Source organism: Pleuronectes platessa, chromosome 5 (genome assembly GCF_947347685.1).
Source record: "Pleuronectes platessa chromosome 5, fPlePla1.1, whole genome shotgun sequence".
Lineage (NCBI taxonomy): Eukaryota > Metazoa > Chordata > Actinopteri > Pleuronectiformes > Pleuronectidae > Pleuronectes > Pleuronectes platessa.
In genome coordinates, this window is record NC_070630.1 from 12,005,055 (window position 1) to 12,147,801 (window position 142,747).

The 142,747-nt window shown below is 42.2% G+C and overlaps 8 protein-coding genes across 11 annotated transcripts; 3 read left to right on the forward strand and 5 right to left on the reverse strand.

Moving 5' to 3' along the window:
* Positions 1–6,454: 6,454 nt before the first annotated feature.
* Positions 6,455–18,608, reverse strand: fxyd6 (FXYD domain containing ion transport regulator 6). Its single transcript, XM_053422386.1, has 8 exons — positions 18,366–18,608; positions 11,868–11,921; positions 10,820–10,843; positions 9,750–9,785; positions 9,577–9,651; positions 9,264–9,300; positions 9,133–9,182; positions 6,455–7,721 (listed from the first exon to the last, which is right to left on the reverse strand). The coding sequence occupies exons 2-8, from the start codon at positions 11,914–11,916 to the stop codon at positions 7,684–7,686; spliced, it is 309 nt and encodes a 102-aa protein (XP_053278361.1). The 5' UTR covers positions 11,917–11,921; positions 18,366–18,608; the 3' UTR covers positions 6,455–7,683.
* Positions 18,609–18,743: 135 nt separating this feature from the next.
* On the reverse strand, positions 18,744–27,835 carry tmprss13a (transmembrane serine protease 13a). Its single transcript, XM_053422387.1, has 13 exons — positions 27,580–27,835; positions 24,764–24,938; positions 24,530–24,640; positions 23,954–24,115; positions 23,428–23,554; positions 22,882–22,977; positions 22,669–22,712; positions 22,205–22,367; positions 21,822–22,000; positions 21,508–21,606; positions 20,619–20,758; positions 20,367–20,519; positions 18,744–19,800 (listed from the first exon to the last, which is right to left on the reverse strand). The coding sequence occupies exons 1-13, from the start codon at positions 27,598–27,600 to the stop codon at positions 19,786–19,788; spliced, it is 1,485 nt and encodes a 494-aa protein (XP_053278362.1). The 5' UTR covers positions 27,601–27,835; the 3' UTR covers positions 18,744–19,785.
* A 2,995-nt stretch (positions 27,836–30,830) lies between these two features.
* il10ra (interleukin 10 receptor, alpha) lies at positions 30,831–35,549 on the forward strand. Its single transcript, XM_053423722.1, has 7 exons — positions 30,831–31,161; positions 31,687–31,813; positions 32,108–32,277; positions 32,389–32,531; positions 32,894–33,065; positions 33,566–33,684; positions 33,866–35,549. Exons 1-7 carry the CDS (start codon positions 31,071–31,073, stop codon positions 34,772–34,774), a joined length of 1,731 nt encoding a protein of 576 aa, XP_053279697.1. The 5' UTR covers positions 30,831–31,070; the 3' UTR covers positions 34,775–35,549.
* Positions 35,550–41,967: 6,418 nt separating this feature from the next.
* Positions 41,968–55,696, forward strand: tmprss4a (transmembrane serine protease 4a). Of its 3 annotated transcripts, none has more exons than XM_053423725.1 (13): positions 41,968–42,263; positions 49,726–49,780; positions 50,033–50,176; positions 50,357–50,509; positions 50,627–50,753; positions 50,851–50,970; positions 51,842–51,885; positions 52,356–52,518; positions 52,632–52,798; positions 53,155–53,250; positions 53,371–53,513; positions 53,685–53,837; positions 54,429–55,696. In XM_053423725.1, the coding sequence occupies exons 3-13, from the start codon at positions 50,065–50,067 to the stop codon at positions 54,438–54,440; spliced, it is 1,290 nt and encodes a 429-aa protein (XP_053279700.1). In that variant the 5' UTR covers positions 41,968–42,263; positions 49,726–49,780; positions 50,033–50,064; the 3' UTR covers positions 54,441–55,696. The 3 variants fall into 3 exon arrangements, with proteins under 3 accessions (XP_053279700.1, XP_053279699.1, XP_053279698.1); XM_053423724.1 differs by having other exon boundaries at positions 41,970–42,221; XM_053423723.1 differs by lacking the exon at positions 41,968–42,263 and adding an exon at positions 44,805–45,274.
* Positions 55,697–56,103: 407 nt separating this feature from the next.
* mre11a (MRE11 homolog A, double strand break repair nuclease) lies at positions 56,104–63,284 on the reverse strand. The gene is made up of 20 exons (XM_053423726.1): positions 63,140–63,284; positions 62,583–62,664; positions 62,295–62,427; positions 62,044–62,204; positions 61,861–61,948; positions 61,616–61,757; positions 61,409–61,523; positions 60,993–61,178; positions 60,706–60,877; positions 60,548–60,628; positions 60,334–60,463; positions 60,139–60,239; positions 59,565–59,735; positions 59,352–59,411; positions 59,081–59,267; positions 57,441–57,521; positions 57,184–57,248; positions 57,029–57,090; positions 56,789–56,888; positions 56,104–56,506 (listed from the first exon to the last, which is right to left on the reverse strand). Exons 2-20 carry the CDS (start codon positions 62,600–62,602, stop codon positions 56,465–56,467), a joined length of 2,097 nt encoding a protein of 698 aa, XP_053279701.1. The 5' UTR covers positions 62,603–62,664; positions 63,140–63,284; the 3' UTR covers positions 56,104–56,464.
* Positions 63,285–63,396: 112 nt separating this feature from the next.
* cep57 (centrosomal protein 57) lies at positions 63,397–67,814 on the forward strand. Its single transcript, XM_053423728.1, has 11 exons — positions 63,397–63,674; positions 64,049–64,238; positions 64,567–64,767; positions 64,919–65,040; positions 65,159–65,287; positions 65,786–65,863; positions 66,081–66,176; positions 66,389–66,469; positions 66,594–66,814; positions 66,900–67,044; positions 67,139–67,814. The coding sequence occupies exons 1-11, from the start codon at positions 63,633–63,635 to the stop codon at positions 67,316–67,318; spliced, it is 1,485 nt and encodes a 494-aa protein (XP_053279703.1). The 5' UTR covers positions 63,397–63,632; the 3' UTR covers positions 67,319–67,814.
* Positions 67,815–69,090: 1,276 nt separating this feature from the next.
* On the reverse strand, positions 69,091–74,321 carry LOC128439846 (uncharacterized). The gene is made up of 3 exons (XM_053422312.1): positions 73,146–74,321; positions 72,220–72,439; positions 69,091–72,075 (listed from the first exon to the last, which is right to left on the reverse strand). Exons 1-3 carry the CDS (start codon positions 73,453–73,455, stop codon positions 71,946–71,948), a joined length of 660 nt encoding a protein of 219 aa, XP_053278287.1. The 5' UTR covers positions 73,456–74,321; the 3' UTR covers positions 69,091–71,945.
* A 2,969-nt stretch (positions 74,322–77,290) lies between these two features.
* Positions 77,291–118,976, reverse strand: dock10 (dedicator of cytokinesis 10). Of its 2 annotated transcripts, XM_053422314.1 has the most exons (56): positions 118,619–118,976; positions 110,374–110,493; positions 108,165–108,254; positions 107,082–107,164; positions 105,628–105,700; positions 105,207–105,341; positions 104,838–104,972; positions 104,062–104,248; positions 103,083–103,168; positions 102,326–102,409; positions 102,010–102,168; positions 101,465–101,713; positions 101,243–101,365; positions 100,499–100,704; positions 100,317–100,396; positions 99,386–99,573; positions 99,197–99,262; positions 98,958–99,050; positions 98,705–98,828; positions 98,455–98,576; positions 98,249–98,332; positions 96,368–96,460; positions 96,042–96,160; positions 95,664–95,733; positions 94,369–94,482; positions 94,083–94,151; positions 93,848–93,994; positions 93,348–93,431; positions 93,151–93,247; positions 92,974–93,006; positions 92,549–92,727; positions 91,370–91,486; positions 90,809–90,926; positions 90,573–90,682; positions 90,176–90,290; positions 89,797–89,863; positions 89,383–89,430; positions 86,305–86,415; positions 85,713–85,825; positions 85,436–85,551; positions 84,717–84,854; positions 84,446–84,628; positions 84,251–84,361; positions 83,957–84,172; positions 83,789–83,846; positions 82,992–83,093; positions 82,399–82,505; positions 82,104–82,226; positions 81,902–82,015; positions 80,638–80,784; positions 80,307–80,517; positions 79,846–80,036; positions 79,661–79,761; positions 78,809–78,947; positions 78,523–78,595; positions 77,291–78,335 (listed from the first exon to the last, which is right to left on the reverse strand). In XM_053422314.1, exons 1-56 carry the CDS (start codon positions 118,775–118,777, stop codon positions 78,277–78,279), a joined length of 6,639 nt encoding a protein of 2,212 aa, XP_053278289.1. In that variant the 5' UTR covers positions 118,778–118,976; the 3' UTR covers positions 77,291–78,276. The 2 variants fall into 2 exon arrangements, with proteins under 2 accessions (XP_053278289.1, XP_053278288.1); XM_053422313.1 differs by lacking the exon at positions 78,523–78,595.
* Positions 118,977–142,747: the final 23,771 nt, after the last annotated feature.

Here is a 142,747-nt window from a genome sequence, read left to right on the forward strand (position 1 = left end):
CACACAAACACACACACACAATGACGACGACTGTGTCATTAAACCGCTAAGGGGACAAGCACATTCATTTGAAGAATGATTCTCAGCATTTTCTCTGCATCATCAAATTCCATTAAAGGACCAACCCAGCTTTTCCTTTTTTTTCATGTTATGTCTAAATTAAGTTTGTGTTGATGCAGTAAATATTATTTATATTATAATATTATTTTAAAAACAAATGAAATGAACATTCTTATCCTATCATGACTTCAGAAAAAAAGGGACTTGGGCTGACGGCCTCAAACAGGTTAGTGCTGTCAAGTGGTTTTAAGAGACAGACTAAATAAGAAGTACGGGGTAGGGGAGAACATTAATGCAAACTGTGGCCCCGAGACAAAGGTCGGTCATGTTAAGTTGAAGGTCAGCAATTAGCATTTAGTGGCTCCTGTCTTCGGCAGTTTGTGTATTTTCAAAAAAAGCCTGACATGAACGAGCGAGTCCGGGTCACCAGTAAGATCAACGCTGAAGGGCCGAACCACATTGAAGTCAGGCAGAGCCACAGCAGACCCAGTTTGAACCCATCGGTGGAGAAGCAGCGTGTGTGTCTTTGTTGTTGGTTTCGCTGTCATTATGGCTTCTGGTCACTTTGTGCCCTCGGAAGTGTTTGTGTCAAACCATGCGAGGAAAACACACTTCAGCCACTTGTTTTCCCTTCAGTCACCCTGACACGGAACGCTTATGGGAACAGCTACCGATCAGCCCTCTCACACCTGTCCAGCCCATACGCAATTGTTTGTGTGTGTCTGAGTGTGTGAGTGTGTGTGTGTGTGTGTGTGGCTGTGCAAACCTCCTCCTGGTGCTGTGATGTTATCAGCTCTAGTGAACTGGGTGATAAATGGCTTCTCATGCTTACCTCAACTGGAGCCCTTATGGAAAGCAGCTGACCTGGGCCCTGAGGGGGATCCAACCGGTAAAACCGCCTCGGCAGCTCACTGCGTTAACTTTTACAGCTCGCTCCCTCATTTTCCCACACATCCAGGATGCTGAGGGGGAAAGGGAGAAAAAAGGGAGGGATGAGGGTGGGGGGGGAGAGAGAGAGAGAGAGAAGGCAGGGGGTCCTTGGGACTCGCCCGGCTGACAGCTCCTGTCTCTGCCTGTAACGACTTATTTACTCAGGGATGATTAATCAGGCGCAGTTTTCTGGTGCTGTGATTAATGCACTTTGTCATGTGCTGCTGCAGCAGTGGAGAGACACGGGCCTGTGGTGCAGCTGCTCCGAGGGGACGACAAAACCGGGACATCCTGTTTCGGGACGAGGAGTTGGTGTCTGTGACGCGGAGGCAGGCCCCTCCCCCTGGAACCCAAACACGGTGAAGACATCAAGTGTCAAAGGCTGTGAGGGAGGAGGAGGTCCAATGGAGCCGATGTGACAAGTTCCGGGAAAACGCCCGATTCGTGCACCAGCCCATCCAGTGCGCCATATTTATGTTTTGAGTTGTTCTCCCGTGTGACGTGCAGCTTCGTCACCCCTCACATCAGTGTCTGGCTCGAAGTGTCCGTCACCTTCCTTCACAACGTGTTGTCATCACTTCTCCACCTACTTGTTTCTCTCCCACAGTTTTTGCAGTCTTCATTCAGCACCTGTCACTTCCTCTGGGCTCCTCGGGGGGAAGTCGGGACCGATCAAGTTCCTCTTCCTGTTGTCCTGCTGGTCTTATGGCGCCACCTGGCGGTTGGTTTTGATAACGCGAGATCAAGGAAGTGGTAAAACAGTGGAGGTGTGAGGAAAGTGTAAAAAAAATAACATAAATATGACGCCACCTTTCACCATGTAAAGTGCAGTATCTCAAATGGAGGATGGTTACCATACAAGACAATCATGCACCATAGATTTAGATTTAAAAATAAACTCCCACTGCATATTAGAAATGTCTATTGATTTCCCAGGAAATGTATGAATTTGACAATGTAGATCATGGATCTATTTTTTTGGAACAATCAGAAGACATTTGGGTAATAACTTTTATTTGGAACCATCACTCTGCATACTCGGTGTTGTTCCTTAAATATGATATAATAGAGCTCTGATTTGTATGTGTTGAGGCTGCAGCCTCCCAACATGATGGATTTGGAGAAAAAGGGAAAAGAAGATTTTTATTATTTAAAAAATCTCAGGGAGACAATCACACAGTCACAGGTTTGCTAAAAGATATTCACAGCTCTTTTATTTTCTAAATAACATTGACTTGTTTTATATCAGAAACGTGCTTGCAGCTTCTAGCTTCTTGTATGCTATGTGTTGCTATAATAAGTAATCACCGAATATGTTAGCAAATAATTACAAATCGTATATTTAATAGGGTTCCAAATTGCAATTTTGCACATAAGAGGTATTATTATTATTATCTCACACTCCAATATTTATTGTCAGGTGTGCTCCATAACCTTTCATTTTGCGCAGTGATTATTAATTTTAGTAAAATAAATATTACATTAGAAAATCCGGATTAGTTAATTTTTGTATGGGCACGGCTGACTGCAGGGTGTTAACATTTGTGCTATCTATTACATTTCTAACTGTATTCATATATTGAGCACAATGTTCTACAGAATATTTGGGGGATTTATATGGTTATTTTATATACTAATGTGGTACATGTTGTCCTTTATATTGTTACATTTTTGTCTTAAAATGATTTAGCACTTTACTGGGAGTGAAATTTTGTATTTTTTGTCAAACAAACAAAATACACCAGGGTCACATACACTTTATTATTACAAAAGTCTCATATTTTGAACACACATAACAGTCGTCAACACTGTGGCAGATTGTGGCACTCCTCTGGGTTACTCCTCTTCAGTTTTCTTCGGCTGTAGAAACAAGAGTCTTTGTTATTTTCATATTCATATTCATGCAAACTAACCAATGCCTTGTTTAGTTTTGTGTTATTTTATCATGAGCTGTTAAGAGTGGAGCCTGTAACTTGCCAGTGTGCGGCGTTTAAAGGTCCAGTGTGAAAAATGTAGGTGAAAGGGATCTATTGGCAGATATTGAATATAAAAGTGTGTTTCATCTAAATTGTACCAATGGTTGTTTTTCTTTACCCTAGAAATGGCTCCTTTATATTGAAATACTTTATATTCACATCAGCAGTGGGTCCTCTCTATGGAGGCTGCCATGTTTTTTACTGTAGCCCAGATTGGACAAACTAAACACCTCTTGGGTTTTTATGACAAGTGAAGGCTACCACAGGTTCTCTTTCATGTTTGGAAGTGGAGGGTGAGGTGAGGGGTATTCAGCTGCAACATGCTACTTCACCAGTAGATGTCACTAGATTCTACACACTGAACCTTTAAAAGTTTTGCAGAATTTGTATTGTCCCAAAAATGGCCAGCAGGTGTCACAATTCAGCCATGTTTACCCTCAGCTCTTTAACATCAGCTCTCTTACCTTGGATTTGCCACAGCTGAGGATCTTGTTGCCTTTAGAGGAAAAATGAGAAGATGACGGATCAGTCTTTTTTCACATTCTCACAACAAAGCTACTCTCATAAGAGCAGTGAAGAAAACAGCTCTAAGGAGGGAGCAGAGATAAATGAATGAACAATATGCTTTTATCATAATTACTATTATTATTTAGGGTCAACACATTTTTTTGTGCATCCACCCAGTCTTTCCAATTATACACTGTAAGATAGAAGCTGCCCACATTCACAAACACACAGTCATTGAATGTGGCTGTTGACTCACCTGCCAACAGGATAATGGAGAGGAACACAATGACTCCAGCAAACACCAGACCTCCCACACGTAGTGTGTGATAGTCTGTGGATTCACAAATGACATTGTCAACACATGTGACTCTCCCCCTCATTTCTCTCACATTTTGTATATTCCTCTTTCACTTCTTTTTCACACCCTTTCACTTCCTGGCGCTCTGATGTCTCTCACGTGGCTCCTGTCATTCCTCTTTCTCTCTCTCTCTGCACATGACAACTTTATTTTTTCCATCTAACCTCAAGGCGTGCTGGCAGAAAAGCCCATTATCCCGTGCACGGTGTTTCTATTCTCTCTTTTTTCAGAGCAGTAGCAGAAGTTCAATATTTACTTGTATTTATTTTAGTCACTTACCATATACAAAGTCTGCATCTGAGTCAATGTCCATACCTGAGGATAGAGAGGAATGCACAGAGGTAGAAAAGCGTGAGAATCTGCCGCTGTTGGCTCAGACGAGGTGAATGATTATGAGAAACCATCAAAAATGGTCACATTTCATTGAGCTTCATTCATCCTATTAATGGATTTGGTGAGGGCTTTCAGATTCGAGTGAATGAGTCACTCTCTGACTCTGTGCAAACTGAGACAGTAGGTCATAGTCAGTATTGATCCATTTCCTGAAGGTGGTTCAAATGCAGATGTCATGCCATTTCTGAAATTGCATCAGATTCAAAAGTGTTTTTCTACAAATGTAGTTTTTTTATACTATTGCAATGACCCTTTAATGTTTGATACCACTGCAGGGGTTATTGTACCAATTGTCCACCGTCTCCTCACTATATCACCCTGACAGCAGCACAGACAGAATCATGACCAACAGCAGTATCTATGGATTCTGTGAAGATGATAAACTCCTGCAGAAAGCTGTCATGTCAAACTATCAGGGTACACTTTGTGTAACCTGTGTTCATATACCGGTATGTTACTATTAATAAGCAGTTATTAAGTCAACCTCATGTCACCGTAGTGTATGATTAACACTTTGCAGTCCGTGGTTGTGACCTTGCCGGTCACTCAAATCGTTGCCACGTTAAAGTGTAACTCACCTTTAGGGGACGACATGTTGCCTCGTCTGTTTGTGTGTGTGTTCAGGGGACGAAACTGGAGGGACACAGTGGAAACAGTTAACAAAAGACCGGTGACAGCATCAGCCTCCAGCAGGTGGTCCATCCACATCTGCTGTTTTATTAAGTATATTAAGTATTAACCATCACGTCTGGTATCTGGAATGCATTGTTTAAGGATTCGGTTTCTTTGTCAGTCTTTCCATTTTAATAAATTTGAGATTTTGTGTAGACGCTTGTTTGAATCGGCTTATGCGATTTAAATGAGAGGCGGCTGAAAGAGTCAGAAACTCTATACGTGCTGACAAACGGCCTCTGTTCGGTTTCTTTCCTGCCGCAGACTTAATGGCAAAGTGATTGCTGTGATCTTCACTGAGAACTTTAAGAGGCTAATAACGTGATTGATCCTCTCTCCCCCACCCCTTCTGTCTACACACACACACACACACACACACACACTCTCACAGGAGGCTCTCATTTGATCTACATCACTTGACCCATAATCATTAACTTACACAGATTAACAGACTAAAAATTTCCCCTCTCCGTCTCCACTTTGTAAAAAGCGTGCCACTGTGAATTGTGGACTCTTTTCACTGCCTTCATTCATCATGTGTCTGGGGCCTGTTCGCTGCACCGCTGAGCCGTGAGGGCACACCAGAGTCAGACAGTTACTCATTAATATATTACAGCTCCAATATTCATTAACCTTGAACCTTGCGCAGCCTGATAGAGGTTATAGATGGAACGAGGGAGAGCGGTGGTGGTGACACCTGCCGAATAATACAGAGCTAATACTAATGATTTTAATGTGTAATCGCCCCTAAAGCGCAGCGATGCAAACAAGACCACAACAACTGACTCTTTGTCTGTCCTCTAAACCTACTTTTGCAGTGTTTATTAATTGGGGCATGTGTGCTCTTACAGTGTGCCTCATAATTTATCAAAATTTAGACAAAAAAAGGCCAATAATCACTGTTTGTACACAGAAATACACTTTCTGGGCTTCCATTAAATATATCCAAGTCACGAAGTCCACCTTGGTCCAGAAACGTAGCCCGATACGATCCCACAGTAACAGTTACACAAATTTGAACTGATTGCATTTCCAACAACATATTGATTTTCATGACCCGAACATTTTAAAGTGTGCCCTGGTTTATAAAAGCATGTGGAAACTCACCTGAGCTGCTGAAGGCTCTGTCCAGGTGCCGTTGTGTGTCTGTGCGTGTGTGGCCCCGTCTCCGTCTGGGGCAGGTGCAGATAAAACTCCCACCCCACAGATCCACCCCCACACACACACACACACACAACCCTATTGTACACGCCCTCATGGCATATTTCAATCCATCCGCTCCGTTACATATTGACTTGTCTCATAAATGTTGTACTCTGAAGCCAATAAAGACAAGATCTGTCAACCTTTGGAATCACAGCAGCATGCCACTGACTCTGCTGGTGAGAACACTCACTTCCTGTTGAAGTTTCATCGCCCCAAGACTTCCTATAACCTTGACCGACATTGAAGGGACATTACTCTGTCGACTGTGGAATCTGAATGTTCCTTAGGTTAAAATGGTCAAACACACATCTGGCTTTCCCTTAGATACACACAACAAAAAAAAACATTTACCTTTGTGTATTCAGACATACTTATATTTATTGACGCTAAAAAGCACAACAGTTTGCTACACAACAAGTGGTCACGTGTTGAATGATCATAGCATGCGCTCGTACAGCAGTCGTCATAAGAACAAGTGGACTCAGACCCACGACCTGACAGGACTGGTTATTTGTTTCTCTCGCTATGATTTGTCTCACATTTGGCTTCTTTTAATGTAGTCACATATATATCATGTGTGTTTTTTTGGAGTGTCTCTGAAACTCTGCACTGCACACATGATCATTCAAGGCATCGTGACATTAGAGAGACTGGCTAACAGTTAAAAGACACAGACCCCAGGCTTCACAGATTTGCGGCAGTAGTGAGTGTGTAAGTGAGGAAACTAATCACAGTCTGCTGGAGACTGGGTAATCCTGGAGGCGCCGGCGGCGGGGGGGACGTGTGGAAGAGAAGGCAGTGAGACAGCTGGTGCAGGAGCTTCCTCGACTGTAGACAATGCAAACGCTGCAGTGGAAGAGCTCGTGCAGAAACCTGCAGACCATCCCTGTGCTCCAGTCCGAGAGCGGCGGCAGCTGAGATTGTCGGATATAAGGCTGATCACATTTACATGAAGAGAAACACTGGCACCCGTGATGTACACAAAAACATAGATAAACAGAAGATCCACATGTGCACACTCAAGTGTTCAAACATAGACTCAACACAGATATTCAACTGCATACGTTATTCAGAAATGATCTTAACTTATATATATACCGTATACTTATATATGTGTACTGCTTATACTGATACAGTTAATATCTAAACTCACAAACATTATCCCTGACAAACTGACAGAAAGTTAATAAACAGCCAAATCGACAAAATCCTAAAACCTAAAGGCGATTACAAAACAAGGAACAGCGGACCACACAACATTTAAAACACTTCTAGGGTTTGAAAAGACAATTGTGAGTCTAAGGTGCTACTGGCGAAGACACAGAACTGGAGTGAGTGACGGTCACACGAAGGAGCAGGGACGGACGAGAGAACTGAGGGACTGGCACGGTCACAACGGAGCACAACAGGCTAAAGGTTTGTCTTCAGGGCACAAGATTAATGTACATATGACCCTCTCCCTCTCTTATATACCCTATATCTTATCACCAGTTAGAGTTATCCCCATTGTTACAGTGGCTTAATATCAAATTAAAAGTGGTCGTCGTTTCAGAAGGCAGTCTGGTGCCGCGGGCGGTTGCCTCAGTTCTCTGCCGGAGTCTCTTTGGCGGCTGCTGCAGCTGAAAGGTGACAAGAAGGAGGGATTTAGTCGAACTTCGAACTTGCTCACGGTCATGACTTCCTGAGCGTCAGCCCTTCTCTCTCCTTTACTCAATCATTGACTCATGTGCAATCACCTGGGGGGGGCGTGCAGCTCATTTTGAATGCATTAAGCAACTCTATAACTCAAATAATTTCAACCTTCATATCTTAAAAAAACATATCTAAAAAGAAATAATAAAAAAATTTAAAAAATCCCTCCAATACCTTTCAGATCACCTTATAAAATAACAACTTACAAGGAGTTGACTCTTCAATCTGAGATTATATAGAAAACACACAATATTTTACCAGATTGATGTTAATACCATTACAAGCCGGAGCTGTTTAGAAGTCTGTCTTTGGGGGGTGTTCAAGCATGTCAGTGCATTCTTAAACGGATTTGAAAGTGCTGCATGAATGAGCAATATTACCAACTTAATGAATTCTATGTTGGACTCATTCTCAAACCAATTAAAAACAGTCCAACATGAGTTGAGTACGTGGGAGTCACTATACTTTGAAGATCTTGATGATAAACTTTTGATGATGAACTCTATGCTGTTTCATGATATACACCATAGACGGTTTATAAAGACTTTCCAGAAATGAACCTAAATTGGAACAGACACAAACTCCAATGTTCTCCTCCACTCGAGAGTCAGTCTCAGCTGTCAATCATTTCTCAGCTGTCAATCATTGCTTTTCACCCTGTTTTTATAGCATCAAATCATTTATCAAAACTAAACTTGCCATAAAAGGAGCGATTAAACTAATATCAGTGTGATAACAACTGTCTAAAGTGACAGATACCATCTTTGAGAAAAATTAGACCTGTCTGTTGACTTTTTAGTTTGGGCCTAACTGCAGCCGGCCACCAGGGGGCAATTGAGACGCTTCGGCTCCACTTTGTGGGACTGCAACTGTTTGAATAGTTAATTTTTTATTATAAACTTAGTCTGCATATTGAGGTTTAGTTACTTCCCATTAAAAACTCTTGTGGAGGACCCCACAAACTAAATCAAACCAAACAGCACACATATGGTATGAAACTGATAATGTACTTAATTGTTTCTTTATTGACAAAGACGCCAACTGGGAAAGGTCCGATGTGGAGATGAGGAGAGATTTCAATAAGCTGCATGAGTCTCTCCCGGTTGATTTTATAATAACTTTTGTATTTTTTTATGAAACTTGTAATATGCCTTTTGAAAAGATCAATTAAACTGTATACAACCTGTGTGGTCTCTTTTTCTGTCTCCCATACACAGCAGCTCAACATGTGCAGGTAGATCCACATGGAGTGCCCCCCCCCCCCTCCCGTGCAGAGAGTGAAACTCAATTATGGATGTATGTCAGGAGGTGAGCCGGAGGTTAAACTGTACATCTTACCCTTGGAGACGATCAGGTCCTCCTCCTGCGCCTCCTCCTTTCCAGGGGCCCTGAAGAGGATATCAAAATGTTGTCATGGTAACCGAATCATAAGATGACTTTCAAAACCAAACCTTGATTCACTGACTTACATGGGTTTCTGGTTGATACTGCAGCGGCACCGCCGACCTGGAGGAATAAGAAATCATTAGCTGTGCCGACCAGGGGCCAATTAGTGAGATATGAGAGTAGGTCAGTGAAACCTGATCATAAAAAAATAATTATCAATTAAAAATAACCGTATGAAAACAACAAGGTGCGGCAGAAGTCTGTGGAAATTCAATAATGATTCCATTCTTTACCATTAATTATTTGTTATTTAATTATAACACTTGACCGCACAAATCATATAAACACACAGAGAAACACACACACACACACACACACACACAGAGGTGGACTTACTGAGGATGAGCAGAATGCCCAGTGTGAACAGCACCACTGCAAATGCCAATCCCCCAATCCTGAGACTCTCATAGTCTACAGAAGAACAGGAGACAGAAAAATTAACAATGCACCATTAATGGCAAATACTCTTGAGTGGTGTGTTCCTGAATCAACGATTGCCCTTAACTTACCATAAACAAATGGATTTTCTTCTTTCTCCTTCACATCTGTAAAATATAACAAACACATAGAACCAAGATTTTCAAATTTAAAAAATGCTGTTCAAAGCATCACTCGTTGCTATCTGTCCTCAGTGTTACCACTTGGAGGCGCCAAATTTGCCCTAAATTGGCAAATTCATCAAAAACGGGCTTGAAAACGCTGAAGAAACAAGAGCAAAAAATAAACCATCATGGTTTTCATTAACTTAAGGGTTTTGGTTCCTTTATCTTAACCAAACTTAACAATAGTTTGTTTGCCACATTTCCCTGATCAAATCCATGTCATAGTTTGAATGTACTGATAAAAGGCACAATGATAAAAGCGAAGATGTGATCTTTTAGATCCAAATCAATATTTCTGCTCCAACAACCCTGGAGTGAGAATTCCTTTCTGAACCTCGTCATCTGGTGACACAAGCAAAAAACTTTTATTCTGAAGTTTGAAATGAAAAAGATGGATCGTGATTTTAAAGTCCTTGAGAAGTAGGTTGTTTACCGCCATTTTTCTCCAATTCTGAACCCAATGCTTGATTTCACTAATGCCAAACTAAGTGACAAGTTATTTTTGTCAATCAAATATCGCCTTTATTCATCCTATTATGGATATTTTCATAAAAATAAATATCCTGTCATCACCAAAATGTTGTTGATGAAAGCAGAGATCCTTGAATCAAGAGATTACTACGCCTGAAGACTTCAATTTAACTTAATTCAGTAAAATCTACTCCCTCAATTAAAGATGGTGGCCAATGTGCAACAAGTGTCAATTTAAAATCAAGAGTAGTTTTGTACATGCTACATGCACACACATTATTCTCTGTCCTACCAAACCACCTCTCTCATCACTAGAGCACTCAATAGAAAGTCTCTCTCTAATCAACCCACAGTTGGTCTGGTAATTCTTCCTCTTAATCCATACATCTGCCACTGTTCGCTGTACTGGGGAAATCCATAAGGCTTTGATTGGATGTGGACACCAGCACACCCGTGCATGTGGCTGCTCTGACTGAGGTGTTAAAGATTACATGGAGGCTACTCACCCTGTGCAGCGGGGTCTGCTACAGCTGAGCGGCAGCGGCGAAGGGGGGGGGGGGGGGGGGGGGCGTCAGAGTCGGGAGGTGAAAGGAAATAAAAGGAACACAGGAAATCAGACGGGAGGAAAATGACTCAAACAAATCTCATCCCTCTGTCTCTTTGTCTATAAATCTATTTATCAGTGGATGTTTTTCCTAACATGAGACCCGGGTGTCATCAAAATATTTGCAGCGCGGCCCAATGTATTTGCAGTGTGTGACAGTGTGAGTGTGTTTGTGCGTCTTACATTCAATCAGACAGTGTGAACAGACCTCACACACGCAGGCAGTGACACACAGCCGGTCTGTGAAAACCACACTTGGAGCCCTGAAGTAGTAATTGATGTTTTTCTCACTAGCCCACACACAGAGTGCCTTTTTCATATTGCATCACTGCCTGCCCCTACACTGCCTCGCCATGGACAGGTACTGTGTGTGAGTGCGTCTGTGTGTGTCTGTGTGTGTGTTTTACTTGTACCTCTATCTTTGTGATGACCCTTGTCAGGGGTGTCAGGGTTCGGTGAAGATATGATTGGTGTAAGTGTGGCGGTTTTGTCAATGCTGCACATTGGTCTTTAGGGGGATATTTCATAATGACTGTCCTGTGTCACATACAGCTAAACCCCATAGGAAGCGTGGTAGATAAATAAATGAATGAATATGAAACAAATATGCAATAAATGTGTAATAGCATAAGTACACAGAAGTCATATAAGAGAGCTGATATTTGAGAATTAAATAGCAACTGTGGAGGGAGTTAGGGAGATGGGTAGGGGGCTTGCTTTGGTAGTTTGTATGGGCATGAAGGGTTAGGTGGGGGAACAGGCCACGAGATAAGGGTCAAATGCCGAAAGAGGGGTTATACATCCCTGATTATATGTTTAAACAAATAATTAAAATGCATGCAAAATAAAAGTATGCCTTATGCCTTATGCCAATGAGTGCCTCCCTAAGACAGAAGAACGTGTGTGTACGTGTGTGTGTGAGCTGCTCGAGAATAGGGGGGGGCACTTACCAGCCACACAGACCAGAAGTGAGGAGAGGAAGAGCAAAATAGTTTCCATGGCAACTGTTGATAAAGTAATAAAGAGGGAGGATGAGAGAGAATGAAAGAGAAACAGAACAGAAAAAAAACCACAAGTGTGCAGTACTCTAGCACACATGCGACCCTACGGTTTGGAACAATAACAATGAACATTCAGTTTATGTTCACCACACAGGGCGCACAGTAATGGACGTCTGAAAAGAGGAAATCACATCACACAGCACAAGGCTCTGACCGAGCCCCTCGGAGAGCGCCTGCAGATATGGCTCATATCTCGCATAATGATCCATGTTCAGAGTCTGCATACATGTTCTCTTTTCCTGACGGAGAGTACTCCTGCCTCCCTGTGGACACCAAACAACCTTGACCCAAATTTATGGTACGGTTTAATAAAGGGGATTTTCCTCTAGCGTCACCACGACAAGGACATTTAAGGTTTTAAGTGGAATCCAACTACATTTAGTACACACACTCATGTCCTGCTGCAAATCTCACGACATTTCCCTCAGCTCAACTTAGCATTGAGTGCTAATTAAGAAGCTTTTGCAAAGATATTTGAAGAAAACACACACATGCAGTATGTTGAAATTGTCATGTTAGCCTTCTGGGCATTCTCCCAGGGACCTGGCATGGCTGCAGTAAAATGAATCAACACAGTCATGAACTTAAAAAAAAAATACTTAAAACCAACAATAACGTATCTGCAAAATATCTGCTCCAAGGAAATAATGTTTGGCAAATCTAAATAAATTTACTTGATTAAAACGATGTTATTTCTTCCTTTTATTCAGTGACCTATTTCTTCTCACTGGCTTTCAATCCAAGGTTGATTTTGAGACCTTGATTTCATCTGTAACATTTAAATTCTCACATATGACGTTTATATTTATAGTTTGATTTGTCAAATGTAAGTTAAGATCAATAAAGTCAATTTAAATCAAGTAAAAGAGCTGAATATATATTGAAATAAAATATACAGCAATATACACATTGGGGAATGCAAGTGTAATCTGTACGCTTCGTTTTACAGATTACATTATTGCACATTTTATTAGAGGTGAGTAAACACAGATGCAGGTGATATCTTATTGTTTTTTCAATTTATCATTGTTCCCAGTTGGTTTTGTTTTATGTATCCTAAGCCTGGTCAGCCCTCTGGTGAAATGTGATTGTTTTAAAACGTCCACATCCTCACATTTATAAAACTCCCACAGTTGTAAAAGGTTTGTTTTCTCTCTCTCTCTCTGCCTGTCGGTCTGATATGTCAATAAAATAACTGACACTTCCAATGTCAACCTGACAGCAACAAGTCATTAATCAATATTTTGAAGAGGTCTAATTCCACATCAAATCAACTGAAGTGTCTGATAATGTACGATCAGTCTCCAGGAGGCAAACAAGCTCACAGGGTATATTGAGAGGAGTGTTTGGATATAGATCAATACAGGTGTAATGTCTCGGGCCTTCAAGAATCCATTTAGCTTCACCTGTCTTGTTTAAGAGCGCCACCTAGCGTCCGTCTGTACTGTCATTTATATCCGTCCATCAAACAGACATGCTTTCTGACTGACTGGTTCCATTTATCTTTTCATCTATTTGTCTGTCTTCAGCTGTATCACCGGTGCAGGTTATAATGCTGATGACTCCATTATAGTCATTAGCAGAGGTAGCGACTGTAGCGTTCCTGCTTAGTTGCTATTTGTACGGTGGTTGATCCTCATATATTTGATTTGTGAGCCGAGCTTTCAGACAGACCTGAGCGACAGATTGCAACCAAGACACTTCTCACACCGGATGACAACTGCAGAACAGATGGTCCATGGCATCCATTAGATTAATGGTACCCTTAAAGGAAAATCAACCCTGTGTGACCTTGGAGAGGGGAAATGATCTTGTTCAATGGACTGTTTAATGCAAGAAAAAATTCAAAATGATCGCATCGGCATATGTTTGTTAGTTAGCAGTAAAGTCCTGACCACGACATAGAACTAAAATATACATGGTGTGCTTTGCATAATTACTAAGCTCATATCAGCGCTTGCCTCACATGTCTGACACCTTGTCTGACACCTTGTCTCTCTTCCCTTTCTTCTCTAAACCTTCCTTTTCATCATTCAATAATCATGTTCTGCCTGACTGGAGTGAAAACCTCTATATGTCGGGGGGGATGTGCGGAAAACCGAGAAATGTGGCCGGATGGAAGGAGAAGCCACTTAACTCAACTATAGTGTGTTTTTAAAGATGGTCGATGTGTCTCCGCTTCTTCCAAATATCCCGAAATTAAGATATAATACTCCCAATAGTGCTGCCATCGTACGAATTTAAAAAAAGAGTCTGATAGCGATCACAGGAAGGAGCCTCAGAATCGAGGTCCCGCCGATACGCACCCTCCACCAATCAGGAGTCAGTCTCAGCTGAAAACCATAATGTTTCACCCTGTTTTAGTATCAAATAAGTAATTCAAACCAAACTTACTGGAAAGAAATTTACAATTGGACAAATATCACTGTGATAACAGGAACCTAAAACAACAGACGACCTTGCAGAAAACATTTTAGCTTGGTTCATGTCCCGTCCGCCAACATGGAGGAGGCAGGATTCATGACCAATACTGCAGACCGCCACCAGGAGGTGATCAGGAAACTTTCACTTCACATTTGAGTAGCTGTCATGTTGTACATCTTTATCTGTATACAGAACTTCACCAGATGTGGAAAGAGTTTTAACCTTACAATTACTGTTCTCCATAAGAAACAAAAAGTGTTCAATCATAACTGATGTGTTTAAAATGAATAACAGAAAACTTCAGTTGAAATATAATCGTGCATGGGGCATCTATTTTGCCATTTGCTACTTATTCCTAGATGTCCTCTGTCTTAATATGTAGCAGGAGCAATAGTGAATGATGCCGTGGCAGTGTGAGACTAATGGAAGGGCAGAGTGTTGGATGGATGGAGAGAGTTTGACCTTTTGTGGCTCTTCTCCAGTGACTTGTTAATAGCATAGATATGACAGTAAGTGTTCGGGGTTAAGTGGCTCGTTGGACAACCTCTACTGATTCTGGAGCGAGCAAGAGATAGTGAGGCCAGACTCAAAATACTAAATGCCATTTATACAGCAACACTTATCCCTATTTTTAAGGGGAAGGGAAGAAGAGTGTCTGTAATTATTGACCATAATTATTGCAGCTTTCATTTTAGAGAGTTTTTCGATTGAGTCCACAGGGTCTGGTTCCTGTCCAGAGGAGGGTTGGGCTGCAGAAGATGATTGATTACAGATTGACTGGTTTGGGAGCTGAGCTGAGCTTCACTCCCCTCCTTCCTGGATATTTACTCCACAGCTCACACAGTAAACATCTTTACAAGCGACCCAACCCTCAGTGTCCTGGTATCGTGTATAATACCAACTTCAGGCTGTGAGGATGATGGAGCTCTCTTCCCTCTGCTACCATTACTTACCCATTCTTCCCCTTCCTCATCCAACAGCTCAAGGCAAACTTCTTCTACCACCAAACACACCTTCATACCTACACTCAGCACAAGCCGCTGCTTTTCATCAGGTTTTGCCTATCTATATTTGTTCTCATTGTAGTTTTGTTGTTGATCTGTGTTTCTTGTTTCTTTTTGTGCCCTCTGCACAGGAAGTTATGTTTTCACCCCTGTCCGTCTCTTTAGTGGATGGTTTGTTTGTGAGCATGATTACACAAAAACCAGTGAATACATTTCCATGAAACTTGGTGGAAGGATGCTGAATGGGTCTGTGAAGAACCCATTCAAGTTTTGTGCAGGAATTTGTCTTTGTTCACTATCTTTAACTTTGTGAGATTGTGTCATTTTCACCATTTACCTCTAGGGAATATTTCGATGAAGGAAAATCAAACATGTTGAAGGGACTGATTGTTCTATGAGTGTGTGTGATTTATGCAGCTTGATTGTATTTATGCTGTGCCTTGGCAGAGGTAGTGCCATTGTACTTCCTTCCCTTTTTTAGAAAAATGCCCCTGTTGAAACCAAGCTGAGGAATGTAACTGACCCACCAGTGACAATAAACCAGGGCTCAGTCTTCCAACGAGTATTATCAGACTTCGCACAAATAAGGAGAATAATTAGATCACAGCAAAGAATATCACTTTTGTTCGCAGTGCCATATGAATCCCTTTCTTTTTGAGGGGGGGGGGGGTATTTTTATCCGTTAGTGGGTCAGTGTCACATGCTTGTCCCGCGAGAATCCTTCAGGGTGTTTGGCAGCATGCCCCTGCCCTCTGTAACATAGCAAGAAGTAAGTCAAGCCTCTCCCTTCCTAGGCACATGAGCAGAGTCCCCCGTCACTTTACTTCAACTCACACTGTACTTCTGTTTGGCAATATCAAGTTCCAGAGCCACACAGGCCCCCATTTATCTGAGAGAGGACAGGAGGATGGAAGACAGGGTGACTGTAATCTGTTTGAGGAGGACAAGGGAATGGGAGGGAAGGAGGCGATTTTCTGTGCCGCGGGTACAAGGAAAGGGCAGAAAGGCAGACAAGTTAGAATGGGGGACAGGCAGACAAGGGGAGACATTGTCTGGCAGGAGAATCTACAGGCGAGGGGCACAAGGAGGAGACACCGTCTGAGGGGAGAAGACAGGGGAAGGGCACTGTGTTGTGTGATGGTGGCACTTACAGCATAAAGTACACAGGGTGTGAGAGAGAAAGGTCAGAGGATGCGGTGAGGCAAATGTGATGAGGAACAGGTCGGCCAAGAAAACAACAGAGAGTCAAAGCAACGAGCCGATACGCAGAGTGCTCTCACCTCTGACATCATATATCTGCCATATGTAACTCGGAAAGATCAGAAGACCAGCGTGACGCAAACGGTTGTGTAACGCAAACACTGGGGAAATCTGACAAGGTCATTAAAGAACGCCGTATCAAAATCAGGAGTATGGACACGAAATTAGTTATGTATGTGATTCTACAGTGGAAGACTGCACCCCCCCCCCCCCCCACACACACACACACACACTCACACCTCTCTAACCGTGTCATTCGTGTGTTCAGGATCCTGTTTGTGTGTGACGGTAAACTTAAATTAGACATATTAGACATAGTTTTCTCGGGCATCTTGTTCATGTTTTATTGTCTGATCGCCTGTAAACCCTGAGACGCTGCTCCACCTGTCTGTATCTCTGCAGGACGGTGTGTCTAATAATGTGTGTGTCCCTCTTTGAATGCAGGGTTTTAAAGGTGAGGTGGGCTATAATAGATGGTGCCATTTCTCCCGTTTTCACGCTGGTCTCTCAAACGACCCAAATGCTTCTGCTAATATAAATGTGGAAACAAACCAAGGTCGTGACATCAATTAGAAAACGATACTTCCTCTCATTCAGCATCAATAAAAACATACAGGGCAGAGAAATAGGTCACGCCACAGGTCTCCGTAACCTTTGTGGAAAAAAACAAGTTGGGCCACCTATATCTGTCATCATCATCATTATGATCTTCAATCACCATGGCAACAATGCGCGTCGCTCCATAGTGTCCAGTTATCTCTATGGTAACTGTCTCCATCTGAAACAAATGAAATGGGTGAAGATGACGGGGCTCGCACGAGAACACAGGGACACAGATAAACGGGGGGGGGGGGGGAGAAGGGGTGTGGCACCGAGCTGTCAACTCAGAATGAGTCGGAGGGAATTCACTGTCTCATTGACGTCAAACCCCCGCCAAGCATTGGATCAAAAGAGCTCAGTTGAAGGGGGGGGGTGGAAGCGACGTAAATAACGCACCGGTCTCCTCTCCATCACGATGCCATGGCACTGCCTATAGGTACCGCCGCGCACTGCCGGGCTTCAGCCTCGCAACAACACACCCATTGGAGCGATTTGCTTTTACATATGATGGATGACGTCTGCGCATCCATCCACTTTGTGTGCGTCCCTCCACCTGTGGGTCCTCTGAGGGAGGGGGCTGGAGAGCGAGCCGCCATCCATCCATCCATCCATCCATCCATCCTTCCATCCTCCGTTCCAGTGGGAGCAAGTAACCATTTGCAATAAAAGCACTGGAATCACTCACGACACTTAATGAGGACGCGAACCGGTTGCGCTCTTTTTTACGCATTGATCCATAAACATTTTTTTTGCCGCGCATTCAGTGAGGGTTGGAGTGATCACAGCCAGAAGACACACCCTGGTGATACATCAGAGCAGTAATTTAAGAACCACACGCGTCGGGAGCGGTGTTCCTGCAAGTTAATGACAGAATATCCAACTGTGCGTAAATATCTCTAACAGCACAAACGTTTGCGTAAAATAATTTCAGTGAAAATCCCCAATAGCCCCAGGAAATAACTTGTATCCTAAGAAAATCTGCGTTTTGCTTCCCACACACATCACCCAATCTGAAAATCGTCTAACCCTAAAACATCATTAATAATAAGACAACAGTGACATATTGGAACACATGATGAATGCGCCCTTGTCAACTTACCTCCTCGTTTCTCCAGCGGACCGTTTGGCCAACAAACTGATATCCACCCACACAAATAAAAAAAAATATCAGCTTGTCTCACAAGGCTCCAGATATTCTCATCTGTCAATATAAAGTGCTCACTTCTCTCATCTGCTTGTCCCGGAAATAACAAAACAGAGATGTGATGGATAACAGAGTGACTCCTGGAGTGGCAGTTCAGTCAGTCAGTGCGTTAAACCCACTGTGGCTCTCTCTTGTTCGCTCCTTCTCACCCCTTCACACTCCCTCTCTCTCTCTCCCACTCTCTCCCACACACACATACACCATAGACCACTCTCTCTCCTGTGAGTGTGCGCGCCTGACAGCCAGGCTTTATTCTGTAATAATTCCACACCATTATCAAGAATTTCCTTCATCTTTATTCTTTTTTTTTAATGCTCAGTGTTAAAAACTCATTGATCCCATACATTAGACAAATAGACGTTTCCGAGTGACAAATTGGCAACTCCACATACATACGACACAGACGACACACACCCACACACATTGACATACAACATAAAAGAACAATTTCTGAAATTAAATTCACAGTGTGAGCGCCAGCCTATTAAAGACAGGTTCGAGGGTCACACTGCTTTCTTTCTTTTCAAGTGAATGCATAAAGTGTCAGTTTTAATTTTTTTTTTTAGTGTGGTAAACAACAGTTAACAAATAAGAGACAGGAGCTGTGTCCCCGAGGAGGGAGAACACACCTCTACAATCATGGATCATTTTGCAAAGCGTATCATTATCACACCAGCTTTGGAGATCACAGTGCAGTGGACAGCTTCATTGGCACAGAGCATGGGACAGAAGGTCCAGCCATCCTTAGGTTCCACTGAACACGTACTGTAGGTAAACATAGAGACACCAAGAGACAGGAGGAAGAAGGAATGAAGAAAAGGGTGTCATTGTATGGATTATGGTGTGCAATGATAATCACGGTCAGGCGGTACACAGGACAGTTGTGTGATGGAGAATGAGTGTAGAAAATGGAGAAAAATTTAAGTCCTGTGTTGAGCTTCTGCATTTCGCCATGTTGCTTCTCCCCCCAACCCCTTCATCTGCCTTCCTGTCTACAGCGTCTCATCATCAATTCATTTCCTCAGCCAGGGAGGACACCTTTTCACCCAAGTCCATTGTTTTGCATTAAACTCGGAAGGATGGGACACAGACTAAGAAAGAACCCGTTACATTTTCAGCGAAAGGGGTTAAATTCAGGATATTTCCCCCCCACATTGTATAGCATTATAGCAAAAATTTGGCATATTTAAGGGACTGATTTCTATGGTTGCAATTTTCTGAGGTATGATGGGATGTAAGTGGACTGTTGGGCCTTAGTCCGTCCATCTCCCTGAGACGACTTCATAGTGCAGGGTTCCTCGGTGAAGGGCGGACATCACGGCCTCTCTTGCTGTAGGAGGCAAAGCAAGAGTTCAGATGAAACAAACCTGCAGCCTTTTGTTGACCTCATAGTTAGTGCTTCATCATTTGGGTGTCAAACAACACTATTTATTCACTGCTAACCCTTTTCCACCAAACTAACTCTTGCTCAGTCCAGGATTCCTGATGGTTCAGTGAACCAGCCCACGTTTCCACCACTTATGAATGGAACCATTGTAATGAAGCTATGAATCATTAATAGAGAGCATTGCAAGTAAACAGTAGTAGAAGGATACTGTGAATGTTTGCACTGTGTGAATTACTCTTTATATTTCTGACGATTTCTCACATGCCGCCTTCATCTTCTCTTTCCAATTGGTAGATTATGACACACCCACTGATGTTGTCTCAGTTTGCACAAGAAAACTTGCTATTTCTATTTCTTCCATTCCAGCAGGGAACGGACTTTTCAGGTTTCCATTCAATTCATCTTTAGTCAAATTGCCTCTAACGGTTGAATATGATGTGCGTGAACTGTCAAGTGGAACCAGTTTCAGGAAGGTGGGAAAGGGGTAGTTCTGCTCCATCCATTCTTACCTGCATCTGGCTATAGATCCAGGGAAGAACACTTTTGACATCGGTATAAACTCCGGGCTTGTTTCTATCTCCACAGCCAGACCCCCAACTCGTGATCCCCATCAGGTACCAATGGCCGTCAGAATCACAGACCAGAGGTCCACCACTGTCCCCCTGGAGAAGACGGTTCATTCTTGGTTAAGGAATTCCTTGGTTTTAAAAGCAAACTGCATCATCTCACTCTATACCTGTCGTTTGACAGTGACTGCTCACCTGACAGGAATCCTTGCCTCCCTCCAGTTTACCAGCACAGAGCATGTTTCTGGTCACACTGCCTCCATACACACCGGGTCTGTTACACACTTGTCTATCAATGATGTCCACCATCACCTCCATCAGATCATCAGAGACAGCTTAAATATGTACAAAAAAATTGCAGTTTAATGCAGGTGAAATTTTACACGGGGCATAAAAATATGACTATCTGACAAATGTGAATAGGAAGGTGGTCTCAGACTTTTGAACCCCTCTGTTTATGCCCTAGCATCGCAACAGTCAGTCCTGTGTTTCTTCTGTCCGTGGTTTACATGATTAATTGTGTCATTTGACTTCCCCTGTCAATCGGCAGATTCCCATCAGACATTACTTTTGTTTCATGTCCATCGTTCTCATTTCTCTATCAGCCTCCTTATATAGAGAACAGAGACTATTCCATGTTCCCTAAAGTGGTCTGAACGTTATTCTGTTGTGTTCTGCCCGCCTGTATTTCTTCTGATGACTATCTGCCGAGATGCCCAATAGAAATCTGGATCTGTTGTTGTATTTGTTGTTTTGTCTGACAGCGTTCTTGTTTGTAGTTTTTTTTATCTTGCTTTTAGATCTAAAGACCCATTTTGGTACTAGATCCAGATTGATATGCCTTCATATATTTCTCATTGTATCATGCAGTTTAATGATGATAAGAGATGTTAAAAACATAGTTTCCTCGTTCATTCAGAAAGACACAGACAAAACTAAATGCATGTTTGCTCTGATCTGGTCAAATTGAACATTCTCTATTCTATACATGCACCTTATTATATCCGCCTGTCTCTCCACTACAATGAAAGCTTAGGAGCTCCAATACAATAAACACACTTGGTGACTCATTAACTAAGCTTACCTGATCCTACTGCAGTGGCGCCAAAGCCAGTGGTCCAGCATTTGGTTCCTTGGGGAAATGTCTGGCCAACTTTTGGTAGACAAACTGGTTGTACTTTTTCTGGTAAATAAAAAAAATAAAAAAGTAGAATTTAACTTCTGCAAACACACTGGATAAGACGTAGACTGAAATGGATGGCACTTTAAACAAATGTAAAGACATTTCTGGAGGTAGTAAAAATGTTGTGACTTGTTCAAGAATGTTTCAGCTGCAGAGCGAGTGTTTAATAACGCTGACACTTGAACCCAGTGAATGGAGAGAATTTGTTGACTTACTGCTGAAAACAACTGGAGATTTAAGTTTGATCAGAGCAACATCTAAGTCGTTAGTCCGGTTGTTGTAGTTCTGGTTGAGCAGGATCCTCTTCACCTTATAAGCCGTAGGCAGACTGTTCAGAGACACCGTTCCAGCATACACTTTCCAGTTCTTCGCTAAGAGAGTCTCTGAGTTGCTTCTGCAACACAGAAAGAGAGTGTTTACTGGAAAGCAAATGGTTCATACTGATTTTGACATGGCACTTACATTTCCAGCATTTCAATCTTTGCATTTGAACAATAAAATTCAGCAGTGTGGAATGCATCCAAGCAAAAATAATTACAATATATAAAATCTGCAAGAAGAAACAAGATGGCTGGGGAACATGTTCTGTGTCACTCACCGCGGGAAGCAGTGGGCAGCGGTCAGCAAAAAATCCGGGGAGATCAGGACTGCGCCGCAGACATGGGATTGTCTGAAGTGGAGCGACAACTGCCAAGGCCACTGACCTGTCTTGGCTGCAGTGCCTCCGATGATCCGGGATGTAGACTGCTGCTTACCACAGTCTGGGGAAGACAGACAGTGAACGATACAGTACCATAACACAGAAAGAGACAAAACGTCCTTGAATTCTGCGCTTCAACTATGTTTCTGAGCCATTTTGAAATCAAAGTGTATTGCCTGGCATTGAATAAAATCTTAAAAACAGATCAGATTCTACATTAAAAGAAAGCAGCAAAAGGTGTTTTGACTGGAGGTGCAAGTCATTGGCACTGTTCGTGTTTGTGAGAGACAGAGGGGCAGAGAGAGCTCATGTGTAAATGTGTGTGAAACATGATCGTATAGGAACAGATGGAGGCTCCTTACCCACACACTGCAGGGAAACGATCTGCTGTTTGGGACAGGAAGAACTGTGAAATGACACGTTGAGAAAATCATGTTCATTAACATGAGCACATACAGAAGTCTTTTATATTTCTCACATTTGATTTACATTATGGCATTGAATTTATAATAAATTGAGAATGGAAGGATAATAGAATAAATGTGAGCCGTGTACGGACCAGGAGAGATATGTACCTGACATTCACCAGACTCTGGATAGGCAACGGTGCTTTTTCGGTCAATTCTAGAGCTCTGGACTCCTGAGATTTCAATGCTTCGGTGAAAAAGTGTCTGAAGAAAGAGACAAGGGTTATTCAACAAAGCATTAGTGACACATTTGCACATATCGATACCATTTTGTTGGACCTGGAAACTAAATGTGGCTCTGTCACACTGAGAGACCCCAGAGGGACCTGAAGAGAATCAATTCAGCTCTAAACTCACAGCAGCAGGTGGCTGAGAAATGAGATGGATCTCAGTTGATAAATCACAGGTTGGAGATAGAAACCCTACATCTCTGCTAAAGCTGCTGTTGAAACCGGGTCTGGCAAAATGAGGAGCAGAATCGCTCCTTCATGGAGGCTGAGGCAGCTCTGACTGATGATGGGGAATGGTAATAAATGATTGGAGGCCGGAGAGCTGATCCAAAATGGTTTTCAGCATTTAATTTACCTTCTCTTTTAAATTTCATGGCTGTTGTTTCACACACTTAAAACTTAGAGAGGAATGGTGATTCCTTACTTTCTGAGACCTAGCTGAGCACAGGTTTGTTCAGCGTAGCTCTGGTCCCAGCCGCTGTAGCACACTGGTAGGAAGCGGCCATCTTGAGCTGTTTTGACCAGCAGACGATTGTCGTTACCAAATGTCACTGGTGAAAGACGAGACAGGAGACAAATCAGAGGCTCAATCTAACACAATGTGATTGGAATGTGGAATTGTTCTCTTAGCCGCTGCTCCGCCTACTACAACTGCAGTAAAAGTAAAAATAAAAGGTGAAAAAAATGAAAGCTTCACAATTTCTTCATATTAGACTTTATAATTTCTTCACACTGAAATGTAAAGTGTACACAAAATTGAATAATGCTGTCTTGTCGAATGCAATAGCTTATCATCCCCAATATCAATTCTATGTTTGAGAACTTAAATGAAGATCAACCAGCCTGTTCACTACATTCTTTTGACTGTCAAGGGTCTTTTCCATCCTTGGTCACCATCTATCCATAGTCTGGTTCTGATAAGGTCTGTCAGTGTGATGGTGCGTACTCACCACAGTTTGTTTCGTCGCTACCCAGTTGACAGTCTCTCTTTCCATCACAGTAGACAGTATTGTTGGGGCAGGTGTCGTACTTAGGTAAAGAGAGATCTTCTTCGTAATGATCGTCGTCATCGAACAGGCTCGATGCGGTCGCCAGCCTGGTGCCGAAACGGACTGTTGGGGTAGAGGGATTAGATGGTGAGGGGTCTGGACAGGATCTGTAGATTTTACAGTGTGCCATTATTGTGCTCGTGAACTAAAACTAAAGCGTGACTTGAATTTAAACTGAATTTAATTCCCTTGAACATAATCAACAGTCTAAACTAAGACGAAAAGAAGAATGCTAACAGAGCTCAATGGAAATGAGGAAATCAGAACACCGGTATTATTATTATTATTATTATTATCATTATTATTGTGTATTCTGTTAACACAGTTGTTTGTAGGCAAGCTTTGTGTTGTTGAGGCATCACAAGGGCAGAGGCAACATATGCGTTGCATGCAGTTACAAGAGTCCAGAATAAATTAAAGCAGTTTATGAATATTAATGACAATGTCCAGTAATCAGCATGAATAAAAACAATATACCTCCAAGCCAGATGCCCAGTGCCAGCAGAGCGAGCACCAGGAAAACTCCCCCTGACCCTCCGTAAAACTGGGCATTATTCTCACAGCATCTCCTCTTCTTATGGCTGCCGGCTGGACACAGACAAACACACACACACAAAGACACAGTGACGCACACATTCTCCATTTGTTTTGCTCGCACACATGCAGCATTTGCATTGTCAGAAAACTGATGAAGCTGTGGTTATCACTCACGCTTCCCTGAGTGTGAGACTGGTGGAACAGCCACAGGCGGTGAATACTGGGGGATGTACTGTGGATGGTTGGGGGGTGTCAGGCCGGGCCCCACCCCATATACTACATCGTCGTAGGGCTTGAGGGGGGGCAACGTGTGCACAGTAATCGGGTAGTAAGGAGGAGGGGGATCGTTCTGTAAAGACAGAAAGGACATAGAGCACAGTAAGTAAACAATCGTAAAGATAAAATCATTTTAATATCACACAATATGATTTGAAGTCTTGGTCCATTGGAAATAAGACAGTATGAGACATTTAACAGAAAAGAAACCAGTGACTCGGCAGGCAATGGATAAGGAAGCAAATAGCTGTGTGCTTTTGGTTGCCAAGACTGAGCAGGTAGCCCATTGTCCTCCATGCAGTCCTGACACTAGTATCAAGTCTGTGTTTAACACACACACAAAAGACACAAACGGTGTTTCCAGGCAACTGTGATTGAAATATCTGGCCTTTTTCATTCCCAGTGGCCATATCACGTAGTTCAGACCCAGTGTTTAAATTTGGGATGTGTAACTTAACATCTGCTAACAGGGGCGACGGAAGGCGACTGAAACTAGGTTTTGATTGTAAACAGTCTCCAAAGGGATTTTACCCGACGAACTTATCACTCTTTAACAAGTTCCCTTTCAATGACTCATGAAAAGGAAACAAACAGGTTAGTCAGACTATTCCTGGTAAAATAATAGCCTCAAATACCACTGATTCCTTTTGTCTCTGTGTATCTTTCTTACCATAATGACTAAACATTTATTCCGCATTGTTTCACTCTCCAAAACACCTTCTCTTCCTGCTTCTCTGAAACACTGGTTTACTGTAAACGAGGATGTACTGACAGAAAATACACTTATAGTAAAGGTAGCTTCCGGTGGTTGTACTAATCAGGTTTTCCGCGTGGCTGAGTTAGAGAAAGAAAGATTGATGCTGCTCTCATGTCGCTGTTCAAGAGTTTTTCCTTTAGGTGTGTTTTTAATTAGTCATTTGATACCAAGAAATCCTGTAGAAACGTCATGGTTAACAGCTGAGACTGATGCGTGATTGGGTTGAAGTCTATAAACAGGATTATATGGTGTATTACTACTTGGCCAGGAAATATTCTGAAGTCTCCAGAATACAACAAACAAGATATAATGTTTGAAATAGTGGGTTTTAGAAGTGTTGATGGCCAGAGGTCACTGTTGTACACAGCCAGGCCAGCTGTGTCCCCCCGATTTCAGCTATTATACTAAACTTAAGCTAAAAAGCTGCAAGCACTCACTTTGCATATGACACAGACATGAGAGTGGTGTTGTTATTCTCATCTTGTTCTGAGTGAAGAAAGTGGATAAGCATATTTCTGAATTACTCCTTTCATTTTCAGTCGAGTTCAGTGAATACTTTTGTGCACGGTTATTACATGTACTCATTACAGTGCAGTGGTTGTGTCACGTTGAATGCAATTACTTAAAAGTCCCTGACAGCTTTTAGTAATGTGACTAAACTTGTTTGTGCACAAAGTTGCGTTATGAGCTGCTCGAACTAAATAACCAAACCAATACAGAAGTGTCAAGTTCTTTCTCTTTTGCTTTCTTATTAATAAAAAGCTTTTAAAGACCTCAAACACACTGGCTTGGAATTTGATGGAGCTTTTAATTTGTATGGTCACTAACAGGGTCAGTTTCTGCCACTCTGTTTTTAATAAAGTCAAATTAGTCTTGGTGGGTGCGCACCATTGAGCAGTAACCTCGCCAAGTGAACCCAACGCTCAGAGAAAGCCAAGATTGAGTTCCAATCAATCAATAATCGCTTCTCCTTAGCTTTTGGGACCCTTCTTCATTTAATCTCAACCTTCATAAACGAGTGGGGAATCCTCTTTCAACAAAATAATGAAAAGGAACAAATCTCTTAAGGTCACACTGAGGGGGCTGTAGGTGGACCCATGACGGAGGGCGTTTCATAACACCACTTCTATTGCATGCTGATCTGGTTTCAAAACTCACCTATAGAAGGAACGCACCTCACTTAATTAAAGTGAAATGGCCAAGTTGAAATAGGTGGAGGAGAAGAATCATCATATTTCCCACTGGAGTGCACATGGATCATATTACAGAGCTTGCACACTGGCCATTATAGTGGAAAAGTACTCAGAAATTAAAAGATCAGGGACCCGCATGACATTTCAAATGCATTGTTTCAATCTAAAAATGACTTTGTTGATACAACATTAAAAGGTTTAGTTACTTGTCTACAGTGAATAAAATAAATCAAGGCCGGCCACTGCGTACAACACACAACACCTTTTGTCCTTAGCCTATGGTTTCGGATAAGGAAACAACATTGTTCCAGGAAATATCCCCCACCTCTAAAGCTAAAAAACATTTAATTACAGCGTTAGGTAACTTCCGTGTCAAAATCTAAAGAGCTACTAGTGAAGTATTTAAGGATTTCCCAATAGAAACTAAAAACAAAACCCCTTCATAACACTTTACCAGGATGTGAAGGCGAAAGCTACAGTCAAATTCCCTTTTAATTTGAAATACCTGCCGGCCGGTAAGTTTATTTAAACAAGAGAAACCTATATTCAGCCTATAATCCCTGCAGTGAACAGCCACACAGCCTTAAAGACAACACACTGAAACTCAAACAGACCAACCAGAGGATCAGATGAGCAGAAGTCTGAGTGATAGGAGAGTATTGATTAAGGAGGAAGCTTGATTGTTATTTATAGGAAAACGCAAACTGGCAAGAAGGAGAAGGGATTTTTTTGTTTGGAGAGAAGGAAAAAGAGAGAGAACCTACCGGGTCATTTCGCTTTGCCATCGGACTCAGGGCAACAGAAGAGTGGAGAGTGCAGGTGTCACCAGGTAGGTGAATCCTTTTTCACATCCAGGCGTTTAGTTGCGGAGCAGTGGTCAGACCATGGTGACGCCACATTAGAAACACCTTGATTCTTCCCCCTCTGTTCTTCTTCTGTCCTTTCTACCTGTGTTTGTCACTGACCTTCATCTGTGCAACAGGTAGGCCTGCCTGCCCGCCTAACACCTCCCACTTCTAGCCTCCATCATTCTCTCAACCCTTCATTCTTTTCATCACAGAGACGGGTGTGTCCTGTGCACCAGTTCCCCCCCCCTGCCAGACCTGTTTGGTGGCAGCCGGAGACCGTCAGCGCTCGTTTCACAGTATGAAGCTCCATTACGGTTCATATGACACCAGCTGAGGGGGACTGGACTGAAAAAGGCCTTCCCTGTACATACAACGACGGGAACTTGTTTGAAAATGCAGCTATTGATTGATTTTCACGATACAAGGAAATGTTTAATATTTTGAGTCTAATCCAGGATGAGTCATCTGTAAACTTTGCACCTAAATGTGCTGGTTGACTTGAGGTGCTGGGGGAAGAACACGGCTCTGTTATTGAAACCTAGAAATAAAGCTATGCACAAATAGATGCTTCTGTTCTAGTGCCCTTTTACCTGCTGTCTGGCAAACAAATAAAACCTCTGATGTGAGGCTATAATCTCTGCACTGAGCAGCCCCTGGCAGCCTTCTGGAGGGCACATAGATTTACAGATAACACAATACACTGAAACTCAAACAGAACAAGCAGAAACTGGATACAAAGGATAAGGAAAGGTGGCAATGCCTGTTTTTTTGACAATGGTGTAGCTTTGGGAACTGTTGGAGCTAAATCATTTCATCTGATTGTCAAGACACCACATGAGAATGTTGCGCAATGTCCAGTGAATATATATATACTCAAAAAAACGATAATATAATAATGTTACATTATAAATACGTAGGGATATAGAGCACTGTGGTGGCCTCATGGTCTACGATGCATAAAACCATCCAATCCCTGAATTTAACTAGAGTGAGAAAACCTTTGTTTCATGTTGGTGGGTGCGCACCATTGATATCCCCCTCTACCACCACTAGAGGGGGATATCATGTAGAGTCTGCATCCTCTGTGCATCTAGTCACTGCAGGGAACTCCCCACGAAAAACCAAATGACTCAAGAGGAAAAATCCCTCCCCTGAATAAACACAAGCAGTAGAGCTGCAACTTTTCATATTCACTCCGCGGTTCCCTATTCATCTGCGAGACAGAAACCAAAAGATGAGAGTATCAAAACCATGTTTGCATTTGGCAGGAACAAAAACTCAAAGGTCACATGAGAAGAAGAAGTGTGAAATAAAAGGGGAACTAATGTGACATATTTGGCTGTTATTAAGGAGAAAGTATTTTCTCAGAAACATATTGATATTCCTTCCAAAGCTCAACAGATACATTTAACTTCTTAGAAAAGTCAAGAGCTCAATGATACAGGTCAGTTGTTGACAATGTTAATGTGTGGGTTAAATTATAAAGATCAAATTAACATGATAACAATGGTAATTGCTCTTTTCATGACGAAACAAACGTCACACAAAGGAGGTAAACATTGCACCTAGTTATTAGAACAGTTCCTGGGGAAAACAGAGGAAGATCTGAAGAGACTGAATCAATAGAGACTGGCCCTCTAGTTTAACCAACCAAACGTCGGGCCCATATCCCTCCAATTTATTCCCCCCCTCATTGGCTACCAGTAAAATTGAGGATTGATTTTAAGATTCTTATATTAACATTTAAAGCTCAGCCTCCATTTATGCTTCAAGCTGTAATCTAAGATCTTCCAACACTTGATAGCAGTTCCTAAGTGAAGGTTTGCAACTAAAGGTGACTGGACTTTTGCCACCAGGGCCCCGAGGCTCTGGAATTATGCCTGAGGAGTATTAGACTAGCCACTACTTTACCTGTTTGAAAACAGTGCTTAAACATAATAAAGCTATTTAATATCAGCTTTTCAACTGGTTTTAAGAGACATTTTTTGTCTTCAATATGTTTTTAATGTTATCTTCCTTATTTTAAATTTTTCTTGTTTTTTTCCCATACATCTTGTCAAGCACTTTTAACCTTGTTTAAGTAACTGATATAGAAATTAAATTGTATTATTATTCTTTAGGACAATTGTGGTGTAAATCGATGTTGTTATTGCACATTTACTATAGAGCAGTAACCACCGGAGGCAAAAGGGGAAATCCAGATGTGTGTTGGTGTATTTAAGGCCTTGTATCAATACTGTGCGCATGATTTTATCTGAGCTATATGATGAAAATAATGACAATGTCAGAGAATAAAATAACATTTCTTATAACTAACATTTCTGATTAACAACTATCACTTACTCATATCTTGCATATCCACTCAAACCATTTTTTTTTTTTTAAATCATGCATTTACCTTAAAAAACGTGTGGTGATGTTTTCTCTTTTCAGTCAAATGAGGTAGTGGAGATAGGTTCAGCACATGCTGTGGTCCAGATAAGAAATAGATATCTCAACCAACACAACTAACCCTTGTGTTTATAAACTTATGAGATATTTTCAAACTCTACATGAAATCTAAATTCTACTGGACTCGTAAAGCATGGGGTCACGATCACATTAAAAGTCAGTAATGTATATAAACTCATAACTTTACCAACAAATCATTTTTCAACAATGATTTTTACTGGCAATTAGAAACAATTGAATTGTAGGGTTGAATTCACTATTTGTTCTGAGTCCCCCTGTAGTCCCTGTACATCTTTAGGTTTCCCGTGAGTTCTCACAGCCACTTCAACCACTGCTCTTTGCAAAAGCCACCTATCATGCAGTCGACCGCAACTGAGGTTTGATGCAGAGACTCACAGGAAACCCCAGACATAGAGAAATTAAGACTCTAATATGTTAGAGGTCAGAATGCCTCCCCTATCCATCTCCTGTCTGCCACTAAAAAAGCCAAACGGGGGATCATTAATTCACTTTTCCTTTCTCTAAAACTCTCATCCGACTAACAGTGATTTCTTCATGACAGCTCTCAACTGCAGTTACCTCTGCACATCATGCATTGGTTGAGAATGTTGAAAGAGGAAAAAGGTCTGATGACAGTGGTTAGAGAGAGACGGAACTGGGAGCTACGTCACAGCAGGAAGCGTGTCACCCACTGTAATCTGAGAGGGGGGGGGGGGAGTTAAGCAAGATAGGAAGGTTATATGGGGAGAAGTAAGTACATCAAGCCGTTCGGGGGAAAACTGGCTCGTCTTTCTTCTTCCACAGACACCACAGGAGCAGTATCAACAGCTGCCTCCTCTCTATCAAACCGAGCCATTACACAGAGTCATCGAGGAGAAGATGTTTCTACAGTTTCATTTGCCTCAGTGATCACAAGAAGGGATTTTATTGCCGACCAACTTGTGAATTATGACTGAATGATGATATTTCCCTGGACAACAAAAATGGATATGAGCTGCAAGTCTCTAATTCTTATTTTCCTTGTCATCTGCATGGACTCTCTGTCAGGTAATTAACAACACTGCATTCTTTTTCAAATTGTTTTATTTGACAAATTAAACCCCTTTTGTTTTTTTAACACTGTTTATCCTGAAATTAATTTTCATTAATCACTATTGAATTGTTACATAAATCTATTTATGTGAAACACTGTGGGTCAATTGAGGCGTCAGAAGAGGGGGAAACATTTTCTTTCATTGTAATGTTCCTGTTCCACCCTGGGTAAGGATTCCCGGAGTTGAAATTAGTAGAACTCTGTTCCCTTTTGCAAAACACCCATAGTGTCACGTGAGATGAAATCCCATCAACGATTTGCAAGATCACTGTGTTTTTTATAAACCATACTTCCTTTTCCCCACTGGACCACTTCCTTCGCTAAGCATTTATCTAAAAAAAACCTTTTCAGCATGTTTGGAAAATGGTCTTTGGTTCTGTAGAAAGCTTTTAAAATTAAAGCGGCAGTTTAACTATACATAATTTGGAGAAATGTAAATAGTTAATAGATGTAAATCATGATTCCCCTCTTTTTTTCAGTGGCAGGACTGGACGTCCCTCAGCCTGATGACCTGGTGGTGAACATTACGGATGGGGAGGTACTTATATATTGGAAACCTCCTGCGGATGCCCCCTTGAACTCCAAGTACAATGTACAGATGGGAGAGTAAGTTTAACTTTCGAAATATCAGTAAAAACAGCTTTACTTAAGAGTTACCATGTTCTTTTCACCAACTTCCTGTTTTTTTGCAATTCACATTTCCCATTGTTCTCTGTTTTATTTCTGTCCCGATGATCTAAATTAGTTTTCCTCTTAACCCTTGCCAACTATAATAATTTTCTGAGGAGAAATATTTAATGTTAATTCTGACTTTTATTTAAAGCCACACTTTATTTCGCTTTGTTTCGCCCAATGACTCCACTCCTTCCAGTTGTTAACTGCTGTGTTTTCTACCCACAGGCTCATTGGTGACTGGGCCGAGGTGCAAAGCTGTACTGGGATCACAAACTGCTACTGTGACCTGAGCAGCCTTATATATGACTATCACGCTGTGTACAAGGTCAAAGTTCAGCTGGTCGCAGGAGACGACACGTCGCAGTGGACAGTGAAGAAGGTTCGCCTTTATGAAAGTAAGTACGGTTGTTACTTTGGTATGATTGGTCAGTGTGGCTTTGTTTAAATCTTCTATTTTGGACACTAACAAATTTATTTTGGTACCTTTCCTTCCTCTGTTCTTACAGGTGAACTGCAGCCGCCCTCCTTCACCTTGTTGGCCACTTCCAGCACTCTGTCGGTTAAGGTTCATCGGAAGCTCGTTCTGAGAAAGCTCTTTTCCTATGGACTCACCTACACCATCTACCTGGAGGAGACGGAGAAAGATAAGGTGGGCGTTAAATAAGGTTTAAAGGCAAAATATGTGAAATAAAGTAAAACAGCAGCAACGCTATCCAATAACCCTGTCACCAAAAAATCTATAAACAAGATAGGGATTAATTGAAACACTCTTAATCTGTCAGGGATTTCAAAACACCGACAAACACACTAGAAAACAGTTGTGCAAAATATTTGTGAAGCGGAAAATAAAGAAGTTAAACTCAGTTTGTATATGAATATTGTATAATTTAAACAATATAAACAATATTTTGATATTTAATGTCAATCTGATCTTCGTGAATCAACTTCTCAGGCGTGCCCCTGTCAGGTTCAGTGTTTGACCCACGTGGCATTCTGATTTCTACCCTGCAGATTACCATAGCCTACCTGAGAGATGATGACGTTGGATTGGAGCAGAGGACCACGACTTTCGGTTCTCTCCAGTGGGGAAGAAAGTACTGCGTCAGCATTAAGGTTGAGGGTAGGGGAGCCCGCTCTGCGAGTGCTGTGTCTCCTAAACAGTGTCTGCTGCTACCGGAGAGAGGTAAGACAAGAATTACAGTGACGACACACAACAACAGACAGCAGCATGGAATACAATTTAGTTTAACTTGATTTATTTAGCTTAAAAGAATGTAGCCAAAGAGCCTAAAAATGGAATGACCGTAAAGACAAAGAACAACGTCAATGGCAAATAGTTGTGTGTGGCAACAATCAAATAAGATACATACAGATATGCTGGTGTTTTACTGTAATTACAGCGGGCCTATCAATGGATATACTCTACTGTGTACATGTATATAGTGTATACTACACTGTTCTGCCACATGCTGTACATTTGATAGGCTTGACACACAAATGCATATTTTCTAGCCTTAATTAAAATAGTCTGACATTTATGTAAAAGTCATGAAACCTGTTCACTTTCTTGTTGAGATTGAGATTGGAAAATCAACACCACTCCTGTGTCACTCTAGTCTTCTATTGCTCCGAATAAATTCACAGTCATTCATGCTAAAATATTTTCTGTTTTGCTCCTTGCAGAGTGGTTCATAATTGCTGTGTCATCCCTGTCTACTCTGGGTGTGCTGTTAATCGTCGTTGTCATTGCAACCATCGTCCTGTGTTACGTGAAGCTACCGGCGAAAACACCTGCTGCGTTGGTAAGTGGATAAAATTGCAGACAATATTCTGTCAACTATAAATAAATCTCAATTCTCATGCTTCAATTCTCTTGCTTCAAATTCTTAATTACAGCTTCATGACATAGCTCATAGCTCAATCTGATCATTCAAGTAACAATCAATCAATCGATGACTAATAGTAAATCTTCCCCTTGACCAGAAATCCCCTGCAAGTCACTGGCTTCCACTGGCAGTTGAAGAGGGCACTGTGGAGGTTGTCACAGACAGAGGATGGTTCCTATCCCGTTACGGAACAGAAGTGAAAAACGACATAAATCACCCGGTGACCCATTTCACAATGACGGAGGATAATGAAAAGGAGGAGGACAGGAGGACAAGCGGGGAGTCAAACTCTGCCTCAAACAACGGAGGATGTCCCCTGATGAGACAAGACGACAGCGGCTGCGGCAGCTGGGGGGGAACTGAGAGCTCCACCGGCAGTCGGACAGATTACTCCCTGCAGGACGAGAGGACTGATGCTGACAAAGTTCGTAAAAGGGAGGACAGCGGAGTGGGGCTGGGCTGCCAGCTGGATTCTTCTTCCATGGAACTGGATGGACCGGACATCAGGCCCCTGAAGGAGTCCGTCCCTGAGGGTAGCTACCGCACACAGAGCCCCCCTGCTGTGCATACGTGTGCTAGTGATGACGAGGAGGCGTTTAAACAGATACTTCCAGACACAGTTTTGGCCGAAGTGGTCACAGGTTACAGAGCTGACCCTCAGGTGTGTATCTGTTCGGGAGCAGGTCAGTGCACTTGGTGCCATAACCAGGGTCCTAACGGAGCCGAGGTCATCAAACAGTACAGATCAACCTGTATAGAAAATGAGCCACTGAGCAGCAAGTGTGATTTCGTGGACTCTTACAAAGCAGGGCTTACATTTTCAAGTTATTCTAAAAAATCGCAAATGGACACCGTCATGATGGACGATTTAAAAAACATGTTTAAACACCTTGGGGACACTTTCCCTCTGCTATCCACTTTACCCCCACTTGTGGAGGGAGGACATGACTTCAATATGAACAATGTGTGCCTCTCCCTCAATGACGTCCAGCTGACAACTGACTGACACTGGGAAACAACAACGCTATATATATATAAAACAATGTATCGTGGACCTGTACAGTCCCTGGCCCGACATGAAACACTCTTTGAGTCATGAGATGGTGGCATATGTTAGTTTTGGGGAGTATGCTGGAGTATTCTCTTGACTTCGAAATCTGAAGTGTTGGGAGGAAACTAAGCACTTGTTGCTCAAATAGAAAGGAAACAAGAACCACACAGCTGCCGGCTGATATCGGTTTGAGTCTCGTGAGCTTACACAGATGGAGCCTGAACTTCATGCAGTCGTTTCCCACTGGGTATACGCACAGCTGACTAGAAGGCAGCAAGCCGGAAGTGAAACTGGCGTGGGGAGCAACGTTGAGGAGCGGTTTAACAGTTACGCGCTTTTGGACATTTTGCCTTTACATCTCTGACAACATGAAATCATTTTTAAAGTTTCGGTCACATTTCCACTGTTTTTGTGAACTGGTTTCAAGAGAAGCACTGAATTAAGCACCAAACATTTCTTGTCATTTTCTATAATGAGCAGGATGTTTTTTTACAGATTGTTTTGCTTCTTTTTTTTCCGACTGAGCAAGTGACTTTCATGTGACATACTGCAGACCTGTCTTTAAGCTACTTCCATTTATTTATTTGATGTTATTTAAAATGATATTTATTTTGTATAGCTGTGAATTTACGCAGTTCTGTTTTTTTCTACATGTGATTAAAAGAAAATCTTTTGTTGAAATGTTCAGTAAGTTTCACACACTCATAAAAAAAACCCAAGGGTAAACAAATGGCCTGATGTTTATTTTCAGAAGCCATGACAAAGAAAGCACAAAGACAAACGTGAAACATCCTACGTACACCTACTGTAAAAAACAACATTTCATATCTATTAGCGGTACTGGGGGGATCCCATATGCAAATAAGAGAGCAATGGTTTTAAAGATAGTTAACGCAGTAAAGAAACACTTCCTCTCTATGTCTTCCACTTCTTTGAAATGTCCTGCATTGCATAGACAGAAAAAGACAGAAGTTTTTGTTCAGCAAAGCAGATTTATCTATGTATCTACTGAACATTTAACTCTTCAGAAGTTGTGTAAATGACAGTTTGCTTTACTTACCAGGCAGTAGTAAGGCCTATTTCTTCATGTGCAGTATACATATGGATTTGGATCACAAAATGTTTGTGTGGATGGATAAACCTGTTCAGACACCATGGAGTAAAATAAATAGCTGTAGAGCCCCCAACCCCCCACCTAGAGCTCTCTGTGCAATGTGTACTGCATCTCCAAATCCCCATATTTGTACATTGATACAAGACCTTGTCACAAAATTTGCCTTGCAAATTCCCAGACAAGATTTACCTATTAAATTATTGTTTTGGGTAAAAGAGATCACCAAAACCATCTGATATGCTGTGGGCCTGGTGCTTTTGAAGACCTCAATCAAAGACGACTCAGGAAAAGGATTTTTAACTGTTTTAATGTTGTGGATGATCATCAGACAAAGCCAGAATGTTGTCAAAAAGAATTTCAACCATATTCAATGAAAATCTTCCGAGTCTCTCTACTTTTGTCTTGTGCTCGTATACGTTATGACTGTTTTTGACAGAATACAAAAGTTGACCTTTGTTCACTTCTTTGGAAGCAGCTCATATCTGAAAAAAATGAGAAACCTGAAACTGAAGTTCTGGCCACGATAGAGCATTAAAAAGGCATAAGAGAGGTGTGGGGGGGAAGTCACTCGCATTTTACAAGAAAACGGATCGACTGTGGTTGAGTTGTTGATATTCTGCCTTCCCCTTGAACTTTTTTCTCGTGTGCGGCACAATGTGTGCACGTCTGTGGGGTGTGACAGTTTCTCATGACAAATAGCAAAACGGAAAGATATATTTAAATGTAAAATACCCGTTTTTTTTTTTATTCATATTCGAAATTACATCACATAATAATACAATTATGTACACACTGCAGCATGATATACCTTGTTTTCTGTTTCAAGACAAAGAAGTTATCTTGAGTTTTTAAGACCCACACTTAAAAGAGACAATGACATGGTATCACATCAAGTAAAAGAGGTTTCAAAAATAATATAGAAAATAACCTGTTCAGGTTAAACAAATGAATTACGTATGAAAAATGAATTATAGCAGCTAAAAGTTACCACAAACAAATAACACACATTCTGAAAACAGGAAGGCAGTGCGTGGGAAAGCGAGAGGTGAAGAGTCTGCTTTCAATCACGTAGATGGCTGCCAGAATCTGCAGCTGAACATCTTCATTTGTTATTTCACCCTGGTGCTGATTGAGAAGGGAGCAGCAGACTTCTTCATCCCGACCTTGCTGAAGAGGGAAAGATCAAACACAAAGCTCAACCATTAAACCATTACTGTTAGAGTGAGGATAGAAAAATGTGTATTTCAAAAGCCTGTGAGAAACAATCCACTTACGCGAGCACTTTTTCTTTCAGTGATGGCTCTAAAGAGGAAGAGGTGACACAATGAATATGCATTCTGACAATGGTGCGACAGATTCTCCATATTTGTTTGGTGATGTTGCACAGCATCACATGTAAGCACACACACACACCCGTTTCACTGGGTTTAAGTATATTCTCCTGGAATATAAAGCCATGCAGAGAGTTTCAGCTTCATTTGTGCAGATTTGAGATATTTATCTCTGAGATCTGTGCTTCATACTTTGGATTTAATTTTCGAACAAAAATAAACAAAAGAGAGAAGTGACGAAAAATGCCTCAGCTCAAGGTAAAAAAAAACTTGTTGGATATCCGTAACAATCATCATGCATTGGCATTTGTATATATTGCTACCATCTTGGCCCCATATAAAGTACTTATTGTGTGATTAGAGGTCTTTGGAAATATTAATAAATATAATCGTTGCTAGAGAGAAGAGAAGAGGTCAGTTTTAGCAATGGCTCGTTGAAAATCTGCTCACCCTTTTTCTTGCAACATTTTTTGCAATTTTGGCATCTGTACTTGGTGCAGAATTGTAGAATGCCAATGGTGAAGAGGATTATAAGAATGCCAAAGCCCACAGCGATCCCAACTGACTCCGGGTTTACCCTGGTCCCTGCAAATACAAAACACAGAGAGGTTACTCGATAGATTAACACATTTTCAAAGATGACCATGCAACCATTCAAGAATAATAAACCAGACAACTGAGTAACACAAAGGCTCATTTAAATGTTTGTTTAATTTTATAGGGTATCGTATAACTGACAATACAGAATTACCAACTGAAACCTTGGCCTAATTAATCAATATGTGTGGGTTCATTATAAATGAGTATTCACCCTGATGAGATTAAATTGGATGATCGATCTCTGTGAAAGATTCAGGCCTGAGCATCATTCGCTATCTAGAGAGACTGAAAGTGAGTGTGAGGAGCTTGAGAGATAAATAAACAAATGACACATCACGCGAAAAGGTGGGATTTCAATCACAGCGCCATGTGGAGATTTATTTTCCAGAACTGCACAAGATCAAGTTCACCTACATGGTCAGTGTTTTACCTCCGGCCCTTTCAAACAACAGCTCTATTGTACACATGCAGTAATAGCAGGAGTCAGTGGCCATGTAGGTTTAAAGGGCTAGAGATTTTAAACATTAAAAGCTATCAGTTAACAGACAAGGAAGCACAACTAGTTCCGTTGGACATATTCAACAAGTTGCCTTCATGGGCACTGAATCTAACAAAGGAAGGTTTGTTTCCTTGGAATCTAGAAACAGCAATATTGTTAAAAATAATAATTGGGTATAAAAATATCTCTGAATTTTTGAAGTTGTGTGTCTCAAACCAAACAGAAGTGAAATGAAAAGCTTACCAGCATTCCCCATAGCGAACTGGTCAGGATGACTGAGGATATGTCTCGTCGGTCTTGTCCTCTCCTCGCTGTCCGTTTGTTGTAGAGCTATTCAACTTACTTATTTGTCTTCAGATGAGTCTCTTTTTTTTTTATTTGACTCGACTGTGAAGAGTAAAAACACAAGAGTGCCTCTTCCTCCTTCATTGCCTACGTCTAGTCTACGTCCATGTCCCCATACCAGTCATTCTTTGAAACCGGTTTATCCTCTCTCTATCCTGCCGGTCCACTACCCTCCCTTCATTCGCAAGTGTTAGAACAAAGTGGACGGGACGACCTGTCGTTCTTACTTGGACAGCAGTCTTTTTTTCAGAATTGACTCTGGAGTACTGTGATACTGGGCAGTCCAACAAGACACCCACCTTTCTCTCACTGAGAACCAAGAGGAAACTCACCTCGAGGCCGACCTAAAGAGAATTATCTTAACCACACAATTAAAGGCCTCTCAATTAGGGTTTACGTCACAGCTCCAATACCCGCCTCTCTTTTTATAGTCCAAAAATATACTGCCAGGTATTCACACCTGGTGCTTGGAGACTCCTGTTGGATGAATTGAGTTATTACACCTCTTCATTGGCATTTACAGAGTTCACCAGCTTAACCGAAACACAATGTGGGCTGTGAAAATTACCGACTCCCTTTAATACTGGAATTATTTTAGCTATTTCTGTTGTAGCATTCTGAGCATGGCAGGATTTTCTTGGGTGTTTCCTATTGGTACAATTATGCATCTCTGGACACATGGAGTTACCCACAACACTATACAGTAAACCAAAACAATATGTTTTCCAAAAATACTTTTACCTGGGAAATTAAAGGTCTGGCCCCTTTCTAATTCCAGGACTTTGTTAAAAAGAGGAAGGTTGAGCCTCCTGTTGAGTTATACTTGAATGTAGATCTCACAAATAACAAGATATGAAATCTTTTGGCTCATCAGCATCACATTAACATATCAGGACTTTCCAAAGTTAGTTCAAGAAATTGAGTCTATAATAGACAGGAAAAAAAAGGCTGGAAAGAACCACACAGACCTGGAGGAAATTACCTCTTTTGTTGAGGACTTTGGATTCCGAAAGAGTGGAATTCCGGCAAGTAGAGTATTTTTTCCCCTTTTCTATAAATAATGTGACTTGTTTCTTATTGAATTCCAACTATATTCTTGTAATATTATGACTTTTGAATTGAATTCAAGGTGTCTGCAACAATCTGAAAGACGTCACCACTGATTCATGAGATGTTATCAGTTTTGAGTGGTTAAACTTGTCCTTTTCTAACCTGTCTAACACTTTAAATAACCACAGAACAAGAGCCACAAATGTGTTCAAAGCAACACAGCGAGTTAGCCGCCTTCCATTAATCATGGCTAAAATTCTTGATACTATGGTTACTAATGTGGCTGTAGCCATTTCTCCAGGCAGTAAAGTCAAACTCAGAGTGTGTTTAAAATGAGGATATGAGCATGTAAATTCATAACTGATCCTTGGACACAGATTATGTACTACAATAATCTAAGCTCAAAGGCCAGATTGATAGGTGGAAGAATGAGAAGAGGTTGCACATTGCAAATCATAGTATTAGTGAATTATGAAATAGGATTTCTTGAAGAAATAGTTTTTTTGATATAATATTCATACGACCTAATAATTATTAGTGGGTAATTACAGTTTAATATCTGAATGAAGTGGTCAGCTATTAACATATTCATATTGATATGGTAGAACACATATGACTGTAAGCTGTAAGATACCTGCAACCAAATTACCTACCCTATGAAATCGTATGGCTATAAGGAATTTGAGAGGGAAATCATACAAAAGTTTTGACAATGAGATTTGATTTCCAGGAAATGAGATGGTTATGATTATGTATTATCGTGAATTGTTGATTCTGTTGTTTTTATTGTTTTCATTTTTTGACCACTGCTCGCTCAAATAAAAAGAGAAATCCATTTTCCAAATCCTTTCATTAAAACGTAGAATGTGAGGACAAAGCATGTTAGATGTCGGTCCAACCTAGTTTCTTTGGCATCATATAACATGATCTTAACATCTTGTGCAAAGGTTAAGTAAGATAGCTGCTACCCACTGGATGTGCAATAAAAATGATCCAATCTGGTCCAATAAAGGAAATAATATGTAATCCAAATTTGAAATGCCAGCCAGTTCAGACACCGTGAATCAGGGTCATCAGTTTTGACAGTGGTTTTCAAGCTATTTCAAGGCGGGAAGGTCCAACCGGGAGATATGGTAAACTTAAATCTTCACAATATTCATGTCTGAAACTGGTAGTGATGTTTTTAATAATTGTCGTCACTAACGGGAGTGACTGGAGTCGGTTGGGGGTGTTTGTGATATTATTTTTCTTTTGCATTGTTTAGTTTTGGTAGATATTCGGTCTTTGTATTTATGTGGGGCACATCGGGAGCAGTTTGCGAATTATCAGGAAATCATTTAGTGGATTTCTTGGCCATATGGTAGCAGTTTTCCAGGAAAGAATTTCATTTTACCAGCACAACACACTGAGAGGTGACACTGATACTCCCTGAGAGTGGTCAGGGCTATAATAGATACATGTTATTTTGCAAAGCCCTCAGCTGATATTATCTGTCCGTATGTCACACCTAATATATTGATGTGGACACATGGAGCCTGCTCGAGTTGCATAGAAAGTGGTAAACTTCCAAATTCTCAGGATATCGCACAAGCACTTCCTTATACCGTGAATCTATTCATATAATATCGGTAAGGTGTGGTGGGTGACAGCTGATTCAATAACACCACTAGAAAAGTGTTTTTTATTCCCAGTGATGTGATACAAGATCAAGGAATTGTCAGTATTTTACCAGAATATTCAACTAAACCTCATGATGGAAAATTTTGAACTTAAATTTTACAGAGGAATAACTTACGAAACCCGATGAAAGAAAAATTTACTTTAGTGCAGCTTGACTGACTTTAAGAGGACTGTTAAGCCTTGGTAGAGGTATGCTCTTCACTGTGTGCAAATTAACCCCGGTTTGTTTCCCCATTCTTTTCTTTTGTCCTTTATATGGGACATGTCGTATTTTTCAAATTCTTTTGGATTTATTCTAGCTGAAACACCTCACATATCTGATCTACCATTGGTTTAAGAACAGTTTGGCTTTTTGGGAGTCTTCTACCTAGGACAGATATTCTTTGTAGTCCAGGAAACGAGAAATGTCACAGTGTTAATGATTAACAAGTTATTTCCCAAACGCACTTCCCTCAACTTCTGTCAAGGTTCATATCAAGTTTCACAAAATGCACACCTGTGCTGGCTTTGGTGGTGAATTGAGGTGGAGAGAGAAAGAGAGCCAGAGAGAGAGCCAGAGAGAGAGAGAGAGAGAGAGAGAGAGAGAGAGAGAGAGAGAGAGAGAGAGAGAGATAAGCTGTTTGCCATGGAAGTGCAGGGCAGAGGGTGGTCCCTGTTGAAACAATACAAGTTGGCTGAGAAACTCCTTAGAGAAACATGTTGAATTCAGGGCACAGGAATACTATTTTACACTAGCCTGACTTTCAGAGGCTCTTCTGACAAGGAGCGACAGCAGATTTACAGGTGAGGAAGAGTACAGTGATGTGAGGACAGATATTTGTGCAGGTATGTTTGTATGTGTGTAATTATGTGTTTTTTTCCAAATAACTAATGCGTTTGCCCCGTTTAAAGAATTGTGTGTGAGAATATAAGAGCGGCTATCATGCTGTATGAGGGCTAGATGTTGCAAACTTTTGCAAATGCAGCTGACTGAAAAGAACTTTGATCCGTTACAAAGAAAGTCAACAAACATGTCTGATAAGGATGCAGAAGGCTTTGAAGGACTGTTCCAAATTTTAAATCTGTGCGTTTAAACACATATTTAATTGAAATAAAGTCCCTTCCATGTTCAAGACAATTATATCCAATGTGATTTACGATTGAAGCTACAAGCTCCATTTATGTTGCTCAGATTTGCACAGAATTTAAACCCCGGGCCACAAAGCTTGTGAGTCAATTAGAAGCAAATTAATCGATCTTCTTAAACATAGTGTTTGTAGATATACACTCTCGATAGAAAACACTCTTAAACATCTGTTAGTACGTGGACAATCTGGACTATATGCAGTTCAGGAAGTCACAGAGCCTATTTGGTTGCCCTTGAGCTTGTCATGTTCCCCACAATTCAAAAGAAAAGAGAAGCAACCATTGTGTTCACTGATGCAGAAATTAAGAATAATTAAAGAATGAACCAGTTGGACTCGGCAGAACAATAAAAGTGTTCAAACAAGTCAAACAATGGAGTGCCGCAGATTTATGAGATCTCTGTATGGCTCTCATCTTCTCTTTTATAGCGTGTGCAAATATATTTTTTCCGCCGTTGTTCAACCATGTCAGACTTTCAGATTGGAAACCTTGTCACAGCATAATGTTCATTTACAGAGAGGGAAATATGCTATATTAGATGAGGTGGAAAATTGATAATTTACTCTACATACAGTACAGCACGGTATATCACTTTGAAATGAATCTCACTCACAATTAATCTCAGTCAAGAAAATACACAAAAGGAAGTTATGCACCATACTTTCATACCAGGGTGGAGCCTCTAAAAGGTCCAGTATGTAAGATTTAGGTGATAGGGATCTATTGGCAGAAATTGTATAAAAACTAACCTAGTGATGTTTTCGCGAGTATGTTTCATCTAAATTGTTTTTGTTTTTTACCCTAGAATGGGCCCTTTACATTTAGATACTTTATATTTGAATATATTTACTTTTTGGAGCTGGTCCTCTCTACAGTGGCCACCATGTTTTTTTAAAGATGTCCAAACTGGACTAACTAACTGTCTTTGAAGTTTGTATCACAACTGAAGACTACAATGTTTGGAAGGGGAGGGTGAGGTGAGGGCTGTTCAGCTGCAACATGAAACTTCACCACTAGATGTCACTGAATTCTACACACTGAACCTTTAATGTCTTGGCAGCTTTAAACTAACCTGAATATAATCAGGGTTAACAGAGGTTATTACAGGACATTCAGGAGTCGTAAAACTAAAACTGATCTACAATATATCTAGCTAGCTACACACATTTATATGACGTAGTATGAGTATAAGGGCCAATAAAAGGGAAAAAAATAGATATGTCATAGTATTAAGAGAAAAATATGACTTTATTCTTGAAATATTACAGCATTATTCTCGTAATATCTATGGCCCTTATACTTAATTGTAATATATCCATTCATCTGCATATTTTCACACCTATTCTTTATTCCATAAACTACTAGACTAAGTAAGGTATGGTTGAGAGTTAGCTTTAAGGTTCACTGCATTTAATCGTTCAGGTCAAGCAACACAATCTGGTACTGTTTCTAACAATGGCTCTTTCTCTTCAGCCAACCTCTCTTCTGTCTTGTCTTTTTTATCCCTTCACATTCCCTCCTTTTTTTTCTCTCGTTGTCTACGACAGTGTCCAATGACATTCACAATGGCTGAATTAACAAACACTAACCAGGTTGGTTCCCGGGGGTAATTTAACACTTCAGAATTCAGAATTATTCTCCTGTATTGAGCTGCTTTCAGACCTTTTCCAGAGTTCATGTCTGAAAACAGTTGTGGTTGAAATAGGCCCGTTTCACTTCTAGCCACAAACCAATCTATGTCAAAACAAGTCTCCTTGTGGTCTTATCAGAGCAGGTGACATCAATGACTTGGGTGTGCCTACAACTGCAGTGTTCTTGCGCTCTAGGGTCGTTTTACAGTTACCCTTTAAGACTTGTAATTACCTACAATAAGCATAAAGAAACATTGTTATATATTTATTATATGATCAAAAATAATTAGCCCATCTTTTAAGGTTACGGTATCTTACTTTCACGCTCACTTTGTTGTCAAACAGGAACTTCTTACAAATACCATCTGACTTCTCATTATACAGTCAAAACAACACAGGTGCTCAACGACACACCTCAGCCGCCTCAGGGTTACTGGACACAAACGCACATACACAGGTCTGAGTTCGTCTGTGTGAAGAGGTGCAGCTCCATGTTCTGCATCCTTCAAAAAAAATTGGAGTGGGAGGAGGGAGAGAGGGAGAGAGAGAGAGAGAGAGAGAGCGAGAGGGGGAGAGAGAGAGAGAGAGAGAGAGAGAGAGAGAGAGAGAGAGAGAGAGAGAGAGAGAGAAGGGTTCAGGTGTCAAGTTACCTGGAATAGTTTGGTTTTTTATGTTTTGTTTCGTCAGCAGGGCTTGGTCACCCAAAACAGCGAGCTTGCTCTCTGAATTTAAGGAGCATCGAAACACAACGCTACACACGAGCAGTCTTTAATACACCCTTGGGGTTTGAGAGAGGGGCAAGTTAAGCGCCAGCCATAGAGCTACACAGCCATAGAGAGAATAGGGGGGAGAGAGAGAGAGAGAGAGAGAGAGAGAGAGAGAGAGTCAGACCAGGACTTTTGCGGTTAAAGCCATTGGAGCAGGAAAGTGAGAAGAGAAGGACGAAGGACGTACACCGGACAGTGAGTTTCTGAGGATTCCCACCTTCAGGAAGGGAGGAAGAGAGTTTACTCTGAACTGCCTCTCAGATGAGGTGCATCTGGGCCTAACCTGACCGAAAAATAGAACTACATCATGTGGGTGAGTGGAACCAGTAGCAGAATCAACATGTTTATCAGGAAGTTGTCAGGTCTTGTCAGGTCTTTGCATTGGAGGGGCCGTTTTAACAACATCGTGCCTGTGTATGCTGAAAGGATGTTTGTTTTAGTGCTACTCTACAAAGACACGTTGTCATATTTTATGGTTCATCTTGTTTCTGCTGGGTCATAGCAGTGGCTTTGTTTTGCGTGGGTGAATTCATATTTTGTATCAAAACATATCAGGTTAAAAACAACAGGAGTTGAGCCAAAGTTATTTATAACACGTTTGAGGAAAAACAAGTATGATTAGAAAGTAAGGTAAAAACTGAGCAAGAGAAAGATGCAATAAAAGAGAGAGAGAGATTAACAGAATAATAAAACCAAATAAGGCGAAATTAAAAGAAAGATTAACAAGGTAGGATTTTAAATTAGATTCAAAATGATCAATTGTAGGATAAAACCTGATGTTGAATAGACTTCCCGAGCTTAGGGTCAGCAACAGATGAATATATGACCCCTTTATGTGCGCACCATCTAATATGTGTTCAAACATTTGTGTCTTAGTTAATAGATCTTGTACTAATTTAACAGTGCACCATTGCTTATAGTAATGCACATATGCCTGCTTTTGCCTCTAAATATCAAAACATATGTGAACAGCACTGGTCTAGATCTCTGCCTTTGAGTAAAACTTGTCCAACATGTCACAAGTAGTTTCCCAAAAGCTCTTTTGTGAAAGTTTCAGTTCAGGGGAATATAATCCAACAACGCTAGGAAGCAGCGAAGGGGAGCAGAACAAACTGAACAAAAGGTTCAACGTGTCATGGCTTTTTGTCAGTGGAGGTTGATCCAGTTAGACCTGTTACTGGTGCCGGAGCATGATCCATATGGATAAGTCTGAAAAAAAAAAAAAAGACTTAACAAGTTAGGTGTTACTGCAGAAATAACATTTGAGGTGTAATCACTTGGCTGCCTCTAACCGACTCAGGCTCATAAATTGGTTTCTGTTAGCCGTGTTTCCATTGAAGAAACTTCCCCAGTAACCACTATCATCATTTGACATGACCCGACAAAACAGACCGTGTATCTCCACGTACATGTTTGTCCGTTTTCGAGAACGTGACATTCTCTAGCCATCTTTTTGGTTTCCCAGGTTGGATGGGCCGCCCACTTTCTTTCTGCTGTCTCATTCATCAGGTGATGATGACCTGGGATCAGTAATGAGTGTGTGATTCAAATGACTCATCTTATTTTAACATAGAAGAAAGTTGTTGGTGGTTTTGAAACACATACTTTAGACTCTGTACACTGGTGGAAGCATTATATATACAAATATCTCATCTTAAAAAACAGGTGATCAGTGTTCTTAGGTAATTTAAGAAGATGGGTTATATCATAACCAAGCTAAGTCTAATTATATAAAAAGGTAAATTATACGGGTGTAAAATTATTGTTTGAAACTTTGCCACATGTCAATACAAGTGTTATGTTACAAAGCAAAGTGCTCCTAAGATTGATGCGCATTGTGAGTGAAGCATTCCTTATTTCAATGTAAAGAGAAATCCGAGAACGAATTGATGACTCAAGTGGAGTCAACAACAAAATGTCTGGATGTGTGACGCATGCAGTCTATCAAGGTTTTGCTTTGACGTGACTACATGAACGAATCTTACATAAGAGCTGATTCCTCACAGAATTGAGCTCCCTTCAAAAACAAAATAGATACCTGCCTTACGACATTTCTTTTGCTGTTATGGAGTCTATAAACTTTGCTTGTTGTTTGACTGACTAGAGCCATAAACAATGACTCACAAATCTTGCTTCAAAGTTAATTTTGGGAACACCCTTTAACTGAATTACAGCAGTTAAATAAGCCTGCCAGCAAAGAATTATGCATATGAGGGACTTTACCTTAACTCATTTGTAAAGCAGAAGTGAAATTTAGTTAAATCAGATAACAGGTGGTCCAAGTTTCGGGCGAGTCCTAATTTGGTCATCATAGATTCTGCATTTGATTTGTTTTTCAATCTAATGCGTCAACTAACAGGCTGGATATTCTGTAAATGTTTTTAAGTTAGATAATGAATGAAAAGCTGTGAGGACAAGACAAAAGGCAGAACAGCAGATGGACAAAACAAACGCTCTCAGCAGCCATACTGATGAGCTGTAACTAGTTTGAGGGCTCTAATGAAAGGTTGCCAACTTTGCCTTTCATTTTCTAAAGAATTTTAAAGTAAAATCTTCTGAAACTTGATATGCAGACAGTGAGGGTCACCATGAACAAGAGTGACGTGAAATATCACAGTCACCTCTCAAGAATTTTCAAAAAAATATATTTGAAATGAGCAACATATGAGTGCAATAATAAAAGAAACTAGCCAGCTTTGCCTTTAATTTTCATTAAAAAAAAATATATATATATATATAACGTTTCTTTTCATTATAATTGTTATTGTCTTATGTGGAAAAAAAACAAACCTTCATAATAATTTGTCCTCGGACTTTTCAAAGCTCCGATGACATTTACCGTAGGACCACGAAAAGACGCGCATCGGTTTTCAAACTTCGTTAGCCACAGTTAGCCGCTAGCCCGTAACATTAGAGAGCATCAGGCAGCTACATGCTAGGCTGAGCTTTGGACTGAGCATTCGGAGGAGAGGTTAAATGGAACTAAAATCACATTTCTGAGTGACGAACCCTTTTATTTAGATCCATTTGTTAGATATTCAACTTTAAACTGTCTGCTTGACAGATTTACACCTAGCTATTAGCTGTTTATGGCTATTTAAAGCTAACCGCCTATCAGGTACATCCGGTTAAATGTTAATTAAAACTTTTTTTAAAGTAACTAATAACAAGTCTACATCCTCAACATGCACATGACATCATTGAGAAACATTAATAAACAGGTGATGTAAGTGAGGAAGCAGCTATCTTACCTTAAAGAGGTGTTTAATTAGCGTCTCCATCACCACTGTGGTGTGTGTGTGTGTGTGTTCCTCCATGTCTGAACAGCTGATAGTAGACACACCACTAAGCTAAAGAAACACGGCCTGACAGGACACGACATACACACATCACAAAGCTCTGGGGTTCACTTAGCTCCAGGAGCAGCAGCTCCACTGGTTGTTTACAATCTGCAGCCATACTGTCAACCTGTAGCTCCACTGAAGAGACCCTGCACCCAACATCATGGTAAGAGATAATCCAGATTGACGTGTGGTGTTACAAATTAAACATGCTAGTTCCCCTCCACCAGCCCACGTGTTAGGTTAGCCTTGTTTTATTTTAAAGTTATCAACCCAGAGTTTGCAGAATGAAGCATAAATGTACAAACTTGCATTTGTTCTCAATCAGAAAATGGTAGAACAGTTTCTAATGGTTAAAACCTCAATTATGGTCAGTTTACTGTTTTAAGATGACAAAGAAAAGCAGCAAATAATAATAATAATAATTCGCAGTTATTTCTCTTGCATAAATGTCTCATGAAATCAGCTCGGATTCTTATCCTTAAACCTGTTTCAAGGAACCATTGGTGTTTACACTTTGTTCTTGAGGTAAATACCTGGTGATAGATGTATAATTGTCTGAGTAAAGAGAGACTACATAACCCAGGCTTTTTGAAAGGGCCCTACCAATATGGAGCGGCTGTTCCCAAACTGGGGGGCCGGGATCTGTCACTAGAAAAAACAAACAAACAAGATTTGTCTCTTTTCATATTTCTGCTCCACATGGGTAATTTTAGACAGCCAAAATGTGGGAACTGTAGCTCCAGAGGATGCTGCCCAGTGTGCCCACTGCTCTGTGCTATAACTCCTTCTAAACCCAACCCTACCATGAATCTTCCCTTATGTAATCATGAAACCAGGATACAGGATATATATATTGCTCAGGAATAATTGAGTAGTGTTTGGTTCTACCCACCTGGCTCCTGTGGTTGAGGAGCGGACACACCTCTCTATACCACCCTGCAATATGAGAGCGTGTTCTCTCCCCACACTACCGGCTGTATTTGAATGGACGCCTCACAAGGTCCCAGTGGACCCTCCACACTGCGTCCCACTGTCTGTCACTCTCATGGTGGGGTCTAGTAGTCTGTGTGATAACAGATTATGGGAACTGCCTGCAGCATATGGATGCGGGTGTAATATGACAAACGGGTGTAATATGACAACTCATGGTGGTACACTGTGTTCCATGTTCCATACTACACACCTGTTGTTGTCCTCTGGGAGCAATACTTGAAAATAAACAAACGATATATATGAAGACATACGATATTATGTAAGATCAGATAATGTACACACTCAGACACAACGTTACACAATGTCAAACTCCTCCTCGGCACAAACACACACACACACTGGGAATTTCCTTTAAGCCATGTCTTGTTTTGACACCTCTGCTCACATCCTCTCTTGTCTCACTGTGAGTATCTCATTCTTTCCCCAGACAACCATCCAGCTGCCAGAGGAAAGCATTCGCCCATTGAATCCCCGTCACCCAGGTAGGCTGGTGTTGTCTTTGTGTTCACGTACAGCATGTTGCTGCACTGATGGGAGTGCCCCATTATTATAATGTGAAATACTTAGAAAGTGTAGTGTGGGACAGTACTGCTAACGATCTCATTCACATGACTAATTTCCTCTTTTTCCTCTCTCTCTTCATTTGCTTTGCGGTTTCTCTTCTCTCGCCTCACTTATCTACCGTTATCTCACGTACTGTATGTCTCTCTCTCCACCCCCGCTCTACTTCCCAGTGGTTCCACGACCAGGCCGCCACAGAAAGCCCATGACGGCTCCAAAGACTGAGAAAGACAAGGCGTCTAAGAGGAAGAAAGTGTTGCTCACTGTCTTGACTGTGATTGTGCTGCTGGGGATACTGGCCACCGCGGCGTACTTCAGTGAGTCACAGTTCCTGACATCGGCTCCCTCCTGCAAAGACGCACCCATACAACACATGTTGAACTGCCAAAAAGGCCTCACCTGAATATTAAGACTTGAATGTTTTTGTAAAGGTGTAGGTTTCATGGCAGGGCTCAGTGTGCCCTCCTGTTCCAATGTGTCCCCCCTTTTCCTTCCAGTTAAGCATCTGATTGAGACCAAGTACTTCTTCTGTTCGGGTTCCTGGAAGTTCATCCCATTAGACCAAACCTGTGATGGGAAAGATGACTGTTCTGGAGGAGAGGATGAAGTTACTTGTATGTCCAAATATATTGTCAACACCACCTTCCCAGGTAAAGCAGACGCTCCACTCTTTCTTTGTTGTCATCACACACACAGAAACGAGGCTTGAAAATTGACCCCTCTTTTCTTCCTCTCCCTGCCGTCCCTCCCTCCTTCCTTTCCTCCAGTGCGTCTCACATCAAGTAATCACATCCTGCAGGTGTACAGTCCCGGCTCAGGCTGGAGGAGTGTGTGCAGTGACGACTGGAGCGAGCAGCACACACAGAGAGCATGCAAGCACCTGGGCTACACAAAGTGAGCGGTTGACCGTAGATTGTGTTTTTTCAAATGTTTCAAACGGTTGATTCGACCTGAACTCAAGTCTTACACGTCCCGTCCTCTGTCTGAACAGAAAACCTCTTCACACCAATGTCCCAGTGGGCACTTTGAAGCCCTCCCTGAAAGCTGGACCTTTCGCAGCCATCAAGCCAGAGAAGAAAAACACACCCATACATCAGGCTACCATTGATCGGTGAGGAAGGCCTCAGATCTAACTAATAATTCCAGAAATCTCTCTCTGCCTCTCTGTCTTTCTGTCTATATGTGGCTCTTTACCCACTTCCCACTCTGCATGTCTCTTGTTTAATGGAAGTACAGTGTCACGTTTGGTACGATTTGGACATATGATGCGTTCAGTATTAAACAGGTTATCAGCACTTCTTTGCAATGGCAGCTGGGACTCATGGAACATACTGTACATCTCGAGCTTCAGTGCAGCTCCAGTCCTACAGCCAGTCTTTACTACCATTGGTTCAATGACTGCAGGTTACTTTTACAGTTTCAAAAAGAAAGCAGCAATCAGCACTACCATAGGCCGGACAAAGAGCCCATACCAGCCACTGCGCTAGTTTATCATCAGATACTAAAATCCAAATCTTTTAACCGTCATGACTCTTGACTGAATTATTTGTTACAGATCTAAAGTGATCAAAAATCTGTGCTCTTTAGGAAACAGTGTTGTCCGAGAGCTGATTCCCATCTGAACTAAAAAAAGAGGCTGTTGACTTGAAAGATAAAAATCTTCGTCTTATTCTCCCTTTCACTTTTAACTTCTGCTGTCTTTTTTTCCTCATATGTGTTGCGCAGTTTCTCTTCCTGAAAAAAACAAAAACTCAGTTTTTGTTCCCTCTGCGTCCCGACGCTTATGAGAGTGAAGACCGCAAAATGTATTTTACGTTAAAAAAATGAAACCAAAACGGGGAGAAACAGACTGGGGGGGGGGGGGGGGGGTATAGTCAGGTGAAGACATTTTAATATTTGAGTCATTGCGTGTTTTGTGGGTTTGACTTGAATTGTGCTGTCATTCCAGTCACGTGTGTAATGGCTCTTTTTTTTTCCAACAGGCGTGTTTGCCAAACCGGATCTGTGATATCTTTGTCCTGTTCAGGTGAGTTTTATTTTTGGCGTAGCAACCAACGTCACCAACATTGTTCCCGAGGCAGGCGGTAGAAGGCTCGGGCGATGGGTGGAAGATGGCATTGCTGTATGACTGGTTTCACACCAACAGGCCCAAACATGTCTGCAGTAAGCAGCGAAACTCTTATCTTGGAAATATATGACAGAGGATGTGCTGTCATTCACCTACAAAAAATCAAAGAGGAGATTTTTAGCACCACAGCATAACATAACTTACTGTTTCTTACTGTATTTATGGTTATCTTATTGTATATATTGTTGTTTTATACCCCTACAGTTAAGGCAATTTCCTGTATGTGCAAATATACTTTCTGATTCTGGTGAAAAAGAAACAAATCTAGCCTGATCTCTATTGTCCGAATAGAAGGAAAACAGACATATAGCAAATGCACAGTAAAAACAATCTTCTTTTAAACTAACAAGACAACTTTCCCTTGTCAGACTGCGGAGAGGTGGGCTTCCAGGACCGGATCGTCGGGGGCTCGGATGCCGTCATCGAGGACTGGCCCTGGCAGGTCAGCCTGCAGCAGGGTGGACAACACACATGTGGAGGCTCGCTGGTGTCCCCACGCTGGGTAGTCACTGCTGCCCACTGCTTTACAGGGTCAGTACACTCAACACATATACCATCTCTCATGAATTCCCACTGTGGTTAACGTATACACATGACCCTTTCGCTCACACTTCCTCTTCTCCCGCCTGGTTTGGGTCTTGCAGCAGTAAAAAGGAGCTGAGTCGCTGGAGGGTGGTGTCAGGCCGGACACTCATGGGCACGCTGGGAGGTTCCTATGTTGACAGAATCATAGTGAACGGAAAATACAACGCAGCGCGCAACGACTATGACATGGCGCTGATGAGACTCAAGAGCCCGATCACAGTGGGAGGTTAGAGTTCAATCTGATGCTCTTTAAAACACACAGACAGAAATTACTGCACGTTACATATTGGAATATTTATTAGTTAGACTGAAGGGGAATTCTGTGATGAGGGGTTAGAACAAACGGTGGGCTACTCTATTCCCATCTAGTGGAGTGCATGGCACACAGCAAGCTCTTCACTGAAGCGCAGTCAAATCTATTTGTATAATGCATTACCATACACAGAGGTCATTCATTGGGATTTACAGAAACAATTGCAGTATGAAAATCGAGCACTTCTTTTTAAAGTAGTCGTTTGATAACTTTAACTGTGCATTCAAACTGCAGTATGACTAAAGTTAATAAGAACTCTTATCCTCCAGCCGCCCGGAAACCCGTTTGTCTCCCCCCTAAAGCCTTGGGCCTGGCTGTCGGAACCTCCATGGCTGTGACTGGCTGGGGATACCTGGAGGAAAATGGTGAGGAATCTACACACAACCGCAATTATTGATCAACTGCCAACTGGTGAATTTATAAAAAACTAAATCTGTGAAGTAACCACCCCCAACTCAAATGTTGTATCCCTGTTCTGTCGTCAGGTCAAGTTTCTCATTCCCTTCAGAAGGCCAGCATCCCTCTGATAGACCACACTGTGTGTTCCAGTCCAGCAGTGTACGGTAAATCCATAACCGACAGGATGATGTGTGCCGGTTTCCCGGAGGGGGAGGTCGATGCTTGCCAGGTAACTATCACTGATTCCAGTTACAAATTAGATTATAATGGCAAAAGACAGGAAGGAATATTTTAAACTCATTAGTAGTTGTAGTTTCGAGGATCACGCGACATGTGTGCTCTCTCCTGTCAAATGTTTTGGATATTAACATGGTATCAAATTGTTGCTCTTGAATCCCAGGGGGACAGTGGGGGCCCTCTGGTGCACTTCACCTCCTCTAGGTGGCATCTGGTTGGAGTGGTGAGCTGGGGCGTCGGCTGTGCCCGGAAAGGAAGACCAGGTGTTTACTGCAACGTGGAAGAAATGCTCAACTGGATTCATACAGTCATTGAGGTACACAATACAGGGAACTTTGTGCGTTTCAGCTGTTTCTCTTGACCTTTCTAAGTTAAAGGTGACTGAATGCAAAACAGAGTAGGAGTTCTGGGAGGAAACCACATCAAAACCAAATGATTTCTTCTTAGGGGCTGTAGTTGACAGACATTTTCTTTTTACATTAATGTCTTAAACATTGTTTCTCCTCTCCATTTATGTTAGACACTATCTCTTCTCTTGGGAGGAGTATCCCTCACTTTCTCTTTGAGGTTACTACTTTTATTTTCCTGTTAAAAAGGTTTCGAAGTTTTCCCCCCACTTTTTTAGGGTTGAGGACAGAAAATGTCTCACCTTGTTTTTTCACCCAGATTGTTAAACCCTTTAAGGCAAATTTTGATTTGTTAATATGGGTAATATATTAAGACTTAATTGATTTCTTGATTTATAGTTGGAAAAGGGAAAATGCTGTTAATGTGAAACTAGAAGGTTTATGCTTTACAGTTGCTGTTCGCTGTCAGTTTCAACTGCCACAACACACACTATACTGACATAGAGACAGAAAATGATAACTGCTAAACAAAAAACAATTGTTTTTCTCTATCCTTACAGAAAAACCCCTGAAGGCGTCCACCACAGAACGCTTGACGACCCTTGACAGAAACCAACTTAAAAGCGTCAGTTTGGATAACCCAAGACGTGTCACAGAAAGAGAGGATGGGGAAGTGAAAGACGCATCTCCACAACACACTGCTAGACACACACTCACACAAATGCACATTTCACACAAGTTTTGTTTGTGCCATTTCAGGTTCTTATCTCAGGGGTATATTTATGTAGCTGTCAGTTGCTGGCCAGTCTGAAGTCTCCATAGCAGAATACTCATGCAAACATGTTTTTAGCATTGACAGATCCAGGTATTTTACTCAATAAACAATATCAGTTACTGTCAAATACAAATGCAATTTGTGATTTCTGACACTAGCATGAGGATAAAAGGTGATAACTGATTTAACTGTGAAGATGTTGTACATTACCAGACTGGCCGACCTCAGGCGTCATTTACTTGATGACTTTTTCTAGGTGTCAAATGTGGTGCGAGGGATCATGGGGTAAACTTCTGTGTGTCAGGAGGAGTCAATGCGAAGCCTCAGGTTGATATCAGCTGTCCAGTTCAGTTTAATGCGTTTGTGGTGCTGATTCACTTGATCTGTTCTGTGTCACTATTAAAAGGGCAGACACACCTTTTTACAGTACAGATGGTGTGTTCGCTCTCTACCGCAGAATAATCGACACAAGCACTTTAATTGATGTGAGAACTACTTGATGTTATTGTGTGTGTGTGTGTGTGCAGGTTATTCAAGTGACTAGTCTAATAATGCACTGTCTGTAAAAATCACACGGTTGAGTTCATGGTGCCTTCACACTGAGTCTTAAAGTGCACTTAGATTTCCAATGTGCCTTCGAAAAGATTAGATTATTAAAGGTGGTGGTCATGTTGTTTTTAACCATGACAGCCAAGGGATATAAATATGACTTCCTATAATTCAAAACTGTGGTATGTTAATTTTTCACATTTGTGCACTCAGATGAAACCCCCACAGTTTCGTCCTTTTTAAGCATCAGTAAAGCAAGGAATTTTTTTTTAATTTATAATTTGGTTTACAGACTTAAACAAAAGTAGAAATAAGTATTTGACTTTAAAAGTAAGTCAACATATTGTATATATACTGTATATTAAAAAATACTGAACACAGATACGATCTTTTTCAAGGTTTGCATACAATTTGGCACATTTGACTGTATATATGGTACTTTTTGATTTTATGTGTAAATATGTTGTAAATACAGTAAAATAAAGACATCTCTCTTTTAATTTATTCCTCCTTGTTCCATTCAGTGTCATCCTCCTTCCAAAACACATGCACACACATTCTTCCTCAACAACAGGGAATGGAAATCAGCAAGTTAGAATCTTCACCTCAAATTTCCATCTGTAGAAGATTGCTCCGTATAACTTAAGATTCTGTAGGAAGTTCTGCCGTGTTATGCAGCAGCTTGATTAAATCTTACTTTGGAGGTAAGTTCAAGTTGTTTTCCACACTATAAAATGATTCACCCTAGGACTGAGTTGAATATACTGCCCCCTAGCGGTGGAAAGATGCCATGACCCATCGTGTGTGTTCAGTTTACCACTTTCTACACCTAACACGAAGCTTTCCCGTGACTCTGCAACCACAGCATTTGAAAGAGAGACACACATCACACTACAGAAACAAACAAACGCTTGAAATATATGAAAAGGATTTATTAGTCCTGAATATCAGAGTACTACAAATGCCAATGGCAACCCAGCACTGCTCAGATATGAACAGTGCAGATGCACTTCATTAGGAAGCTCAGCGTCTGTGGCTGGCACATGAGGTGAAAACTGCAGACCTTCATTTTGCCCCCAGAGAACGCATAAACCTTAAGCAACAGTAACTTACCAGCAGAATTATCTTTTGACAACACGGGGAAAGTTTGAGAGAAAATTGAAACGTGCACTTTAAGTTCCTTCAAGACAAAACTGCATCAACTCACTTCCTACTCAAAAGCTTTTTTAATCAGCAATCCTAATAAGCATTTTAGAATAGAAGCACTCGTGGTTATCTCCGTGATTGGTGGCTGCGGCCTTTGAACGGGTTATCCTGAAAAACAAATGTGATATGTTTTAAAACTGAAAAGTTGTGAAAATCAAGTATAGTTAATTAAGCAAATTTTATACAGATCTTTTTACATTAACTGTAGGGGTATACTGTGCTTTTTAATAAGTAATGTAATAATTGAAGAGGTCAAGAATTCAGATCAGTTTCACCTTCCAGACAACTATGTTTCTAGGACAAGTAACTTTCACCTTTGGAAAAAAAAATATTGTTTGCACCCTGACACTTCAGAAGGATGATCTGTCATTTAATATGCTTGCTTGTTACCTCATCATCATCATCACTGTCATCAAATGCAACTCCTTTAGACGAGTGGCTCTGGCTCTGAGAGCTGCTCTTAGTGAAGGACGAGGACGACGATGCTGATCTGTCGTGAGCATGAGAAGGATCCAGATAAAAGTTTAACAAATTATTTTTTCAAAATAAGTTGCTGGGGAAGGGAAAGAAAATAAACCCGGTCACAACATCTTTGTCTCCTTTTTAAGCACTGGACTGACACAAACATACCTTGGAGGGGCTCGGGTAGCTTTCATTACAGGGATATCTTCATCAGAGTCATCAATGGTCACCTGAAGATGGATAAATGTGAGAACCAAGGTTGGAGGATGGTACAGATCACATTCATCAAAAATACAGACATGTTCAGCTGCCATCTAACCTACCTCCTCTTCTTTATAAGATTTGGTGGCGCCAGTCCGAGAAGATCTTTGGGATGGAGCTTGAAATGCTGAAGAATGAGGTGCAAAGAGGGGAGAAGGTGAAAGGAAAATAAGAAATTAATAGACGAGCAGCAGAAACTGTGGCAATTAACCGATTTATACAATTATAATAATAAAAGCTTCCTGTGATATAATGTGTCTGCCAAATTGGTAAATCAACAGCAAATCGACTTTACACACATGATTTCCCGCTCTCCTACCTTGCATAATGCTTTGGGTTGCTGCTGTGGATTTCTGGGCTCGTCCCCGGCCGGCTGGCTTTGGTTCGGAGGCAGTTGCACCTGGAGGAAGAGATGAACGACAGTGGAACGAGGATTTACAGAGGATCAGCTGTACCCCCTCACTGTTTGCTTTGTATAGCTGGACTACCACACCATCCAAGTTCTCTCTGCTGTAATGTCACAATTCACATTCTGCCACATTCGTAACAGGAGCAAGATATCAATGTTTGGCATTAACAATAATGAAAAGAAAAACAGACCTTAACCTGCTAGAAATCACAGTGGGTTCTGTTTTCTCATGACCGAACCATTGCTCCATTAAACATAACTTAATCCAATTTAATTCACATTGTGCCATTCTAGTGCTGTATGCCAATTAAAAGGGCACTGCCTCATTTTGGTCAGTATGAAAATTTAAAATGTGTAAAATCTGCCAAAATGCTGCTTTAATCCAGCTTTTAACTGGTGTAAAAATAATTATCCTAAACTAATCTATCATAAAAAACTGTACCTCACCCCACTTTCATAATCCAATACAGTCAAAGTGAAAATGATTTTTATCACAAAGCACTGACAAATTATAACTGCAGTGTCTGGGTTTTTAATTAGGGATGAGTTTTGCTTGAGAGTCGATATTGTCACTGGTTTTAAACACTCATCAGCCCCAAAATCAAACAGAGCAAGTGTGTAACCATATTCTGAAAATGTTTGACTGTCCTCTGCTGGAAGTGTGGCAAAACAACACCAAAGCTGTACGTCAACATTGTTCACATTAATAAATTACACATTCTTCAATTAAATATATTAGAGATTATCAGGTGACCCCTCGGTTCACTTGTTATCATATAGATCTAGTCCATTAAATCTCGGCTGCCTACAAACCGATCTACATTTTTAATAACTGACATCTTTTATTTTCTTGAAAATAATAATAAAACACATGACCATTACACAATAGTCTAGTGGGCTGTCACTCTGTCAAGCTGTTCTAATCAGTTGGAACATATCAGATGGACTATACCCTGCCAACTACACAGTAAAAAGTTTGTATGATATCCAATGGAGCGCATGGTTCAATAAAGTATGTCACTGTTTGGCATATTTACAGCGAGATGACATATCTATCATGTGATTGACTGGAAACTGGAAGAACACAAACATACATCAGTGAAGAGGAAACATCGTTTACACCAAGACGTCCATGAAAAGGTCAAGCTGACACTGCCAGGAAACTTGACTGATTAAGGTGTGAACAAAACACTCCTTTTAGCATCATGTACAACCTCTACCTGCTCTCCCCGGGCTTCATCCCACACCTTAAGTGGGTATGAATACATGTGACATTTACAATGTCCTGTTGTGTGCCACATGTGGGTAAGGGCAACTCAGGACAATGTCCAGATAATCAGTTTAGGTCACTGGTCACAAAAAAAAAAAACACCTCATTTGGTGGAACCTCTTGTGTGCTCATAGGTGTGTTTGCTCTGAGTCATTGTGTAGGACTATGCCAACATACTTGAATAGCGTTTGGAGAATCTAGTTTCTCTATTTACCTCCATGTATCCTTGTGCGTTTCTGTGCTCACGTCCCAGTCATGACAGACAGTAATGACGACTCACCTCTCCCCCTGCCCCGGCCGCCCCGGCCACCCCGTCCCCTGCCTCCTCGCCCTCTGCCTCGCGTGGGGGCAGCAAATGAGGTCGAGGCCGAGTCCTCGTCAGAGTCCATAGTAGCATCAGCATATCCGCTGGATACGTCCGGGTCATTACTGTGTTCTAATCTGTGAGTTTTGGCTCTGTTCATAGCCTGAGGAAGAAAAACAGAAAAGTAAACAGTTACAGAAAGCAGTAGAGGCTACATATCTGGCATGTGTGCATTCTGCCCACTAACCTCTTTAATTTCATTCTCCTCCTCTGTCGTGTTCTTTTTGGCGTCTCTGAATCGTTGGATCTGATAATCCAAAATATGCACTCTTACAAATTACATATACACAAGAGCACTTTGTAACTTTGTATAGTAAAGTTCTGCATTTTAAAGTTTTTGTAATTATTACAAAATATTTTTTTAATTTGACCCACTTCCAATGAAAGCCTCACCCCCTACCTCTGTGTCGATATCTTCTTTTGTAGTTACTCCTCTGGCCTGGAGGTGGCGCTGTGTCTTCTCCAGCTGATATTTGATCAGTTCCTGAATTGCATCCTTTTCATCTTTGTCAACAAACTCCTGAAGGGCCTTCCCCATGCCCTGCTCGGTCAGCAGAGACAGCTGGACTGTCTGTGAAGGGATGGAGACACGTCAAGAGTGGTAGTGGTAATAAATTGGTTTTATTCATTACATGATAATTATGCTAATAATCACTGTGACCAAATATGATCCCTGAGATCATCTTCTATCTGCACATCCCTAGTAGGGATTTTGACATATTTTGATATTAATTAAATGACACAAAACACACAACAGACCCTGAAACTGACTGATAGCATTATTATTTTTTTTTTCCAGACTTTTAAAATATATTGTGATAATGTCATTACTGTAAATTGTTGTTCACAATAATTAAATCATAAATAAGGAAAATTTGATACCTTCACAGTCCTACTCTGCAGATGCACAGTAGTTGAAAATAAGTGTTATGACAACTTGTTAGCGTAATAATTAAAATCTGTATGTACAGTACCTGCTCGGCTGCCTCAAAGTATTGTTTCACCAGGTCCTCAACTCTCAGTCCCTCCACCACTGTGTTTTTTACCAGCTTGCTGTAATCAACATCGAACTCATCTAAAAACATAACGTTTGCAGCATGTCAAAAAGCAATTGTGTGCACAGATATATGGTGAATACTGCAGGTCAGTGCGTTTAGTCTGTGTCAGACCTGTGATATTCTCCTTTTGTTCACGGTGTCTGAGAAAGTGAATGACGTCTTTTGGGTTGGCCACGCGGTCCACAAACTTCTGACTGAAGCGAGATGTGTTGAAAGTCTCAAAACCTCCACTGTAGTCCACCTGGGGAAGGCAATAAGGTTGAAGAATTTAGACAAAGTGTGAATATGAAGGTGTGTGCAAATGCTGCGAGTGGGTTAATCTTACCCTCAGGCGAATAAGAGGTTTCTCTGGGGTGAGTGGACAACCAAGTCTTTCTCTCTCAGCTTCTTCTATCATCTCTGTAACCTAGAGAAGAGCAGAAATAAAGTGAGTTGTCCAACGATAAGACTTTGACTGGCTCTTAACGTTAGATGAAATCTTACCTTTGCATAGCACAACTCCTCCACCTTCTTTGTGACCTGGGGTGTATCAGGTGTGAAGCGGTCTTCGTAATCAGCCAGCACCACATCCTGGATGAAGAACTGACGCACCGTCTTTAAGGGGAGCTTTTGCATGTTCATCTTCTTTCCCTTCACCTTCAGCAGCCCTATGTGCCTGGATACACACAAACAGTGATTTACTGTAGGTAATTGATCACTTAAAAACACACGCTCAGAATATGGAGGTGGTCTTTCACCATATGTGTGTGTGTGTGTGTGTTTATTTGTACTTCTTGGCAGCCTCTCCAGGGGACAGGGAGGTCGCTACAGAGCTGCCAGGCTGTGACACATAGAAGAGCTGCTGTTCATTTCTCGTTGGTGTTATCAAGCATTCGTGCTCGTGACCCCACACCACCAGGTCAATAAAGTCATCCAGGAACTGCTCGGGAATGTAGTTTGTGGGGCCGTGCTTACTCCTAGACATAACAAAATATAATGGAGAGCATGTCCGGTCAAAGCCAGAGATAATGCATCAAAGATTTACTTATATGGACTGAAAACACATCAATTCAGGAACAAACAAACTGCATTCTTAATAAGGATACTAAGGAAGACTATAGATTACACTTGTTTCTTGAATTTCGAGACTGCATCTTACAGCTCTTCCCTCCTAATGGATTTCCAACATACACATACATCCACACACCTGTTCTGGTGGATGGTGAAGAGGTTAAACCAATCATCTTGGTCTTCTTTGGGGCGAAGCATGGTTACCTGGTTGTTGACAAACATCCTGTACAAGCGCTCATCTGGAATAGAACCTGCACACGAACAACGTTTGTTGGTTTTCATTCAACTCTTTTAATTAAACCTAGACATATAGAGACACAAATTATACAAATCACATACTCACCAAGACCATACAATGCCAGCTTGGTGTTGCCTTTCTGCAAGAGGATGGGACTAATCTCTATCTTCTCCACTGACGCGGAGTGACCGAAGTGATTTATGAGACCAGACGCACCGAGCAGATCCAGCGCACACAAACCTTCAGCCTTGGAGAGAGACAGACACCATTATGCACAGATAAACACATATAAAAGCTAAAAGACACATAGAAAAACACATGCTTGCATTTTTTGTGTGGAAACAACTCACCCCAGTTGGGTCATCATGGTTACCATGGATGCTGAACACAGGAATAGAGATGTTCAGGTTTTCATCCTGATAGTTGACCCACGGGAACCTTCGACACAACAGAATAATAGTTTATATAACAACAATAATAAAACATCATTCAGCAGCACTGGTTGAAGGAATGACAGAGACAGAGGGACTGACTGGGTTGTGTTGAAGTTGACAGACTGGTCACTGAGGATGTTGAAGTGTATCGGTGACTCTCCCATGCAGTATCGTCTGATCATACTGATGCAGCTGTGGAGGCATCGCCGCGACGGCTTGTTCTCGTGGAACAAATCTCCACCCAGCAGGATAAAATCTACCTGCAAGCAAATAAATACACAATTCAGAGGGTATTTGAGACAAAGGATCCTCAGTGTTGTACATTCACACATCTGTCAACTCGTATGTACCTGATGTGTCTTGGCATATTTAAGGATCTCGTCCAGTGTGCTGTACGAGTCATTTCCACGGATTGCATCCTTCTCAAGGTAGCCCAGGTGAACGTCTGTAGCGATAAGGATCTTAAAGGTATCCTCATCATCCCTAAAAAGATAGAATCAGTTAAACACAGCTAGTTTACTTTATTATGAACCATGATGAACCTGTATTAGGCGGCATTGTACATTGCCTGCATATAAACATCATTCTATATTAACTGGGAAAGTAAATATTCAGACATTGTTTTTGAAAAGACTTACAAGGTGTTCTCTGAGGACATGATGATGTGGGGGTAATGGCAGATGTGTTAACACCAGGACAGGTGGTCAGAAAATGCTTCTCCTGCAGAAAAGACACCCAGCCATGAATATCTTTCAAGTACTTTCAAAGATACTTTTCAGAGATGCTGCAACTATACTCACAGGGACACATGCAAATACTATTAAAATGTCATTTGGCATCATGTACAGTAAATTGTTGCAGAGGCATTGCTGTTATTTTAACACCAGAGTCAGTGAAACCTCCAATAACGATACGTTTCTAATCGATACATTATTTTGTGTGACAGCAAGCTAACCAATACTCTGTTAGTAACGTAGTAGCTAAGCTAACAGATAACACACTGAGAAGATGGTGAGTTAGCTTTCACTTTTGCCTGAAGCCCATGAGTTCACGATACTAACATGACGTAAACCACGTGTTTACAACATGTGTTTACAAGCTGGCTCTGTCCCACCTCCAGATATCACACGTTTATGACTTTTAATATTGTTTGTTATTAGCTGTAACGTGTTAAATAGCTTAGCTCGATACGCACCTCCTCAGAAGTCACCACTCACTCGCCATGAAATCCCGGCATGTCTCAAAACCCACGTCCCGCCTTCTCACAAAAGGCTCATGGTTATTGTAGTGTCATTCAGAAGCATCCCCGCTCCAGAGAGTGAACTCTCCGTGGCAGGAAAAACTACACTTCCGGTTAGCAAGCTGGGTGCGCTTGTTTTGTTCACTAAGCCGTCCCGGTGGATGAGCTGTTTCGCAAAAAAACCGTAGTAGTCTCCGTGCGCGGAGCTTGTCGGGCCAAACTGAGATGTAAATGAATCACACCCCTCTAGAGAAGCCCTGGGTTGTGTTGCTTTGCCTCAGTGATGTTTTCTTTTCTCAGTTCGTATTAGCAGCGGTTGAAACTGTCGAGCTAACAGGCGTCATTCAAAAGTAATGCAGTTTTACTCCCAACTAGTGTTAGCATATTTAGCATAGTTTCAGTCCCTTGAGTCAGCACGAGCGAGGCAGACTGGAGAGGCTGCATTTCAATGGAGACCCTGTCACGAACAGCTGGCGATGATGCTACGCAGGTAGTTTTTTCTTCGTTTCGCCTTATTTACACTTTCAAATGAGCAATAACACGTGTTTTCTTTTAATGCTGTTTATAATAGCCAGAGTTAGCCAGGCTCCATGGAAAGCGACCGTGCAGCGGCTGCTACAGCTCAGACCAGCTGATGCTGCTGCAGACCTGAAAGTGAACCGAAGTGTGTCACATCAATGTTTTGAATTTGACTGGAGCATGACAAACAAATCGTGGTGTCACTTTAACTTCAGTGAGGGGATATATTTAAGGGTTTTGCACATGTTTATTTCACTTCCAGTGCTTTATTTACAGCATCTCTTACTGATCTATTGCAATGGATTTACTGGAGATCTATAATATTCGCCATCTTTTTCTCTGCAGGATCTCCGTCTGCCGCCAGCCCAAGGTGGAGTCGTCTCTGACACCCTGTCCCTGTCGTCTTATCAAGATTATCCTGCTCACCGTCCCTTCATCAACACACTGCTAGACCTCACACCCAGACAGGCACGCACACATCAGTCGTGTCGCCCATCGTCACCCAGCAAAGCATTCCCAGAGACCAACAGTGCAGGTGGGTTTCATTTGTGCATGTCGGACATATTCCCTTTACAATGTTTCCAGTCAGGTACCGTGGTGTGTTACGGAGCTCCATGGTTACGTGTGCAACCCGATGCCGGACGTCTTCGATGTCTCAGTTTCCCTTTACATCTGTTCATTCTTTCACATTATCCTTTCCTCCCCTACCCACTTCACCTTCTCTACCAAACATTTCTGTCATATAATAGTCATATCATGTTACACATAGAATGTCTGTAACCATTCCCTGAATGTATTTGCTCTCCATCAGTATGTCCCACTTTCTCATATCTAACATGTCACATGTGTGTGTGCATATGCAGCGATCTTATCTGCCTTGAGGAACCTTCAGGAGAAGATCAGGAGGTTAGATTTGGATAAAGGACGCGCAGAACGTGGTGTGCAAACTGTAGTACAAGATGCATCACACGTTCGTCCTCAGAGCGAGAACATCACACAGAGGCTCTCCAGTAATCAGACAGAGACGCAGAGAGACACAACTGACTCGTCCAACTGTAACCAAGGTCAGTATGTGATTAAGATATCATGATAAAAACAACATAACTAGTGACCTCTTCCATTATTTAGCTATTAATTTCCCTGCATCTTTTAATTGTTTTCTCCTCCTCTCTCCCCTTCCCTGCGTCTCATGGCGTCCCTTCATTCTTCTCGCAGTGTTGATCACCCACCTGGCTGCTGCAGAGTCTCGCTGTGTGAAACTGGAGCGGCATCTGGATCACATGAGGAGGATGTTGCGCAACGCCAAGGCAGACAGGACCAATCTGGTCAAACAGCAGGTTAGCCTACTAGTTCTTAGTGTCATTAGCTGAGCTAAAGAATAAACATCTTTGACATAACTGTGATATGTGAGTGAGCGAATGTGTAGGTTTTTATTTTTGTTCCCCATGCTGTCAGCTTTCCATGGATAGAGCCAAGTTAGCTGATCGCCAGCCCGGCAAAGTGTTTGAGGGAGCTCATGTGGAGAAGCTGGAGCGGCTGGAGCAGGATTATCTCAGGCTCACGCGCACGCAAAACAATGCTGAGGTACAAAGTCACCTGACTTCAACTTCTGAGTTCTGAACACTGTCATGAGGAAGTGCGAATTATTATCCAACAGCTTAATAAAACATATTCATAGCTATGACAGTGACACAGAAAATTTTACTGAAGACTGATTGACACTAATTCTTCAAGCTTAAGCTCAAATCTCTGCGACAATGAGACAGTAACGTGTGGCCAAAAAACAGACATTATCCATGAATCTAGGGCACTGGTCCCCACTCTGTGGCTTGGGACGCCCTCCTGGGGCCTTAGATAAACCTGAGGGTTCTGAGGTTGATTAAAGCAATAAGCAAACTAAGTGTGAAATATTTTATCTACAAAAATCATCATCCGTTATCAGTATGCCCCAAACATATTTTTCAAACAGGAAAAAGCCAACAGTCAGTGCCTGTTTTAAGCACAAGTCTATGGTGACAAGTTCAAATCATTTCTTGTATTACTTTTACAATAATAACGGTTGTGTGTGTATGAATTTTTCAGATGAAGATAAATGAACTAGAGATGAAACAACAGGAGGAGGAGCACCAGAGAAAGCTCATTCAGGACAAGGCCTTCCAGGTAGTGAGACATAACTTGTTTATTGTGTTTAAATTATATACATCACACTCACTATTGGCAGGTTCTAATGTTCCATGTAATATAATAATATAATACAAGTCCTGTTTTCCATTATAAATGTCTATTTCTATCAATGCTCAATGTAAACGTGGAAATTCTAAAGTTCATGCATTGTTTACTGTATGTGGTGTTTTTATTTCCCTTCCTGTTTCCACAGCTACAGACGGGTTTGGAGGCCAATAGGATCCTGCTGCAGTCAGTGTCCCCTCGCCTGTCCACCAGACAGTCCAAAGACAAGAAGTCTGATTCACAGGTAAACACCTTCACACAAGTGATGCTTTTCCTTTTTATCTACACTGTTTGTGCATCTGCGAATGCCAAATCCAATCTAGTGGGAAGGATATTTATAATTATTTCGGATTATCTTTCTGGAAAAGCATCTTATTTAATTTATAAGCATCTTCTTTCTCATATGCATGTTCCTGTGAATCTTAATCTTGGTAATGCTGAAACGTTTCTTCCCAGAAACCTCTGCCACAGCAGTTGTCGAACACACAGCCACACTATAGACTGAGCCTCAGAGATGTTCCGTTTGTTGCTGGAATGGTAGTATGGGCATGCGTATATATATTTTTGAGTATTGGAACCAAATTGTTTTTAGATTTCAATACTGAAATCAATTTTTCTCTCTTTCTCATCGAATCTTTCTCCTCTCTCACTTGACTTTTAGGCCGTGGGAGGCAGCCACTCAGTCAGAGCAAACGTCCAGTCAGTTTTGTCTCTCCTAAAGCGACACCTCTGCAACAGCCGTGTACTCTGTAACAACTCAAACAGCTACGGGACTGCAAGCCACAGATATTCATACAGTTCCTCTTCCTCATCCTCTGCGAGCGGGGAGGAGCTGTCCGAGCTGCTGCAAGCATTACAGGAGGAGCTGCGACTCATGAGCTTGTGAGTGGAGTTCCACCGGAGGGAGCTGCTTATGAAAAGGGGATATGTAGTAATCTTTGTGTGTGTGTGTGTGTGTGTGTTGCAGGGAGCATGACGAGTTAATGACACAGGTAGAAAACAGTGTGTCTGACCAGGAAAGACGAGAACTTCAGTGGGAGCAGGAGAGGCTGCTGCTGAAAATGGAGAAGAAGGGAGAGCAGATCGGGAAACTCTACAAACACAAAGCACAGGTCAGTATGCGGACAAAAAGTTCATGTCACACACATTTCCATTCTAAGTTTGTGTCTTTTTCTCCTCTGTTGCCTTTTCTCGCCTCCCCTCTAGATAAAGAAGTTTAGAAAGGAAGCCAAGTCTAACAATAAGAATGAGGGGAAAGTTACTACCACAGTGTCCACGAGAGGTCGCTCTGGCGGAGCAGTCAAACCTAGACCAGGAGAGAGAAGCAAGAAGAATCTGAGGCTGCTGAGGGACATGAAAGCTCTGCAGACGTCTTTACGGACCTGAGAACCACCAGGACAGAAACATAGTGAAGAAGTTTAATCTTTTCGGTGCTGCTTATCTTCCTGTGATCAGTATTTCACCATCAACGCAAGCACAGATTCAACATTGACTCATGATCCCTTGAGAAAATATAACGTTTTAATATAACCTGAAAATGGTTACATTTGTAAAAAAGACTTTCTATGTTTAACCTAAACATAAGTCAATATTTATGTCTGATTGGTCCTTTTATTAGGGCTTTAAATTATATAAAGTTAATTATTAACAAAAGCCAGTAAATAAACTGCATTTTGTGGAGGGGGTGCAAGAAAGTTCATAGCCAGTTCACAGTTAAGCTCTCAGTATAACTGACTACTCATTCAGTGCTGGAAACAAAATTGTAGTTTCCAAGTTTAGTCTTTCATGTAGCTTCTGGGCATAGAAACACATTTTCCCTGAACTAATGACTCTCAGAAGTTATTAAAAATTAATAAAATGTTGTGGTGCTAACACATTCTAACAGGATCTCAAATTTCATACGTGTTTGTAGTGTAAAGAAACTGCAGTGATGAAAGAGTGTTATTTCTGAAATTTGATTGGTTAAGTGACGAGCTGAACAACCTTAGAATTACTCATTCCCCTTATGTGATATGTTGCAGATTCTATATGAGAGGGTATAGAATCTGCCCTCTCATATTATTTCTACTTATTAGTAGAAATAATTTGTAATTATTTCTACAAATATATTTGGGAGGATTTTGTTATTTTTTGACGATCAGGGTCAGCCTGCTTGGAGTGAAAGTTTCTCAGCGAAAGAAAGTCATTCTGTTTGCACATCACTACAGAATGATGATAATAATAAAGACAGTTTCGCAGTGACAATTGTTCCAACACCGTGTGGTTCAGGAGCACGTTGTGTTGTCATGTTCAGTGTGAGCAGGGGGCAGAAAGCTGCGAGTTGACAATTGTAATCTCGAGAAGTTTCACAACACGATCAAACTGTTGAGAAGATTCTGGGTGTTTATTGGAATCTTCTGCGCAGAAGGTGCGCGCGCATTTTTTTTTTGTTTTTTTTTTCCAATATATAATTTATCTATTTTTTTTTATTTACATAATGTAAGATAATGTGCAATTTCTGTATTTTTCTTTACTACATGTATTTGACAGCATAAACTAAAAGTTACTTTTATATTTTTGGATTTTAGATACTGGATGATTTAACATGCTTTAAAAACCTATTGTTAGAGAATAAATCTGTACATTTAAACCTTGGCTTCGCCTTACAAGTATCACAGTGTGGGACACATTTAATTTAATATAATTCAGAAAATTAATGCAAAACCTTCTAGTTTATAATCGGTGATCAAATAAATGACATATTGTTCCCATCAACTAGCAAAAGGAGTAATTAATCAAATCAAACCTCCGGCCTCTTGAACCTTTACTTTGAACGTGAGCTGTCTCTCTGTCCCCCTCTGGATGTCCTCCTCGTCCAAGTTTAGCTTCTCAGGTTGACTTCCACTTCATGCACAGACCAGGTGAGGCCTCACTACTGCAAGAATCTACAATAACAACAACAAATCCCTGGACCTTTGCTGCGTAATTTCCAAGCAGTCTGCTGTTGCTTGTTTCCATGTGATGTCCTGAGGCTGCCCCCTGCTGGCTGCTGGGTTCCTCTGCTGCTCTTGTTTGGTTTGTGCAGCTTTTGATTAACTTCAGTTGTCCATAATATAAAATCTTTATTATCCTTCAAGGACAATTTGATTTACATCCAGCAATCAATGCACGACAAAAATAAACCAATATATTCAATGTAAATAAAAACGAAATATAAGACCTTAGTTCAACAACACTTCAAACTACAACCTAAGTCATAAAGATATGGTTAATTATTACCTCGATCAGAACTGAAAATTATTTCCTAAGTAAAGTTTTAACTGATAACTCCATTAGATATTATGATTATTATAATCTTATTAGTTGAACCTAATTAAATTTCCATACAAAAAATATTATATCATTAAATAAATATTTTCAAAATGTATTGTAAATTTTTTATTTACCAGCAGTAAAATAACACCATCCCAATGAGCATATTTATATGGACAATCAATTACTAATGCCCCCCAAAGTAAAATCAATGTCTTTGAGTTGAAAGTATAATATTACAAGCTTCATACAGATGTTGTAATATAATGTCATACTCTATACATGTAGCAACGCAGACTGATGACTCGGGGTATAAGGGGTCTCAGTGTTGCATTAATTCCAGTAACTTAATTTCACATCACAACAAAATGAGTAAACTAAGCTGTCTCACCCATTGATTAAAAAATGTACTCAATAATTACAGATTATAAATCTCAATATTTCTTGTAATCAATTGAAAAATACATTTGAAACCAGAAAAGAACTCCACAAGTTGGACTGGAAGCAGAGCCTCAGACAGAGAAAGAACACGATAGGCTGTGGTTGCCTTTGGTTGTATCCATGCCTTTACGCTCTCCTGGCCTCTTCCCGTTATTGTGTGCTCACTGTGTTTTCTTTAATTATATGGAGTGGGATTTTGTTCAATTTCACAAACCCACAGCAATTATTCCTGATAAGTGATAACAATTCACTGAACATTAAATAAGTGTGTGTGGACGAGTTGTCTCTCTCTGTGGCACGGACTTGAGACCTGTGTCACAACCTACTCATAGTCAACGAATTCCAATTAGAATGAAAAATAATAATATTAATAATAATAATCCTTACAATTTCAATCGGGCCTCACGTCTGTCAGTTCCTGTCAGTGCTCGGGCCCTAATAAAACATAATCCTCACCATCATGTTAGAGATGAAGCTGGAGTCCAGGATTCCTATTGAGCTCATGCAGATGAAATCACCATGCGGTCAGGAGCAGAAGCCTGTAAGCTTTCAGGCAAACTGCTCGTGTGTCATTTCAATATGCAGTCTAAAATTAGAAGCATTTGAAATCAGTTTTAAGTGAAAAAGAAATCAATGAATACTTCTGCTTGAACATACAGCTCTGCTTTGTTCTCTTTTTCCTTCTCAGGAGCAAAGCCAGACCAAGTCTTGAGGCAGTTTTGAGAATATTTCTTTGAGTTTTGCAAACGCTCAGGCTCTGATCACATGCTGCAGACTTTGGGAGGACATTTGATTGAATTCACTGAGACTTTGGATTCACTTCATAGCTACATCGCCTTCTCCTAAAAGCTGCCTGCCCCCTACTCATCCTGTCTTCTGAAGGCCTACATCCTTTTTATTCTGGTTTGATGTCTGCTGTAAACATTGATTCACTCTTTGATTCATGCAGGGAGATGAATACGGCCTCGGTTTGGGTGGAGAGGAACCCTGACGGCACCATGCTCCTCCACTATTATTCACACTGCAGAGGAATATGCCGCATTGTTCCTGGTAAACAAAAACACCATTTTAATCTTCTCCTTTTGCCTCCAAGTGAAAACACTCTTCTACAGGAATAATTGGAACTGTTGCAGAAGATTTCTTCAACTGTGAGATAACAATGGAAGTTGTCAACCAGCTGGAGGAGCTGGAGAGAACTTGGAAGAAGAAGCATGAGGCTTTCCTGGTTACTCAGTGACCAGCAGCTGTTGCTGTTCAGTCCAATGTGGCCGGAAGTAAAACTGGAAATCCCTTTCACTCAGAGACGAAACGCTATCATCTGGATTAAATGATATGAGTTAAATTAATGTTCTGTATTACAAGCTCTACATGTCAAAAAGAAGAACACGTCCTTTTCTAAACAATGAAAAGAGCCTTTAATACTGATCATTGTAAAACTCCTCCCACTATGTGTCCTTAGACTATTTATCAGAAGATAACATGGTTTCTCTGCATTGTCAAAGTTTCCCTTTGTCAGTATACATGTGACACTTTGGATCACATTGGAAAAACAGTATCTGTATTTTGATTAAACATGTTTGTATTTTCTATCAAATCCATTTATTCTGTAAGTTACTGACTCCCAATAACTTGTAAAAAGTATTTAGCAAACAAACAAACCAATAAACAAACCCTCCCTAGCAGAGAAAACATTATTTATGTTACAGGTAATAGTTTACAATGACTACTTTTTATATAGGCCAAACATTACATTATTGTGTTTATTTACAGGGAGCCTTCTGTTTGGGAGAGAAAATACTATTTGGACTAAAAATAAATAAATACACTCTTTATGAACACTGACAAGAAACAGGTCACGTGTTTCAATGCGCAGGTGGCCCCTTGACAACCCATTTCAGTTTTCAACACGAAAAGAAACAAGGATGAATAAACCATGAGTCTGATGCTGCTCACGAGGCCTGAGTCACCACAACAGTCTGTAAAAGGGCTGTCACCTGCAGGTGTGTGTCTCACTCCAAAGCGACACCCCCGGGTGGGGAAGAGGAGGCCGGACACCTGATCCTCGCTGCAGAGGGCCCCGTGTCTCATCATCGTTGGCCCCGCGGCGATCGCCATGGCCTGATGAAAACAACCCCTGTAACCAGAGTCTTCTGTCTGTGTGGTCAGGTGTGATAAAATCGTCCGGCCGGCTCGCTCATCAAGAACCCAGTCAGTCGACACTGACCTAGATGGAGAGGGTTAGTTCATGTCTGCACTTTGTCCCATGGGCCACAAAGTACATTCAAGAATCTGTCTCCATTATGGAGGCCAGCTCTGAGACTTTAGGCTCCTCTTGGTGTTTGGTCAGAACTGGACGGTTGGTGTAGATGTCGTCCACGGGTAGAAGGAAGGTGACAGTTTTTACCTTTGCCCTAAAAAAAAACAATCACAAGGGTTACATGACTACAACAGCTGTAGCTTGTTTTTATGTACAGTTTTTTTAAATGAAATACCTTTTTTACACAATAATTTGACTCTACAGTTGTATTTCTGGGATTTAGAGTCCCTCTCTGTACCTGTTTTTGTGGACATATTCCTGCAGGGAGTGTCTGTTGGTCGCTTTTCCCACTTCTCTCACTGGGTTACCAAAGACGCCGTTCCCGTGCTGGATCTGTTCTTGTAGCCTTCTCCATCCATTCTCCACCCGCCGCACCCTGTCGGTCCTCCCCTCTCTCAGTGTCACCCCAGACAGGTTGGAGCTTATGGAGTACCGCCGGACCGTCATGACAGTGTTCTCTGTGACATTAAGAGAGTGTGATGCAATTTGGCGAGAACAGCAGTATATGGACACTTCCTGATGTTTAATCTCAGTTTATAGTAATTTCGTATACCTTGAAATCATTTTTCCCAAATTATGTTTCTTGATTTTGTGCATTTTTATGAAAAGAATTCAATAAGAGAAATTCCATTATGGGACCCAGCGTCGGAGTTCAAAGGACTAAGATGATATTTTGGCTCTTTACTATTACTACCACTATTTTTACTGTTAATCTCAATCTTGAAACACCCAATTTAATGAAGGTTGAATTAAAAGATTGTAAATCAGGGGTAGATCCAAGAGCAGGGGCAGTGGGGGGGCACTGGTCCCAGCTGTAATCTGATTGCCCCCCTAACAATAAATATGACAACATGTAACAATTTAAAAAATATATTCAGAGAGGTTTGGTTTTGCTCAAAGCTACAGAGCAAACAGTAAGAATGACTTAAATGTTAACCTTACCCCCCTCTGGGTAAATTGTGGCCCCGTGTACGGCCCCTGATTTAGAAAAATCCACAAGATCAGCCACTTGTTGGCATTTTGCTTGAAAATGCTCTCTCTCCTTTCGCCAATTCACACATTGTTTAACAGATCCTTTTCTCAGTGCTCTATAGATGCCGTCTCATGTTTTATATAAACAGTAAAACAACAAATTCAATAAGCACACTTTTTCTTTCCTCTTACCCTTGTATTGTCCCTCCAGGACCGGTGCAGACACGTTTCGTCTCAGGTTCATATAGGGGTTCTCAAGTGCCGAAGACACCCGGCTCTCCTCCCCTGACTTGGCCCCAAACGTCCTCGGACCGTAGTCCCCCCTCAGCTCTTGGTTCTCCACCTCCAGCTTCTTGATGTCATCGCGCATCTCCATGATGACCTGCGCCAGGCTGCGGGTGCTCTCCATGGTGCTGCTGCTGCGCTGCCAGAACCACGGCTTCCCAAACACCGGCAGCGTGTCACGCAGGAGAAGCTCAGCGTGCTGCTGTGGATTTAACATGCTGCTCCCCAAAGGCTTTTTGTGGTCCTTTCCATGTCTGTGTGTGTGTGTCTCTCTCTCTCTCTCTCAATCTCAGTCCAGATCTTGTTCTGAGGAAGATTATGTCGCCTTTCACCACTTATACAGCTGAAAGAGCTCCGGTGATCAGCCAGCACCATACAAAGGATGTTTTATTCATCAGCCCCGGCGTCCAGTTTCAGGAAAACTGAGCAGGGGTCGGAAATGAAATGTGCACTGCACCAGAGCTTGGATGGCAGGAGACCCAGTCAACCTGCAGGAAGCACTGATAAAGCAAAACAAAAGTTTTTAGAGTTTATTGATAATATAACATGTGTAGCAACTTCATATTCAAGCTTAAGAGCAGATGAGACTGATCAGATTGTTTTGGCACCCCACTCCTCCTCTTGTTACGTCCATGTCTGCGTTGGGATTACAATATCCTCCCTCTAAAATATTAATCAAGTCTGTCAGCGACGATAAATCTTAGAGGAAAACAAAGAAAAAGTCATTTCTTATGTTCTCAGTGACGCAGAAGGACATCTGAATAGCACAGAGCATTTAAAATGCAGGTCAAGTCGATTCATTGCACAATATTGACTGAACTAATGTAAAAGTAGAAGACAAGAATGTTAATGCTCCCATAAACTTATTTATTTTACCTCCCAGGTGTGACCTTAAAATAAAAGAAGTTTGTCTTTTGATTTAGCTTCACCTCTGTCCAGCACGTAGAGTTTATCACGTCTGGATGTGTCTGCTTCAGAATACTCTCTGAAGTTCTTTTTTTTACCTTTTAAACGTTAAAGCTCACTCACAGTGAGGTTTATTCAGTCCACAAAGAAAACGGAAACAGACGTACTGGCAAACCAACTAAATGTCTGGTCTTCTGTCCCATTAACATCCATGTTGTTTGATAAAGGCAGAGGTCAGAGGTTAACCCAACAACGAAAGGCAGTAAGATACATGAAAACAAAACAGGTGTTAATAAAAGAAGGAATCACTGCAGCAGACATTAAACACAGACGGTTTTGCACACAAAGGAGAAAATTACAGACAATTACACTCGATGAGGCTTCATACAGCTGAGATTTTACAGTCAGATGCCAGAATAGCCCAGATTACGACCCATGATGAAAAGAACAGACAGTCTTTGAGAAGCTGGCCTCACTCCCACATGACGTGAGGTATAACACTGCCCACATACTTCAAAATACATGACGAAATATTTCGTGAATTTTATCTTTGAGCTAAATATGACACATTGTACCTGTAGCGTAACCAGGGTTGTGTCATCTGCAACCTGGAGTGAATGGTGCTGGCTCGGAGCAACCTGACCCCGTTGGGAGTCAAGGCCACTGTGAGAGAGAGAGAGAGAGAGAGAGAGAGAGAGAGAGACAGGCACACACAAGCCCGTCTGCACAGGAGAGAAACCCAATCAGCCCGCTCTTTCTGGTTCATGAAATAGGCTACAAAGATGGATGGGAGGTGAGAGAGATGAGACTCGGTAGGAGAGATATACCAATTGGCTGGGAGGAGAGGAAGTCTCGAAGAAGAGGTGCTGCAGGAGGTCAGTGAAACTCAATCTGCCGCGCCTCAGGTGTGCGGCCGCAGAGGGAGACCGAGGAGAACAGGTGGAAATGTGTCAGCTGCAGAGATAAAAACATTGAAGTGAGAGAGAGAGGGATGACCACATGATGTCTTCTACCACCAGCTGTATGTTCAGGGCCACTTAACCTCTTTATAAGAGCAGGGCCATGTACCCCAGGCTTAGCATCAATAAGTAAACAACCACTCTGCTGCTCTCTCACTGCATGGTCAGTAATTATAGACAGCTGTTGGAAAGAAACTGACACCAGATCCCACCTTGCTCCCCAGGGGTAACAGAAAAAGCCACTGAGACCACATTTAAATTAACTAGATATCAATTTTGATTCGGACCAGACTCCGCAAACTCATAAATATCAGCCCCCTAAAAATGCCTGAGATCCATTTATTATATCTGTTAAACCTGCGTTAAAATGAATTGGGATCTTCCTTGAATCGGGCCCCACCCCTTCAGTACTTTTTGCTTTATTCTGCCAACATAAAATGAAAAAATGAAAAGTGAAAATATAACCTCCTTAGTAGAGGTAAATAACTAACACAAATAAAAACATGAACACTTTAGGGGAGGTAACAAACAAACCCAGATGAAAACGTAACTACAGGTTAGTAGATGGTCTCTTTATATTTATAATACTGTATATGAGGTCATGTTAAACATAGCTAGTTTGCTAAAAAAAAGCATTTTTGCTAAAATAAAGTATATTACAATTTCATATTAAATCTCACTTACACCAAAGTCCAGCAGAGAGAACAAAACTCTTCCTGTCAAATAAAATGAAATAAATAGTCCTTCATCAAATTCCTATTTCCAAATTCTACTCCAGCTGCCAACACCACAAGTGGAATGGTTTGCTTGGGGCCTCAGTTATGGGTGTAGTGAAATATGGATCCTGCATTGAAGATGCAAAGCACAAAGGAAAACAGAGCTCCCGGGTAAACACAACAGAGACTGTCTGAAGAGAAAGAGAGCACACAACAGACAGACACACAGCGGTGCTGGTGAGAGCCTCTGGGCTCCATCAGATCCATACAAAACTGCTCAGACTGTGTTTCATTTGGATACCGACTTTGTGCAGTGACCCCTCTGAGTTGAGAAAAGAAATCAATGATCTAAAACAAAGGATTGTTGCTTTCTGAGTTAAAAAATGTGCTGTCATATCTACAGTTCATTTAATATGCAGAGAAAAATATATTTAACCATCCCCAAATTTACTTGAACAACATTATTCGAACTTACAATAGAAGTGTAGCTGCAGGGGTCTTGATGGTGGAGGGAGGTACGATGTCAGATTGACCCCAAGCCAGAGGTCTTTCTTCTGTTCAATATCAACCCCCGCCTCTTTTATCTGTTTGCTCTGATGCACCACAGCTTTTTCCACTTTAGCCCTCCCCCTTTTCCAGCTAAGCACCGCTGCCTGTATTAAAGATAGCGTAGTGACATTTAGTTGGCACGATGGTGTAGTGGTTGCAGTAAGAAGGCCCTTAGTTCCATTCCTGGTTAGATTTGGCAAGTTCTATGTTTGACCCTGTGTCCAGCCAGTGAAGCGCCAGTGATGTGACCAGGGTGCACCCCCCCTCTCGCCCCAATGTCAGCAAGGAGTGGTTCCAGCTTACACCCCCCCAGCCCCCCTTTAGAGCGTGAAGGGGAATAGATACTGGATAATTGATGGATAGTGACAGTTAACATTAACCTATGTGCATGTGAAGAAAATATGATGGCAGGCAATAAAGATCACATAACTGTGGATATGAAAATACGGTTTCACACACAGCGTATACTATTAATCTACTGTTAAAGTCTGATTTACTGTTAGAATGTAGTTGGTGTTGGAAGATGATGGATTTATAGACCCATTGTCCATCATCCACTGCAACACAGGCCGAGGCAGGGAGTGATATCCGTCTTTGTTTCAGGCTGGGTTTTCTCATTACACATTTTCTGTTTTACACATTTCTATCTACTGTGCAGGTGAGGGAGCTCATCATTATCCATTATTAGCTGCTGTCAATGGACAGGATATGAGGGGCTGCTGTGCACAGCTGCAGCCAAGGCACGGTTTCATTTGGGAGAAGCTATCTCACCCCTGTTCAGCATGATTGGAAACCTGGGCTAATGCCATTAACGTGCACAATAGTGGAGAGAAGAGTGATCTGAGGCTAAGGTGCACGTCCTGTGAAAGTACAGAAGTCATATGATTGTAAGGTGAAATGCTGAAGGAAAGTATAATCAGGATTTCTGGACATTAACAAAATTTTATTTAAATGTTATACATAAAACTTTAGTTTTTGTTCTTTTTTTAATTTCAGCTAAACAAATATTTATACATTGTATATATTTATAAAAAGAAACATTTCAAACGTTTTAAATATTAATATTTCTTATTTACAATTCAAAACAGTACAGGAAATGATAACAGTAACAATGCAGTTTCGATCATAAAAATGTTACAAAACATAATCTTTTGTGGTTGTTTCCACTTGAAAATTGGCAACGTGATACTTCCAGAATGGTAGCAAGGATACAAAGTAGCAATGTGGAGCTGCTCTACATTCAAACAGGAGCTGGGGGTGCGTTCAATTCCTCAGATTCGTGGTTACTTAAGACCTGCGTTCAAACCTTCTTCTTTTTCACATTAATAATCTTGCAAGAGTTTGAAATACAATGCTATTCCACAGAGAAGAAAAATGTAAAAACTGTCATCAAAATGTACCGGAGAGCTAAATATTACACGTACAGCTGAACGCACCCCGAGCTCAGTAAGGTCACTGTTCTCTAAAGGGACAGGGTTGTGGAGAGAAGGCGCATGTTGTCGTGTGTGTGTTTGTATGAGTGGGTCTCTTGGGTGTGTCAGTCAGTGTGTGAGGTGATGAATCAGTCGGCGGGGCGGGGGGGGGGGGGGGGAGAATCCATACAACACGTGGTTCGAGTCTCTACAACCAAAACAAACGGTAGCTAACAGTCCAGCAGCCTGGCCTCTACGGTAGATAGTCAACGTTCAACGACAGGACTACAGACTACCACAACCACAGTCTACACACCTCTTCCCCTTCTGTCCTCGATGCCCGCCATTTGTCCCAGTTTCCACTGGCCCCGCTGGGAGAAACAACTTCGGTCAGGAACAAGCAAATGAGCCACTTTGATGCTTATAACTGGCGCTCCAGGGCGGTTCATGGCGAAAACTAAAATGTCCTCCCTGGCACAAAGCATTCCTTGTGAGTCTACTGGCCGTTCAGAAGCCGCTGTGCCGTTCCGTTCCTGGTTGCCTTGTGTGCGGAATCTGGACAAGAGCAGAGAGAAGAAAAGGCTTCAATTGGTACGGGTTCATTTAAAAAAGAGAGGCCAAGTATCAAGACGAGCTGTTTGGCTCTTGGATCGATTTTGAACAGGCTGCGATGTGGGAGGAAAGCGGCAAGTTGCAAAGTGACAAGATGTCCATCATGAGGCCACTTGATGATATGACATACCAGCCTTAGACAGATTGGACAGAGAGCTGTGAGAGTGAGAGGTGGCGCTGGAATCAAGAACGCTTTTCTGAAGCTGAAATGAGAGGAAGAAAACAAACCAGTAGGAAAATGAGGCGAGAAAAAACAACTGATGGAGCTGATGAAAACCGATGAAGACGCCCAAATGTCTCATAAGGAAATGCAATAGAGAAGATGTTGCTTATTATGGCCGTGGAACTGAACTGGCAAAAACAAATAAAGAAGCAAAGCGCAGTCTGGACACTCATTGGTGTTTGCAAAGTGAGACCTGTTCGTTCATGATGCCAGACAGCTCAGCCAGCATGTCCCGGTAGTGAGCCCTCATCTCCTCCTGGTACTCCAGCTGGTCCTCCTTGATCAGACGCTCGTTCACATCCAACGCCTGACCACAGGCCTCCGCAAACTGCCTGCAGGGAGCACATTCACTTATTGTAATGTAGTCTTAAGTCTCAAGAGTTTCTTGATCAAACACAGACACGGGTTATAGTCAGATCTGGGGGTCTCTTTTTCAAAAGATATGCTGGATCTTGAGAAATACATATTTGATGAACTACATTTCTCATGTGCACCTGCAAAGAGTAATGTACATAGTATCATAGCTCTAGTTGTCCTTATAAAACTGTATTGGATTCCCTTGTGTCTCACATTAGCACGGGTACAGTTCAACAAAAAGCCTGCAGAGTTTGTACTGATCGAAGAAGTTCAGAGTATAAAACTAGTTATTGCACTGTGGTTTTATTCCTCTGCCAATCAGTGCAGTTTTGGTTAACATACATTTTATTTCAGACCAAGTAAATTGAATCAGTTCATCTTTGAATCCAAGTGACAACTGACCAAATTTGAGAGATCATATTCAAGAGGCCAAGAGCAGGTTTTGTGAGGCCGTGACCTTCTGCCTTTGACCACCAAAATAGAATGACTTCATCCTTGAGTCCAACTGAACATTTGTATGACATTTGAAGAAATTCCCTTGATGCATTCATGAGATATCAGGTTCACAAGAATAGGAACGACAACCCCAAAACACAAATCACATGATAACCTTAAAGTGTCAACTATCCATGCCACGTGAAGCCAAGAACAAAATCCTGACCCACTGGATTAAGCAGTAAACTCTTACCTGAAAATCTCCTTCAGCAGCTTGACCTGGTTGTCCGGGTATTTCTTGGCATTCTTCTCCTCTAGAAACGCCCTGGCGTACGCCATCGGCCCTGCGTTGACCTGGAGAGGTGGAAGATCAGGTGAGAGAGGAAACAACACCACTGCACTTCAGCATGCACGTCTGTGTCTCTGAAGGATCCCCACCTTGACGCTGACGCTGCCCTGCAGTTTCAGCTGCAGCCGGATCATGTCCACCTCCTCCATGTTGCACAGCTGGTTGAGCTCAGAGACTTTACGCGACATCTCATCTATGGCGACTTCTATGGGGTTCATCTCTGTGCTCTGCTGCTCCACCACCTGGATACGCTTCTTTAGGTAGGGGAAGCTGGAGCTCGCTGGGGAGAGGAAAATAAAAAGACACACGCACAGTATGCTCCAGTGGGGTTTTGTTTTGTTTAGAGAGTAAAATACAGCTTTTTTAGTCTTATCAGCCCTTTAAAGGCACTTTACAGGACAAGTCACATTCCCCAATTCACACACATACAGCACTCTCTCTGCAGCACTTTTATTCTATCACCCACCAATCATACAAAAGGATCAAACCACCGACATTCTGGTGAGTGGACGACCCTCTCTACCTCTTTAGCCACAGCGGTCCTACTCACTGGTCAGTATGGTGCGTCTCTTGCACTGCTCCTCCACGTCTCCGTGCTTCTTCCCCGACAGAGTGAACGGCGTCTCGAACACGAAGCGGTTGATGTTGTGATGCCTCTCGAAATCCGTCCTTTTGTCCTGCTGCTCCTTCTCGTCGAAGAAGGGCACCACGTACGTCACCTGCACGTAGGCAAACTTGGGGTCCAAGTCTTTGGGATTGACCTGTTTTTGGAAGGATGTCGGGAATATTTTGTGAAGTTGCATGACCACAAACCAGGGAAATCATTCAGTTTTAACAAGTACATAAAACTTTTTATAAAAAAGCCAAATTTGGGCATTGACCTTGTTGGAGTCCTGGATCATCTTGACGTTGTCGGCTCCAAACTTGTCGGAGTAGAGTTTGAGTAATCTCTGGGAGATTTCCGACAGCCCCGTCAGCTTCGGCTCTTTGTAGATGAACTCTTTGCTCTCCTCCTCCTCAAAGAAACCCTAGAATACACACACACACACACACACACACACTAATCAGCAAAAGTGGTTACATGTTTAAGTGGGTGTTTGTGTTTTTGTTTGTGCAGATTTGATGTTTGTCTCAACAAACTGTGCAGTCTTTTTTAATTTAACGTTGACCTCTAGTGGTTTCTTGAGGCGTAGACAACAACACATTATGCCATTGAGTTAGGGTCAGTGTTTAGTTCGGGATGGGAGAGTTCAGAGGTCAATTTCATATGTCAAAGAATGAATGAGGTTTATTGAGCAGCGTCTTCCTGTCCGCTGAAGCTGTTTGACACCAGCTCTTCTTAAAGTTTAGGGAGGAACAACTTTCATCGCTCTACATTAAGGACAGGTAAAATGGACCACAGCAAGCTGGACACAAGCCCTCCAAGGGGTCAGAGCAGCAGGGGTTAATAGTGGCAGAGGGAGAAGAGAGGTAAACGTGGTTAGCACCGAGGCAAGAGGAAAATCAAAGACAGAGAAAACTTACCGCAATCTTGATATAGAATAGAGTAAAATAGGAAAAAAAAACAGAACAGACAGAGAAATTAAGAATAATGACTCACTCACTCCTTATCTCCCAAAGGCCTTGTCTCACTGACAAGACGTGTCTTTCTCCTTCTATATTTCATATTCTCATTATCAGCTTCATTTCAAAGCTGTCAAATCCGTGCATAGATATATTATCTCCTCATTAACAAGAGGGGGGAATGATGTAAAAGACCCACAGTCTTAAAAACCAGGCCCTGCACTGCTTCTTCACAAATAAATCCAGGGACTAAAAGATTAACCAGAACACAATCTACCTGTTGTATATATATAGTTTCAGCTGTATTTGCCAGATTTCTGCTCAGTGGAAATGGGACGAAAGGCTATGGATCTGCTTCATGTTTTAACTGAACAAAATAAACTGTCATGCTAAAAAGCACATTTTGGTGATACTTGCTAAAAGTTTTTATTTTGTATTTGATCCAAAGACTTGATATTTACAGTTATTGTACAATACGTATTTCAAAAGTATCCCTGAGCTCAGAGGTAGAGGCTGATCGATCGGCCGGACTCTACTCAGGGTCCATGTAACTGTGTTGAGTCTGCAGCCAGCGTTCCTCACCTGTCCGTAGAATGCTACACGGTAGTAGCGTCCGAAGAGACGTTTTTCTGAGTTCACCACCTCAGTCACCTTCAGGTAGGAGCGATGGATGTCATAGTACAGCTCTGACAGCCTCTGTGGACACACACACACACACACGTAATGTTAAACGCAGCTCCGTTTGCACATGAGCATGCACAAACACACATATACACACAGTTACCTTGAAATCCCGTCTCTTCTCGAAGACAGCGATGACGGGTTTGTTGATGTCAGCGATGAGCTCGTATCGCTCAGATTTCCACAGGTAGTCCACACACAGCTCCAGCTGCTCCACCAGCGTGTCCTGCACAGAACAGTGGCGTCAGAGAGCACATTAGAAAAGCACACAGTCCAAACAACTGTCAGGTGTTAACTGCAATAACTCCAACCTTCGACAGTGGTTATGATAACATGTTACATTAGAGATAAGCCCTGCCCTTTGTGAAGTTCATGCAGGACTAGAAGTGAGCACTGACCTCAGTGTAGGGCGTGTCTTGTGTGCCAGTGTCTTCCTTCATGGCGCCCTCCTCCTTGACATTGGGGCTGATGCACATAAACGCTGCCCAGCCCATAGAGAACGATGCTGGGGTGTCGAAAAGTCCAAGGGAAAAGAGAGCAAGTTAATGTGTAGCTGTGCACTTCCCATGAAGTGTCACAAAGGATTGCTGGTGCTTGTTGTCAACACACATACAACATTTGTTTTACACTCAAGCGTGTCACTTTTGCAAAAGATTCAAACCAAATGATAAAACATCAAATGTGACTGTGCTTTATATCAAACAGCGGTGACACCAAACAGCTCATCCAGGGAGAAACAGTGAGGGTCGACCAGTGGCAGCATAATGTGCAAACCTGACACCAACAAACATCTCTAAGGTGAGAACAGTGGTCCTCAAAACATTCACCAATAAGAGAGGTTAAGATTTGACAACAGGAAAATCCCTTTAATCCAAACCATATCACCTCAGTGTAGACACCCACTCTCTCTAACCCCGTCGCTTGTCTCTCCGTCATTATGGTCTGTACTCCTAACCCCTCCACCCCACAGCCCCCAGGCGCACACACTCACTGTCTGCATCTCGGGAGGTAGTTAGTAAGGAGCTACAGTTAAAGAGAGGGCTTTCTTCAGGGGACACACTGGACATCGTGGACTTGTCAGCTCTCCAGTAGCCTGTTTGGTGGGGGGAGGAGGAGGAGGAGGAGGAGGAGGAGGAGGAGGAGGAGGAGGAGGAGGAGGAGGAGGTTTACAAAGTTTTACGTCCACTTGCTTTTTGCCTTTTTTAATAAAAGTCAAGGCTCAAGAATCAGCCGAGCTGCTGGCACGCTACGGTCTGTACTGGCACACTACTGGTTCAAGTGAAGCGCATGCAAAAAGACAAAACACACACGTGCAGCCAAAGACGGAGACATGCTGTAGCCTGCGTGAGGACACGTGCGCACCTGAGAACAAACAGATTCACAAACAGACAAACGTGCAGCACAGCAAAATGAATGGATGTGCGATATCTCAGGCTTGGGATGGTGTTTGGAGGAAAAGAAGGATCTACACAAATAGTTGGATTCCTGGATTCATTATTAATCTCCACAATATAAAAACACACTCAAGTCACCAGTGTGCTCACTGTCAGGCAAACACATCAACCACCGTGTGATATGAAGGACTGATGCCTTGTTAGCAGAGAGAATGAGTTTGCTGATGGATCAAAGATGACGTTAGTCTGACTTTCTGGTTAGAGAATACGAAGTGTAAAAAGATGCACACACAGTTTCAGAGACCTGCATGTAGGCAGGTTTTTGTGCTTACACACCTACACAACATGCTGCAGAAAGCTCAGAGAGTCAAAGCAGCAGAAGGTGTGCACTCACCTCTCCTCTTCAGCGATTCAGCGATCAGGGCTGAGATGTGGATGTAGCACATGGCCGCCTGAGGGAAAGACCAACACAAAACCATGAGCCTTTATGAACCCATCAGCTGCTCGTCAAGTTTCTGAAGTGAGGGCGGCCTAAAGAGACGAGAGAGAGAACATCCACAACCTCGGAGAGATCGCCGTTGCGCACGTGGATCTTGGCCATGCTCTCCAGCCAGGTGCGTCGGAGCTCAGGCGTGCTGGCGTAGGAGTTGGCCAAACTGTACTGAAGATCCACCAGCATCTCTGGATCCTTCTCGTGCTCCTTCATTTGAGCCGTGGCCATCAGAACCGTCCTGATCCGCTTGGTCAGGTCCTTCACTTCAGCAGGGAATGACGTGTTCTGCAGAAAGAAGAATTGAATATCTCCGTACAATAAACTATGAATCACGATGACTGATGATAAATCTGTGATAATAACCTTGAGTGGAGCATCTCCATTGGCAAAGTTATTGATGATAGCCAGCGACTGCTGAAACCTCGAACCCCCAATCCCGGCATCTGCTATCAACTGACTCACTGCCTTGATCACCTGAAGTGGAAAGAGGAGTTTAAACTGAGGAACCGAATTCTCAAATCACAAAAACACCCGAAAGGTAATTTTGCTTCCGCTCACCTGCAGATGTGAGCGCACTATAGACTTCCCCTTGGTAAACTCAAAGTTTTTCCTCATGAAGAAATACAGCAGAGCAGCTGCCTCCGTCTGGGTGGAGCTGGAGCGGTGGTTACAGCACTTGAGGATCTCATGGCACAGACAGCCGCACAGGTCGGCTTTACCCTGGAAGAACGCACTGGGGAACTGCAGAAGGAGATGCAGATGTAAGGGCTGTCATCTAATCACATGTAAAGTGATAAATGTGAGATGTGTAGAATGTAACTTGCTGGACCTTTTGTACAAAGAGCCTGAGAGCAGCGAAGATGTGCCGTAGAGTGGCGGTGGATTGGTTGATCTGAAAGTAGAGCAGGTAGGTGTCCAGCACCTTCTTCATCAGGACGTTCTGTCCGTCATCCAGCAACAGCTGCTTCTGTTTGGATATTTGTAAAAGGACAAAAAGCAGAAAACACAATTCAGCTTCAAGAGGGAAACCTTTAGTATTTATTTAGAATGATTCATCCAGCAGGTGGCAGTAGAGGGTCACTAGTTTTTACTATAAAGTGCATGAACTATGTGCAGGGTTTTTAAAATGCATTTTAACTTCACTTTGAATTGAACAAAACGTAACATTTAATCTTTACACAAAATAATTGTGGTGTCATGTACAATAAAATAATGAGATGTTTGATGAGGAATAAAAATCTGAATTTTTCCCTGTTCATTCTCATAGTTACAATGCAAACAAACACTTTAATTATTGGAATTTTTAAAAGGATATTGAGCCAGAGAAATATACATACACATAGTTTTTTAATTGTCCTTTTAAAAAATCAAACCCTAAAGTTCAAAGAGTTCAGAGCTCAGATGTGACATAATAATATAACTGAAAATACATTTATCTTAGAGGGCTTCACATATACAGCACACATTACAATCAGTTAAAATAGATTAAAATGAAAAATGTGTGGGGAAATGTGGTTGGAGGCTGTAAAGTGTGAAAGGAACACAGACCTTGTGATGGAGGACAAAGAGCTCGAGCGTGTCCAGCACAGTGAGGGACACCTCAGTGGACATGTTCGCCTCCACGTCGGTAGGACTCAGCGTGTCCCCGTCCTGAATACTTCCATCTGGAAAGACTCAGGTATGAATAACTCAATAGTCACTTCACGGTCAACATCTTATAGACGCTTTTCCGAGGGAGTCGTATGCTGCACAGATCGTAAAGGCTCTTGAGGGACCAATGTTGTGTGTGTGTGTGTGTGTGTGTGTGTGTGTGTGTGTGTGTTACCTGTGTCCATCATCTGCAGCAGCTTGGGGTTGGTGAGGGCATTCTTGCCCCTGATGATGGGCATGGTTTGGGAGCGTGCGTGCCGATGACCTTCCCCCCCAGATGATGCCATCCTAGAAACGACAGCCCTGATCAGCAGCTAGTCTCAATTCAAGTGATTATATTTTAACATTTGTTTTAATTACACTGCAGAGAAGGTGCAACTAAAACCTAACATGGAAACTGCAGTATAACCAAACCAGTTGTAGAGATCGGCAGATAAATCGAGAGAGTCTATTAACACATGGGAATACAGAGACAAATAAACACCAGACAGAACACTGCAGGTATGAGGAGGGTCATGCTGGGAACACAGTTACAGTCTATAACACGGGAACACATACATGATGAATTCACACGAGACGAGAATGTATTAATCCAAATCTGTGGCCGTTGATGTTTCAATAGTGTGGAGGTTGTTGCTGTTAAAGAAACTTTACATTTTGAGCCAATCACCAGACATCACTAGCATTTAGAGCAGAAACCATAGACTCAGTGATCTTCATCCCTTCAGAGGATGTGTTTGCTTGTTTTCCTGTTGGAGGGTGATTACCATTGTGGGAAGAGGCTGGAGGGTTGAGAGGACTGGGAGGGGTGGTTAGAGCCCTTCAGGGTGCCATTGGCCTGGGTGGACTGGGCCAGCTTTACTGCCGCTGCTAGCTTCCTGTTCACGAGCCAATCACATCAGAGCTACCATTAGTCAGTTAAGTTAAGACCAGCATTGTCGTTAGTGTTCACCATCTTCACCGTCACTGTTCTATGCGGCATGCGAATTGTTGTTTCGCCTGCAGTCAACAAAAATTGATCTTACGGATCAAAATGTAAAAGCTTCTGTGACCTTGTCCGACATTTTAGGAACTTGGTCACATTGTAGGAAAAGCTGAAAGCATACAGGGTCTCTGATTTGACCTTGGTGTGATGAGAGCAGCGCGCGTCATTAAAAATCTATCAAACAGCTCATATAGAGAGGGAGGTCAGCCAGATGGAAAAGGTTAGTGGTGTGGCAGAGTCAATGGTTTTAGTTTGCCATTAGTCAAATCCTATGTAAACTGATTTTTGGTGGGAAAGCTTGAGGTCAGCGTTAATATGGAAAAGTGGACAGCGTGAGAATTGAGATGTACAGATGTGTAGATAGCAGCTGAATGGCTCGTAGGCTGCAGCAGAAAATCAGCTTAGCAAATGGATTCCAACAAACAGATGTTCTGGTATATCGTATTCTTATGACACTCGACCGCCGAGCTGCAAAAAGCAAAGAAGACAAGGCATCTTCGTCTTCGAAGACGCCGTGCGAGCCAATCAGCACGCTCGCCTCTGAGCCTATTAAACTCAGTCAAGCCGAGCGGCAGGTGGGGAGTCCGGCCAATCTTTAGGCAGCACGTTGAGGCAGCGGGTTACAAGGTCTACATGCGACATAGAGAATGTGTAGCCGGGTGTTAGAAGCAAAGAAAACTAACGTACAGCGCCAGCGTTAATCCCCATGTTTATTCACCACTCATGTTGACACACACAGACGGCTACTTCATGCAACAGAACATCAATGAATGTGCAGTCACACCGACGATCCATTAACAGCAGCAGCATGCACGGAGGGGGGAGGAGGTGACGCATGCACGGAGGTGACGACTACAACGGCAAGGACAACACGGACAAAACTGTATAATTCAAAGCCATTTGTGTGTCATGTTGTGTGTGTTATTTATGTATAATGTGTGTATTTTTGCTGAAGTCTGATCTGGATTAGATTAAGGAAAAGAAGGTTCCCTGCAGCATCACTAGAGGAGACAGACTGTCTCTGTGTTAAAGGCCCTGGAAACCTTTTTTCACACACAGCTTGTTACCCTGAGCAACAGAACTAGAGCATACCATTTTCTTCCAAATCATAGATCACAATAGTTGACAATGGATTTCAGATTTTCTTCTTTTCTCATCTTTCATGCACCAATCAGCATTAGGCAAAAATAGTCTCGGTCTGCTATGTTGCCAGGATACAGTCGGTCAAATTTAATCAAAAAAAAAACACCCTAACATTAGTGATAACACAGACTTACAGCAGTTCTTGTTCATTTAAGATAAGACAATAACATAGACTGTACAGGACGCCCCCTAGTGGCTGGCTGCGACATAGCTCATAAACCCACCTTCTCTATGTTAGTGGCTGGGACATGATCAAGCCAAAAAGTCACGTTATATACATTTTTCTCAAAGATGGTTTCTATCATTTCAGATAGTTCTTCTCACACTGATATTTGTTCTAGGGTTCATTATTAAACTTGGTTTGGTTTTAATTTCTCGTTCTCTCTTGATTGACAGCTGAGACTGACGCGCGATTGGTCGAGCATGTGTATCCGCAGGACGTCCCTGTCATGACGGCTCCACCCCTGATCGTTACTGCACAGATTCTGTCTCTAAATGTGCGAGATGTCATATCCGGGATTCTTTGGCTTCAGGAGGAAGTGGAGACACATCGTCCATCTATATATTCAGTTAATGGGAATCTCCATGATGCTAATCCAAACGTTAACTTTTAGTGTTGTGGTAGTCATGAATATTTAATAAAGCAGAAACATATTTAAGATTTGTAACAAAGTGGCTTTAATGGCTGGATTGTTGTCTGATAGGCTGGCTGGCTCCCCGTCTCCTGAGCTTACTGGCTGGCTTCGTACTGCTCGACTGATTCAACACTCCTGAACCTCAATGGGGTCCATACTGACTCAGGCAGGCTTCAAAGCTGGCTTACAGAGCGAGACACTGAGACATGCATAGGCCTACGACTGCGAGTCCCCCATGGCCCCGGTGTTACAGACGAATGTTAAGTATCTCGCAGCCCCAGACAGGCTCAGCTATGTCTGAGAGCGCTAGCGAGGCTCCCAGCTATCTTTATTCTGTTAATGCCTCCACGCACAGTAAAGCAGTGTGTCCTCCCAGCCTTTTGTTGGCTTACATCTTAGCATCTCATTGCTGAAAGGAAAAAGAGGACTAATTGAATTAGCTGGGAGGAACCAGAAGATGGAGGAGTCGAGCAGTGCCAATGGCTCAGCTCCAGTAAGAGCACGCACACACACACACACACACACACACACACACACACACACACACACACACACACACACACACACACACACACACACACACACACACACACACACACACACACACACACACACACACACACACACACACACACACACACTACAGAAACCCCCATACTGTGCTCGCCAAACACTACAGTACAATATCCAGCAGTGCTTCTCTCTCTCTACAGCCGAGATCCAGGAGTTTCACCTCCCCCACTCTCTTCTCTTTTCTTCCCTCCTTTACCTCTCCCCTCCTTGAAGCTCATCCCTGAGCGTGCACACGCATACAGAACACATATTAGTATTTCTGCCTGACTGTGCCTGGTTCATTTATTTTCCTGTGTGTGTTTGCACATGTGTCAGTGTGAGCGAATGCGTTCTGCATGTGTGCACATTCATGTGTGCTCATGATTATATGAAATTATGAATCAGTGTGTGTGTGTGTGTGTGTGTGTAGCGGGGTTGTGGTATGGTATGTTGAGTTAATAAGCATATGCATGTGAATGAGAGCTGGTCCACCGTCTTGTCGACACAAGCGATACGGAGCGGGCACGTACCTCGCTATGTGGCGTTTTCCGAGGAACCTGAAGTGCTGAAGACACAGCCTGAGGAAAAGGAAATGCAAAAAATGTTTTAGGTGGAAGTGTCTTGTTTTTATGCTCTGTTAATAACACGGGGTAAATAGAATGCATGTGATCAAAATGAGTTGTCCCAGTTCTACATGCCGACGAAAACAGGAAAGAGGCAGTTAATTTACTGTTGGGTGGATAGGAAACTCTCGTTGGAATTACAGTCTGTTATTCTTCCCTCTCCCTCTTGCTGTGTCACTACTTTCATCTGCTCCCCCTCTGGCTACATCCCCCTTTTCTTCTCTTCTCACTTGCTCGTCCCCCATTGACGTCTAAGTGTTTTCAGCCGCACAGGAGCTGTGTTTATACTCGACAAAGAGGAAAAAAGAGAGGAGCACTTACTCCAGGATGTTAAAGAAGTCTGAGATCTCCTGGTGAATGGCTCGGTGCCAGTAGGACACCAGCACATCTGGAATCAAGCAACAAAAAACATCGTGACCACAGATTTGTAGAGGGGGGTGGGTAGCTCATCAATGCAGTGTTATTTTAGTATTTTCATACATAGTTGGTGCTGATGTGACTGAAACAGACCTGGGTCAAACTGTCAAAAAGTTTGCATTGTAATAATAACAAAATAAAAGATATAATATTGTAGTACTAATAGTATGATCATATCATAATTCATAAGAAGGCATTTTTAAATACATTTTCAAAAGTGTAGACTAAACTGTGTACTTTGAGTGTGAAGATTTTTTTTTTGATGTCCTTTGTAACCTCTTACCCTCAGATATGGTTTTCATGATGTGTAAGAAGCACATGAGCAGACTGCGCGTCTCCGCCTGGTCCAGCTTGTCACAGCGAGAACCGAAGCCAATCAGGGACTGAGGCCGAGCAAACTGAGGACGGGGAATGCAACCACAGATTTACTGTAGCTGTTACTGGATGCAGCTACCATTGAACTTTTTTTCTCAATTTCCTGCCAATATTTTATTCCAGGCATTTGGACTAAAAATGAAGACATACAATAAATAAATATCAATCACATAAAAGGTAGAATACAACGTGTGTATACGTTCTTTTTACAGATCCGCTCGCTCCTCCTCCGCCAGAGTGAGAATTTAAAAGACAGATGGTGAGAGTGTGTTTTTTTCTTTTCTTTACTCTTTTCCTTCACTCACCTTCTCACAACCGTCCATCTTCTCACTGTTCCTGTCGCTGGAGTCCACACTGATCAGAGAACCCCGAGAGTCCGCCTGGCTACCAATAGCAACTGCCAAGGATGAAAAGGCTGGTTGAGGGTGGAGGGGGGGGAGGGTGTCAGCGTCAATGTCATGTCCTCATTCACACGTTTTTATATAGACAGTGCAGATGCACCCCTACAGAACCACACGTATCACACATCCGTGACGGTTACCTGTGATGGAGTTGAGTACTTCTTTGGAAAAGGAGGCGTCCACAGAGTTGCCATGGCGAGTGACTGGAATCGCCCCTCCAGCCACTACCCCCCCGACACTGAGGTCATCTCGAGAGCCCTGGTGCGGCAGAAGAGAGGACGGATTTCAACTTAAATAAATATATTCAACTTTATACAGCATCCAACGGGGCTTTCAACAAAAGTTTATTAATTTAATTTAACTGAAATGATCCCTTAGATTTAGGTGTTTAGTTATTTTACAGTGAAAGTAAACATACAAAGGTTGTGGTGGAAATCAAATGAAAGAGGACAAACTCAAATTTATGTTAAGTATCAAAAATCACATGGTTAAAGTCTGTGTTCGTTTTTCTTAAATTTCACTGCAACATTTAGAAGAATCCACATGAGTTAAATATTTGCACTTTTAGTAGGTAACCATGAACAGTAGGAATGAGGCCAAACTGATGATGAGGAAAATGTTTTTGAAACTTTAAACCACAGCAGGAATATGTACAGGTACACACAACCAACATTCATGTGATCTTCCATCATTCCTCTTACTTGGTCACTAGAAGTGAAGTAGATGGGGAAAAGGTCCCTGAGGAAGAATCGAGGCATGTTGTCCAGGATCAGGCCGTACAGAGGCAGGTAGAGGGACGCGATTCTGGCCTGCTTCTCCTGCAAGGACACACAATAGTCACATTAGTTGGTTACAAACATTTAAGCAGACTCTATACAAAGTGATATTTTTTTTGTAACATCCTCACAAATAGTTAGCAATTGATTAACAAGCTGGTTGTTCAAGCCCACATCCACAAACCAGAACACAATGTATTCTCGGGGGCCGATACCAACATCAGGGAGCAATTTCCAATACCGATATAATGGCAGAGATAGATATATATTTCTTGAATCAACAATATTCATAAGATGACTTTATCAAACCATTATAACAAAGAACTGTAATCGAGGCTAATATTGTTAAGAATGTTAGAAATATGAATAAAAATAAAATACGGATAAATCCAAATGTACAGTAGATGGATAAAAAAATCTAAACAATGTGTTTCCCATCTTTTCTGCATTTTGTTTCATAAAATAAAAGTTTAGTTTAATTCTGTATGAAGATAATAAGTTGATCACTGAAGATGTATGAATATTTAAAAAACAGCCTCGCAAGTGCCTGAACTCAAAGTGCCTGAACTTGGCAACACAAAATATAAAAAAATAAAACTGCTCTTACAATCTGTTGGGAGAATACTAGTACTTTATTTGTGTTGCATTTTTTGATGCATTATTTGATTGTTTGCATATATCTCTATAAGTTATAAGGATCATAGATAGAAAAAAATCTGTGCAGTTACATAATATAGAATATATCCTGCCGAGAAAACATGTGGTCTTCATCAATCCTCATTTCCCAGTCTGACCTTTCAGTTTCACTCCTCACATTTGGTCCGGCCTCAGCCAGACCTAAGCCCTGACTACAAGGCTACTGTTGTGTTGTGGTTGGCAGTGTTTGGTACCGTTTAACAGAAGACAGATTACTGCCTCCATCTGATCCAGACACTTCCCAGCATTCACCGAGACGCGGTCGCTCCCAGCTGCTACGAACAATCACATGTCCGCGTGTGTGTTTGTGTTTGCATGAGTCACATTGGAAGAATTCCTGCGAGCTCACGACTTGACGTTCATGCCTTTTAGTCCCCCCCCCCCCATATAAACACATGTCCCATCTACCTTGGTGGCATAGCGTGCATCCAGGGAGTGTTTGGCCATTAGAGTCTTCAGGGTGGCCAAGGCTAAGTGTCTGAGGTCCTGCTCGTCCTGGAGCGCCAGGCCCAGTTCCCGCAGCAGCAGGCCGGTGAGGAAGTGCTTCCTGCAGAACTCTCCGGTCAGGTTGTACTCGGGCACCGACACTGAGGAGACACAGTGAAGAAGATTCTCGTGTTTAATGGAAAATCCATGCGTGGGATTTAACGTGCCAATATTTGCTTTCCATCGGGGGAGTTCATTAATCCATTTCTAAACAAAAATCTGGCGACAGTCGGCGAATAATGTGACGAGCCAGTTTTCCATGAATGCCAATATCTTCATGCAGCTGAGGGCGTTCACACTGCAGCCCACACACACAATGTGACAGAGGAATGTTTGAACATATTTACCATGAGTGCTTTGTGGCTCGGGGAATGCATGGTCTGACATGGACACACAGTCGGAGAGGATGACAGAAGGAGAAAGATGGAGAGACGGAGTGTTAATAGACAAATGAGAGCGTTGATGTATGAGTTATCACAGTAGCAGCGATGTCAACCCAACAGGAGGAAGACTCCGGCGCTCACCTGCGATGCGAGCCGAGGGCAGCGGGAGGCTGAGAGGGATGTAGTGTTCGTGGTTACACACGTCTCTCAAGAATTCAAATTTCAGCTCGCACAAAACCTGACAAACACAGGAGGGTGTATCATTTATTTTTACAATATTCGTGTAACACACTTTCTTCGACCCAGACTACAGTTTAAATACGCATGTTCTGTTTTACCTTGCTGTCAGTAGCAGTGATCATGTTTACGTAGTTGCTTATCAGTTTGAAAGTGAAGCCTCTGTCCATCAGAGTGAAGCATCGCTGCAAAGAGAGACGTTAACAAGAGTGAGAGAGGATTTAGCACAGATGGAGAAATCAATAGGTAACAACTCGAAATGGAAGCAATTTTCATTTTCAGAATGTCAGACAGTTTATATTGATCCGCGCAAGCATTTAAACTCTATATATTCAAACTCCACTGGCTTCCACAATGTCAAAGTTTTCCTACAAAGGTGTAATATGTAAATTTTCATACGTTGTTTGCTCCGGAAGTTACAGAAGAGACGGGTAAAGTCGATATGACGCAAAAAGAAACATCCAGTACCTAGAATAAAACTGGGTATAACATTGTTGGGAATAACTAGTCATTCCAACACAATTTATCTATGAACTTTTATATATTGTGTCTTTAGTGTTAACATTTGAATCAGGAACAAAAACATTGTTTGTCCTCCTACCTTGACAAAAGCAGCCACAGCTAAGTTGGCGCTGCGTGTCTCTTCTGGCAGGTCTTTGTTTTTCCAGAAGATGTGTTCGGACACCGTCTCCACCAGCGTGTCCACGCGGCTCAGGTAGGTGGAGGGGAAACGCTGAGGTCTGGGAAGCTGAGGGAAGCAGCAGAAGACATTGATTCACTTAATCCCTGGTCCGATTACACAAAAGCAAAGTACAACACTGAACTGAGAACCTTACCTTTAACTTGTCAGAATCCAACTGTTGGGCCATGGACTTGACAATCAGATCAAAGAAGAACCAGGAGAACTGAAACCAGGAGAGATCAAAGCAAGATCATTTTTTGTTTCAATATTTATCTCACTGCTCCAGCATGAAAACAACGCGAGTAACACAATATTTTGTTTGGGAGAGCTGTTTTTTCTTCTCGGTAGCAGAATAAACATTTATAAATTCCTTTTTGGGAAGATCTGGGGATCCATTTGAGAGAAAAGGGGATGGAGAAGATTGAAGGTTAAAGACGAACCTTAAGGACGTTCCTGACTGCTGCCTGCTCGTTGCTCTTCAGGTCAAAGGTCATCCCCTTAGCCAGCTCCTCGTGGACGGTCCTGAAGCCATAAGCCTCTGACTTGAACACATACTGCACACAGAGAGAAGTAATCGGTTACAGATGAGGATATATACTGTATGATTGGTATACAACTAACATTCTTTTAATGATATACTTATGGACTGTAAATAGACTGTATATAGTGGAATAGTACAGTACATTTTTATATCCCTAGTTTTATATTTTAAGTTTTACTCTTGCACTGTTTTACCTTTTTTTTTTTTAAATACATCTTTCATCCATTTTTGTTCAATTTTATTTGTATAGTGCCAAATCACAACATGCATTCATATCTCAGGACACTTAACATAGTAAGGTCAAGAAAAATAATAGAGAAACCCAACTGTCCCCATTTTATTACAGTAAACTGTATATTCTTGGATTTTGGGACTGATTGATGATTATAGTGGCTGTTAGCAAACTACCAGTTTGCCCAAACCTGCTGATTATTTTATTGATTGATTCATTATTTCTTGATTGATGCCGTCTTCAGCTCTGTATACACATACTAGTCCAGAAACTCACAAATACTGTAGATGAACAAAAACACTCACTCAATGACCTGAAACAGGGCGAATGAGAATATTCCTCTCAAATGTAAAACATGTGTGATGAATGAGTGTGCGCGTACACACACACACACTCAGCAGTTTAAATTGGACTGCACTACGACTGCACATCCTGCCAATCTGTTACCATGGTAACCCTAGTTCCATTAGCCCTCTACCTCCCAGCATTCGTCTCTGCCGCAGTGGTTTTCCTTCACTGCGGCCAACACGAAACAGGTCTCGTGCTTTCTCCTGCTCTCTTCTCTAACCCTCGGTCAGATCTTCAGCCCTGAACGAACATGTGTTGTGTTCCTGATTGAGCCTGCCCAATGTCCCAGTTTGCCTCCTGCTTAATCCCCCTTTCTTATTCTTTTTTCTCCTCTTCTTCCTTCTCTTGTGTGTGTGTGTGTGTGTGTTTGCACACTGACTTGGGCACGTGGCCCTAACCACGCTCCTGCTGGCCAGAATACACACACAAATACAGACACACACAAAAGCACACAAAGGCCTTATTTCAGTTTTTTGTTTTTTCTCAAATCAAATTGTCTTTGCAGCGATCCCATTCCTACATGGAAAATAACAAAAACTCACACACACACACACACACACGCACAACTAATTGCAAGGATTACTGCAAGAACACCACTTTTGAAATTGATATACCTTGATAAAGGAGTGCAGATAGTGATCCAGGTTTTCTTCATGGCACTTTGAAACTATGTGGACCAGCACTCTGCAGAGACACGACAATAGCAAGTTTTATTTCTAACAACCTTGACTCCTAAATAAAGAAAAACATCTGTCAAACACTTTTTCTTCAATAGCTGGCTAAAAATATTTTTAATATTTTTATGATCCTGGATTAACCACAAAATAAGATCATAAAAAGTCTCATTGAAACAATAAAAAGAGGCGATGCGTTTCAAACTTGGATTTCATACACTGTGTGTTTTCCTCGCGTTGTGCTTCATCAAATCCACTGAACCCCAAGCCCCTTCTGTCAATGCATTATGTTGCACACAGCGCAGTACCGCTTCCTACCTGGTGGTGGCAGTGGTGACTTCGTCGTTGTCATTCTGAGTCAGAACCTTGAACAGCTGGTTGAAGAGCACTGGCAGAAAACGGATGATCACCGGTATCCTCTCCATGCTGAGGAGACCCTGGGGGGAGGATGGAAAAAGAAGCGTAAGAGGTTGAGATGTTGGAAGACGAGATGGGCGAAAAGAAATCAAATACAAACATTAATCATAAGGAGCCAGAAATTATAGATGCTGTGATTAGACATGAAGCAGCCTTTAGTAGGTCCTGGTTTACATCTCAGACCCAATAAAAGCAGAACTGAGGGGATGCAGCTCATTTTCTCTGACCTTCAGGCAGTTGAGGAAGTTGGAGGTAGGAGGTACTGAGAGGTCCAGCTCTCTCTTCTGGCACTGCTGGAAGAATCGGTTCAGGTGGGGGTCCTGGCACAGAGAGAAGAACCCATCAAAGTCACTGCTGAGCATCTGTAATAATACTTAGTGGACTGGTTCTGCTGCAAGTAATCAGCAGCTCACGATATTTAAAATATAAATCGTTTGATGGATGTTTCAGTATCATCCTGATCGCAAACAGCTGAAATGGTTTTCAAGAACAAAGCAACAAGTGTACGACTCTGGCAAAAGCACTGTGGTTTTTCCATACTTGAAGAAACACTGCACAATAGAGTCTGTGCCATAGACTGTGTATAAAGGTGGACGACATGGCGGCTTCCCAAAGGTGAAGCCAAAGTGCCATGATCGCCCTCTGGTGGCTGGCTGCAGTACATATCATTAACCGTGCCTCCTCCTTGTTTGCGATTGGGACATCGGACAAACACACTGGTGTATGTTCAAGTGCTTGTTGTTTTCAGTAAGTTTGATTTTGAGAGTTATTTGATGCTTCAAAGAGTGAAACCGCATGATTCAAAGCAGATATTGACTCGTGATTGGTCGAGCATGTGTATTGGCAAGACCTCGCTACCGCAGCTCAGTGCACTGATCACTACTGCACGGAGTCTGGCTCCAAATGGGCAAGATGGTAGCGTTTGTATCAGGGATAAATTGGATATATATTTCATCCATCTTCATATACAGTCGGGGGTCTCTAGGGGTGAGTGTTGGACACTTATTTCTTTTCATCTTAATGTAGAAGTGGTGGATATTTTGCAACAGAAAACCACACAGTGGATTTAAGAAGGAATGTAAACATCTCATTATTTTTGTGCCCTATCTGCAAATTCCTCTTTAAACGTTCTCTTTGTATAGTTAAATGTATTGCTCATTGGTTGTATGTGCTGTGTACACATGCATCTTTAAGCATTTATTTCAGTGGGTTAATGGTTTCTTGTTGTTAAGCATTTGCACAACAGGTGATGCTCCTAAATGTGCACCATGAATTAATTGATTTAATTTCTCCTTTATAAAAAGCAATGCAAGTGAAATTAAGCTGTGGGCTAATGCAATTAACAACCCACCAACCAATCAAGAGATTTGTTTCAAACCTCCTGTAGCAGCAAACTGTAAACAGAAGCAGTTTCCTCGTTTCATGTGTCGAACTACGTAAGAAGTAATTACCAGACTGCACTAATGAGCTCTGAGCAATTTTAGCTCAAATTTTCTTTATACAAAACACTTGAGAATCGAGAACAATTTAATTGGCATCAACTAATGGTTGTTTTATGTCCATTTTAGAGGAAGGACACATTCATTTCAGCTCTGATAGGGAAAGCTGAGATGAGGCAGCTGAGGTTTATTTATAAAGCACATTTCATCCAATGACAACCATAGACTCAGTGTGCTTCAAGATAAAAAGCTAAGATACACAGCAAATACGTGAAATGACTGCACATAATATAGAATGAATGAAGTGGAACAAAATTAAATAAGATAAAAATAAAAGCAAAGTCGGGGCGAGGCAGTTTTTTTAAACCACACAGGAATTAAAAGCTTTTAAAAGAGGAAACTGTCGCAGCAGACCTAAGCTCGAATGTTACAGAATTTCAAAAGTCAGATAATAGACAATAGGTTGGGTTATGTTCTGTTTTAAAGCTGAGGCACTGACAGGGTATGCATGATGTGCTAAGTTAACATCCTTCCATCCATTTTCTACACTACTTTGCGGAGCTGTAATCTATCCCAGAATGTAGGGGCAAAGAGGCGGAGCATACTGCACCTTGGACGCATCACCAGTCCAACACAGTATCATGAAGAAAACTCAGATGATGGTCTCACCTGAGTGTAAACTGTAGAGACGACGTTGGTGGACACTTTGTAAATAGCTTTTCCTCCATCGACCCATTTCACATCTGCTCCATTCTGTGAGAAGAGAAGACAGACGGTCACCAGCTGAATTGATCAGATTCTATTATGCTCTAGAAATGACTGTAAAATTCGACAGTATTTTGTATTTCTATTCCTTGTACTCCCAGCCCTCTCACCTTGGTGTTGCTGGCCTCCTTGATGGCGAGGTATCCAGGTGGCAGGTTACAGGAGACGGGGATGCTGAACTCCTGAGATGACAAACGACCATCTTTGAGCAGAGGCAGCCAAGAGTACCCGACTGAAAATAAACACACGTGTACAAAAATGAAAAATCACAGAATTAGTGGCAAAGACCAAAAACAACGAAACCTGGAAATATGATAAATGTTCCGTGAAATTATGTCTGGAGACTTTCCAGCATCTCACCTGGGGTCTCCAGGGCCTCTTTCCTCTTGACATTAGTCTTAGCATTGATGTCACAGGTGACGTGGTAGAAAGAGAAAAGAAGATGGTGCTTTTCATGAAGTTGGGTCGGAAGTTCAATCTTCACCTGGGGACACATTAGCAAATAATGGCTCGTATGATGGACAGCGATGATGAATCTACCTTCAGCTACCAATAGTCTTCATGGTTGGATTCCTGATACTCGTCTTTTTCTACTGTGGAGATGTGTTCACACCTCGTCATAGAAGTCGGGGCTCTGCGAGTGATGCAGGACCGTGGAGCAGGCTGCTGTGGTGAAGACTGGACCTCCGGGCTTGCCGTAGATGCACTGCAAAAACAGCGACGGAAAAGGGGAAACAACAAAGTCATGCTCGGGCCAGGTTCCCATGATATCAAGAGCTTAAAGTGGAGAAAATGGACTCTCATAAAAAAACAATGAATGTCCCATCAGCATGGTTTTGGACAACTTTCTACCTTTAAAGGTTTGGCAACTTCTTCGTCTGAGCTGCGGAACTCGACGTAGACGGCGAGGTTACGAGCCTGTGAACATAGAACCATTGTTCCATTAAAAACTGGCCTTTCAAAACATACATATTACCGAGCAATAGTAGTACATGAAGTGTGTACAAAAATACACGAGGTATACTGTAAGCTGTGTTGTACCTTGGCAAAGCTCTTCTGGCTGTCGTATTTCAGGTGTTTGGGGTAGACGTAGATGTGGTTCCTGTAGACGCGGTGTGGCTGCGTGTACTTGGTGGTGTCCTGGACAAACTCCTCCACCTCTACTGTCGGCTGGTGTTTAATCAGCTCCTCAAAGGGCTTCACCGGCACATAGGAGGATGTCACGCAGTCTGAAGGCAAAGAGAAGAAATGGGTTTAAAACAGAGCCTGATGCCAACACCGATATCCAATACTGATATATCATCGGATATATAAAAACATTGGCAGTGATTCCTGAGCTGCGTTATCGAATCCATATGAGATAGAGAGGTAACTGAGGCTTTATATTTGACAGTTTAACCATCAATTTTATCTATCTAATAATTCCAGATATCTCTCTCTGTCTGTCTGGCTCACATATCTCCAGAATCATTCATCTTTTCAGCTTCGCCATTGGCATTTGTATTGTTAAAGAAAAAAAGCGTAGTGTCGCGATTTGGACACGTTATATGTTCAATTTGAATAAAATTGGAATAAACAGTCAGGCTTCTGAGTTTTGAGTACACAGGTGAACAGCTCTTAGTGCAGCAGCTGTGTTGCAGCTTAAGTGTTTGTTAGCAGGACTACTTCTCAATTACCGCAAGTCACTTTTACAGTTTCAGAAAGAAAACCCCAAGCCAAGCAAAAAGTTAAAAATATCTGTGAATAAAAACAAAACACAAATACTACCAAATAGAGAACTTAAAATAAGAATACAAACACAATATTTTGTAAACATAAATGCATCTTTTCTACATTGTCCATTATGCGTAATCAATGTTTTCATATTCGTGCAGGTCAGCAAACATCTGACAATCTCATATCAGGAGTGGACAAGAAAAAAATGTTAGATAAAAAGTAGAATGTGAACATGGATTAGGAGTATTGAACATACTAGGATGCTCCATTGGAACGTAGTCAACTAAGATATCCACAGTCCCAGGGATGGTCTGTAGTTTGCTGGTCTTCTCTGCTCTGCACACACAAAAAGATAAGAACAGCAAGTTGTTAGAAATCTGGAATCATCCTGTCAGGAGGAGAATCTTCAGTATGTGACCTTCTCTACTGGCGCCTCACCTCCTGTACTCGGCCACCAGCTTCATCAGGTCGTCTGTGGAAATCTTGTTGCTCTCCTGTTTGAAGAGAGGTGAGAAACGAGACTCCCGGTCCAGTGCCCCGTGGTTGTCCTTGAACACTGACCTGACAGACCAGGCGAACGGCATGCGGTACTTCCCCAGTTTAGTGCAAAACTGTTTGTTGGACCTCAAAATCTTCTGAACAGTCTGTACAAGACACAGTAAGAGAAAGAGAGACACGGCAATGTTGATATTTTTAAATAAAATGTGATATGATGTGACCTTAATTCTCGTTTGACCTCCACAGAGTGACGGCATAGAGCAGTGCTTGTTTGGAAGCAGGATGAATATCTGGAGATTCACTCAGCCTTCTTAAACAAGAACAACGTGGAGCACAGCCAGCGGGGAGTCAAGGAAATGGCTTGGATGAGGTCTTGGAAAATAATAATTTATTTCCTGACTGGCACTCTGTGATGAAGATAAACTCTGGTCCTACAGGAAAACCATTTTGTAAATGTCACACATTAAATTGCATGCCTAGATTAAGACATTTTCCTGAAAAATAAACGTTCTTAGAAGAGCCATTTTATTAAGCTTACTCAAAGAAATAAGGCAAAATAAAAGGTTTAGCTCATTGTTGTAAGAAAATAAATTCAGAGGAAAGGTGATGATGTCGAGGAAGCAGATAATAAAGCAATTCTGTCTGTGTGAACGACCAACTGATGAATAGAAACGACTTTCTGACCTTGCTGGAGTCTGTGTTCTTGATATAAGGTTCGGCCCCGCAAGCAATATTTCCCATCAGCACCTTTTCCACTCTTGCCACCATCACTATGTCTGTGTGGGGGTTGGTCACTGAGAAGATGGCCTGCATTGACAGCATTGGAAAAGCAGATTACAGTCACTGGGCATGTGGAATGCAGAGTGAAGCACAGTATTCCTCCTAGGACTCATAACAAGCTTGTACCTGATTTGGAAAACAAAGCCAGTGGTCCAGCTCCAGGCTGAGGTGACAGTCTCCCGGCTTCTTCTCGGCAGGAGAGCAGAGGCCGTTCTCCTGACCTACGGGCCCGTTCACCGGACTGCCCGTCCCGTTGCTGCAGCCTCCGACCATCTGACGCACCGCCTCGTGGTTGAGGTCCACGTGGAAGTCCGCCGACACCTTCCTCCCTTCTCGCACATCCAGCAGAGCCAGGGATACGAAGAAGGGCTCGATCTAGTGCAAGAGATTCAGCTCAAGTCAGTTTCTGTACATTATCTTTGGATTCACTCTGCAAAATTAATTAATTTACAATTATTACTAGGGCTGTTGTGTCTTACATGGAAATTTAAATATACTCAAATGTATTAAGTATAAAGAAAATAAAGAACGATTATTTCCTAATAGCCTCAGCTCCCCTGTCACCCTCAAACATGATAAGCAGTAAAGATAAACGACGGGGGGAATTTGAGGTAAGAAAAAACAACATTGAAGCAGGGCTGAATAAGTGAGCGTGTGTTTCTATTCCTCACATTAGTGACCGGTCCAGTTTCAGTCTCGTTGATGCAGCTCTGCAGCATGAGGTTCAGTGATCTGCAGCTTATCATAAACCTTCTGCCCAGCTTCTCATCAAACGGACGCACCGACGTGTTATCAGCTGAGGGGTGCTCGGTCCGTGGGCTCCTCAGAACCTGTGGTTGGTGAAATGACAGTTTGATACTTGGATACAACCAAAAACGATTGAATGTTATCAAGGAGAGTTGCTTAAATGTGGAGTATAAGCTGAATAATAAAATCACAAAGTACAACAGTACATGATGTCCAGGTTTGAGTAGACTCTATACGTACAGGAGTGTCAGGGTCAAGAGAGAACAGATTCAGCCGCTCCTCTCTTCTGGCAGAGCGGATTCCTTCATCTGTCTCTGAGATATACTGGGACAAGGCAGATGGCAAGAAAAACACAAGATAGTCAGAGAAAACCTTATTATAAGTCATGATGATAATAAAATAACAAAAGGTTTGTTCCTGTTTGTTCTGTCTTTCACACGTGTTAAAGTTTATATGTGTTTTTAGTTTGTTCTAATGGTTTCGGAACTTGAAGGTAGCCTGTGGAGTTTTATGTTTATGTTCAGTGTTTCTCACCGAAATGCAGTTTTTGCATCCAAGAGGCCGATAAAAACACGAGAAGCCCATTTTACCGTCCTCATAAAATATTTGCAAAGCCGACTTTGAATACCTGGGAACTGGCAATGTTTAAGTCCAGGTTTGCGCTGACAATTTTTTTTTTTGTGTTTTGCTGCAGCATTGCTTGGGAAGTTACCATCATCAATTGTTAATTAACGCAAGAGGGAAAAAATCTGCAGGAATGTGTATCACATCATGAGCATGCTGTGTGACGCGGTAGGTGACTCCTAGGGGGATGAGGGGGGGGTGTCATCCCCTTTAAACTGAAGTGACTGAAAAAAGTCACTCAGTCAAAAATTCCAAAGGCTACCTTTAAAACAACACTCACAGTTGCAGTTAAATACCATCACATAGACTGTAGCCAGCAGCAGCTGAGTCATACAGAAGTGTTTGAAAAAGGAGAGTTGTCAGTGTAGCCGACCTTTGCGAGCTCGGGATTGATGCCGTTCTCCGTGGCGTCCTCGTTCTCCTGCAAACAGCAGTCACTCAGCGACAGGTCGAACACGTCTGGAAAGAAAACAAACACGATCAGGACTCCAGAGAGTGACTCCTGCTCGTGAGCGATCACTGCCATCACTGAGTGGATGGGAAGGTTTATCGAAGCAGTCCCTTCCCCCCCAATGGGTTAAAAGCCACTATTTTATTAAATAGGTGCAGCAGTGCACTGAATACACTCTAAGTGGAGACAGTGGACATATAAACATCTCAGAATAAAATATAACTCCATTAGTGGTATTTATGGATAAGAAGGCAGATGTGCTCCTGCAGAAATGTAACCTTCATGTGCCAGAAGCAGTTCTCCCCAAAGGCCATTCTGGACAGAATGGGTCATTAATGGTGGTTTCACCACTACTCCGAGCCTGATTTAGAGGCACGCTAACACACCACAGAGCAGTGACAGCTGAAGCTATTACATCAGCGGGCCAGCTCTCAGTGCTCGGTCAGTGTGTGTTAAGTCACAGGCTGTGGCCCCATGCCAAACCCTCTCATAGAGCTGGCGTATAAGGATGACTTTTATGAATTCAGCTTCCATATTAAGTTTTTAATGACAAGGTATGAAGCTTTAAATCAAGGTGGAGTCGCTGTTTGGAGTCAGGCTCCGTTTCCTGGCACTGACGTTCGGGACTGAGCCTCACCCGGCCGAACTTCCCCGCTAGACGGCAGATATTATTCACTCAGACGAGGTCAGACAGAGAGGGAAAGGTGAAGTTTTTTGCTGACTATAAAAATCATTCCTCTCTTAAGGACACTGTGATTTGTATGTGTTGGAATGATGCTCCCTCTCTCCTCTAAATGACCGTCTGAGCTTACATCCACTTTGACCTTTCCAATTATTATTCTATCCCCTCCATCGTGTGCAAACCTTTATTCCTAAATACAAAAAAAAAAGCTGATCTCACCCTGCCGATGGTCAGTGAGGTCCAGGCTCTTGCGGTCTGGAGCCGGCCCGTCGTGGGGGCTGATCTGTAGGATGCGGGTCAACGTGCTGATCCACTCCTCCATGTCCTGCTCACTCTCTGCGGCCAGCACAAAGTACGTAACCTCGTTCATCTTCAGCTCGAAGGCGTGTTTCCTCAGACGGTTATTCTTTATTGGGAAGGAGAGGATAATGTGGTTATACAACAATAACAAGAGCTTGGCTGGGTTTTTGGAAAATATTACTCTTTTTCCTTTTAACACATGAAGATGCTGAAAAATAAATGTAGCCTTGCTGAGCTTAGTTTGGGGATTTCTATGGAACAAGTAACCCCGTTTGACATGTGGGTGAGTATGAGCAGTTGTATTAATCTGCCAGGGCTATGGGTACTCATAAACAGGATGGTGTATGTAGTTTTTGAAAAAGCCTAAACCGTTTGTTCCCTACTGTAACTTTGGATGGAAAGATGGATTTACTCGACATTGTTAAAGGGATTTTAAAAGATAATTACTTCCTCAATTAAACTTTTATATCAAAGGGATGCTCGACTTTGTAAACAAAAGCTTAGATTAAATCAAACTCTTAATTTTTGCAGTATTTCTTACTTTTTCTCTTTTGCAGAGAAAGAAGACTGAAAACCCCCCTTAAACTACTTTAAATATAAAGAGATATATTTTTTAAGTACTGTTTTTTCTAGTATATGTTATAAATTAGTCATTGCAGTTCAGACTTCTTTACGTGGCATGCTTTCAAACCCACCTGTACCACACCAGTGCACGAGTCGAGGAAGATGCAGCCTTTGGGTTCCTTGGAAATCTTTTCATCTTTGTAGAAGTTCATGATGTAGGAGTTGTCCGTCAGCTGCGTGAGCTGGAAGAACCTCCTCTTGAATGACTGCACAGAGAGAAATGAAATTGAACAGGCGTAAGCATGATGTCGTAGGAGACAAATCATTTTTACTTATTTATTTAAAAGTATGTGTATGTGTACATTTCAAGTTGAAACCACCAGGTCAGAGAATGAGGTAAAACTTTTCAGGTGAACAAACGGGGAAATATGAGTGAAAGGGTGAAAAAGCCGGATAGAAACAGTGCTTGAGTGCATGAAAAGCATCTGAAGTCTTCTCACCCGAACAGTAATGCTGTTGTTGACGGTGCTGTTGAAGTTCCCTTTGTAGAGCCAGCCTGACCGAAACACACCGATCCCTCCGCCTCCTCCTCCGCCACCTCCACCTCCTTTGGACGAGGACAGGGAAGTGGTATCCTGCAAAACACGATCAGTTTGGATACATTACTGACACAGAAGCAAGTGATCAATGAAGAAAAGGATCCTCTCTAGACTTGTTCTATATCAAGATGGCTATTTGTCAGTGAAATTATCTCCATTAACAATGTCCCTCTGACTTGTAATGAGCTAACTGCACTTGCAAAGTATATCTTAACAGCTTTAAGGCTGCGATAAACGGATTTAAACATGAGGGTCCGGACGTACGCAGCAGGTAATGCATTCAGTGGAAAAAGCATTTGTCAATAGGTCGACCATTACTAACCTCATCCTTGTCCACATCCTCATAGTCAATCTCGAAAGAATGAGACGGCAGCTTCTCTGCTTTGTACAGTTTCCTACAAAAGATCGGAGAAAGATCAACTGAGAAAATGTGGATCTGTGATGATGAAATATACTGAGAGGAGAATTTCAATTAGTGGACCATTTGATTGAGGTAAATGATTGTGGACGGCTGCCTTGTACTACATCTATCCTGTCAGGAGTGGACAATAGGTCGTCCTCGCTCGATCTCGCTCCACTAATTTCACAGGCTGACCTGTCTTTGTGTGCGAGCCACGGGATGAAATGTCTTTGTGTGTGCGCTGGGAGCTGCAGACAGCCAGGCTGCACTCGGCTAAAAGTCGCACAGCCGTAAAAAGCTGCATGAAAAAAATAAAAGTCTCTTCAAGGGAACTATGCTTAGAAACATTCTGTTGATCGTGGGCTGTTTACTAGTGAGGGAAGGGGGGGGGGGGGGCTAATAGTGGCCTGCAACAGAAAAATATTCGTCCACTCAAATCACAAATGTTTTAAAATTCCTGTGGCACCACCGCTACACTTCAACACGCTCTTTGAATCACTGAACATACATTTGTGTTTGCTGAACTTCATATAATATAATAATTAAATCTAATAATAAATACTGTGGGTTTCCCACAATTTCAAAAAGACAAAGGACGTGAGACATTTATGGACCGATGTTTTCCCATTATTGTGCCCTAACGTGTGTTTAAGACGCATCTCACTTTAATAGTTCATCCTGGGAGGCTTTTGAAAAGGTCATGTGAACTGACTGGAAGAATACAGTGGCAACCCAGGGGACAGAGCAGGGACATTCCTGTGGTTGAGAGCAGTAACTGCAGGGCTGTTGTGGGTCAGTCTCAGTGGGACTGATAAAACTCTGGTTGACTGACTGATGGACTGATTTAAATGGAGGAGTAGATGGATATCTGAATGGATGAATGACGTCTGCAAAAAAGGTTGGAAGGAGCTTGTTTCTGTTATTAATGACCTGTCATCGCAGATAAAAAAAATTATATTATTACTGATAATTCTTGGCTCATTTTTGCCTCATTGGATGAATAAGTTACTTGTGAGGAAGCTTGAACAAGGGGAGGAGAGACGAGGTGGGACATGCAACAAAGGATTCAACCCAATAATGTTACTGTTATATGTCAAACTTTAGAACTTCGCCTCAGGCTTGTGAAACCTCATTTATGTGAAACTCTAACCAAGCAGTGGTTAAATGTTTTGGACGCTAATGGTGCAGACACAAAAAGAAAAATCACTTTGCGGTGAGAAATCTCCAAAATCCTTGATTCCCTCAGACAGAACAACCCAAAGTGTACAAAACGGTACATTATATTCAGGACTTGTGCACAGAACTGGTTTAAATGGTTGAAACCCATAGAGCACACACAACAGACAGGGTGATAGAACCATGCCAAAAGGGATTACCTGGGCAGCAGGCGGTAGTCTCCGGCGTATTCATCATACTTGAACTGAACCACATTTAGCTCAGAGTTGTAATACTGACAGGCCTAAAGGAGAGGACGGAGATTAAGCAGGATATGATTAAATATATCCATTTTCCAAAACGACAGGGAACTCTGACCCGGATCAGCAAAAAAACGTGAGCAGACAGCGAGGGAAGCTGAAGTACAATGAAAGTATCATCAGAAATCAGCTCTCCTGAGGCTGAGTTACTGATGTGCAGGCTGGTAATCATCATTAGATTATTTAAATTATGAAAGGGGACTGAATTAAGAATACGCCCCAAAGGAATCTGCTAACGGAGAAACCTTTACATCTACATCTCGTCTGTCTTGTGGGTGGAAACAGATCTTTAAAAGAGCACGTAGAGGAGGTTTGGTCTTTCTCTGTCTCACACACAACCATACACACGCGCACAACCACACACACACACACACACACACACACACACACACACACACACAGGATGGTTTCACATCCTCTAGTCTTACTGCTTGTTGAATGTCGTGTTGCTATTGTCTTTAATCCATTTGTTAAGAATGAGCTTGATCTTTTGTTAACAATGTCAAGTTATAAACAAACCAAAAATGTACTCAGCTACCACACACATACACACAGATACACACAGACACACACACAAGAGAGAGTCAGACACACACACCAACACTAGTCTCCTGTGAGCTGTGACAGTACCGTCTGGGGAGTTTCCATCTCCGCAGATATGATTTCTCCACCGTGCCCTTGACATTAAGGCTGGTCGATCTGAAACGAACCCTGTGGGTCTCGCAGATGCACATGCGCACACGGGCTAATACACATCAAGCCATCCGCACACATCTGGTATACTTTAGAGGCGTGGAGATACCGCTCCAGCTGGTTTTAGGATGTCCTTTATTGGAAACAGCCAAAACTGACAGACCTCAGACAGCAACTGAAAGCTTTTACATTCAAAACCACAGATTCAGTTAAGACCTCCCCACACTCGCACACACGCACAGACACATACTCACACACACGCACAGACACACACACACATGCAAGCCTTACCTGTCTGACCAGCAGACATTCAGCCTGTAGCTCCGCCCCCTCAGGAACAGTTGACTTGAGAGTGCGTCTCTCCTGAGGCACAGTGGAAACCTACAGGGGCAAAAACATTGAGGGGGGTTGTTATCGTGAGAATGTGAGAATATTTTGGCATCACTCAATGCTCCCATGAACTTATCTATCTATATCTGTATATATATATCTATATATATATAGATATATATATGTGACTCGATCTCTGTCTATCTACCCTCCCCAGGTAATGTTTGAAATGTCCCTTCTGTCAAGCACCTGGTGTTAATCAAATTTGGTGTGTTGGCTTTTGTATGCTTTTAGCCAAGACCTTTATTATGAAGTAGTGCTATGTTCCAGGGGCAGCTGTGGCTCGGTTGGGTGGGGAGCAGGTCATTCATGAACCAGTGAGTAAATGGTTCAATACCCGGCTCCTCCAAACCCCAGACTGCCCCTGACAGCAGCACTGACAGTGTGTGATGGAAGAAGCCCAGCATATAGTAGCGCTTTATGAATGTGTGTGTGTGGGATTGGGTGAATATGGCTTGTACAGTCCATCTATATAACTATCTCTAATAGGGATATGCTTCGTCAGTCTGCTGGTTGTTCCACCACAGATGTTCATGGTCCACAGAGGATATATCTTAAATACTTTTGTGATCCCTTAACATTTCACTTTGTCTAATACTTAAGTTTACGAGATTCCCATCAGCCGAGGCAGTAGACAGATGTTAGTGGTTTTACATATCAGGATTCCTCACCAGTTCATGAGTGGACTTACGAAAGGTTCTCCAGTATAATGATGGAATTTTAATCTATTCCTTCTTGAATTTCTTTCTGTCCAGCTTTAGTGCAGGGAAGATTAATAATTCAGCGTTGATTAATCTACAACTAATAGTGTAACCTATGAGTCATGCAATGAATTATATATGTGTAGAGAATCAACATTCAATCTTGAAGGTGCACATTGATAAATTGTGACGGAGCCGAATAAAAACAAAAGTCAGCACTGAAGACGTTTATGCAAGAACAAAGACAGAGTGTGATTCATCCAGCCCAGTCAGCTGGCTATAACACACTGAGCTCACTTACCAACTGGCAAAGAAGCAGATCTAATAAATGCCTTTTGTGCATTAGCAATACTCCGCCAAGCTTCTTTCACATACAATTATGGAGATGGACTTTAGAGACAAAGAAATTCGGGAGGGAAACTGTTGTGTATCCAGAGCCGAGTCACACAGTCAAGCTACAACTCTGAGGTTCACGAGCAAATTAATCCTTTTTACTACAAGCAGCCAATTAAGTCCATCTTAATGTACAGCGGATCAGCGTCTGCACAAGGCATTAGCGCTGTAATGAAGGGACTGATGAAGAAAGAGCTAAAGCGAGCAGCGCAGAATAAACTGTTGTTTGTAAGGAAAAGACCATAATATTAAACATGCATTATTAGTGCTGGGGTGTAGGCAAACATTGCATTTGAAACATTGTATCATTGTCAAATTAAAAACGGTGGCATTTATACTATAAACACATTTTAAAACTGGTGCAACTTGATAACGATTTTAGACCTAAATTCCGCACTCTGCAGGCAGTGTCCATGCTGTGACCCGGTGGACAGTTTGCTCTTGATATTAAATAATAGATCTACTGGGTTTTGTTATGTCTATAGTAGATTTGCCTGATACAGACCATCAATATTTGATGATGGTCAAAGGACTTTGATAAGTAAAAGGCATTCCATTAGCAAAGGTAGGTAGATCTCCTTTGTTGCCGTATATCTACTGGGCACACTTGCAAACTGCTCTACTTTAGACTTCTATATGGTGGACACATTCAGCCGGCACCAAGGTATCTGTCACTATGTTTGATTCCAATATCCAATATCACCAAAACCTTAAGAAAAACTCCACCTTACACCGAGACACAGAACTATTATATAAACCTTGAATGTTCTTGTAAGGAGGTCGGGTTTTCATTGCTGTTTGTCTGTTATGCAAAAACTACCAAACCAATTTGACTGAAACTTAGTGGTAGTGTGTGAACTGAGTGTGCAATTTGGTGCAGCTTGATTACATTTAAGGGGCCTGTTGGCTATTAACAGAGGTATGCACTGAGTAACTGTATTTCCGAAAGAAACATCAGGCCACTCCCCCCGCTCTCAAACACACACACAGACACACACGTAACACACAATACGTACCGAGAAATCATTGTCAGGGAATAGAAGCAGGTCTCTGAGAGGGTCTTCCTTCAGCTCGTCCCAGAGTTCGGCGATGACAGCCTCATAGTCGAGAGGATCGATCAGCTTAGGCTTCTCCTGCTGCAAAGGGAAAAAGAGACACTTGATCAGAATCCAATGGCTTGGCCGGGTGTTACACCTCAATAGGGTTGAATGTGGTGTGATATGATACCATACCATACTATACGATAAGATATGATATGTTGCGATATGATACATCATGAAGTGTCACTGATTGAAGGTTATTATGAATGCTTGGTCAAATTGCAGTAAGCATTGAATGATATTTTGCTAAATAAAAATTTTCCTTAAAAAAGTAACATGTTGATATATGCACTTAATTCAGGTAATATCCACATCCGATACTCATTCCTTCTTGTATATGTTTTTGTTTCATATCATATAGTATCTATAATGGGACAGAATGGATGAAGTCTTCATGACAGACACTATAAAAACTAGCCATGATCATTTCCTGTGCTGTGCTATGACAGCATCAGGACCTAAAATAATCACAGAGGAAGTAACATTGCAACTAAAGAAAGGCCTTGAAACACCCCACAATACAATTCATTTTCACACAGTCCAATACAACAAACTACAAGTTGTAAAAGGATGATGCTTCTAAGTCAGAACAATCCATTGCATACTTTATTTCTCATTCTCAAAAAGACTTGGTTAATTATCCAAAAGAAGCCCGACATTTTACGCATGTGTTTTACAGAGAGAGGCAATCACTCTCTTGTCATTCAGAGGATATCAACAGAGCAGCAATGGCAGCGAAGCGAGAGCCAGAGCAGGTTGTGGTCAGGAATGCAGAGGAAGTAATGATCTCTGTCTTGTTGCAGTGCAGCCCCAGGCTCTCACCCACCACAGATACCTAAACAGTCACAACAGGCCTCTTGGCAAACAAGCAAGAGAGCACAGGGGAGGAAAGAGCTTAACCCAGCAGAGGGTGATTCATTCCGTACTCATCCCTTACAAAAAGCCCCTCTGCTCCCACCACCCATACTGTTAATATATACTCCTGTAGTGAAACAGGTTAGGATGCAAATGTGTACTATCACAATGATTTATTCTCCATCGAGACCAATGTTGTACTTTCCAGCTTTTCTTTCTTTGCGTCTCTTCTGGCAATGAGTACTATGTACTGGCTTTTCCAGAGATAGGGCCTGCTGAAATAATTAGGCTGTTTACAGACACAAACTTTGGAAAACAGAGAGAAAGAGGTTTGCAGTTCACATATGAAGAACGCTGCAGGAGATTGGGTGAGTCAGAATCTTTCACGAGGAAAAAGTCCAGAAAATTAAGGTGAGGGGTAGTGCCAGGGTACTGGAACATGGCAGGAAGACGCAAAACTTACAAAACGGATTTTAACGAACTTGCTGGAGGGAAGGGGCCTAGGAAGAATGAAACTGTTTTATGACAAATAAAAAATTAAGGTTATCAGGTCACTTTTTACAAGAACCACAAAATAAAATAAAAATAGGTTATACTTTTTTCTGTCTACGATATTGCAGATCAGCGATTACTTATATACTCAACATATTAATCTATACATCCATCATCTATGCCGCAGATCCTTTGGGGGTCACGGGGGGAGCTTGAGCCGATCCCAGCTGACAGTGAGCGTGAGGAGGGGTACACCCTGGACAGGTTACCAGTTTATCACAGACACAGGGCCAACATACCGAAACATTCATTCTCACTCACGGTCTTCTTATAACCCTCTAATTAAACTAACATGAATCTGGATGTCTTTGGACACAGGCATAGAGAAAAGATGCTGACGCCACCTAGAAAGACCCCAGCCAAGTCAAAGTGAGAATCGATTATGGAAATAAGCATTAGCTGTAGTCTTAATAACTACTGGCTAATTATTTAAAATATGCTTTTCAGAAAAACAACCAAGGGCTGCTAAGCAACAGAGGAAATGAACAGACCTGAGGACGTTGGCTTGAGGTTTTCTTACATACGGTGGGACTCTGATCTGAACCATCTGACGTCAGAGTAAAGCTTTCAGGGGAACGAGTGGCATCCCCCTCACGAGATGATAGATTCCAGTCATGTAGCTTTCGCTCTGCCATGTTCAATCATAATTTAAACTGTTCATTTCTCTTCCCGTCACACAGCCAGACTAAATGAAATGCAACAAACCTTTAAAAGAGAAGGAAATAGATCACGTGCCTCAACCACTGATTAGACTTAAATGCCCTCAGATCACATATAGGGATAAGAATAAAATACTCAGAACTATGATAAGAACGATAAGCGGTAAGTTACTGATTGTAAACTACGGCAATGTGACCCTTCACACGTGACACATGATAAGAACTAACGTAAACATAAAGAAACATATAAATACATACAATACTCAGCCGGTTGAAAGTTGAGCGCACTCGTTTGCTCTTTATTTTCCTCCTGAAGGTGATTTTGCTCCTGAAGCTCATTGCCGGAAGAATAGAGTGACGCAAGGTTAGAATATTACAAAATAAGTTAAATTAAAAGCGAACTATATAGAAACGAACATCGTCTTGCATGTGCTCTGTCATAAGCAGAACTGACACTGACGGGGAGTAATGTGTTTGTGTCAGCACACGTGTGTGTAGAGGAAGTTGACGTTTGATGGCCAACACACAATGATACACACGCAACCACACACGCATACGCACACGCACACACACACACACACAGAAAGAGAGAGAGCGAAAGAGAACGAGAACGAGAGAGAGACAAAATCCCCGGCAAATGAGAAACCAAGCAACTAGGCTGCCTTTTCTATGACTTTCAGTTTGATAGCTTTCCCTTTAAGGCAACACATTAACACAATGTAAACTGGACATCATACAGACAATTTTATTTTAATAACCTAATGAAAAACCCATGTTTACAGTTAAACACCCTCACACACTCCAGTTTTATCAATAGCTCCTCAACTACAGCATACAAGCACACAAAATGTATCCATTAATGCGTTTTCCCATTGCCATAAAAGAACATATTAATTCAGACTAACATTAAAACCATATTCTGCCTGTAGACACACAAACACTCACTTCCCCACAGTAAACCTCATAGCAGAACAGAGATCTGGACAAGAGGGAACAGCTTCTGATGATACAACAAACTGATAGAGACCTGTTGTTAAAACATTATATAATATGCCACCATTTGGCCTTTTGGCAGCCAGATAGATTAAATAATATAAAATGCTATACTGTTCCATTTTAGAAGGTCGCTCCACCTGTTTTCTTTAAGAAAATGACATGAAGATCATGTTGTTTACATAAAGGGACTGCTTCTTTGGCAGGAAGTAAACTGCTCACAGCGAATGAAAGGGACCATGGACTGTAAATAGAGATGGACGACGCATCAGCGAGTCAAAACCAAACATTTCCGGAATATGAACAATTGAATTGAATGCGTTAGTGCAACAAGAATAAAAACATTTATTTTATAAGCCTTTTTTAAGTCTGGCCCCTGTCCCATCTTCTAACCTGGAGTACTACAGCCAGCCACCAGGGGGTCATTCAGGTGATTTGGCTTCAGTTTTGGAGAGCTGCCCCGTACATGCCATGTAGCTATATTTGTGTGTGATTTCTTCTCACCGCGTCGATGACGCAACATAATATGTGGCCACACTTTCAACATGAATTATCACATAATGATCAATACTTTTCTTCGATGAGTAAAATCCTTTCTGCGCACTCTGCTCGCTCACTCGCTCGCTCTCTTCTGGCCAGACACACTCACGCCGGGTTCACACCGGACGCGTAAGCGACGCCGAAGCGAGGCGTAAGCGCAGCGCCAATCCTCTGGCTCCCATCCACTCCCATGTTAAACCGCAGCGCTGAACACACCGGAGGCTGAAGCGTAGCGTTGTGCCGCGGCTGCCTAGCGCCGTGAAGCGATCGTTTCGGCGTCGAGTCTATTTTTTCCGCTTGACGCGAGCGTATCGCGACAGGAATCACACTGAAAAATGATTTTAAACGATATAGATGACATATTTTATATGATAAAAATGATCAAATATGCATCCCATACTTTGTATTCACCTTCTGTTGTCTTGGAGTTTTAATTTTACCACTTTTACCAACCACATTATTTAATGTCCCCCTCTGCCCATCCACTACAGCCACACAAGCAGTCATAAAGATAAAAAAGAGGGGGGGGGGGGGCTACGTATTCTCCACATAGGCTTGAGTGGAGAATACGTAATTTACCCTCGACACCCGACATTTACCGGAGCTAACAGCGGAGAAGTTCTTCAACATGGATGACATTAAATAAATCATTGAAGTGGAGAAGTAACTTGAGTTGTTGATTCTCAGCATATGTTGTATAAAGACAACACCAAAAAAGACACATGTTGGGACGCTGTTGCAGTTAATGTTGGAGCAACAAGTAAGTATATGCTTGAAAAAAATTATTAAATGCCGTTTTTACTGCAGGCTGATAACAGCAGAAGTATGTGATATTATTAGTAATGCGCGGCGCTTCGGCGTCGCTACCGCGTCCGGTGTGAACCCGGCGTCACACACACAAACAGTGTCATCGGACGCATGTTTGAACTCAGACTTGTTGAAAACAAGAACATTTGTGGGCTTAGGATATGTATGGAGAGCAGGAGCTAATTGCAGCTGATCTTTTCTTATACATAATACCATTAATAAATGAATAAGGTTTTATGAGATGATGATACTATACATCTCGTGATTAAATGTGAGAGTGAAACAACAACCTGATCCTGTAACCCCAGGACAGGACATTTCTAAGTAAAGCATTAATCTTATGTTTACGTGATTTAATAACCACTAATACGACTTTGATGTTTTGTTTCTGAAACAGTGAATCATAATTACACTCGTAGCACTGCACTCCTTCAAGTCTATTTAACGTCTGAAGCAATGAGCAGGAGCTCAATTTCCCGTCTTCTTCCTCTTGCACTCCCTCTATCCTCCCCCTGTTCTGCACCAGCTGCCTCAGCTGGCTCCATCCCTCCTTTGCTCCCTCTTTTTTTCACCTCCTCTGTCGCCTCATCGTCTCATCAAACACCCTCAGCGGCACACTCCTTGATTGCACCTTCCTTTGATTCCCTCTCTTTCTCTACCCCACTCATTTGTTTAACCCCCCCCTGTTAAACATCTCCTCCAGTCGCCTGCTCCCTCCCTCTTAGCAGGGGTGAGGCAGGGTGGGTGATGATGTTGGTAAACTACAGCATGGAGGGCACAATTCGAGCAGTAGACTGGTGGCCCGCAGTGTGGTTTTCCTCCAGCATAACTATAAACAGAGGGAGTGGGACAGGGGGAGGGGAGGGGACGATGACCTGAATTAGTCATAAGAGAAAAGAGGATAGTTAATCTAAGTTGGGAACCGATTAAGTTTGATAGGCAAGAAGGACTAAGTTGGAGGGAAATCACTGGGTTTGACTCTTCGCACATCAAGCACACAAGCTGGACTGTGTCAGATTTAAAGGATTTCCTGCCTGTTATTGGAGCGATGAGAGTTAAGTGTGACAATAACAGAGAGAAGACAAAAAAGAAGAGAGGGGAGGACAGAGAAAGCTGAGACAGCAGAGAGGAGACGAAAGCAGACAGAGGCCATCTGCTTTACATCATTAGAGCAATACAGGGCCTTGGGAGAGCCACAGTGAGATGAATGGGGATTCAAACTTCTAAAGGAAGTGCCTCGTTTCTCTAATTCTCTTGCCAAAACACACACTAAGATTTTCTAGATGTTATCTTAATGAATGTATTTGGGTCTGTCCATTCAGCTGTTTAGAGGTCATATAATTCTATCCATAAGCAGCCCTGGTTTACAGTGGATTTACAAGAATTCACACATCAAGTCAATGACCAACCGGAAAAACATCATCCAGCTCAGGAGGTCAACACCAAAGAGGAGGGACTGTGGCCAAAGAGAGACTCACATTTGTCCCTGACCGGTGTCAAGGGCAGGGTGATGGAGTGACAGAGTGACAGAGTGACGGAAGGAGGTAAAGATGGTGGAATGCATTTATAATAGCCAGGGTGACTAATATTCATGCAGCATGTGTGAGACTCCAGCATGTTAACGTGCACTTTGTTAATTGTAAGATCACTACTCTGCAGTCTTGAAAGTTTGCCGCAGTTAAGAACTGTAAACCAATCCTTTCTTTTTAACAGTTTTATTTTACGTACTATAAATTATTGAGAATTCTCATACATTTTTTCTAATGGGAGACGTTTAACCACTTTTAAAGAAACTCTCTTGGCAAGAACAAGAACTGCAGACACATTTCATAACATGTTTACTGGCCCATGTTCTTGCAGATACTTTCCAAATCACAAATTCACCTTTCGCGATTTTTCAGTCTTGTTTTAGAGCCGGTCATAGCCACAATCTCCAGAGAAACAGTTTTCAAAGTTATGAATGAACTTGTGGTTCTTTCAAATCTCATTTTCCACCACTCTAGTTGAAAATCTTGATCAGCTGGTAGAAAGAAAGTAATGGTTTAATGTTGTTCCATTCATTAGTTCGAAATAGGACTTTTATCACATTTATCAAAGCGGCAGTTGACCTCTGGAGTTCCCCAGGGTTCCATACCCGAACCACAACTGTTTTCGGTTTACGCGCTGCAGCTTACATAGGGTGTTTTGTTATGCCGATGACGCACTGCTCTACTTCTCCTCATATTATACAGCAACCTGACTTCTGAAATAGGCTCCTAGATGTAAATGTAAGTGTTCTGCATATCTCCAACCTTTAAAACTTAACAGTGACAAATCTGACCTGGACAGCTGTGACACACACATTGGATCACTGTCTGTGGACATGAACCTGACCAACACAACAAAAACAGCCGGCTCTTGGTTTTACCGTGGATCTTCTCAAACCAAAAACTCAGGAAATTAAACAGAAAGAGAAGTGTCCGTGTCGTAGATCAATACAACAGTGTCTCTATATATGATAGAGCACTCACGGTACCAATCTATGGTCAAGTCGGTCGGATGATTTCCTCTAAACTCCGACTTTAGAGACTAGGCGTAGGTAAAACAGGCGATCCTCTCTGACCTTTACACCCATTGCTCTGCTGCCTACAGGTCGCTTTCATATATTGGTTCAGAATACACAGCACCGTGGTCTGACATTTTGATTGGATTGTTGACTTATTGTGGGTGTGACATAAATAAATGAACTCTGTGGTGACGTGATCCAACACTGGTTGCTACAGTTAACAAAAGCAATACTGATGGCGGCAAAAATTATCGTGGATGTCTCCATGTATCATACGATAAGTCGACATTGTAATTTTAGTGACAGGCCTTAGTTTGAAACATACATCTGTACGGATCCACTGATGCTTTTATTCTTACAGTGGAAGAATCTGCAGGTTTCCACGACTTTCCAGTTTCATGCCTTTTGATTGCCACAGAGACCAGAAAAGGCGGCACCAGAGGAGACAGAAGGTTTATGGAGGGAGAGAAAGAAAGGGGAAACTGAAAAGGCAGCTGTAAAGATCCCATCTTGCCAAAACTTGAAAAATGTTTTCCACTAGTCTTACAAAAACCAGGGTCTTTCCTGGAAAAAAAAAAGGTCTGGCCAGCACCGTTGGATACAGACACCAAACAGATGTCCCACATGTAACATTGTTCTGAAAGAAATAGTCTGTAAGGAGAAACACACGCGTATGTTAATTTAATTAATTCACAGATTCCTTCATCTCGCCATTCATGCATTCATTCATTCACAGAACTGTCATGCCCCATCTTTTTGGTGGCTATTTTTATCATGTTCTCTGAAGCCCGAACGCAGAGAAAGCAGATTTTCCCACAGAAACTAGATTCCTCATGTCTGACCCCCACCATCCCCCTCTATTCTACTCCCTCCACATCCGTCCTCCTGCCTCTCAGCTGTGAATGGAAACAGCCAGACCTCGAACACTGATCACTCTCAACCTCAGCTGCAGAGAGAAATGAGGAGAAAACACAAAATGCATAACAGACATGGATTAAAATCACTGCTTGAAACTGGCAAAAAAGGAAACAGCTCTATCCCTGTACCTACTGGCCCCGAGCACTTCTCCATCATTATAATTACAAATGCACAAAACTATAGAGTAAAGCCCATCAAGTGATGCTTCACACCCACGTCCTGGAGTCCCCTCTACCTGCCCACACATGCATTGGACGTAGGAGCTAGCTGGAAGTGCAGTGCTGCTGGTTACCATTATAATGATGGTCAAAGGTGAGGTGGCGGAAGTGTAACCCTCTAGGGTGGGCGTGGCCGCGTCCAATGACATCTGGTCCTGCCGTGAACACATGTGACCGCAGTCGGCCCCGCCCACCGAGCGCAGGAGTAGGACCACGCTGGCCGAACAACCCATAATCCACTGCTGTCGCCCGTCAGCTCGGCCTGGTCCCGTCCAGCAGTAGAGGCTTCACCTGGTCTGTACCTGACCTCAGCCGTCTGTCTTGATGACACAGTTTTCGTGCAGCTCACTTCAGCCCCCTGGTCCAGCCAGTGATGCTGCGCCGTGTTCAAGCCCGGTGGGAAAACTGAGGCTTCATAGCAGTCCGACCTCGCCCCCCCCGCCCCCCCCCCCCCCCCCCCCTCAGGCTTCACTTCCACCAGTCCTGCCCTGCATGGTCCCTCTGCCTTTCCTGCACTGCTCTGCTCCAGTCGCCAGCTCCTAATGTTGCGCTGCAGAGCTCACACAGTGGCAGCCTTACATGTCTCTCTCTCCCCCTCGCTCTCTAACGCACACACACACACACAAACAGAGAGAGACTGCAGCTGTGCACGGTTCAGCCCAGCCCAGCTCACCCAACAAATCGCAGTCTACAATAGTTGTCAGCTGACCAGAACCAGCTGCTACATACACACACACACACACACACAAACACACACACACACACACACATATATACTGTATGCACCACACGCAGACACACACATATTCTTTCAGATTTCCATTCTGCTGCATTCACTTGTCGGTGACCAATTTTTTTGCAGTCCGACCGCTCGGTCCTTTGAAGTCCAGAGTTCTGCTGGCTCTGCCTCTGCAGTGTGTGCACTGACTCCACACCTCCTGCACACTGCGACTGATTTGTGTGAAATAAACTGTTGCTTTTCACAAGACAGTACACAGAGATTCCAGTGCGGTGTGTGTTTATGCATATTCATGCATCTGCGACAGTAAATTCTGTTTAATATTCCAGCATGGAGGTGGGCAGAGTGTGTGTAAGGGAAGAGTGTTTGGAATCAGTGGTGAGAGGGGCTGTTGAAAGGAAAGCGGATGGTTGGAAAGTGGGGGAGTGGGCGGCTTTACAGACGGAGCATGCGTGGGGAGTTTTCTGACTGCAGAGCTACAATGTGAGATTCCCCCCCCCCCCCCCGACTTTGAATCAGCACATAAACAGGCAATAGGAAACCAACTGAAGCCTTTCAATAAAATTCCACTACATCAGATGTCTCCAGCGACAATCGCTTTCACCACTCCGATTTTTTCCTCATGTCACCATAACATCTGGTCCCTATCATCTCTGATTCCAGTTTGTGGCTTAAGTGAAAGAACAAAGAGCGCTCTGAGAACCAAATGGTTTTCAAATGCTCTGCAGCGATTTGAAATCTCGTCTAAAATTCCTCTTCGTGTTCGTGCCAGTCACACTTGATCCAAAAAGTTGTCCGAAACGTCGATCCGAGGGAAATAAGACCGATGACACCCAAATGTCTGAGAAAAGGAGTTTTGCTGCCTGGATTTTGGTTTGGAGAGAGAACCAGAAACAAGTGAAACCAGCTGACTGAGACAAGCGGAACTTCTTCAAGCTGTAACATCTACTCAATGGAACCATAACTGTTAAAATCAATTAGAATACATTCCCATCAGATAAATATATGTCCTATATATATAGTGAAGCTTAATGTGGTAATATACATGTGATGGTTTGAATTCACTCGTGTCTTTTCAAGTTTTTATATTTAGTTTTTGACACATTAACTATAATTTAATTTGTGGTTGTTTCCAATTACATTACACTTTTATAACGAATTCCTAGTTTAAACATGCAAACGTGTCCAACAAACGCTGCATGTACGAAGCATCGCTGCAATAGAAACAGCTTTGTGCACCTATGGGGTCGTTTAAGGGAATGTTTAACATATTTAGCTTCTACTGCAATATAATTTAGCTCGATGTATGCATAAGAGTCAAAGGGCCTCAGCAGATCTATAATTTAGTGACATATACAGTAATGTGGAGGTCCAGACATTTGCACATGCCGCGCTCCCTGCAGTGAGTAGGAGGTAACCATGGTGATGTTGTTAGGTCACGACTAAGGTCATTAGTGTCCATGTTAATGTGACAGAGGATGCCACCCACCGCCCTCATACATGCTCTTTATTATAATGCTTTACATAGCTAAATATAAACAGCGCAACACACACAAACGCACAGAGAGGCTGTGCACACGGGGCCGTCGCAAATTCTGTCCCACACAGTGTGGAAACATGAATTTGCCCCTCTCGGCAGGAGATGACAGTGCAGTCGTGTCCAGTGCAATGTACAAAGAGGCGAGAGAGATGAAACGCTAACCGCACCCACCGCCAACACCATCCTCCCCATCGCACCCTCGCCCCCTGCCTCCAAAACCACTGCATCTCAGTAGAAGCTCTTCAGTGCAACATGCCTGATGGCAGCAGCTACAGCTCACAGAAACCACAGAGATGGGCTTTGTGTGAACGCCAGGCCTCCACAATGGTCCTGTCATGCAAATATGCCCACACACAATCATGCCCTCTAGCTGCCAGCAGAGTCCCCATGTTCCACAGCCGAGCTCTCGTTCACTGCGCCTGCCTTCACACTGTACACAAACACTGATCTTATCACTGCAGCGTTTTGACTGTCTCCATCCAAACCATGGTTCAATTTGAATTATTGCAGTAACTGATGCTGTGCTGCCCTATAGAGTCTGACTAGATAATATGATTTTAAAAAGGAGTTTAAGTGATGTTGAGATGGCGTTCATGGGATTTTTACCTCTTCAACCCTGTTGATTGGACGAATGGCTGGTTTGTCAGTGGAATTACTCAAAATCTACTCAACGAATTTCCACAAAACTTGGTGAAAGGATGGAACACGGACCAAAGAAAGAACCCATTAAATTTAGTGGCAGATCCGCACAAAAGGGCAGATACAAGATTTTTTAAATAACTTTCTTAAACATTGCAAAATCTGCCTCATTTACAGGACTGATATCTATAGATCCAAATAAAAAATCCAGATCTGGTGGATTTAAACGTGGTGACTTAGGGCTGTAGGCCTTTTTCAACCACTGTACAGTGAAATTAGGACTGGAAACCTGTATTTATCACCAATATGTAGCTCAGATAAAGTGGATTCAGAGAGGAATCAACACTTCATCTGTATCATTAATCATTTAAAAACTATATTTCCAAAAGGACATGACAAATTTGGTGCAAAAATTTAAGGGGACTGTTTGAATTCCTATAATTAGGACTCTCTGGTGCAGCAGATCCGTGCTGCATCTACACAGTTGGATTTAAACAGGAAAAGAATAATGAGCAGGTCATGTTACTCAAATATCAGATTACCAAATCTGACAAATTTGCCAACATTTACACATCAGCCAAGTTTCAAACTTTTATAGCAACATGTTTTTCTAACATGTTTTTTATGCACTGGTGCACACGACACAAAATAAATATTCAATGGAAAGATACAGTGCTTGTATTTGGTTTAAGGCTATTGTGACATCATTGGAGGAGGTCTGAACATATTACATTCATGCTGAAAGTCTTTCACTGTTGTTACAAAGCCAAATAAATATCAAATGAAAGATTCCTGCACATTTCCTTTTGGAAAACCTTGCAGTCTTAATGCGGAAACGCTGCAGTCTCAATTGCACTAATCATTTCGATCTTTTATATTGCTAGGAAATTGTGTGAAACTATGCTTTCAGATTTTGTAATCGTTTTCTTAAAATGTTGTCTCTGTGTTGCTTTTTTAAGGTCCCTTGAATCTACCTCTGCATATGAAATTTGCTTCATAAATAAAAATTGCCTTGCCTTGATCACTACAATCCTCTCTGCAATTTGTTTGTTTTGCTGTAGCCCGTTTTGTCATTGTTTCACTTCACCTCCATATAAAACAGAGGGAGGGATGAATTTAGAGCAGAAGCACCCGAGGCGACTTTCAGAGAACGAGGTGGTGGAGTGTTAAATATGTGATGAGGACCTTGAACCTGTGTGGAAGGGAAACGAGGAAACCGACTCTGGCTCTCTGCGGATGGAGACACAAACATGGAGGTGAGGCAGAGCTAAGCAGCTCATCTCCCAGTACACCAGTAAACTGTTAGAGGAATAAATAAATTAATAAATGAGAGGGGAGAACAAAACTCTACAAGGATATCTAACACATCCCAAGACAAAAACACAAAGTGTTGACACCACACACAGAATGAGATGCAACAATCTGCTCTACTTCTACTTCTATCTGCTCGTTTTCTCTTCTGTCGCTCCCTGTCTATGCTCAATTGCTCATCTGTAACTCACAAGCCCTATTTCTAAACTCCTTTGAAACTCAGATGATGAATGCCAACCCCTTCTTTATTCCATGGGTCATTTAGTCTTCAAATAACTTCAGAGAGAGCAAATGATATGGAACCGTTATTTCTCAGACTTTTCCGAGAAGAAAGATAAAAGGAAAGGAAACAAGAGAAAGCACTTGTGAGTTTGTAAGTAACTGCTGCTATTAAATGTGACCTTGCAGGAAAAGAAACTAAAAGAAGTATTTAAGCAGGTTTTAATTCCCAGAGAAATCTCCAAGACAGAATCAGGGCCTTCAAATAATATGAAAACTAGAATGGGCCTCAGTAGAGCGCATACCTAACAGTCAACTTTAATTAAATCAAGCTGCACCACTTCGCACAAACTCATTGATATCAGTTCCCTAATTTATTTCCAACTCAATCCATGAATTATTCCCTGGGAAAACTGTGAAATGTTGAAGGATGCTTGGGATGTTAAAGAAAGTGATTAAAAGAATTCCTGGATCTGCCTCTTCCGTTCTTTCTTGGCCCATACTGCATCCTTCCAGCAAGTATCATGGAAATTCATACAGTAGTTTGTGCATAATGATGGACGTGGTGAAACCATGACATCCTTGATGTTGGCAATAAGCTATAGATTCATAATTGGGAGAATACTATTGTCTGTATTTGTACATGTTTACTTAATTTACAAGCACACAGGAAGAGGAACGTTTTTAGAGTACCACAGTATAAAAGTACTCATTTTCGGGTTATGGTTCTGCATGTTTTATTTCAGAAAAGCCGTCTTTATTTATATATTGTAACATATAAACATTTTACTGCTATCGTCGGTTTTCAATGCAATATAATTCAAATTTAGGCAGCTCATTTATAAAACATATAAAGTGTACAACTTGAAGACAGAGTTTATAGTTTTGTTCAGAGAGCCTGCTGAAATAAAAGAAACACCGGGAGGATAGCTAACTTCAATAATAGGGAATGTGTTTGGAAGAAGTTTGCTTGTGTGTGACCAGGGTTAAGTTGTGTGTCAGTCTGAGCGTCTGTAAAGGATGACATCATCGGGGTGTATAGGGAACTCATTTTCAGAGTTAATGTTTTCCAGCTGTATGGTATCGGCCTCTGAAATCCCTCCGTCTCCCAGTGGAACCTTTACTTTGCAGAACAACACTGGAAGTGAGGAAGCAGTGCACGGCCATGTGCACTAGTATTGCAGGAGTTTGGATTTTGCCTGTATGCGTGTGTGCGAGCTGCCATTGCATGCAGGTTATTTAGACTAAAAGACCAACATAAGCTATTCCCCTGACTTCAAATACCTCAACTAGGCCGAGTAGGAAACCACAGTCCATTTAAACTCATCCGCGCTGCCTTGTAAGCAGTTAGCCGGGCTAAAGTTAGGCTCCCTGTGGAGCTGCAGGCTGACTCACGTCAGCAGCGTTTGATGTGGCACCGGGCTCCGCTGAGTTTACTCGGGAAAACACTATCCTGTTCCCATGGTGACCACAACAGGAAGGATGCTGTCACTCACATGTGCCGGGTTCTTGGCAAACTCCGGCCTGCCCCCCCCCCCCCCCCCCCCCCCCCCCCCATCGTGGCACTCAGGGGGCAACAACAGGGACACAGGGTCGACCTCTATGCACTGCACCCCCCCTGTTCTCATACAACACACACACACACACACACATCCAGTGTTTTTGTGTAATGTGCTGCAGAGATGGTGGATTCACACTGAGCAGATACAGAAAGACGAAAACACTGAAACTACAAACTTTCAGATCAAATAAATCTGTTTCTCAGGAACCTGGCTGCAGATCATACCAGAAAGAGCTGAATTATTTTTGATCTGATTTGTATGAGCAAATTAAATTGATCAGGTCATTTATATGTTTCTATATCTGTGGTTCAAAGGACCCATTTTTATAGCTCATAGAATAAAGAACAGGAACTCTGCAGCTCAAGACGTTCCTATGTTTTTCTATGTAGTTCATCTTCTTCTGTAGTGCAATTAATATTGTCTCCAACTCATCCTGATTTACAGTTCTTAGTAAAACCTCAGCTGGTGGTTGAAAAACCACAGTTAAACGTATCTTGCATAACAGGAAGACACAAAAAGTCTGCAGTTTTTTTTTTTACCTGATGCATCTGATGTTTTGTTTTTTTTACCTGATACACATATTATATCTCATAGTAAGATGACAATCAGAACTGCCTTTCTAAGAATTTGGATTAAGGTTTTAAGCCACTATTCTCTGAAAAATAATTTATATGAAACTCATCTGGTGGCAGAATCTATCAGGTTACCAGTCTGGTGGAAGATATTCATGGTGTTGCCCTGCTGTGCAGCAGCTGCAGCAAAATAGTGTTTGAAGTGAAACTGCTCTTGATTTTGTTGTTCCTCCATTATTATGCATCTCTCTGTTAGTTTAGATTTAGCTTCTGATGTCTGATTGTCACGTGATGCACCGCAGATTTAGTATTGTTAGAAGCAACCCGGGGAGGAAATTAGAATTGGACTTCCCTCTTAATGCAAACAATAGAGAACTATTTTAATTTGAGAAAGCAACGGCAGATATCAATCAAAATCCTGATTTAATATTATAACTGTGCAACCCAAAAGTGAAAAGATCATAATAAGTGATGTGTAACCTCTTAGGGTTCTCTCTGAATCTTGAGTTCAGCTCTTTTCTGGAGGAACTAACAGGAGGAACTGAGCAACAGCACACAGCCAATGCCATCTAGTGCTGAGAGCTCACCACAGCAGGCCCAGTGCATCGCTCTGTGCCAGTCTCCACGCCTCGGAGTACCAGCCGCTGCCACTGCCATGCCTCCGACGAATGACCTGCAGGAGGCGCTCTGTGCCAGAGATACTATCTGGCCGTCTGGCAGCTGGTTTGTTTATAAAAGGAAGCTATTAAAATGTCTTTACTGAACTGAGGTCCCGGGGCAGAGGGGCGAGAGCATGAGAGGGGATGATGAGGAGGGGGATATGGGGAAGTTGGTGAGGAGCAGCTGCATTGTTAAGAAATTTCCTTTCATTCTGCTTGAACTCACCGCCCTGAAAATTCACTCCCAGACCCCCAACACCTCCAGAAACCTCACGTTTCATCGTGTCCACACATAACCTCTTTTCTCAGTTTTTGCAAAAGTCCAGACGAGACACAAATACAACACACAGCGTAGTTCATGTAGCATTTGAAGAGGCCTTATGATAACAAATGGAGGAGCCTGTCAGATTGTCTGTAACTGTAACTTTAAACATAGAAATGAAGAGGTCAGCTGTATGTAAAGTGGGAAAGCGTTTTTTATTTATTTATAGTTTTGTCATTGCATAATTTATGGAGACACATGAAATGCATGTGGGATAAAACATAGTCCAGAGATGGTTTTATCTACAGCACCAGGCGATCGTCCAGAAACCATATTTGATATGGAGCAATATCATTTTATTTTATTTTCTCAAAAGGTTTTACTCTATTTTAATAAATCCTTTTTATGATGTAAGTTGAAGTGGTCTGTTTTTCAGGTGAGGTGACCCTCATCTAAGTACAGTATTGTTTGTTTGTCTATTCTATAAGATCCTGGCATTCAGTTTGGAGTCAATCGTAAAAACATTCAAACTAATACTTATTTTTAATATATAATCTCTGGCAACAATAAATGTATTCCTTTGAACCCTTGGCCAAGAGCATTGAAGCAGTTTGAAGTGAGGTTTCTATTCTTTTCTTCTACCCAATGTTTTTCATTCGTTTCAGGTTTTCTTTGTTATCTCTTCTTCTTGTTGTTTTTGGCTTCATGTGGTGTGCCCAGCTGGGATTCTACTTTAACGTATTTGTATTTACATTTTTTTCTCTAGCAAAGGCTCGGTGGGATGGAGCGGTGAGTGGGGATTAAGAAAATATGTTGTGTTATAATACAAAAAATAAAACTGCTTAGGAAAATGAATCACTGAATCCCACCTTCATAAACCTGCATCATGTTGAAAAAAAAGCCTGAACTGTAAGACAAGAGAGTACAAATATTACATGTACTAGAATAATATTACAGAATACCAGTCTTAATTAGCTGTATAAGCAGCAGAAAGACACACAGCTACTGTCACAGAGCTGGTGCCTCATTAATTCACTCTCCCACGTGGCATCTCTCCACATCTCCCAGCGGTTCTCTCCCCCTCCCCTCCCCTCTCCTCCCATCCCCTCCTCCCTCCTGACGGTTGAGGTCACAGCTTCTCACGCGCTCTGCAATGAATGGTTTGCAGTACTACCCATCCTCATGCAAATGCATGTGGTGGTAAAGCACTTTTAACTCGGTGGAGTACTTTTAAAATGTTACTGACCACTGTGAGATTGTTATTAAATATTAAAGTAAAACACAGATTACGTTTCAGCTTGGTCCGCACACACCAGGGACGTTTTAAGGTAACAGCATCGAGCAGAGCAGAAGAGCTGCTCCCTCTGTTGTAAAGGAGAGAAGGTTTTTGCCAATAATAATCTGTTCATCGAACGCTGACAGTACAGGAAAGAGCTGTGCAGCAGAATAATAAATACCAGTCCTGTACAGTGGTCATGATTCCTCTTCTCTGTGTTCACATCTGGGTCATTTCCACAGCTGCTGTAGGCCTCTCCTGTTTCCCGTCCAGGTGAGAGAAGCTCCCGCCAATAAAGACAGTTCCCTCCCTCCCTCCTTCACAGGAGCCAAGTCAAACTCTGAAATACCCTAAATCTCTTATCTCTACTTCCGCTACATGTCTGAGTCACTGACGGTAGGAAACTGTAACTGTCCTGTAATTTGTCGAGCAATCTCTCCAAATGATTTCGGTTTTCCTGTGAGCTTGAAAAATGTGTCCTCACTCTGAACCTTCAGAGTCCTACATCAGCCTGAAGCCAATATTTGCTGTAACGTAGTCGTGGCAGAATTTCACACTCGGACAGTGGACACGGTGGTGTAAAGCTACAACATCTGTTAAAACATTTACATATGAGCTTAATTCACACTAAAAATAAAATCATCAGACTTTATGAAGACCCCCCCCCCCCCAATCTACACGGTCACAGTTATGAAGAAGCCCACCTCAATGCCTCCCGTGCAATAAATCTTTTAACTATAACGCCTGCATACAGTGTGCCACCTACACAAAGCCTACATGTGACCTCACAGTAACCTCCACTATCTACCAGACGCCCACTCAGCACAGCTCCTTCTCCCCGAGGTCCAAGTGTAGACGGTGGACACAGCTGTTCTGAAGACTTTTCCTCGTGCGCTCTCATTATGCGTTATCCTTCCTTATACGTTTCCCCCCAATTCCCTCCCCTCTGTCTCTCCACTGCTCACAGACTCAAAAGTCCCTTCTCCAGCTCCCTCTCTGCCCGATGCGCTTCCCGCCCCTCACTTATTTCTTTTGCAGACCCCATTTCAGGTCTTGCCCTGTCGTTTAAGGTGCAAATATTGATGAATGCCCACAGAGTGAGTCAGACAAACGCAGCCAGTGGGCCAGCACAGGTGCACAGACTGGCTTCGGACTCCTTCCCGCTTAATATCACCATCCACAACCATCTCAGATAGTCACAGATCTATGTATCACTTCACTAACTTCATGCTATTTACCCTGAGACTATGTTTCCGGGGGGACACATTTCAGTGAGACACCTTTCAGTCAGCAGTACTCTTGACTTGGCAGAATAAGATGTTTGACTGACTTTATCCTTTGAGAGGATTTACACTAAGTTAGAAATGGATCTAAAGTAAAAAATTACTCTAATTTTTTTGTGTATTGGTTCATGCAATCCCAGTTTCATTTTGGCTTTTAGTTTTTTTGTTATTTAAAAAGGTCTATAGATAGAACCATGCTTGTCATTTCACCCTGTTTCCAGAATTAAAGCTATGCTAAGCTAAATGTGAACTATAGTTTCATCCTGAAGCTGTTGTGGTATCGATCTTCTCATCCAATGCTACAAGTTTTTTCTAAAACACCAAATGAATCCTTACAAAATCCCTGTGGATTGAGTAAATAAAGGTCTGTTGCGTTGGTCAGTTGATCAACTCTGTTTAATCTCCAGCCCTTAGATGTGCTGTGTAAAAAAAGATGAAGTGCCAGAGAGTCACAATTGCAAATATATATTTTTCATACACATCTATTCCAAATCAGCTTTCCCTTGAAACTATACGGGTTTCATTTGTTATTGCGTCCCTGCAAGCAGTCTATGTTTTCACCTCTGTCCATTTGTTTGTTTGTCAACAGGATTATGCAAAAACTACAGAACATATTTCCATGAAATTTGGTTAAGGATGGTGCATGGGATCGAGACAGAACCCTTTCAATTTTGATGCAGGACAAAGGGGTGGATCTAGGAATTTTTTTTCTGTTGCTATTACATCTATGATCTGCTACTTAAGTTAACACGTGATCTGTAAGTGAGAAACGCTTGTTCTATTTCTAACAGATGTACAGGTGCCACAGACATAATAGAGTGTGTGTATATGCACATGTGTACCTTTATCTTTGTGAGCGTTGTGTGGATGGATGTGTGTAACCGCTGCTGATGCCAGTAGTGAAATATGAACAATAGCTGCTGCCTGTTTCTTTCTCTTGTACTTCCTGACTCTGGGGCCAGGAGGACAGACACGGTCAGATGGGATTATGGGAGGTTCAGCCGGGCTGATCAAAGCAAACAGGGAACAGTTCGACAGGCAGAGCAGAGCAGAGAGGGAGGAAAAGGATCTAGAGGATTTGACCACGTGAAACAAAGTCCTGTTTTTAAGATTTACTGACTCTGAGGTCGACAAAATGTAGCATCTGATAATTTGTCATTTTGGCCACTAGGGGTCTCTCAATCAAATCAATAACAAAAGTTTCTCTATGGTCATACATGGTTTGAGCTGCGGGTTACAGCAGTGACGGGCAAAGCCACAGGTGAAGTTGATGTGATCTAGTTAAAAGTCCACCAAAAGGAAAAGTCTTGTTACCCTAAAGTAAGCTGGGGATTTCTCTGGGTTCGAAAATTGTTGCAAACATTTTGCATAATCTAAATACACAACAAAATATTTAACATAGCTCTCTTTGTCTTCAGACATTTTTTAGCGACGAATTGTTACAGATTATATCTCTAATGAGATGGATCCTGCCCCTGCTCCCTCTGTCCCACTCTGTCCAGTCAGAAGAGACAGTAAATGAGAGTGAAGTCCATTTCACGTAGAACTGCCACAGTGTGCATCAGTGTGTGTGTGTGTGTGTGTGTGTGTGTGCAGATACACAGGGTGAGGGCAGCAGGCCATGGAGGTCGGACGGTAATGGCGTTAACATATTCATGGCCTCCTACTCTGGAATGCAGAGTGAGGGAGAGACACAACACAGCGATTCACTCGCAGAGAGTCGCTGAACTATTCTTAGTCCAGTATGTGAAGTGGACCCCCCCCAACCCCCCCTTCCTCAACCCTTTTCCCCGAGGGCCATGAACAGAGTCTGGATGGACGAGTGGAGTGGACGCTGGTGTCGGTGAAGGTGCGGGGCAGGGCGGCGAGGCTGGATGGAGTTTTACAGAACGAGAGAGGGCATAAAAGTTAAGCTCCGGCGAGGCGCAGCCTGGTCAGCTCAGAGTGAATGCAGCGGTTCACTGGCTGTGAAGCCTCTCTCTCTCTCCAAAGAGCCTATTGTAAAGGGCACTTTGGCACAATGTGTGGAGCCTCGGGGGACCTCGCTCTCTCCCTCTCTCTCATGTGACCTCTCACAAACACTGACAGACACTTTCTCTTTATCCCCTTTTCCTACCTAGACTAAACAGACTTTTATTCTCTTATACAATTCAACAACTGGCTGTCTTAGAGCACAATGCTACTGTACATGCATTTCAGGGACTTCCTGTGCTCACACCCAGCACGTACATTACTGAGATCACTGTGCAGCATCACACGGAGTTCAAACAGTGGGGGGAATTCAGCGGGAGACAGTGTCACCAGTGACAGGCTCACAGGCTTGTTTCTCTCTCTCCTCGCCTTGCTTTTATTTCTCTGCCCTTTCTGAATGAGTCATTTAGACGAAGGGGGAGCGAGAGAGACGCACACCAAGGCCTGGCAGTGCACAGCCCTACTGTTATCAGGCAAACACGGTCGAGTCGCAGGCAGCTCAGTCATAACAAATGTCAAAGAGCTATTCATCTTCTCTAATCCCTTTCTCTATTCTCTTGTCTGCGTGTATAAACACACACCGGTGACAGCAGAAGCCTTCACTCGACATAACAGGGAGCGTGGAGAGGAAGAGCCGAGTGAACGTCATCCAGGGGCTGTTGAAGAAAGATGGAGGCAGTAAAAAGGAAGTGGAGGTAATTAGGGGAATTCATGTGGTGCTAGGATAAAAAGGCGGAGAGGGAGCAAGGTAAGAAGTGAAAAGGTAAGAGATTGAGGTGAGAGGAGGTAAAGTGGAGGGAGGAACAGAGAGGGAGACGGGGGGGGGGGGGGCTCTGACTTGAGGAAAAGTAAAGGTGTGTGTCACCCTGCTGCTGAACCCTCGAAAGTGATGAGACATATTTAAGTTGCACCACATGACGGAGGCGCCAAGGAGAAGTGCTTCTGAGAAACGCTGCAAGCGGAGTTGTCTAGAGACATCACATACATCTGTGTGCGTGTGCATGTGTGTGTGGGTGTGGGTGTGAGTGTGTGTGTGTGGGTGAGCATGACATCCTGTCCCTCATGTGAACAAACGCGGCCTAGGAGGAGGTGACACTTTCACAATCTTATTTGTAACTTCCTTGCAAGATGAGACATTAATGCAAACTGAGACCGATAACGATCGTGTGACAATACCGCAATGGTGATTTTGAGACAGTGGACCCAAATGGGGACATGCATGCAAAATGACACGTAAATCAACATCACATCTCTGAATGTGTGTGTTTGTGTGTGTGTGTGTGTGTCTGCTGGGCACCATCAGTCATACCCTGATGAACCACAACATGAGGCGCCGTTACATGTTTTAATTCTGGGGCCTGTTTTGATTGTTTTTGAGTTTCAGTTATTTTCCATGACTTCATGTTCAGTCAAAACAACCCGATAGCCACAACTTTCAAAACCTCTGACAGCTCTTAATATCCTAGCTGATCAGTGTAGCGCTATGCACCAGCGCTAATTCAGCTGCAGTGTAATCAGGGTCTTCCCTCAAGGAAACTGCACCCGGATCATTACGCATCTTGTTTTGTGATCAATTCCTTTAATAGATAATGACCTCAACACTAGCTGGAGTCATTCAGCTATGGCACTTGCTGAGTTGGATATAGCCTTTTTAGGACCATAATGACTGTTTTTAAGATCTATGTCCTGTACGATATGAAGAAGATAAGGTGAAGTAGCTGAGTAGACTTTAACCCTTAAACACCGCGTTATCTCATAAACTACAGACAGAGACAGTAGAGTGTACTTCAATAAGTCTGACTGGGGTGTTTGTTTCAGTTCCACCTTAGCCTCGCCTGTTCACAGTGCTTATATCTGTATCGTTGACTAAGAACAACAACACATGCACACATTACAAACTATATATGCCATCAAGTATCTATCTTCAAAAATGACGGACGAAAGTAGCGTTAAATGAAGATTCACATGATGAAGATATATTTTTAAGTGTGGATGACATTTAAAAAACTTTTTAGGCTTTTGTACCTAGCAGAAACCCAACTTAGGGTGTTATTCTATAAAAGTTCTTTATATAAAATTTTTGATATAAATTAAGTTTTGTGACTTTAGCAGAAATGGTTTTTATTTTATCTGTAACGTCCAACTTTCACCCATTATTCTGTCTACTCCTACTTTAATAGTTCCAATGCAAGTGTTCCAATGCAAGTGTTAAATGTTCCAAGAGACGCAAAGCTCGTTTCTTGATTGTTCTTGTTGAGTATCTTTGTATGGTTATTCAATCTAACTGCAGTACGTTTTCCAAATCGTCGACTTATGTAAGAGCATAAGTGTATTGGCAGGCAGGGAAATGTTGATTTGTCAGGCAGCTTTGTATCTGAATCTGTGGGAATAAAACAACAGTGCGCTGCATTTCTATTCTCTGTCCTGAGGTGCTGTGAAACGCAACTTTCTTCAAGAACTGTTACACTCGCCTGAACGCCCACAGGGACCGGAAAAGTTTCCAGCGTGCAAACTTGTGAATATAGAACACTCCAGTCGCTAATGACATGTGCAAATACTGCTTGTAAATTGGGCTAAATGTATGATTACGTGCACAAACATGGACGGGAGTGTTTATAAGATGACAAGATATCTGCAGTAGAGGCTCAGTGCACACTGAATCTTCTTCTTCCTCTTCTCACCCTTCCTTCCTCATTCCTCCCCGGTCTTCCTCTTTTCATGGTCTAGCCTTCTGAAATGATAAGAGCCACAGACTGCTGATGTCTGTTCTAATTATGAGCTCGGTTCTGCCTACTGCAGTGCTCCGGCTCTGGCTCCTGTCCTATACCTCACCACTGTCCAGATGTAATAAGAGGAATCATGTGAGACAAATGTCAGGATCAGTGCACTTCTCCTTCAACAGTCGCAGCCAGTCTTCTAATAACGTCTTTCGAAAGCGAAACGAAAGAGATAAATAAAACATAAAACAAAGGCGGCGATGAAAGATGGAGCGGGTTGTTATTAAAAGAATAATACAAGCAGCTGCACAAACCAGTAAATTGACTTATACAATTTCTTGTAAGACGTGGATGAGAGGAGCGTGGGACCAGAGGAACGATAGATGAGATGAAACAGGATACACTGCAGGGGAAAAAGTGGAGATATGCGAGGAGAGATAGGATAGGAGGACTTCCTGTTAGAATTCCAACGTAAGCGACCTTTATGTGTTGCCGTGGCAACAGAGGCATGGATGGTGGGAGAGTAATTACTGGTAATCTGACCCGTTTCTCTCCACCAGGACAATTGATCTGCAGCCTTATCAGTTTGACTTACTAGTATGAGACGGGAATATTAGTCTGCGTGGCCAGCGGCTGATTAACGAGACACTGACGCCTCTCCTCTTGAAACCGAGGTGTGGTTGATTCGAGATAAAACGCTGACACGGATGAGAACTCGAGGGCTGCAAGGCTGTTCACACAGCTTCACTCAGAGCGACCACGAGTACCTCACATTACTCTGCAACAGGCAGACAGCTACAGGGCTTCCATGCATGTATGCTACACAGAGAGTCAGGTCAGCATGTCACACACAATGCATCACACGCAGTCGACATGACGCGTCATGGGGGAGCGAGCGGAGTCAGACTGACAGCATGTCCTCTGACGACCTCACGCAGAGCGCCCCCCACCAACAAATGACTGCTCCACGCTGTCTGACACAGAATGTAGCTCCAAAGAGAGGAGAGGAGAGGAGGGGAGAGGAGAGGAGAGGAGAGGAGAGGAGGGGAGAGGAGAGGAGGGGAGAGGAGGGGAGAGGAGAGGAGACAGATGTAGACAAAACAGGGTTGGACGATATGACCAAAATATTCTATCCAGATAAAAAATGTCATATCAGTTGATAACAATAATTATCCTTATAATTACCACTTTGTTGGCAGCTCATCATTTGACAAATCTGAGGTCGCTCAACTATGTGTTATACCTCCTCAAGCTTTGGGTCACATTAAAAAAAGAAAAGCAAATATAGAGAGAAAGGAATATTTACCCGAGTGTGACCTTCTTTCTTTATGTTGCAGTGTGAGTGAGTATTCACTTGTTACTGTTAAAGCCAAAGAACACTCAGAGTAATTCTCTATGGCAACTGGTGCAGGAGAACAGGAGCAAGCACACGAGCATGGAGGTGAACCGCATTGGTCAGAGACGTCATACAAACGGGTTTTCATGTACTAAGTCCATTAACTATAAGTCACACTGATTTAACATCACTGTCAGGTAGTTTCCAAAGCAACCCACACGTTCTGGGAGTGATTTCATAACCTCCAGGCTGTTCTCATAAATCACACATCAGACTGACTCCTCCTGCTTATGGAACCTAGGTGAGACTTCTTTTTTATCTCAGTTACACGTCAGTTTTCTGAAGTCTTCATCCAGTGGGGCAAGTATAGCACTAAGATTTCTACCTGACAGTAGAGACCGATTGATTTATTGGTTTGCCGCCAACAATCTGCAGATTCTAGCCTCTCACAAACAAATCCTTTATGTAGATATTTGGCGACATTGTATTTAACAGAATAACCAATGCAGAAAAGATGTGTAAAAAGTTATTTATATTTTTTGGGGTTTTCTTTATATTTGTAGTTATTTATAATAATGTTTAAAAATCTAAATTGTTATAAGAAATATCATCAGTGGTGTAGTTACTGTATACTTTACAATACATACAGGGCCGTCTTTATGATTGTAAAATAAACATTGGCTACACAATGGCAAATTCACAGAAAAAGGCTGGACTGACACTGGGCACCAGAGACAGTTATATGTGAACAGGCATGAAGCTCGTCATACCATAAGGGCACCAGTGCTGCCAAAGGCAAGAAGCGGAAATATCTGCCAAAGAAAAGACAGGACCACGGGGATATAACACCAAAAACTGGAAGCCATTTGGAAAAGGAATGAGCATGCATATGGCCCAAAGCAACGACGGCTGGTGACTGCATATAAGCAACCCTTTGCTAGTGGGCAAATAGACTCAGTTACAGTGGGATGCCAGGGCGGGCACGTTCTGCCCAATCCCTGGCTGTGTGGTTAATGTGGCTGGCGTCCTCTAGGCATGGTATGACATGTGGTTCATCCCAGCAGGGAGCCGGAGTCACAACAACAATGACGCTTGTGTCCTCACTGTTAGGCTGCTCACTTTTGCAGCGATGCAAAAAATAAAAACATTCTATCTGGTGCCAACAATCAGAAATAGGTTGAAAATACAGTGGATAATATTATTTCTAATTCATTTTTATGGCTCTTTATGGCATTATGGTTTTCAAATTGTTCATCTATCCCAACATTGTTAACACATCTCAAGATCGTCTCAAATTTGGTACAAACAAGCACTGTACTCAGAGATGACCTGAACACATCTTGGTGGTCTAAGTTCAAAGGTCAAGGTCATTGTGACCTCACAAAACAAATGTTTGCCTTGTGAGCATGTTAGCTCAGGAATGCCGTGAAGGAATTTGTTACAAATGTTCATTTGGACTCACGGACAAACGGATATCAAAGGTCAGAGGTTCACAAAGCACATGTTTGCCATGTGAACGAGGTATCTCAAGAATCTCTTGGGGAAATCTCTTCACACTTGGTAAAAACATTCACTTGGACTCACGGATGCAGTGACATTGTTTTGGTGGTTGAAGGTCAAGGTCACACGTGACCTCATGTTCTTGAGAACATGATATATCGGACACACCCTACCACCAAGAGAATTTCATCACATCTGGCAAAAACATTCACTCAACACAAGGATAACCTGATTAAAGCTTTGAGGTCAAAGATCAAGGACACTGTGACCTCAGCAAACCCATGTTTCCCCGCTGATAAACACTTCCAGGAAACCCTGGCAAATTCGGCACAAATGTTCACTCAAGACTCACAGATTAACTGATTCGATTTGGGTGATCAAAGGTCAAAGGTCACGGTGACTTCATCTCAATCTGGAAAAAATGTATAAAGTCTGAAACAACACTGGTTGCACTGGATTCATACAGCCACAGTGCGGAAATTCTAGTTCTATCATCTTTCACAGTCATGTGGTATACAGCAGCTCAGAGACAGACAAGATGTAGTGGAAAACATCCCATGGTCACAGAAACACAACATGTCTTTATGGAAACCAAAGTTCAACCACCATTACATCCTTCAGTCTTGTAACGCTCACCCGTCCCTGCTCCCTGCATATTTGAGGATAGGTGGGCTCACCGCTATGAGAAGCAGAGACGCGGTGATTACTTTCACAGAGCTGCTCATCAGAGGAAAAATGCAGCGTGCACCAGGGGGATTTTCCAGGTATCATGGAGGCTGCACACGCTCATGGATACACACACACTCACACAGACACTTTCATCTGACCTGGGTCCCATGCAGAGCGGCGGGACAGTGAGAAACAAGTTTCAGAAGGGACTCGGATATAGAGGAGAGTGGGGGGGTAGTTAGTATGAAAATGGAGAGGGGGTCAGCGAGAGAGAAGAGAGGCTCTCGCTTCAGTGGATGTTGTGCCATAGGGCCCGATTCTGCTGACCTGGTTTCTTTCACCAACAAAAGGGCCATGCATTAACACACTCACACAAAAAACATCCAACGCCTATGGACATTTACACACCCACTTAACCTAAGCCTGTCCACGCACACACATACACAAACACAGACATTATACCAGCCCATTAACACACAGAACCTTTCTTCGCTACATACCTACATCACATATCTGTAAATATGACTGCAGGTAATTATTCATTACAGTTTTTTTTTCCTCATTACTTTTTCAAGATATTAGAAAAAATGGAGCAACCAGGCAATTTGTTGCACTGGAGGATGATAAAGAGAAGAAGAGCTGATGAAAAGGGGATCTCTCTTTGTGTATCTCTTGTTGATCTCTGCTGTTCTGTCTGTAACTTTTCTGTAACTTAACTCCGTTACCTCCACCAAGGAGCTCACCGTGTGTTTACACCAGGGTTTACGAGGCTCCAGGATCTTTCCTCTTTCCTATTATATTTCTTCTATAAGAACTAGACAATTGTGTGGAGGGCTGGGCCTTAGCGGAGGTATGCACTCTACGGAATGCCAGTAGATTCTAGTTCGTCTGTTATTTTTACTTGAAAACCACACGCTCAATGTGGGACTTCAGCTGAAGTGCTTTAGGGCAAGGCACTGAAGCTCTGCTGTGTTTTGTTCTAAGTGTCCAGCATGATACCAACTAGAACAGTCCGCTTGGAAATTCCACTGATACTGCTGGAAATGCCGGGTCGGGTAGCGGCGAGTACACAAATCTATGAACCGATCCACGTCTTTAAAGTATGTGCGATTATATTTCCAAGAAATCACCTCTTCTTTGCTGCTCCAACACAGCAGTTGTGCTGAACTGCCACGAACAAGGACTGTCCAGCGATAGCCAGAGAGCTAGCTAACAGGTCAGCAATTTGGAAATACTTCATGCTGATAAATCCCACAAGAAAAATAACATATACGCAAAACTTCAGTTTCCAGCTAAGTAAAGAAAGTGATTGTTGTGCATTCCTAGATTTATTTATTTGTGTTCTTTTCAGCTATGACTGTCAAACTAGAAAATAAAAGCATCATTCTCCTTTTGTTTGCTTTTGTTTATCAAAGGGTTTAACCCGAGCCAGGCCACACACCAACGATAGCACTTCCATACAGGGTTAGTAGCATACAGCACACGTTACATGTGATATGTAATTGCTTTAAATGCACTGGTATCGAACCGGTTCTCGGTATCGGCCGATACACAAAGTCCATGTATGGGAATCGGTTTCAGCAGAAGGACAGATGGTATAGGTTAATCACTAATACTGACACAAGGTGACTCACCAGTCATAGTATGGATCCAATAAAACAAATCAATAATGCACGATACTCTCTTTCAACATTTGTGAACATGATGGATGCAAACTGACAGCAAACCTGGTTTTCCTTTTAAGGCTGATGTTATTATTAGTATTCTGTAAACATCTGCCGCTCATAGAAAATGTAGATGAGGTTTAAAATTGCCTCTTCACTTCTTTTCAAGTTTTTATCCAGTCTCCTATTATTAGATTTCCCCTCTTTTTTTCAATCAATCCCCGCTTCGCTCTGCTCTGCCAGTGTGTCCCACTGACACACTAACACCAGTCAGTGCAGAGGATGGAGATACTGGAGTGGAGTGACCTTTCCCTGTGCTGACCTCCATAGTATGGACACACACACACAGACACACTCACACTCGTGCAGAAATCGTGAGGTTGAGGATTTGTCCTCAAAATGACATCATGAAAAGACAAATCTCTCTCTCCAGTGTGTGTGTTTGTGCATGTCTGTGTGTGTTCGTGTGTGTGTGTGCGTGCATGGCGCTGTTTTTCTTTCATTCCCCTCCCCTCATGCATGTGTCAAACCCAGCCTCTCCTTCCGAGGCGTGACACACCCACCGAAGCGTCTCCCTCACATCCCACCATATCCACACAACCTGATCGTGTAATTGGCCTTAAATCAAACCCAGTGGTCGGATTAACCTCTGTCTTTTCACCCCCTCTTATTTTACTCCTCTGCACGTCCCTCCCTCCATCCATCCATCTATCTTCCCCCCCACAACTGGGCATCACACCGCATCCTACTACAACCGCTGCATTTCATTCACCCTGGAATACACTACAACCCACAGAGTGGGGGGGAATATGATAGGCTCTACCTCTTACTAGCCACATTACCAGCCAATAAGCAGCTTCTTTTACGACGGAGGAGTGGAGAGAAATGTGGCGACCACTGCGTCTCATCCTCTTTTGGACGTAGTGAATTGTCCCTCTCTCCCTCTCCTCCTCTGCAGGATCGATATACGAGGCTGCTGCCGCTGCACCAAGCGCTGCGCGGACAGATGCGGCGTGAATGTCAATGTCAGTCGTGCAGATGTGCAGCAGCCCGGTGCACGCGAGCACAAATAAAAAGAAGTTCACGTGTGGTGCTCGTCGCGGGGGCCCACAGGTGGTGATGCGCCTTCCACCACCATGTTGGTTTCTCTCTCTCTCCACGGGGCTCACTCACCGTCACTGCGGAGTGCCGGACCGCGTTGCTCGCCGTCTGCCGGATCTCGGCCGCGCTCCCCGGCTTCAGCAGGTTCTTGGTGAATCTCCGGGTGGACTCGGCTGCCATCTCCGCATCCGAGCGCCTGGTTCAGCAGCCGGGATGTGTATGTGTGTGTGGGGGGGCGGGGGGTCCGCTGCTGCTACTGCTGCTCACTCCTCCTAACATGAGCCGACCGGGCTGTGTTTACACTCACACACACTCTCTCACACACACACACCTCACACACACCACAGTGCAGAGAGGATGCCTGTGCGCCGACATGCGTCAAGTGAGACTGGAAAAAAAAACAAGCACTTCCGGTTAGTACCTTCATAATAAAACACCCCGCACGACCTGTAACCCTGACATTGATGGTGGGGTAAACTGTGGTGCATGTATTTTGAAGGGCCAAAGCACCATTTTCCAGTGTGGCGCATCCATCATCTGTCAACTTGATTATGCTAAAGATACAAAAAATGATTTAGTGCTCGCAAATGAATGATGGAGCCTAAAGTGGGCATTTTGAAATGTGGTTCAAAATAAATAAAAATAAGAATACATGTGGATTTTCAACATCCAGACTAACAACCGCTGCTGGACCATATTTCAGTGTGCACTGTAATCATTCATCTCAAGGGGAGCTCTGAAATGTCAACTCATCTGCAGTCCAGTCACGACCAGTGGAGGATGGAGCAGCATTTACAGTAGAGGTTACTACAGAGAGAGACTCAGGCCAACAGCGACACCTGGTGGTTTGTTAACAGAGCCAGTCTCATAACCACCGTTAAAGGCCCGGGGATGTAGGTGAAAGGGATCTATTGGCAGAAATTGAATATAAAATCATCTAAATTGTACAAATTGTAGTTTTCTTTACCCTAGAACTAGCCTTTTATATTTAAATACCTTATATTTACATCAGTAGCGAGTCCTCTTCACGGAGTACACCATGTTTTTCACTGTAGCTCAGACTGGACAAACTAAACAGCTTTTGAGTTTTTATGACGACTGAAGGCTACCACAGGTTCTCTTTCTTGCTTGGAAAGGGAGGGTGAGGTGAGGTGTATTCAGCTGCAACATTAAACTTCACCACTAGATCTCACTACATTATACACACTGAACCTTTAACTGTCAAAGAAAGGTGTGCATTCATCTGTCAGAAAGGACAGTTCATTCATTGAGGAAAAAACAATGAAACACAATGATTTAATCTAAATTTGAGAAAAGGAGTGAGAAAAAGTACACAGTCATTAATTGTTAATGATCTTATTCTTAACCAGCTTCCTATACATCTATAAATATGTTGTTTGCCATTGCTTTATATTGTATATAATTTAAAAAAATATATGTAATGATAAATACAATATGAATAACAAACATAAGGCTATATATATGTATATGTATACATAAACAAACTCATACACCTACATACCCAAAATCAAGTATAAACAAATTTGCATTGTTATTTATAGCAATAATAGAAGAAGACAAACTAAGGAACAATACATATATAGTGACCAAAAAATGAAGCATTAATTGTCAGATCCCTTTCATTTGTTTTAAATAAGCCAACCATGAAGACTGCTCTAACCAAACAATAGGTTTCATCTTGAGTTTATCAAACCATCTCCTTTCAGTACATCGGTGTGTTGCTCCCCTCTAGTGGGCAGAGGAAGTATTACAAAAGAAAAGTAATAAAGTCCTATTTTGCACTTGTATGTGTAGTTATCGTAACAGGAAACAGTAGATCACACAATGACGGATTGTCCTCAGTATCATCAGCAGAGACAAATTGTCATTAGGATTCTCATAAAGAGGAAAAAGATTGCTCGAATTATGAATTGGAACCACTTTAATTGAAGTCTGATAATACACAATTGCTGCAGGTGGAATCTCCGTAGTGTCAGTCTGTCTATATGAGATGATGATCTGGCCCTTGTACACTAAATAGATTTCTGCCAAAAAGATGGTATACCAAATTATCTGATACAGAACTGACATGTGATTGTTTGGTTTCTCCCAATATGAGCACTGGCTGGATGAGGTTAAGGAAACCATTATTTAAAAATTTGGTTTTGAAAAGAGAGAAAGAAACCAAAACCAGATGAGAAGAGAAATAAAAATGTTATTAAGTTAATAAGATCAACAATAGCAACAATAGCACATTTTTAGCAAAGTGCATCCAGAATAAATAAGAATACATTACAAAGACAGTGATATATGTTGACTTTAGGGCATCACAACACAGGAATTATTATGAAACATTTGCTGCCATGGACGTGTCCCCCCACCTTATTTTTTGTGATCAGATAGATAAGATGAGTTAAACAGCGCCCCCTGTGGCCTACAATTGAGGCTGTGCTCAGTGGGCTGAGTTGATGGGTGTGTGACCGTCAAACCACGTGAGTCCACCGGAAGAAAGAGGTCTTAACTCATTTGAAAACCTGTAAAATCATGAAACCCAGTCGACAAATCTGATGGTAATAACCCCTGAAGGCACTGTGGGGACATGTCCTGGTCTCATTTAGACCAAACAACAGGCCAGAAGTAGAGTTTGGGCCTAAGATTTCCAGTGTTTCCAGTGACGATGGCTCACTGGTTGTCCTGCTGAATACAGCCTCACCAGCAGGGCCGGGTCTAGGCAGGGGCAAGAGGGGGCCTGGCCCCCTCAAATAAATGTTGTGCCCCCTCAAACTAAATCCCCCAAAATATATTAAATTTCATATATTTTTTATTATCTCATGCTTCTCTCCTCCGCTCCACTTCTTAATGTCTTAATGTCTTGCTTGCCCCCTCAAATATAAAATATACCAAGTTGTTTCTCATGTCATGTTTCTCACCTCCGCTCCATCTCCCCTTTTCACTCTGCTCAGTGTATCGGCCTGCTGCCGGTTCACTGTGAGGGATAGCTGTCTGCCCAACTTCCAATCACCCTTTAGTATGCAAATGAGCTAGTGTCAGGTTTCTAATAGCAGCTTGCAGCAGTAAACTGCGAAGCAAAGGAGCTCTGTTAAATTCGGTCATAGTGTTTTGTGTAGTGACATACTTAATTGCTAATAACATAATAAAAACAAGAGTTAATATTTTTCTTGA

Excerpts from the sequence above, each read along its gene's own strand:
- fxyd6 (XM_053422386.1), bottom strand. The coding sequence starts at position 11,916 with ATGGAAACTATTTTGCTCTTCCTCTCCTCACTTCTGGTCTGTGTGGCT. Across the intron at positions 10,844-11,867 it reads ACTTCTGGTCTGTGTGGCTG|CTGTAGCAGACCCCGCTGCA; the intron begins GTAAGTGCCCCC and ends GCTGCCGCTCAG. Across the intron at positions 9,652-9,749 it reads AGAAAATCCATTTGTTTATG|ACTATGAGAGTCTCAGGATT; the intron begins GTAAGTTAAGGG and ends GTTCTTCTGTAG.
- tmprss13a (XM_053422387.1), bottom strand. The coding sequence starts at position 27,600 with ATGGCAAAGCGAAATGACCCG. Across the intron at positions 24,116-24,529 it reads ACTGGGCATCTGGCTTGGAG|TCCGTTTCGGCACCAGGCTG; the intron begins GTATATTGTTTT and ends CTACCCCAACAG. Across the intron at positions 22,368-22,668 it reads CGTTTCCCTGCAGTGTGTGG|ACTGTGGTAAGCAGCAGTCT; the intron begins GTAAGGAGCCTC and ends TGTCTTCCCCAG.
- il10ra (XM_053423722.1), top strand. The coding sequence starts at position 31,071 with ATGATGATATTTCCCTGGACAACAAAAATGGATATGAGCTGCAAGTCT. Across the intron at positions 31,162-31,686 it reads CTGCATGGACTCTCTGTCAG|TGGCAGGACTGGACGTCCCT; the intron begins GTAATTAACAAC and ends TCTTTTTTTCAG. Across the intron at positions 32,532-32,893 it reads AGGAGACGGAGAAAGATAAG|ATTACCATAGCCTACCTGAG; the intron begins GTGGGCGTTAAA and ends TCTACCCTGCAG.
- tmprss4a (XM_053423723.1), top strand. Across the intron at positions 50,754-50,850 it reads AAGCACCTGGGCTACACAAA|AAAACCTCTTCACACCAATG; the intron begins GTGAGCGGTTGA and ends CTGTCTGAACAG. Across the intron at positions 52,519-52,631 it reads GCTGCCCACTGCTTTACAGG|CAGTAAAAAGGAGCTGAGTC; the intron begins GTCAGTACACTC and ends TGGGTCTTGCAG.
- mre11a (XM_053423726.1), bottom strand. The coding sequence starts at position 62,602 with ATGTCCTCAGAGAACACCTT. Across the intron at positions 61,949-62,043 it reads GTCAACTTCAACACAACCCA|GTTCCCGTGGGTCAACTATC; the intron begins GTCAGTCCCTCT and ends GTTGTGTCGAAG. Across the intron at positions 57,091-57,183 it reads AATCTTATAAAGAAGAGGAG|GTGACCATTGATGACTCTGA; the intron begins GTAGGTTAGATG and ends ATCCATCTTCAG.
- cep57 (XM_053423728.1), top strand. The coding sequence starts at position 63,633 with ATGGAGACCCTGTCACGAACAGCTGGCGATGATGCTACGCAG. Across the intron at positions 64,768-64,918 it reads CTCGTCCAACTGTAACCAAG|TGTTGATCACCCACCTGGCT; the intron begins GTCAGTATGTGA and ends TTCTTCTCGCAG. Across the intron at positions 66,177-66,388 it reads ACAAGAAGTCTGATTCACAG|AAACCTCTGCCACAGCAGTT; the intron begins GTAAACACCTTC and ends GTTTCTTCCCAG.
- LOC128439846 (XM_053422312.1), bottom strand. The coding sequence starts at position 73,455 with ATGTTAAATCCACAGCAGCACGCTGAGCTTCTCCTGCGTGACACGCTG. Across the intron at positions 72,440-73,145 it reads CCTGGAGGGACAATACAAGG|AGAACACTGTCATGACGGTC; the intron begins GTAAGAGGAAAG and ends TTAATGTCACAG. Across the intron at positions 72,076-72,219 it reads GAATATGTCCACAAAAACAG|GGCAAAGGTAAAAACTGTCA; the intron begins GTACAGAGAGGG and ends GTTTTTTTTTAG.
- dock10 (XM_053422314.1), bottom strand. The coding sequence starts at position 118,777 with ATGGGTTGTTCGGCCAGCGTGGTCCTACTCCTGCGCTCGGTGGGCGGG. Across the intron at positions 105,342-105,627 it reads AGGATGTGGACAAGGATGAG|GATACCACTTCCCTGTCCTC; the intron begins GTTAGTAATGGT and ends CGTGTTTTGCAG. Across the intron at positions 80,518-80,637 it reads TGATCCAGGACTCCAACAAG|GTCAATCCCAAAGACTTGGA; the intron begins GTCAATGCCCAA and ends TTCCAAAAACAG.